Source organism: Capsicum annuum, chromosome 3 (genome assembly GCF_002878395.1).
Source record: "Capsicum annuum cultivar UCD-10X-F1 chromosome 3, UCD10Xv1.1, whole genome shotgun sequence".
Lineage (NCBI taxonomy): Eukaryota > Viridiplantae > Streptophyta > Magnoliopsida > Solanales > Solanaceae > Capsicum > Capsicum annuum.
In genome coordinates this window covers 78,726,480-78,848,647 of record NC_061113.1, presented here as the reverse complement: position 1 = coordinate 78,848,647, position 122,168 = coordinate 78,726,480, and the positions used below count along the sequence as shown (strand labels likewise).

The 122,168-nt window shown below is 36.2% G+C and overlaps 2 protein-coding genes and 1 non-coding gene across 5 annotated transcripts; 2 read left to right on the top strand and 1 right to left on the bottom strand.

Moving 5' to 3' along the window:
* Positions 1-3,247: 3,247 nt before the first annotated feature.
* On the top strand, positions 3,248-53,241 carry LOC107863755 (protein GET4). Of its 3 annotated transcripts, XM_016709879.2 has the most exons (12): positions 3,248-3,848; positions 3,923-4,002; positions 5,008-5,086; positions 5,178-5,259; positions 14,226-14,382; positions 27,563-27,653; positions 27,993-28,076; positions 28,324-28,370; positions 46,652-46,780; positions 47,211-47,295; positions 47,399-47,476; positions 52,948-53,241. In XM_016709879.2, exons 1-12 carry the CDS (start codon positions 3,801-3,803, stop codon positions 52,963-52,965), a joined length of 978 nt encoding a protein of 325 aa, XP_016565365.1. In that variant the 5' UTR covers positions 3,248-3,800; the 3' UTR covers positions 52,966-53,241. The 3 variants fall into 3 exon arrangements, 2 of the variants coding, with proteins under 2 accessions (XP_016565365.1, XP_047264047.1); XR_007052946.1 differs by lacking the exon at positions 47,211-47,295 and having other exon boundaries at positions 3,587-3,848; positions 52,948-53,117; XM_047408091.1 differs by lacking the exons at positions 47,211-47,295; positions 47,399-47,476 and having other exon boundaries at positions 3,587-3,848.
* Positions 53,242-76,754: 23,513 nt separating this feature from the next.
* LOC124897365 lies at positions 76,755-76,866 on the bottom strand. The gene has a single exon (XR_007054087.1). It is a non-coding gene; the product is annotated as a small nucleolar RNA R71 (small nucleolar RNA).
* Positions 76,867-84,511: 7,645 nt separating this feature from the next.
* LOC124896681 lies at positions 84,512-84,988 on the top strand. Its single transcript, XM_047408356.1, has one exon. It carries the CDS (start codon positions 84,512-84,514, stop codon positions 84,986-84,988), a length of 477 nt encoding a protein of 158 aa, XP_047264312.1.
* The last annotated feature ends 37,180 nt before the right edge of the window (positions 84,989-122,168 follow it).

Below are 122,168 nucleotides of genomic sequence, written 5' to 3'. Positions count from 1 at the left end.
GTGTTATAAATGTATTTACATTATAGTAAATGTCTATCAAGATCTACTTTGATATCTATTAGGATTTGAAGCATCTATCTTTTACTCAGACTAAGAGTAAATTTTCCCTATAAATAGAGGGGTTTTGTTCATTGTATTTACAATCTTATGATCTCTGGTCCCTCAAGAAGAGAAATAAGAATCACTCTCTCTATTTTCTCTATTCTTCTTCTTTATTTTTTATTAGTTTATAACAAAAAGGAAAAAAAGAACCAAAAAGAAATAGAAGTTAGAGATATAAGAGAGAGAAAAAACGAAAAAATAGAATCGAAAAAAAATAAAAATAGAAAAAAAACAAAAAGTAAAAAAAATAAAATAAGAGAAAAAGAAAAAAAAAAAAAAGAAGAAACGATGGCGAATATAAATATAATGAGCGATTAATATATTTCCATCATCATTCATGGCTTGTACTTGACGTAGCCATATTTTTCAGTACTCTCAGTTTGCTAAAACCTAAGCTATTTTCTGTAACGCCCCTTTTATGATTTTTTCGGTCGATCCAATTAGTGGGTCGAGCTAGAACCTTTTTTGTTGTTATTTTCTATTACTGTTTTTCTTTAATTATTAAATAAATATAATCGGTATATACTTTCTCCAGCTCTTTTTATATGCTCTTTTCATTTTTTGTGAGTCAAGATTAAGTTTCAAAACTAAATTAGATTAAATTAAATAATTTTTTAAAATTAAAATTTTTAAAAATTATATAAAAAGTATTGTAAATTATAATTTTTAAAATTTAATTAAAAAGTAAATTTTAAAATATTGATCAAAATTTATATTGTTCGGATAAAGAACATTTAAAAATGAATCGAGGGATAATAAATTAATGAAAAAATTTGAAATTTTGTCCATGCTTTTCATGACCTGATAAATACATTGTGGGGTCATTTGGTGTGAGGTACTAGAGTAAATAATCTCGAAATAAAATAATAGTCCCGGGATAGAAATTTTAATGCATCATTTGGTTGTTAATATTTGGGATAACTTATTCCGGGACTAATAAATAGTACCGGGATAAGTTATCCCCACATTTGGTGGGATAAATTTCCATCATAATTTATACTTGGGATAAAACTATAAAATGACAAGATTATCCCCAAATCCATTACAAACACATTTCTCCAATTTCTTTCATCTCCTCTTAGTTCTTCAATCTCTAATTATTGCTTTTGAAATTGAAAAAATATTATTGATATATACTTAATTATCTAAAACGCGATATTTATGACAAATTAAAAAGACTAAAATATCTTATTTTGGAACGACAAAAATATATGACTAAGAAAAATTAACCTCTTATTAATTAAACTCTACTCTTTTTTTTTCATCTCATTGCTTGTGAATTTTATAAACTTATACGTTATTTTCTTATATAAAGGATCAAAAAGCACAATTAACAAATTAAAAATCAAAATATGTTATATTCATATGTAATAAGGGTCAAAACTAAAATCTATTGATATTTGAGGGATCTAAAGTGCTACCGTTATTTCTCATGACCAATTTCTTTGTTTTCGATATAGCAAGACAAGGTGCTGAAAAATGCCAACCACTTACTACTACTGTATTTGATGATTTTTCAAATCACTTTTATTAAGCAAATAAAGAAAAAGAGTACTTGGTATACCTTTATTAGGAGGAAATTCAGGGATGTTGAGGACTAATTGACTGAACCTTTCCATACAAACTACCACAAAATCAACTTGGTATGCCTACATGCAAAAGCTCATGTATCTTTTACACTACTAATAAGTTGTACATAAATTAAATTATCGTTCAAACGTTGTTATATATCCGACAAAATGTAGGTACTATAATTTTGTAAGCATAGAAAAACGGAATTCAACATCAACTTTTTCCTTCCAAGTGTTATTTTTGTGAATTGATAATACAAAAAGTTTTTACTACACAATGAAAAGATTAATTAAAATAAGTAGATTTTATAATAATAATTTCTATTCAATGTTAATCTGTAAAATATTTTAGCAACTATAAAGGCATTGCCTGGTTTTAATACACATTATCGTTTCACAATCGACTCCATTGTTCAATTACATATTTTAAATTAAATAATTTTTTAATCACTTAAAAATTGATATTGTATATAACAATTAAAATGAATTTTAATATTGTATATTATATGAGTGATATGTGTTTAAATAAAGTGATATAAACAACAAATCTTCTTTTATTTTAACAAACTTAAGTTGGAAGTTTTTATTTCAAACTACATAAGATGTAGTAAGATTTTTTTGCAAACACACACGACATAATCATGAGAAGACACATGCAAAAAAATTAAAGCTAAATAAAATGAAAAGTTTTATTTTTAAAATACACACGATATAATCATGAAAATATACACACAAAAAAATATTAAGCTAAATAAGATGAAAGTGTTATTTTTAAAAATAAATATTTAAAGCTTGAAAATAATATATATGAAAAAAAAGTTAAATAAGATGAAGAGTATTTTAGTAATCAATTAATTTATACTTAAAAATTATACCATGCGTATTACTTTGAATACAACAAATTAAACACTCAATAAAAAATAATTCCAACATAACTAATCTCAATATAATTTATCGCATCATAACTTATTCCACCATAACTAATCACACGTAACTACGTCCCAACAAAGGCGCCATTTGGTAGAGTGTATTGAATAGAATAATGCATGTTTTAATTAATGTGTATTACTAGCACCTTGTTTGATACATTTTTTAACCTATGTATAATTAATGCTTGCATTAGTTATACACTCTATTATGTATTGAGGTGTGCATTAGTAATACACATAATTTTCAATGTATTAACTTGCAAAATGATATTATTGCCCCTCAAATATTTCATCCCTCTTCTCGTTTTCCAAAAACAACATTAATGCAATGAAACAAACAATTCGATGAATCCAAAACCGGGGTCAAAGATCTCGTCAACAAAGGCCTTACTACCATACCTACTTTCTTAATCCACCAATCAGAACCCGACCCAAAACTCAAAACCCGATCTGGATACAAGCACTTAATCCCCGTCGTGGACTTTTCTGCAACACGTTCAAAAATCATTGAACAAGTTCACAATGCTTCCATAACCCTTGGGTTCTTTCAGATTATCAATCATTTTGTTCAAGTACAAGCTATTAATAAAGTCGTGAATTCGATTATGACGTTCAATAAATAGGAGGATGAAGTAGAGATAAAGTATTATAGCGTGGATATGTCACTTGAAGTAAAATTCTCCCTTTTTCTTTGCACCATATCACATTCACAGATTCCAATTTGGGATGAAAATGAAAAAGCTTTCTTTGTTTTCTCTTTTTTATTTTTTCAGAAAAAATCAGAGAAAGATCACTGAGTATATAAAAGAGTGGATAGAAAAAGGTATTTTGATAAACAATTATTTTTATAAAAATTATAAAAATATATAATATCTTTAATCTATCAAACCAAACGTTCTATATTTATATAACTAATACCAACATTATTAATATTTATATTAATAATACAAATATTATTAATACACTTTTTAGGCATTAGTTTTATATAATCTACAAACATCCCTAAAGACCTTGTGAGTAATTGGAAAGCATAACAAGTGAGACGAGTGATTATCGCGTTGAATGCACGACTCCATTGAATAGTGCGGGACATGAGGAAGCCCCCATTTTTGCTCCTTTTTGTTGGGGGGGGGGGGGGGTGACAAATAAGTGTACTTGATCAACCACTTTTAGGAAAAAATAACTTGTTCTTATTACTATGTTCAGGGAGAGAGTCAGGCGAGTTATACAGCCCCCAGCTCAGGAGGTAAAACTTTAGAATTTTGATCATTTTGAAGTCTATTACTCTGATTTTAGATTTACATAAGTGGGTAATTTCAGAATATCGATAAGTTGGAGAAGGTTGTCAAAGAGGGAAATTACTATGGAGCTCAACAGATGTATAAGTCCACTAGTGCCAGGTATCCGTTATTCTATTCAATTGAATCGAGGGTGTGTTAAGTACGAACAAATATGTTTTCCATGAAAAATATTTTCAGGAAAATAAGTGAAATACTTACTCCCTCCGTTTCAAAAAATGACCTACTTGTTTTTTTAGTCCGTTTTTAAAAGAATAACCAAGATTTAAAAGTTTTATTTATTTTCTTAAATTTTGTGTCAAATCTAAGTAGATCATTCTTTTTTAAATGAAAGAAGTACTTATTTTCTAGTGTTAAGTATGTTGTTGGTGGGAGCTGATACGTGTCTCGTGGAATTAATCGAAGTGCATGTAAGCTGGCCTAGACACACGACTATGAAAAGGCACAATACATAAATATGCTCTTTAACTTTGACTCAGATCACATCTATAACCTTCAATTTTGGGTGTGCACAAGCAGACTTAAACTTGTATAAAATTGAATAAGTAGACACATATATCCTATGTGGCATCCTACGTGGCTAATTTTTGTCCTACATGGTGTCGCACGTGTATTATGCTACATAGGACATGTGAGTTTACTTGTTCAACTTTGTACAAGTTTAAGTGTCTACTTGTGCACCCTCGAAGTTGGAGGTCATAGATATGATTTGAGGACAAGTTAAAGGGCATGTTTATGTATTATGGCTTATAAAAAAAGAAAGTATTTGTATATAGTCTAGATAAATACTTGGAGAGGTGTGGTAGGGGTAAGGTTAGGGGTGAAGGTGAGGTGTGTTGGGTTAGAGAGGCCACAATCAATGGGGAATGACACTTGTTGGATCTTGTTTTCATGCTTTCACTAGGGTGATTGTGTAATGCCACTTATAGAACTTTTTTTTTTTCCTGCTTTCACTAGAGGAGTCATTTTCCTTATCTTTAGCAACTTGTTTTGATCAACTGAACATGGGGATATAGGAAAGTATTTTCGGAAAAATGTATTCCCTCTATACCGAACACATCCTGAATGCGGCTTTGTGCTCGTTATAATATCTATACTTGTTTTCAGATATGCGTCTGCCGAGAGGTACTCTGACGCCTTGAATGTTCTTCAGTCTGGTGCTTGTTTGCAATTAGACAAGGCCCAGGTTTATGTTATGTTTTTCTTTTCTTCAACTTCATTCACTAGCATTCTTCTTTTAATTATTCAACTCATTTGTTAATTTTTCCATTTTCCAGATCACCTGTGGGGCTGAGCTTTCTTTGCTCTTTGCTGAAACACTTGCGAAGTCAAAAGTTCCATATGACGAAGGCACTCTTGGTTAGTCTTTCCTAATCCGGTTAGTTTTTCTGTATAATGCATTATGCTTGTATTGTACAATGTTCTTCCGAATGTTTTCATGATGCAATGGAATGGAAAAAGAAATAGAACATAATGTAAGCAAAAAAATCCATATAGGCAATACCAACTAGTTCTGATTAAGGTTTCGTCATGTTAAACGTATGTTTGCTAAGGAGTTTTTGTTATGTCAGTATTAAAAGGTAGAAAGTTTCTATTATTGGAGAATCTGAGCTATTGAATACTGGAACAAAATGGGTCCAAATTGAGCAAAATGATAGTGAGGATTCATATAATTGTCCCGACTAGCTTGAGATTGAGTTATACTAGTAGTAGTAGTAGTTGCAACCTAAAAACATACTTCGTAAAATTTAATGTAGAATGTTCTAACAGATGAGACACCAAAATTAATCTAGAACATTCTAACAAGTAACTGCATTAGTTCTCCTAATTTTCTGCATAAACCATCTATTGCTTCATTGCTCGATGACATAAGGGCTTAATGGTCCATGGAGTAGAAATATCTTTGGAGTCGAATTGGTCATGCCAAGAACTTTTTATGATCTGCTGGCTGCTGCTAAGGTGGAAACTCACAAGGAAGAGGAAGAGTCAAAGAAGAGGTCATGAAGTTTCTCATTTATTATTTATGTGGATAATATGATATGGAAGGAATAGAAGAGCATTGAAAGGGTAGAGAACTCCCTTATACAGATTAGTAGAGTTTTGTTTTTTTGTTTTTTTTCCTCTATATCATGGAGTAAATTTAATAGACCAGTTAGTACTGATGACAAGATGCTCTTTGTACAGTATCATAATTCTACATAAAACTCAATTATTTTGTATGCACATCTTGCATGTTCATTTTCCCCTTTTACATCAAGAATTAACTTTATCTAATTGTAAAATAATTTATAACAAAAATATTATCCATGATACAGTGATGGGTCTCATGGGTCTCAGACAAACTATTTTACACCTCAAAGAGCAATTCTGATGGAGGTAGATAGATTCTAGATGTAATTCTCATTACGAATGACGCATTGGATTTCGGATTGACTAGTGGTGAAGTTTTCGAATTGTATGCTAGTTAGACATAAAGAAGCCTATGAACATGTAGTTACCTAATATATCTGTTGACAAGAATTGGTTTGGGGTGAAATGAAGACAATGGATCCTACGTCGAGTATCCACCATGAGATTCTCCTTCATGATCAAAGGCATTATTTTCTCTTTATTGATCATCATAGAGGCGTAAGAATAGAGACCCCCTTTCTCCCTGCCATTTCCTTTTGTAATGGAAGCTTTTAGAAGGCTACTAGAATAAGGGATTACATGAAGACATTTAAATGGTTCAAGGTGAGTGGTTGGTTGGATGGGAGAAAATATATCCATTTAAAACCTTCTGTTTTTGGATAATGCACTTCTTTTTTTGCCACAAGAGAGAGAACCAGTATCTCTTTTGGCTAGATTGGTGTGAATCACTCTGTGAACTAATATGAGGAAATTGGTAACTGATTCTATCTAGAGTGGTGTAAATTGTCCAGTACAACAACAACAACAGGGTATCCGACAAGTGAGATCTGGGGAGGATAGAGTGTACGCAAACCTTACCACGACTTCAGGGAGATAGAGAGGATAGAGAGTCTGTTTCCGATAGACCCTCAACAAAACTGTAGCAAACCCAGGCACAAAGAAAAAGAAAGCAGTGAAGAAAATATATCCACCAAGAAGGGAACAATGCAAAGTCTTCAAGGGACAACAACAAAATAGTGTGATAGTCGAAACACAATAAACAACAAACTATGATAAATATCACAAGCAGAAACAATAATACTGTGACTAGAACAATGACAAAACACCAACAAGCCTAAACCCACGAAAAGCAAGTCAACACTCGTACCCGACTAGCCTTCTACTCTAATACGTATCCTCCTTACCCTCCTATCGAAGGTCATATCCTCAGGAACCTGAAGTTGCACCATGTCCTTTCTAATCATCTCTTGCCGATACTTCTTTGGCCTACCCTTACCTCTCGTTGTACCCATTATATCCAACCTCTCGCACCTCCTCACTAGTGCGTCTACACCTTGCCTCTTCAGATATCCAAACCTTCTTAATCCCGCTTCCCTCATCTTGTCAACCACAAAGGTCACTCCTACCTTATCTCGAATAACTTCACTCCTAATCCTATCACACTTAGTATGCTAACTCATTCACCTCAGCATCCTCATCTATGCAACATGCATCTTCTGAATAAGGGAGTTTTGACTGGCAACACTCTATCCCATACAACAGTCGTCCTAACCACCACTCTATACAATTATCCAGTACCTGGTGCAGATTTATGATTGAAAATGGCTCCTTGACCTACAAAATCATCTGAGCTTTATCTTACATATAAGATTAAAGATGTAGAAATATGAAAATCTGTACGATAAGGATCTGAAAATAAGTTGGATGGGTGAAAATGGGAAACTTATCAAAAAGAGATACTTCTAATCCTTATCAAATCTACCTTATCCGCCACTACTACATATTACATGTTTGTTTCCGGTTCATCTCCAGTTGCTTTGAGGTAGAGAAGTTTACAAGGGATTCTTTATGGATAGTTTAGGAGAAAAAAGAATATTACAATTGGATGGAAGAATATGGTTGTCTTCCACAATTGTGGGTAATTGGGAGTCTTTTATTTAGATAGTCATGGTGTTTGGGCCAGCTTACGTGCACCTCGACTAATTCCACGGATACCTGCCACCTCCCACTATCAACAGGTAGTTAACTCTGTCCACCAAGGCTAGAACAAATATGAAGAAATCACCTAGTGTTTGTCTTTGTTGGGAATTGAAGGTGTGACCTCATAGTGCTCAACCCAACTTCATTGAATCACTAGGCCACACCCTTGGTGCGGTAATGGTGAGTCTTAGAGTTATCTATTTTCAGTCAAAACTCATTTGTGAAAAATGAAAATGATGTGGAGATTTTCAAATGCTGAAGTAGCTTTAGCCTTTTTGGAGGACAACTATTGCAAGGAAATATGGATGTGATGGTCATGTGTGCTGGTCAATCAATTGTTATTGCCTGTCTAAAAGGAATAGAGACGGCACAGATAATTTACTTCTTCATTTTGAATTTGTACTTGAGCTTCCGAGTTTGGATATTCTTTGTTTAATGTCTCTTGGGTACTTCCAACCATATGGATGAAACTTTAGTGATCTGGAGATCAATAGAATAGAGAGAAAGAATATCACGACCAGCTCCCTTTTCTCTCTCTTGGAGTATCTGCTGGATAGGAACAAAATGATGTTAGTGTCCTGTGAGAAGAATAATGGAGAAAAATATTATTGAATTGTGTGCTTACATAATTACATTGAAATCCTATTTTTAGACACTATATTACAATCTGTGCTGGTTTTCTTTGATGATATCTTAATTTTTAAGAAGTCTATGTCATCTCATATTACTGATGTTAAGGAGGTTTTTGAGCTTATGGTTCACCACCAGTTGTATGCCAAAATGTCCAAGTGTTCTTTTGGAGTTCCTACTATTGAATTCTTAGGCCATGTGATTAGTGCACAAGGAGTAGCAAGTAGCAACAGATCCTAAGAAGAAGATACAGGCTGTTCAACTATGGCCTATTCCCAGGACTCTTAAACAACGGAGGGGTTAAATTGGTTTGGCAGGATATTACAAAAGATTTATAAAAGGTTTTGGTGCTATTTACAGACCACTGCATGACCTTTTCAAGAAGGAAGGGTTTTTATGGACTGATGATGCTACCCGAGCATTTGAGGAGCTTAAAAATGCCTTGGTCTCTGCTCCCGTTTTAGCTATGCTTGATTATGCTTTAACTTTTGTGGTAGAAACAGATGTTAGTGGTAAGGGTATTGGAGCTGTGTTGATGCAAGAAGGGCATCCACTTTCTTACATTAGCAAATCTCTAGCACCTAAACATCAGGCTATGACTGTTTATGATAGAGAGCTATTGGCTTTGCTATTTGCTGTCGCTAAATGGTCTCACCATTTGTTAGGTAGAAGGTTTATTGTCAAAACTGATCAGAAAGCACTCAAATACTTACTGAATTAGTCTATTCACACCGACTTTCAAGTGGCTTGCATATCCAAACTAATGGCATTTGATTTTAATATTGAGTATAAGAAGGGTGGAAAATAAAGTTGCTAATGCTTTATCCAGGAAACGTGATGCTGAGTTGTTAGCAATCTCTGTGTTAGGTCCTCATGGTGTTCTATTGGTTAGAGTTAGACATTCTTGGATCATTGATCAACACTTATAGGATATCATTACTAGAATTCAGCTTTCACCTTATAAATCTTTTACTTTTCTTAACAATCAGTTGAGGTGGAAGGGAAGGTTAGTGGTTGGTAATGATGAGCAACTCAAGAAGGATATTGTCTCCCTATGGCATGACTCTACTCAAGGGGGGGCACTCTGTCATGGATGCCATCAGTAAAAGGCTCCAATCTTTGTTCTATTGGAAAGACTTGATGCATGACACCAGGAACTTTGTTAATAGATGTGATATTTGCCAGAGGCACAAATATGATGTGGCTGCAAGTCCAGGTCTGCTGCAACCCTTACCTGTTCCTGATGGTGTTTGGACAGATATCTATTTGGATTTTGTTGAAGGGTTGCCAAAATCCAAAGGGAAGGAGGTGATTTTAGTGGTAGTAGATAGACTGAGCAAGTATGGTCATTTTTTGCCTTTAGCACACCCATACACAGCTCAGTCAGTTGCTCAATGTTTCCTTGACAATATCTTCAAACTGCATGGTATGCCCAACACACTAACAAGTGATAGAGATCCTATCTTCCTTAGGGGTTGTTTGGTAGAGTGTGTTAGAAAATATAATACATGCATTAATTAATGTTTACTACTAGTATTAGTTATACACTCTATTGTGTATTGAAGTGTGTATTGATAATACACTTCATTTCCTATGTATTAGTAATACAAAGACTTTTAACACATGCATTAACTTATTAAATGACCTTAATACCCCTCAATTCTCCTCTCAAAATATTTCACAATTTCTGTTCCCGCCATGTTAATTTTCAATAGTGAATCTTCTCAAAACATTTCACAATTTTTTTCCACCATTTTAATTTACACCAATGAATAGTTGATTTAAATAACCGCAATATTTTTTTTCTTTACTTCGAAGGTCTTTAAGAAGATTAAATTTTTTTTCTTGAGACTATTCCTTAATTTTACATCTTGTATTTTATTTTTGTTTCGACTATGTTAATTCGTCAGCGTAATATTATGAAGGTCTTGCTATTAATCCTAAATCTCTATATAGTAGTTCAACAATACTAATTATGTTTGAGATGGTAAAAGAACTTTGTTGCAAAAAAAAATGTACAAAGTCAAAGAAGGGTATTTTTGTAAACAAACACTTTTATGGAAATGATGTAAGATATATTATTTTTTATACATCAAACCAAACAATGTATAAGAAATAATACATGCATAACTAATACAAGCATAACTAATACCAGCATTACTAATGCAAGCATTACAAATATACTATATTTTGCATTATTCTTATAAACTCTACCAAACGACCCCTTAGTGGTTTTTGGGAAGAATTATTCAGTTTACAAGGGGTTCGGTTGCAGAGATCTACTGCATACCCATCCTTAAACTGATGGTCAAACAGGTGTTGAATTGAACCATGGAGACATACTTAAGGTGTTTTGCTCTGACAATCCTAAGGATTGGTGCTCTTACTTGCCATTGGCTGAATGGTGGTATAATACCACCTATCACACTACTATTAAATGCACACCTTGTGAAGCTTTATATGATTAAAAATCTCCCATTCATCTACCCTACTTGGCTGGTGAGGCTTCCAGTGAGATGGTTGACAGATCCTTGGCTACTAGAGAAGCTATTATAAAGTTGTTGAGGTTCCATATGCACGGGGCTCCACAAAGGATGAAAGACATTGCTGATAAACAGAGGTCTAAGAGATTGTTTGAGATTGGTGACTGGGTCTACTTGAAACTTCAACCCTATAGACTTGGCTGTGAGAACCTTTCCTAAGCTAGCTGCTAAGTACTATATGATACAAGTCAAATGGCCACCCTAATTTTTGAAAACATGATTGGAGACTATCACTTAAAGGCTCAAGACTTGGTCACCCCGAGGGAACAAGAATATGCAAGGAACACCCATTTTGAGCCTACCATTGAGCATACCATTCATCAAGGCCGCGAGTGGAAGATTGCTTGGAGTATTGAAGATACGAGGATTCACGGTTTTGGAGACTTAATAGCTCACGGTTTTGGGCCATCTTCATTGAGGGCATTTTGGTCACTTCACTTTGCCCAAAATGCACTCCATGGCCACCCCTCTCATTAAGGGTAGTGTAGTCATTTGTCTTCTTTTGTAATGTTATATAAATAGAACAAGATAGGATTTTTAGGACTTAGTTGTTTATTGATGGATGACAAACTCTCTCTCTAGTGTGAGGAGTGTAACACCCCTTAGTTGTAGGGCTTGGAAAAGCCACCAATTCGTAACTAGGGCTGCCCAAGTGTGGATATCACTTGTGTTGCATCGTTGGCTTGATACGTTGGTGATTACGGAGGTAAAGTCCATCTTTCGTCAACGTAAGAGTTTGGTGTTAGCATTCATTAATCTTAGGGTCCTTGCATGTGGTTAGGGTTCTTAGATTCTTGAATATTGTATGTCAAACTATCTATCCATCTCTTTTGTTAACATTGTATTTATGTTGGTCCTTGAAGTCTAGTGAAGCCGGGTGGGGCTCTTTCATTCACTAGCATTGTTGTTCTTGTGTTCATCTCTTTTCTTGCTCAAAACTAAATCTAAAGTCTAGTGAAGCCGTGAGTGGCCTATTTCGATTCACTAGCACCTTGTTGTTCATCTTATTGCTCTTATGTTGGCTTGAATCTCTTGATACACACTTAGTCTTGTATCATTTGTTATCAAAGCAAGGCTGGTTTTTGTTCCCACAAAGCCAATCTTGGGTTTGGTTAGTGAAAAATCCACAAAAAGAAAAAAAAAATTGTTGAAATTTGAAAATTCCTGAAAAAAAAAGAGAAATCTGTCCATCTTGTTCTTGGCCGAGAAAATTGTGTTGTGTTGTTGTCTTGGCTGAGATTGGTGTTTGTGTGTCTAGATTTAGTAGTCATTTTGTTTGTGGAATGGGAACAAAGAGCAAACAGGTTATAATCTACTGAAGTGGGATGCAGTAACACTAGGCAAGAAACAGGGGGAGCTGGTAATTAAGAACCTCAGTCCCAAAATTCTTGCCTTTTACAAAAGTGGCTATGGAGGTTTTGTACTGAGGATATGCCCTTATTGAAAAAAGTCATGGAAGAGAAATATGGACTTCAAAGTCAGTGGAACACTCAAGAAGTTCTTGGAACTTTTGGGTATCGTGTTTGGAAGACTATTAGAAGATTGTGGCCTCAATTTCAAGGAAATATTCAACTCAAGGTGGGCAATGGTTTGAAGATTTATTTTTGGGTGAACATTGGATAGGAGAAGGGAACTTGAAAACCCTTTTCCCTGATCTGTTCCTTTTCCGTTAACAGAGGATGGCTACTATAGCTCAGGTATGGTGCTTACAGGGTTGGACCCTCGACTTTAGAAGAGCCCTTAATGATATGGAGGTTGACAGAACTGCAAGCCTATTTCTGGTGATAAATGATTTCCCTGGAACTACTAACACACCTGACAAACCAGTGTGGAAGCTTCATAGTAAGGGTGTTTTCACAATTATGTCTTGCTACTGGAGGAGAATTACTATTATGAACTGGCCTTGGAAGTTGATCTGGAAAGTCAAAGTCTTGGTTTGTGTGGTTAGCATGCAGAAAAGCTTGTTTGACTCATGAAGTACTACAAAAAAAAGGTAGACAGATTTGCTCAAGGTGTTTTATGTGTGGCTGGGAAGCTGAAGTACATAGTCATCTGTTTTTGCACTGTAAAATAGCTGCAAATCTGTGGAACATGTTCTTGTCTTTACTTGGTGTGAGCTGGGTAATTCCTAAGACCACTAAAGGTTGTTAGACTGCTGGAAAGAGATTGGAAGAAGAGAAACAGAGGACCGGTGGGAATTGATTCCTGCAAGCATCTGGTAGACATTATGGAGGGAAAGGAATGCAAGATGCATCGAAGACAAAAGCAACAACATTCAGAAAATCAGAATGAATTGACTTAGTCTTTTATATTTTGGGGGTAAATAGGAAATGATGGGGAATGATGAACTTTTTGTTGATTATATTGGGAAATTGTAAAGCTTCATAGACTAGTGCTTATGTTTTTCTGTTTTTTGCCCTATGGAATGTAAGTGCTTACTCTCACCATTATTTGGATGGTGAGAGTCTTGTGAATATACTGTTCTTCAAAACAATTTTTTTGTACACAATAGTCAATACATTGTACAAATTTTAATCCTCTGGGTACTTTTAAATTAACACTTTGCTTTATTAGAAAAAATCCCAAAGAATTACGTAAGTGGATAATTCATCTTTCTAAAATTTCCAAGTAAGTGATGCATAATAAACTAAAATTTTAAACTTTCAGAAGTGGAATTTATAGAACGAGACATCAAGCAGAAAACTAATTAAATATATTCTGTTGATAAAATGTGATACCTTTTACATAGTAGAAATGAAAGAAAAGTACTGTTTCCTGGAATGGCAAGCAAGAGATACAAGTTCCTGTACACCTTAAGTAGCTAATTAAATCACAACTTGACCGTGTTGCTAAATGGAAGCTAACTTAAGCTGGTGCGTCTCTGCTTTTGTTATTGTTTTTTTTGTTTTCCTTTTATTTTCTTTAAATTGAGGATTTCATATGGGCGTTCCAAACTTATTTGGGACTAGCGTGGTAGTACTTGTTGTTGCTATTTTAATAAGGGATTAAATGTTGACTTGGGTTTTAATGCATTTTCCCTAGATCATGTCAAGAAAATCTACAAGAAGTTTCCTCGGCTTTCTGTGCCACAACATTTGGAGCTTGCAGATGATGATGAATTGCAAAAACTATCTGAAGCCATTGCGGCAGCCAAAACACGAGTAGAAGGCTGTTCGTCCTTTCTGAAAGCCGCTATCAAGTTAGATACTCTTTCTCTTATTGCAGCCAATCCACATATATCTATCCACGTTTATCCGCTTCTTTGAAAACATGACTGTTTCAGTTGCTGAAGGAGTTATATAGTAGATATATTTTGCTGTGTAAAATGATATACTGCTAGACATACTGTAGAACTCCTGCAACATAACACTGTCCTTAATTAGTTCTAATGGAGCTGGTTGAATAATATTCATTTAGACCCTTGATGCAACAACTTTTTAATTGTGCTTGCAGAATATTCCCTTTGACTCACTAGTCATGGTTCTTTTCCTCCAGAATTGATACGAGAATAATCACGGATATGGACTTATGAGAGTGCGTTTGGACCCGAGACTTGGTGTGTGCAATTGGAGTGTAAAAGATGGCCAAAACACACCAAAAAACAGTCCACTTATTACACTTGATAGGCGCCTCACCCTTGAGGGGTATTATAGACATTTTAGTCTTCCATTTGTAATAGCTATATAAGGAACATGTTAGGGCTTCTCTAGTTAGTTTTTGGATAATGTTGTTAGTCATATGACACAAAGAATACCAAGTCCTCTCTCCTTTGAGGCAAACCGAAACTAGGACAAGAAACTAGTGTGGATTCACTAGTGATTGTATTTGCTTGGAAACGTCGACGCTTGAGAGGTGGAATCCGATCTAGTAGATGAATTGTTGTGTGTAGTGTTAAGGGTCCAAGAGTGGAATAAGCTCTTGGGTTCTTAAGATTATGCCTTCATGTAGTCTATCTATCTATCCTTTTGTTTAGTGTAATCTTTTGTTGTTGTTTCTTGTGTTGTTGAAACCGTTGGTTATTGTTATTATTATCTTGTTGTTCATCTCGTGTAGCTACTGTTTTCGTGTTGTTACTCCTTCACAATCTCGTTATTGTTATTGTTTTCATGTTTAGGAGTTGTTATCTTCAAGCTCTCGGGTTCGTAGTGTGTTTGTGGATTGTTTTGGCTTGTTTTTGGTACATTCCTTGTTTGTAGTGTATAAAAAATACATCATTTTCATAAGGATATCCAAATTCGTCTTGGCTTCATGATTGTAGTATGTCTTTTTGATACAAGTATGATCATGATCATGACACTTTTTGAGTATTTTTGTAGACTAGTCACTAAAAGGCCCTTTTGTCATTTTGTCTATTATTGTAATGTAATATAAATTGAACGTTGTAGGGTTTATTTCTTTAGTTGCTTAATGATATTGAGAGAACACTTCTCTTAGAGAGAGAGTCCTAAAACTGTAACTAGGGCCATATACAAGTGTGGAATCACTTGTGTGTTGCATTGCTCGATACATTGGTGCTTGGGTGGTGGATGCCTCTCTTGTGTCAATTGTAAGAGATAGGTGATTGTAGTGTGTAGTGTTAAGGGTCCAAGAGTGTCATATGTTCTTGGGTTCTTAAGATTATACCTCCATTTGTCTATCTTTCTATCTTTATTTTGTTGTAACTGTTGGTAGTGTTCTTGTTGTGTCACCTTGTAATCGTTCTATTGTTGAAATCTTATTGTGTTGTTCATCTTCTTTTTGTTGTTACATTAGTTTGGGTTGGCTGTTTTGGTGCAAATACACCATTATATCTTGTATTCTTGTTGTTGGTAGTGAATCCGAGAGTGGTCACCAAAGGGGTCCTCGGTTCTTCAAACTTGTGGACTGTTTTGGTGTATGTTTCGTATCTTCTTGGTCTCTCTTCTATCATTTGGTATAAAAGCAAGGTTTGATTTTATTCCAACAAAATCAATCTTGGGATTGTTTTCTTGAAAATAAAATTAAAAAAAGTGAAAAAGAACAAAAAAGAAAAAAGAAAAAAGTTATTGTTCACGTTTTTAGGGTTTTTCAATTTTTGAGATTTGATTTTTGTGTGTTTCTAGTGTTAGATCCTTGTTCCCTAACACTATTAGAGTCTAGAAATTGAAAATCCTAACAAAAAAAGTGTTAAAATCGAAAATCCCCTAAAAAATACTAAACCCGTTTTTGACCCTAGGTCAAATTTTGAGTTTTTGATTTTGTGTTTTTCTTGTGTTTTTTAGTGTTAGATTTGTGTTCTCTGACACTATAGGAGTATAGGGTTCGAATTTGAGCTAAATTGGAGGTGATTTGAGCCATCCACCATTGTTGAGCTCGAGTTTGAAGAAACTTGAAGGTGGGATCTCATTGTGGGAGGTTGTTTTAAACGAAAGTGTGTTTTGTTTTGTAGGATTTGTGTTGTATTGTTGTGTGTGACGTTGTGGACTGATTGAGTGTCTTGTTGGACCGTAACTTGATGGGTTATTTTTGGTACAACCACAATGGAACTCGAGGCTTCAAATGCTCAAACAATGGACAATAATGCCATCAATCTCATTTTGGCTCACCTTGAAACTATGTCCCGAGATGTGGCTAGGTTGAATGTGGGTCTTGAGAAATTAGATACATATGTGGCATCAATGAGTGGGAAATTAGAACGTGTGGAAAGCCAAAAGAGTCTACCTTCTACCCCTCAAAACAATTCCCCAACTAATACTCCCGAGACCTTGCACCAAATGCTATATCCACCAATTGCCACAAATCCAACCAATCTTTATTCTTGAAGCCGAGAACAAGATAGACCAAACCATCCTCCACTCCACCAAGTCCAACAAGACGGGCTTGGAACCCAAATACTACCACCAAACCCAAACCCTCACATCCAAATTCCACTTGACCAAAGACCTCACTATCCAAATCAAATCCAACCACTACAAACTCCACTTAACCCGAATAGACCCATCCATGTTGAGCGCTATGGTAGGGGAGGACAAATGATGGTTATAGGCTGTATGATGATGTTTACTTGAGGGAAGAAAAAATGAGGAGTAGACATGGGGAGTTAGGTCGAGAGGTGAGAGATGTCCACCCAAACCGAGATGTAGGTCTCAATTCCATCAAAGTGAGCTGATAACTCTCAAATTACACTCTTGAATGGGTGTAAGTGATCGTTTTCAATATAAAATCCAACTAGGTTGGGGTCGAATCCCACAGGGAATATGGTGTGAACTTCAATTTGTTTACGAAATACTTTACTGGTAGTTTAATGTTTCCGGAAATGGGGGTTTAAGGTTCACAGAGAGTTAATTGTCACTTTAAATATTTTAGTGTTTTAAATCAGTCTAAATGGGAAACCAGAGTTATGTTCACCATGGGTTTTGGGAGTTCACAGATACTAGGTAATGCTTGGGATTCTTGAAGTAAGTAGAAACAACAGAATATCCCTGACGATGATACTATCTGACTTATCTCTCGACCTCACCAGACAATTTATTATCTAATTCTCTCGAACTTAGATAACTTATCTATTTCCAATAGGATTTTATCTCAGGTAGATCAATCCAGTTATGGCATTGATCATTAAACAAAAGGTTGGTAGCTTCCGAGTCCCTGTTGATAATTCACGACCTCTAGTCTATTTCTCCGTTAGAAGCAAATAAAACCTAAGGCATAACATAATGTTTGCAACCAGTCGATTTCAGTTAAAACAACAGAATTTCAAGACGTCCTACTACTCTTTGAATCTGTTAAATACCTAGTAACCTATCAAACCCTAGTCCATGGATCCTATAACTCCGGCTAATGGAATTAGCCGCTCATGATTTGATGAACGAAATACAAAGTTGAATTCATGATAATAAGGATAAACTTACTAACGGATGAAAAGCAACAAGTAGTTTCTTCAATTTAATCCCGAAAATAAGAATCCACAAATAGTTGATAAGTGTTGAAGAAAATAAAACTCTTCCAAAAAAAAAAAAAAAAAGAACTTCCTGAATAAACCCTCAAAGATGCTATTTATACTAAAGACTAATTAAGGAAATAAAATAGCAAATTCAATTAATTCTCGGATTAGGTGACTCCCAAGCTGACGCCGCGTCAAGAGTCTGACGCCCTATCACGGATGGCGTTAGACTTGCTCCAGTTTCTTCAATTCTCTGCCTTAGGCTGACGATGACTCTGACGCCGCGTCAAGGATCTGACGACGTATCACCAACGTCGTCAGATGTCTTCTCCTATCGCTGATTTTCTGCGTAAGGATGACGCCATTCTTGACGCCTTATCACCTACTTGATGCCATGTCACAGACGTCGTCAGAACTGCTTCTCAGCTCCAATTCCCTGGTTAAGCTGACGCTGCTTCTGATAGGCTATCACAAGGCTGGCGACTTATCACGAATGTTGTCATTCATGTTTTCTTCTCTTTTGCTCAGATTTTCAACTCTTTTGCTCCATTGTCGTTTATTTCCATTCCTTCATCCTTTTACTGCAATATCATGAGCAAACACATCAAAACAACAAGAGTTGCTTCAGAATTCACAATTATTTCGAGCTAAAAAACATTAAATGTGTTAGCTTTTGCTCACACATCAACATCCTCAACTTAAAAAAATTGCTTGTTCTCAAACAACAAATTAACTAAGAGAATACAAACAACATTAGTTGTCGACAGCCATTTTAGCTTAAAACTCAACTACCTTTTTTGCCTTTTTCTCGGCTTTGCTCTCATTCTCATCATCCTCTTGTCTCTTTCTCTTACCTTTTTCAGCTTCTTTGTTTTTCTTCTTTTTCTTTTTCACTGGCTCCGCAGTGAGATCAAGGATTGGGGGTTCATCCTCAAATTCTTCAGCTGCCTGCCCTGCAGGCATCATAAACTGGTGTTGCTGTAACACCACCACATCAACCTTTACCTTATCTAGGGCCACTCTGACTTCAGCAAGATCTGCTCCAGTCAATTCCTGTGCCCTTGCATCAAAACGGTTCTCCAGATCCGCCACCCGTGCAGGCAATGTAGCAAAAGGCTCAAGAGCAGCCTTAATTCTCTTATCTACAGCAGCGACAAACTGGTTGGCGAAGGCATGTAGTTGCATCTCACACCATTTGGCCTGTTTGGCCACTTTTCTGATATCAATCGGCTGGGCGGTAATTCCTGCTGGTGCTGTAGGAGCTGAAGGGCCTGGCTCATTTTCAGGTACTAAACCTGCTTGTACTGAAGAGTTTGGTGGCGCAGCCTCAGAGTCTTGCAGCTCCACTTCAGGTACTGAACTAGGGCCTGCAACTGATGGGTTCACCCCAACTCTCACCCTTTTGTCAAGTGTCAGCCTTGGCTGATTTTCATCATATCGGATAAGGTTGTGGGTCTTAGTGGCATACAGCGTATCATCAATCCCTGCTATTTTTGGTACCCCTGCCTCTGTGCATAACCTGGTGATCAAACTAGGGAATGGGTAAGCGGTGTCAGACCTTGTTACCCGAATCTTGATCTCTTCAGCAATGATCTCTCTGAAGTCCAGCTTAAGGTTGGCCACAAGACATGCAACCAATACAGGTCGATCATCCCCAAGAATGTTATCTCCGTCAGTTGGCATCAAATGGGTGCGTACAACACCCCACCAGAACTCCTCTTGAGTCAAAGAAGCTTTGTAAATCCGCTCACTAGGTCTGGTCAGCCATAACGGATCTCCTTCCGCTATTAGTGTAGCTAACCAAGGACGCTGGTTATCCTTACTCTTCAGTCGATGGTAGAATGCCGGATTTGTGACTTGAGGAATGAAGTTGGGTCCATGTAGAAATCTGTTGATAGTCGTGTCAGAAATATCTACATTTACCCCACGAACTGGAACTCTGGTCAGCAAAGGCTGGTAGTTCGCATAGAACTCCCGGACTAATGTTGGACAAAAAGGCTTTCCTCCCTTAGAAGTCCATCCTAGCCCATAGTTTTTGAACTTCTGCTCAACTGTAGGATACCCTGTCAATCCTGTGATGATGACTCTCTTTTCTGGAAAAATTGGCCGTCTGGCAGATCTTCTTTTTGTTCTGATCAGACATTTGAGGAAGATGTCCTCTGCTTCAGGGATCTGCCATCTAGCATTTTCTCGAACCTCAGGATTCTTGCATTTTATCAAAGTTCCCCGAGCTGGTGGTTCCTTCTCAACTTGATTCTCAGCCGAGGGAGTTTCTGAGGATGGTTCCTCAAAATCAGATTTGTTAGACTCAGCATGTCCTGCCTCCGGTTCTTCAGATTCAGTCTTCTCAGACTCAGGCTGTTCGGACTCATTTTTCTTAGAACCCTCTTGCTCAGAAGATTCACTCTCAACTGGAGTGGTGGTCTCAGTATCATCACTATCCTCTACCTCAATGGGTTTAGGTGGAGGAGGTGCCTTTGGACTTGATTTCTTTCTCTTCCACCTGAGCAGTGGTTCTTCATCTTCATAATCAGAGTCTTCATCAATGAGCTTTCGAACCACCTTGGGCTTGGCAGCTTTCTTTGGAGTGTTAGGATTCTTGCCTTTTGGTGCCATTTCAGTGTTCCTGTGATACCAAGAAAACAATATTCAGTACTCAGTATTAAGAACACATGCATTCCATTTGAATTCAGCAACTTAAGAAAAAGAAGGTCAAGACAGTGCATTATCAACATGTTGTGATGACATGGCTGATAAGGCGTCACAGTTATGATAGCCTATCAGCTTTGTCGTCAGCTCTAAACAGAATGACTTTTCTTTTCTTAGGCTTGTGACGATATTCCTGATAAGGCGTCACGTTTGTGATAGCCTATCAGTGATGCCGTCAGTCCAGATTTTCGGCCCAACTCAGTTTTCATTCTTAATTTAGGGACCAAATTTTCCTTAGAATCACATGGAGTTTTCACTCATTAAACTAGGGTTTTAATTTTTGCAATTTAAGCACCATTTCAACCCAAATTTTTGATTTTCATAGTAATGGCACAATCAACTTAACTTATTCTTGCCACTGAAGAGAAGAGTGAAGATGAGCTTAAGAACATACCTGATGATCAACTTTGACTTGCTTATACGGGAGAGAGAAGAAAAGATGAGAGATTGATTTTGAATGTCTTTGCAATCCCACAACTATCAGGAAGGTTGTTTCCTTGTTCACTTGGGACTATTTTGAAAGGAAGTAAATATCCTAACTAAGGCAGGAAATAACAAAAGAAGGAAATAAAAGTTAAAGAAGGAAACTAACAAAAACCGGGAACTTGAAAGGTTTTGTATTTGGGCCGGGTCGGATTTTAACTAATTTGGGCCTAGATTTTCAAAAACAGGGTAATGGCTGACGACAACTTGTGATAAGCCGTCATAAATGTGATAGCTTATCACGAGGGTCGTCAGCCTTAACAGAGAAGGTCTCAACCTTTGGTCTTTCTGACGACATTGGTGATAAGCCATCACAGTTGTGATAGCCTATCACAAATGTCGTCAAGGCCATTTGGCTTGCTTTCTTCAGTTTTTACCTTGACCTTTTTGTACCCTTTTCAGTTCCTTCCTATTACTACCTAAATAAATAAAAACAAAATGCATGAAAATAAAATTTTGGGTTGCCTCCCAATAGCGCCTGATTTAATGTCGCGGCACGACTTGGTCGTCTTGACTACTCAGACTTTGTCCAGATATCGTATCGAGGTATCGATACCTCATTACCATTTTCCTGGAATACATCCACAACCGAGAAGATATTCATCTCCTCCAACTGCTTCATAGGAGGATGCATTTTGAATCTGGCCTTCCTTTTTCCATACCTGAACTTTAGCTCATTGAGCTCCATATCAACCAATACTTTTCCCGTGGCTAATAGTGGTCTACCCAAAATGATGGGTACCTCAAAATCAACATCACAATCCAATATCACAAGCTGCAGGCAGAATAAAGTCATCCACTTTTACCGGCACATCATGCAATATACCAATTGGTCGCTTCACCGATCTGTCTGCCATCACAAGACGCATCGTTGTGGGGGTAGGTTCCCCAAATCCAAGCTTCTTGTAAATATCAAGTTGCATCAGATTAATACTTGCTCCTAAGTCACATAAAGCTTTGGTAAACTTCATGGACCCAACTGTGCACAGTATAGTAAATGCTCCAGGGTCAGGCTTTTTCTGCACTAAGGATAGTGAAGTAACAACACTACAGTGGTGGATGTTGTCCACCGGCTCACAGCTTACCTTCCGTTTCTTTGTTAACAATTCCTTCATAAATTTAGCATAGTTTGGCATTTGCTCAAGTGCCTCCAGCAATGGCACATTCACTGTCAGTTGTTTCAGTATTGCCATGAATTTGTTAAATTTTTCGTCATCTACTTTCTTCTTCAATCTCTGAGGAAAGGGAGGTGGTGGTCTTGGCATTTCTTTCAATACCACTTCCCCTTCCTTTTCGTCTTCTTTCTCCGAAATATTAACAAAGCCATCTAGCTTCTCAGGCTCCACTGGATTGCTTCCTTCTGCTTCATCGACACTTACCTCATTCTCCACAGCTTTACCCATTGAAGGGCCAGATAACATCTTACCACTCCGAGTGGTAATCGCCATAAAAGAACTATTAGTCCGCGGGTTCTGAACCGTATCACTAGGTAAAGTACCAGCTTTTCTCTGGTTCAGAGTAGCCGAAAGTTGGCTCATCTGTTGCTCCAGCTTCTTGATAGAAGTAGAGTGTGAGCTAACCAATTGACTGAGGGTAGAAAACTCACTCTTCATAGTAGTTACCCCCGAGTTAGTAGCTTCAACTCCCTTTAACGGCTTTTCCATCATGTCCTCTGTGGACATCTTGCCAGAACTAGTTGTTGCAGTATCCCGACTTCCAGGAGGAACATACAAACCACTCCTGTCATTATTGTTTCTCTAGTGTCCCTGCTCCCTATCTTTATAATCAGGCTTGTCATAGAAAGTCCGACCTTGGTTCCCTTGGCTATTGCCTCGGAAACCCCCCTGATTACTCACATAGTTTGCCTCCGCATCAGCACCTGCAGAAACAGTACCCTGAGAGTCCACAACTTTAACTATTTCAGTCTTGCCGGATAACAAGTGCTTGGCCAGCAAGTCCATCTGCGTCTTCAAATGGGCAATGTCCTGATCTCGCTCCTCATCCTTTCTACGCTGCTCCGCAGTTATACCACCAGCAACAGCCGGGCTAGCCACTACAGAATCCCTAGTGTGCCAAGCCCGACTCTATTTGGACATTCTATTCAGCATGTCAGAAACATCTAGAAAAGAGAGATCAATGAACGAACCACCTGCAGCGTTGTCAACAATTGACTTTGTCACAGAGTTGAAAACTCTGTACAAAGTCTCCATCAAGTGCAAGTCAGTCATGTTGTGGTTCGGACATTGTGCAAGTTTCTTCTTAAATCTTTCCCAGGTTTTATGCAATGCTTCAGTCGGGAGCTGTCTGAAGTTACTAATTTCATCCCTCAACTGTACCCTTCTGGAGGGTGGAAAGAACTGTTCTAGGAACGCATCTTTCAACTGTCTCCAGTTGGTTATAGAATCAGGCTCTAGTTCATTCAACCATATTGTTGCCTTTCCAGACAGAGACAACGGAAACAACCTCAACCTGATCGCATTCTGGCTCACTCCTGGATTGTCAAAGGATTTGCAAATGGTGATGAAGTTCACCAAATGCATGTTCGGATCATCACTAGGCAAGCCTCCAAATACCCCCTTCAGATTCAGGAGTTGGATCATGGTACTTGTTATGCTGAATTTTGCACCTGGTGCCAACGGTGGAGGAATGATAGCACTCGTTGCACCAGCTCCGTCCATTCCTTCATCATCTTCATCAGCCTCATATTGAATAGGCTGTTGACCATATCTTCCTCGGACTGGACGGTTTCTATTGACGTTTCGCTGCACTGGTGCAACAACTTGCTCAGCTCTCCTTAGGTTTTGAGGATTCAGCAGTTCCTCATCACCCAAGTCTTCATCATCAGGGTTCTGGTGACGTGCTTGTTGACCTAAATTCTGCACATTCACCTGAGCCCTGGCCAAAGCAGCTAGTCTTTCTGCTTCCTGTTGTTCCGCCATTCTCCCTATCAGCTGATGTTCTGGGTTGATTGGTAATAGTGGTTCTTTGAAACTTTTTGTTTTTGGCATAAACAACACAGTACCTTAAATAGACAAAAACAACAAATAAACGCAAATCAAGGAAACTTAACTATCAGCAAATTTTCACACACAAATTTTTAGTCTACAGCCATATTCCCCGGCAACGGCGCCATTTTTGATAACGCTCAAATTACACTCTTGAATGGGTGTAAGCGATCGTTGTCAATGTAAAACCCAACTAGGTTGGGGTCGAATCCCACAGGGAATATGGTGTGAACTTCAATTTGTTTACGAAATACTTTACTGGTAGTTTAATGTTTCCGGAAATGGGGGTTTAAGGTTCACAGAGAGTTAATTGTCACTTTCAATATTTTAGTGTTTGAAATCAGTCTAAATGGGAAACCAGAGTTATGTTCACCATGGGTTTTGGGAATTGACAGATACTAGGTAATGCTTGGGATTCTTAAAGTAAGTAGAAACAACAGAATATCCCTGACGACGATACTATCTGACTTATCTCTCGACCTCACCAGATAATTTATTAACTAATTCTCTCGAACTTAGATAACTTATCTATTTTCAATAGGATTTTCTCTCAGGCAGATCAATCCAGTTACGGCATTGATCATTAGACCGATGGTTGGTAGCTTCCGAGTCCCTGTTGATAATTCATAACCTCTAGTCTATTTCTCCGTTAGAAGCAAATAAAACCTAAGGCATAACCTAATGTTTGCAGCCAGTAGATTTCAGTTAAAACAACAGAATTTCAAGACGTCCTACTACTCTTTGAATCCGTTAAATACCTAGTAACCTATCAAACCCTAGTCCATGGATCCTATAACTCCGGCTAATGGAATTAGCCGCTCATGATTTGATGAACGAAATACAAAGTTGAATTCATGATAATAAGGATAAACTTACTAACGGATGAAAAGCAACAAGTAATTTCTTCAATTTAATCCCGAAAATAAGAATCCACAAATAGTTGATAAGTGTTGAAGAAAATAAAACTCTTCCAAAAACAAAAAAAAAAAAAGAACTTCCTGAATAAACCCTCAAAGATGCTATTTATACTAAAGCCTAATTAAGGAAATAAAATAGCAAGTTCAATTAATTCTCGGATTAGGTGACTCCCAAGCTGACGGCTCGTCAAGAGTCTGACGCCTTATCACGGATAGCATCAGACTTGCTCCAGTTTCTTCAATTCTTTGCCTTAGGCTAACGATGACTCTGACGCCGCGTCAAGGATCTGACGGCATATCACCAACGTCGTTAGATGTCTTCTCCTATCGCTGATTTTTTGCTTAAGGCTGACGCTATTCTTGACGCCTTATCATCCACTTGACGCCACGTCACAGACGTCGTCAGAACTGCTTCTCAGCTCCAATTCCCTGGTTAAGGCTGACGCTGCTTCTGATAGGCTATCACAAGGTTGACGACTTATCACGGATGTCATCAGCCATGCTTTCTTCTCTTTTGCTCAGATTTTCAACTCTTTTGCTCCATTGTCTTTTATTTCCATTCCTTCAGCCTTTTATTGCAATATCATGAGCAAACACATCAAAACAACAAGAGTTGCTTCAGAATTCACAATTATTTTGAGTTAAAAAGCATTAAATGTGTTAGCTTTTGCTCACACATCATAAGCCTTCCCGTTTTCAAAGGTGAGAGTGATCCCGAAGCCTACCTTGCATGGGAGTCGTCCTGTGACGAGATCTTCCAACTTAATGATCTCACCGAAGAAAATAAAAGTTGCTATGCTATAGCTCACTTCGAAGGGTATGCTAATACATGGTGGGAGTATGTTAAATGGTTTGGGAATGAGATGATTGGGGGACAACCTCCTCCTTGGTTTCGGTTGAAGAACCTTATGCGGCAAAGGTACTTGCCCGAGACTTATAGGCGTGAGCTCCTTGCCAAATTGTACAATTTGAGGTATAGGAGCAAGAGTGTCATGGCTTACTACGATGAATTTCAACAATTGATGTTGAAACTTGACCACCGAGGTGAGCAAGTAAGTCATGACATTGTGCGCTTCAAGGTTGGGTTAAACAAGGACATCTCCACTCGCATGATGCTTCACAAATTCGACACCATAAATGGCATCTTCCACGCGGCTTTAGATGTTGAGAGGGAGCTCAAAGAGAACTCATTCATGGCTGCCCAACCCGAGGCCACCAAGGCTGTCCAAAACCATCCTCCAAGGTATGGAGGTAAATTGAATTCTATATCTAATCCCAAGGGGTTTCAATGCTTCAAGCGTCAAGGGTGGAGGCACAAGGCTAGTGAGTGCCCAAATCGAAGGAATATAATCCTAAGGGAGGGTAGATTGTACTATCTTGGAGAAGAGGTGGGTATTGAATCGGTTAAGAATGATGGCAAACCGCAAGATGGAGAGCAAGAAGAAGCCGAAGTGCAAAATGAAGAGCATGGAGAAGATGTGTGGCTGCAAGAAGGAGATTGTGAAATGCCTTTGTAAAAGAGGTGAACCCGTGAATTTATGGTCAAATTCCTCTCAAGATGGAGAGGATGATACAAGTATGATCATGATCATGACATTTTTTGAGTATTTTTGTAGATAGTCACTAAAGGGCCCTTTTGTCATTTTGTCTATTATTGTAATGTAGTATAAATAGAACATTTTAGGGTTTATTTCTTTAGTTGCTTAATGATATTGAAAGAACACTACTAGAGAGAGAGTCCCAAAACCGTAACTATGCCATGTACAAGTGTGGAATCACTTGTGTGTTGCATTGCTTGATACATTGGTGCTTGGGTGGTGGACGCCTCTCTTGTGTCAATTGTAAGAGATAGGTGATTGTAGTGTGTAGTGTTAAGGGTCCAAGAGTGTCATATGTTCTTGGGTTCTTAAGATTATACCTCCATTTGTCTATCTTTCTATCTTTATTTTGTTGTAACCGTTGGTAGTGTTCTTCTTGTGTAACCTTGTAATCGTTCTATTGTTGAAATCTTGTTGTGTTGTTCATCTTCTTCTTGTTGTTACATTAGTTTGGGTTGGCTATTTTGGTTTCAAATACACCATTATATCTTGTATTCTTGTTGTTGGTAGTGAATCTGAGAGTGGTCACCAAAGGGGTCCTCGGTTCTTCAAACTTGTGGACTGTTTTAGTGTATGTTTCGTGTCTTCTTGGTCTCTCTTGTATCACTTTTAGATGAAATTGTTTACTTGAGTTCTATCATTTTTGTTTTGCCCTACGATAGAGTAGGATAACGTACTTGATGCTTGTGCTTGTCCTGCAATCCTTTTTATATTGTTGGAAGTACTTATTAAGAAAGAGAAAAAACTAACAATGCTTTGTTTGTAGGTGGTCAGCAGAATTTGGTGCACATAGGTATGGATCTCCGGAGCTGCATGACATGCTGGCGGATTATATGTATTCAGAGTCTCCTGAAGTGGTACATTATAAAAGCTAATGCTCTCTAGTTCTTGGTACAAGAAAGAAAAAGTGTCGGTTCTGTTCCATAGGTTATTACTTTCTTGAATTTAATGGGAGAAATTAGGGCCTAAGATGACTTGTAAAACTAGTAGCGAATGGTAGAAATGATTCTTTGTTTTCAGCCTTGTGGCAGATCGTTTGGTAACTTAAGGAAATTTATTATTTACTTTCTTTTTCACAGTGTGAAGAAACCTGAGTTGTTCATATGTTAATGAACCAGAACTTGATGAGGATTTTCTTGATAGCTAATTTATTAGGGATGAATTGTGGTTAACGTTGTCGCATCCCTGCTTTGCAGGACATTGTTAAAGTATCTTTTCATTTTGTGAGAGGAAGGAACCCAAAGAAATTTGCTTCAGCTCTTGTAAATTTCATGGGCAAGGTAAGCTTTGGCTGCCCTTACTATTATAGTTTTTCTGATATCTAGCTATCACCGGACACATTAACAAGCTCAAAAACTGGATTTATATTTTCAAAATTGACTGCGAGGAAGATACTTCATTCCTACCATGAATTCGCTTAAGAAAAAGTTTTGCCAAGATTTTGTTGTTTTTGTCAACAATGACCTATTAACCACGTGTATGATTTATTTTCAAATTTTTGTATAATTCATAACATTTAACATGCAGTGCTATCCAGGAGAAGATGATTTGGCTATTGTGCGGGCTATTCTGATGTGAGTACAGTTGGAATATAGTTAAGTTCCTTGCATTTGAAAGTCCTAACTAAGTTTTCCAACTTCTGTTGGTGGATATTCTGAACATTAAACTTCAACAAACTATTTTCCGCTCTCCCAAGTCTCTGTATTCTCCATTAAATTTCGGGGCATTTACACAATCGATGACAGGCTGATTATTGAAGTTAATACGCTTACATACATAACTTCCTACTCAACACATTTAGACTACTCTACTCCAATACTGGATGTCTCTACTGCTTCCGTCTATCTCCCTCTTCTCTTGAATTTTAATAAACAGTTTGCATGTATTCTATATCTAGCTTGAGTTTCCAACTTTAATCGACGGATTCAGAAGTTAATGTAACGGCAAAATGACTGGAAAAGAAAATTGAATATAGACTTGAATTCTCAAAGAAACGTTACCGTTAGAAATTAGAATCCTATGAATATTTTACTTACTAATAAGAAGTAAAGCAGGCAGCAGGGAGACAACATGCCTGCATCAGCTTCTTGCTCCGTGATTTTACTATATCACCCCTATTAATTATTATAAGTTATTTATGTACTAAAAAATTAATAATATTTAACAAAAAACGTAAAATAGACGTTTATGACATGTCTGTTTCAGCTGCCTCAATTGTAATTTTACTAAATATCACCCCTAATTAATTACTATAAGTCATCTAAGTATTAAAAAGTTAATGATATTTAATAAAAAAGATAAAACAGATATAAAATGATAAATTAACTCTTGGTGTTTTAAATTAACTTGACGTCTTATATGAGACCCACTTAAATTTTTTTCACAAGTAATTTTTTATAGTAATTTTGCTATATCACTTCTAATTAGTTGTTGTAAGTCATTTAAGTCATGTCTGCTTCGCTGTTTCAGTCGTGATTTTACTATATCACCCTTAATTAATTATTATGGTCATCTAAGCTTTATGACACTTAAATTGGAATAAAAGAAAAGGTATTATAAATCACAATAATTTAATACTTAAATTATTTAAAAAATGTAATTGATTATCAATGCCACAAAAGTTTGGACAAGGAGAGTAACTTATATTATTTGAAAATTACATAAAAATTATTATAAATTACAATAATTAACAGCTTAAAATATCTAAAATAAAATTAATATGTTATATATTTAAAAAAATACGTAAAAAATATTATAAATCACAATAATTAACAACTTAAAAAATTTAAAAGATATAAAATATTTGGTTGATTTTTGAAATTATATCAATGCTACTTAAATTGAAATAGAAGAAAAATATTATAAATCACAATAATTAAAAACTTACATTATTTTAAGAATATAATTGACTATCAACTCCAGAAGAGTTTGGACAGGGAGAGTAACGTATATTATCTGAAAAATACAGAAAAATATTATAAATTACAATAGTTAACAACTTAAAATATCTAAAAACATATTAAAAGTATGATTGATTGGTGTCGCATAAATTGAGACAAAAAAGTAACATATACTGCGCCAGTGTTATCTGTAAAACTGTAATATAGGCCCATCGAATTTTGCTTTTCACTCTTTACTAATTTATACATTATAGAGTTTAATTTTGATCGCGAATTAAATGTTTGAAACAAAATTATATATTTGAATAATAAATCACAATAATTGAGAACTTAAAATATTTTAAGAATATATGCAAAAATTACTCTGAAAAATAAATTTATTTAAATTTCTAAATTCAAAAGATGTCACATTAATTGATATGGTTATTGTTATAATATTAATTTAGGATAGATGTCACAAGTAATTTTTTATAGTAATTTTGCTATATCACTTCTAATTAGTTGCTGTGAGTCATAAGACATGTCTGCTTCGCTGTTTCAGTCGTGATTTTACTATATCACCCTTAATTAATTATTATGGTCATCTAAGCTTTATGACACTTAAATTGGAATAAAAGAAAAGGTATTATAACAACAACAACAACAACAACAAACCCAGTGTATTCCCACTTAGTGGGGTCTGGGGGGGGTAAGATGTACGCAGTCCATACCTCTACCTCTGATGAAGTAGAAAGGCTGTTTCCGAAAGACCCCCGGCTCAAGTCACGAGATATCACACAACACATAGTACAGCACAGAAGCAGATGACATAACATAGATACGGCACCCATAAGGAATATAAAACAGAGTAAAGCAGGAATGCAGGAATATACAGCAAAGGAAAGCACACATATTCGTAATAAACATGGAACACGGAACACGGAACATTGAATACGGAATCATAACAGGAATACACCCCCACCAATTTATTCCCTACACTAGCGACCCGAACTGGCCCTAATCCTCTGCCGTAATTCGCATCTTCCATACCTTCCTATCTAGGGTCATGTCCTCGGTGAGCTGTAACTGTTCCATGTCCCGCCTAATCACCTCACCCCAGTACTTCTTCGGTCTAACCCTACCCCGTCTAAAACCATCCAACGCTAGCCTCTCACACCTACGGACCGGGGCATCCGTGCCCCTCCTCTTCACGTGTCCGAACCATCTCAATCGTGCTTCCCGCATCTTACACTCCACTGAAGTCACACCAACCTTCTCCCGGATAGTCTCATTCCGAACTCTATCCCCTCGGGTCAGTCCACACATCCAGCGCAACATCCGCATTTCTGCCACCTTCATTCTTTGGATGTGGGAGTTCTTAACTGGCCAACACTCCGCTCCATACAGCAAGGCCGGACGGACTACCACCCTATAGAATTTGCCTTTAAGCTTGGGCGGCACCTTCTTATCACACAGCACCCCCGATGCGAGTTTCCACTTCATCCATCCCGCCCCAATACGGTGCGAGACATCCTCGTCAATCTCACCGTTACTCTGGATCACGGACCCGAGATACTTGAACTTATCCCTCTTCCCTACCTCCTGTGCTTCTAGCCTCACTACTACCTCATTCTCCCGCCTCACGTCATTAAACTTACATTCCACATACTCTGTCTTGGTTCTGCTCACCCTGAACCCTTTAGACTCCAGAGTTTGCCTCCACAACTCTAATTTGTCATTCACCCCCCCTCGAGTCTCATCTATCAGGACTACATCGTCTGCAAAAAGCATACACCACGGCACCTCCCCTTGGATACGCCGCGTCAACACATCCATTACTAACGCAAACAAAAAGGGACTAAGAGTAGATCCCTGGTGCAATCCTGTCAGGACAGTGAAATGCTCTGAGTCTCCTCCCGCCGTCCTCACCTGGGTTTTCGCTCCCTCATACATATCCTTAATTACTCTGATATATGCCTGCGGTACTCCACTCACCTCCAGGCATCTCCAAAGTACTTCCCTGGGGACTTTGTCGTACGCCTTTTCCAGGTCGATGAACACCATGTGCAGATCCTTCTTCCTCTCCCTATACTGCTCCACCAACCTCCGTACCAGGTGGATTGCCTCCGTCGTCGAGCGGCCGGGCATAAATCCGAACTGATTTTCCGAGATAGACACTATCCGTCTCAGCCTCACCTCGACCACTCTCTCCCAGATCTTCATAGAGTGACTCAGTAACTTAATCCCCCTATAGTTATTGCAACACTGAATGTCCCCCTTATTCTTATAGAGGGGGATCATGGTACTCCACCTCCACGCCTCGGGCATCTTTGCCGTCCTGAAAATTTCATTGAACAAAGCAGTCAACCACCTTACACCAGCCTCTCCAACGAACTTCCAAAACTCCACCGGTATCTCATCCGGCCCCGTCGCCCTACCCCTTCGCATCCTGCGGACTGCCTGTCTAACCTCGTCTACCTTAAAACGTCTACAATAGCTAAAATCCCGACACTCCCCTGAGTGCTCCAGTTCCCCTAACACAATAGCTCTGTCCCCCTCGTCATTCAAGAGCCTATGAAAGTACGACTGCCATCTCTTCTTTATGTGGCCGTCCTCCACCAACACTCTACCGTCCTCCCCCTTAATGCACCTCACCTGATCGAGGTCACGACCCTTCCTCTCCCTAGCCTTTGCGAGTCGGAACAACTTTTTCTCCCCTCCTTTCCTCTGTAACCCTGCATACAAGCTCTCAAAAGCGGCCGTCTTAGCTGCCGTGACCGCTGACTTCGCCTCCTTCCTCGCTAGCTTGTACTCTTTCCTGTTTACCCGCTTCTCTTCTTCGTCCTTACTTTCCACCAACTTAGCATACGCCTCTTTCTTGGTCTCCACTTTCTTCCCCACCTCTTCATTCCACCACCAATCTCCCCGATGATGTCCGGCCCGGCCCCTAGAAACACCCAACACCTCCCTTGCATTCTCCCTGATGCACGTTGCCGCCCTGTCCCACATATTATCCACATCCCCCCTACACTCCCACACCCCCATTCCCGCCAACCTCTCCCCTATCTCCCACGCATTCACCGGCGTCAAACCGCCCCACTTAATTCTCGGTCTACACTCCTCACTCCTCCTCTTTCTATTCTTCTTTATACCCAAATCCATAACCAAGAGCCTATGTTGGGTCGAAAGATTCTCACTCGGGATGACTTTACAGTCTCTACACAACGCCCTATCCCCTTTCCTAAGCAACAAAAAGTCAATCTGGGTCCTGGCTATCGCGCTCCGAAAAGTGATCAGGTGCTCGTCCTTCTTCGGGAAGCCCGAGTTCACCACCACCAGCCCAAACGCCCTCGCAAACTCCAATAGGGTCGCCCCCTCTTCATTTCTCTCCCCAAAACCAAAACCACCATGCACATCCCCAAAGCCTCCCGGTAGCGCCCCGATGTGCCCGTTGAAATCCCCCGCTACCACAATCTTCTCCGAACTGGGCACGCCTCTCACCACGTCCTCCAAAGCCTCCCAGAACCGCATCTTCTCCTCCCCCTCCGATCCCACATGCGGCGCATAGGCACTACACACGTTCAGGGTAAACCCCCGAATGACCAACTTAATAGTCATCAACCTATCGTTGATCCTCTTCACCTCCACTACCTGACCTCTAAGCTCTTCATCTACCAAGATGCCAACTCCATTCCTACGCCTGTCGCTCCCAGAGTACCACAGCTTGTAACCGTCCACATCCCTGGCCTTAGACCCTACCCACTTGGTCTCTTGGACACACGCAAGGTTGATCCTTCTCTTCCTAAGAATCTTCACCAGCTCTATGGACTTCCCCTGAAGGGTCCCTATATTCCAAGACCCAACCCTCAGCCTACCGTTGCTATCCACGCGCCCCCCACTACCCCCCCCTCGGCCAAACCTTGGCCTCCCACCCACTCCCGTTCTCTCCCCATCTCCCGCCCCCGCCACAGCCCCACGCCCCAACCCCCTCGGACATGACCCTAACCACCCATTACCACCCACAGCCACAACTACACGAAAAAAATAGGAAAATATAAGGACATACCCGGTGTCAATATCAAAGCAGCAGCTAGGAGATACAAGGCACACACACGTTCAAAGGACTACTCCCGAAGCAAAACTGAGAAGCGACCACAGCAACAGCAATGGTCGCAACAGCTAGGAGATACAAGGCAACAGCAACAGCAACAGCAACAGCTAGGAGATACAAGGCACACACACGTTCAAGAAAAGGTATTATAAATCACAATAATTTAATACTTAAATTATTTAAAAAATGTAATTGACTGTCAATGCCACAAAAGTTTGGACAAGGAGAGTAACTTATATTATTTGAAAATTACATAAAAATTATTATAAATTACAATAATTAACAGCGTAAAATATCTAAAAAAAAATTAATATGTTATATATTTAAAAAAAATACGTAAAAAATATTATAAATCACAATAATTAACAATTTAAAAAATTTAAAAGATATAAAATATTTGGTTAATTTTTGAAATTATATCAATGCCACTTAAATTGAAATAAAAGAAAAGTATTATAAATCATAATAATTTAAAACTTAAATTATTTTAAGAATATAATTGACTATCAACTCCAGAAGAGTTTGGACAGGGAGAATAATGTATATATCTGAAAAATACAGAAAAATATTATAAATTACAATAGTTAACAACTTAAAATATCTAAAAATATATTAATAGTATGATTGATTTGTGTCGCATAAATTGAGACAAAAAAGTAACATATACTGAGCCCGTGTTATTTGAAAAACAGTAATATAGGCCCATCGAATTTTGCTTTTTACACTCTTTACTAATTTATATGTTATAGAGTTTAATTTTGATCGTGAATTTAATTTTTGAAACAAAATTATATATTTGAATAATAAATCACAATAATTGAGAAACTTAAAATATTTTAAGAATATATGCAAAAATTACTATGAAAAATAAATTTATTTAAATTTCTAAATTCAAAAGATGTCACATTAATTGATATGGTTATTGTTATAATATTAATTTACGATAGATGTTGGGCCCGTGCTTTGCATGGGCTTCTCGTGACTAGTCTATAGTGTATGTAAATATAGTAGGCAGCTTGATTTACTCCTATTATAATTAGTTTTAATTAGATATTGATTTGTATTGATTAGGTATTTGTTTGTATTGATTTTGTTTTCTTTTAGGACAAATAAACTTAGCTATTTAAACCCCAATAGCTTGAGGGAATAATCAAGCTGACAATAACAACAATAACAACATACCTAGTATATTCCCACCAAGTGGGGTCTGAGGAGGGTAAGTGTACGCAGTCCATACCACTACCTCAAATGTGAGATAGAGAGACTGTTTCCGATAGACCCCCGGCTCAAACTAAAACAATCTAAGATAAGGAATAGTAATAGTAGGAATAGTAAAAGAACAAGATACAATAGAAATTAGTATATTCAATACTACCATAAACAAAATACTCCAAGTAACACACCGAAAGATATAATATCTTAAATTCAGACTTCTACCCTAATCCGCCTCCTCCACAACTTCTTATCTAGGGTCATGTCCTCGGTAAGCTGGAGCTGCTCCATGTTATGTTGAATCACCTCCCTCCAATATTTCTACGGTCTACTTCTACCTCGCTTGAAACCATCCCTAGCCAACCTCTCACACAAGTCACATGGTACCAGAGCCTGGTTATGGCCAACAACATTGGAAGATAAATTTCCAAACTCATTTTTTTCCAGCTGTACGGACTGATCTCTATTTTCGGAGGTGTTGTGATCAAACCAACACCACCACAAGACTCGAACACTGGCGCGCTCAAAACCCAGTCAGCTTCGTCACCACTAGCCATTTCACGCATCGATTGAAGCTGTCAAATTCCGGTAGACAGATCTGATTTTTTTTCATATTCAATAGACAAAATTGTGCAGTTAATATTTTTTCCAGATTCCAGTCAACTGTCCGCTTCCAGCTTCCAGTATATTGCAGAATTTCCAAATTCTGGCAACTATTTCTATTTTCCAGATTCCGGACAGATCTGATTTTTCCGGCAACTGTTACTGTTTTCTAGATTCCGGCAGCTGTTCACTTCCAGCTTCCTGCAAATTGCAGAATTTCCAGATTCGGTAACATATACATTATGTCCCTCACTTCATGTATTTTTAGTTCTAAACATGTGGTTTCAAGTAAACCCAACCACTTCATCACCACTGAACCTTTGATAGATAGTGTGGACTATGTATCTTGGTCTTCCTTTGTTCAGCTATGGTGCAAGGAACAAGGGGTTCAGAACCAACTGGTTAAACTAGCTAAGGACGTTGATGAAAAAGATAAGGACGAATGGGAGAAGATTGATGCTCAATTGTGTAGTCTAGTATGGAAATCTATTGATTCGAAGTTTATGCCGTTGTTCTGACCATTCTAAACTTGCTCCTTGGTTTGGGAAAAGGCTCGTGGGCTATACAGAAATGATGTCTCTTGTTTTTATAATGTTATTTCTCGGTTGACTAATCTTAAAAAGCAGGACTCAGATATGTCTACATATCTTGGACACATTCAGGCGGTTGACGTCTGCTACTTCAAGTGTTGAAAAACAATTGGAGCAACGTGCGAAGATGTTTTTAGTTGTTACAATTGTTGGACTTCCATTTGATCTTGACTTGGTGCGAGATCAAATTTCAGTGAGCCCGCTGTTCCTGCTATGGATGACCTATTTGCTTGATTGTTGTCATTAGTTGCACCACCTATATCGTCTAGTCACCCCGTGACACCCGCAGAGTCTTCTATTCTAGCATCTCGAACTGAAAATCGACATGGAAGCCGCTTTGGGAAACCCCGGCCAAGGTGTAGCTATTGTAACAAATTGGGTCATACCCGTGATGTCTATTACTCTCTCTATGGTAGACAAAGAATGCTCGTGTTGCATAGATTGAACCCACCGGTAATCCAACCAGTCAACTTTTCTCTTTATTTGAAGTAGAATACAATGACTTTCTTCAGTATCAAGCTAGTAAGCAAATGTCTCCATCAGTATCTTCTGCTGCTCAAGTAATCCTATTGCATGTATCTCACAGATCACCACACCTGGACCTTGAGTCATGGACTGGGGCGCTTCTGACCACATTTTTAGTAATAAATCCTTATTGATTAATATTATTTTCTCTCGATCCCCTTCCACTGTTACGTTAGCTAATGATTCTCAAACTAGGGCACTCAGAGTTGGTCAAGCCAATCCCTTACTTCCATTGACTTTGAGTAATGTTCTTTTTATCCCTAGTTGCCCTTTTAGCCTTCCATCAATCAGTCATTTGGCTAAGTCTTTAAATTGTTTCGTAGTTGGTCAAGCCAATCCCTTACTTCCATTGACTTTGAGTAATGTTCTTTTTATCCCTAGTTGTCCTTTTAGCCTTCCATCCATCAATCAGTCATTTGGCTAAGTCTTTAAATTGTTTCGTCTTATTCTTTAGTGACTTCTTTGTTATACAAGACCTTAATACGAGGAGGATGATTGATGAAGGGCGTGAGTTTGATGGGCTTTATTACCTTAGTTGCCACTAGTCCTCTACAGTTTGTTTGGTCTTCGACTCTCTAGATTTAATCCACAGAAGATTGGGACATCCTAGTTTATCCAAACTTCATCAGATAGTACCTAGCTTGTTTAAGTTGTCTAAGTTAGACTGTGAGTCATGTCAATTAGGGAAGCACACTCGAGCTACTTTTCCACGCAATCTTAATAATCGTGTAGAGTCTCTTTTTCATTTAGTTCATTATGATATTTAGGGTCCTAGTGGAGTTAGTTCTACGCTGGGTTTTAAGTATTTTGTTACTTTCATTGATGATTACTTAAGGTGTACTTGAATTTTCTTAATTAGAGATCGTTCTGAATTCTTTTCCATATTTCAAACATTCTGTGCTGAAATACAATAATGCACGTGAATATTTATCATATCAATTTCAATAGTTAATGTCTCCCCATGGTATTCTTCATCTGACATCTTGTCCTTATACTGCATAACAAAATAAGGTAGCGGAGAGAAAAAATAGGCATGTTGTTAAGACTGTATGCACCCTTCTCATACAAGTAAATATTCCATTACATTTTTGGAGAGATGTAGTGCTCACCTCTTTTTATCTAATTAACCGTATGCCTTTCTCAGCTATTCAAAATCAGGTTCCACACTCTGTTTTGTCTCCCAAGTTAACCCTGTTTTCTCTTCCACCACGTGTCTTTAGAAGCACATGCTTTGTCCATATCCTCACTCCAGAAAACAACATTGGCTCCTCGTGCATTTAAATATGTCTTTCTCAGTTATTCAAGGGTACAAAAGGGATATCGATGTTTTTCACCTCACCTCCAGCGATACCTTACCTTATGTCTGCTGATGTTACTTTCGTTGAAGGTCAACCCTACTTTACATCCTTTTCTACTGAACAGTTAGGCATTTTCGAGGTTCTACCAGTTTTATCTTTTGGGGATCCTACCATAGTTTATCCTTCCACATCACCTTCTACAACTCTATCTTCCACCGCTGCACCTCCACCGCTATTGACTTATCATCATCGTCCACGTCTAGATGATTCATGCCCTTATATCGAAACAAACCACGGAATTAAAAACCAGACTAAGAAACGAAGAAACAAATGATAAAGATAGATATGATAGCAATAAGATAGACACAATGAAAGGAATTGATAGCAAATAAAGGGTATGTTAAACCCTTAATCCTCTATTCAATAACCAAACAAACACCTAAATCTAACGTTGACCCCAAGGGAATCGATTCCCAAGCAACCAATGTCTCTAAAAAAAAGTTTCAACGCAAGCTATTCCAACCTCACCACACTCACAATAGAGTTAAAGATCATTAGCCTTAAAGTTGCCCTCAAAATGAAAGAAAACTCCTGTTTATAGTTTAGGGTTAATGATTATAACTTATGGGCCCAAAAGTGACCCATTTGCAACTAAGAACACCAATCAGCCTTTCTGGAGCAGATGCGGTGCATTTGGGCGCACCTCAGGCACAGGTGCTACTGTTTTGACATGCTTAAGCAGGTTAGGCGCACCTTGGGCGCAGATCCCCTCCCAGGGGCTTAGCGCTGTCTCGCACTCCTTTGACCCTTCCAAGGCCCCTCAACTCTCCTTAAAGTTAATCTTCATCCATTTGATACCTTTTGATAGCCATAAGGAGTCGTCAAGCACCTCTAAATTTATGAGCATACCATCTAATGGCCCAGAGGCAATTTGGATTGTATCATTCTCTTCTTCTTGAAGTAGATTCATTCTCGAATCTACAACTCTAGAGCACAAGAGAAGAACAAACAACCAATACATCCTCGAAGCACGAGGGTTAGCACAAGGGTTAACATAAAAATATCCATGCCAAAGAGGCTCACATTTGACTTACAACCAATTATCTTTTTTTTATCAATACAATGAATTCATCATACTCTACACCAAGGTGTTGGCTATAAGGAGCTTTATGAAACAAGGAAGCTACTAAGATCGTAAGACACAAAGTGTTTCTTTATTTTACCACAAGACCTTACCCAAGAACTCCCACCTCTCTGTAAAACAAATTTAATATCAACATGGACGTCATCAGATGCAAAGAGGTAGTAAAGAAAGATATGAAGAAGATGAGTCCCATCCAAGGTGTTTCCATACTTAAAGAGTAGCAAGGTACTCAAGAAAGCTTGTAATCAAGTTACTAGAAGAAGGAACAACCAAGGATGGAGTCAAGTCGTTAGGATGCACATCACCCTTCCATTCAAGATAACCCATGTTCACACAAAATGCATTTTCAACACAAACATAGCCATCATCATAGGCAAAAAGATAGAAAAGAAAATAGTTAAGGACACCATTCTCATCTAAATTACCCTCAGACATAAGTATACAAGCAAATGAGACAAGACAATTTAAGCACATTACATCTTTTTCCCTTCAAGCAATTTCCCACAAGAAGTGCATTCACCAATGGAATCATGCTATTAGAGGAATCATGAGAAACCAATTTACTCCAAACCAAATGGTATACCCAAGAAGTTGGGTGATTTCTTTTCATGGTATTTAGCATGCTCCTAAGAGTCCTTCCTATTACTTCAACTTGTCCAACCACACAAGTGTGACAAGGATTTAGAAACAAAAGTTGTACATCAAGTACATACCAAGGACTCTTCCTAAAGAAGCAGTTAGATTGGGCATTTAGATTGCAAGACCCACACAATTCAAGCACCAAAGATAAACTCCCCAAAGGAATCTTGAAGACACTAACACTCTCATGATATGACATGATATTAATCAACTTCAAAGGTCTAGTCAATATGAGAAAAATATCATCATGCCTTCAAGAATCACTAGGAATAGGATGGGGTAGGTACATACCTTAGAAGCAACTCCTTGAACTTATTCTCTTGTCCTCCATAGGTGCTTTACAAGGACCTTCCTTCCCATGAATCAACTTGGACCAATAGACTTGGTCCCCTTGCCTTTTTGTAAGAGTTTCCTTGGTAAGTAACTCGTTCTTTCGATTCATGGGGTTAGTTGCTTCACTACTTGTCATAAAGTATCCATCGACCCATAGGAGTTTGATTAGGTTCCTCCTTTGAGTCAAGTCTCCATCAACTTCAGAGTCATTGAATAAGAACTCCTCTAGGCCTTCAAACTTATGCCTTTCAGAGGTTTTCTTTGAATCCTTCTTCGGGAGCATTGGCTCATGAACTTGCAAAAGAGAAGTATTGGTACTAGGCAAAATGCTAGTTCCATGGTTAGCATGTAACAAGGGATTGGGTTTGACAAGTTCCACAACTAAGTGTTCCTTGTCTACTTTATTCAATTCAATCCTTGGCTCAACATCCTCACACAACACTCCCTTTTTAGCCAAGTTCTTCTCCCCTTTCTTAGCTTCTTCTTCCCCTTCACCCTCAACTTAATTGGGTTGACTTTGGTTTAATAAAGCTTGGGTAGTTTAGGCAAGGTATTTTGAGCTTGTCCACTCAAGGAAAAGCTTGAAAGTTTTGTGGATTGGAAAGGGTGGAGTTAGGGAAGTTTAGACGACCTATCATGTTGTCCATCCTTCTTGTTAAGGAGTTGTCCATGCTTTCCATTCTTTGACTCAAAGATTCAACTGCGGCTAAGATTTAGCTTGAAGCATTGTTATCCATATCTTGTGGGATGTCATCTGGAGCAATTGTACCTAACAAAAGAAATACTAAACAAAAATAACAAATAAGTTAAGAGTTAAGAAATCAACCTCACAATCCCTCAAAATACACACCTTTGATCTTGTCTCTCAATTGGCATCGCTAGCGTTGAAAGATCGTTTGTACTCCACTTGGAAGATGTGGTATCAATTGTGGCTTGGGATCGGAATGGATTCTTGTTTGAAATTGAAAATAAAAACTCAAATACAAACTAACATACTTGAATCAAGAAAGAACAACGAAAACAAAAAGAAAAGCACACAAGAACAAATAAGAAAGGAAACAGACTCTAGAACTAATTAATCAACTAATAGATCGATTACTAGTCGTTAATTAGTGTTTATAAATCCAAATATGAAGTTAAGAGTCAAGAAATAAAGCTAGATTGATGGAACCTGAGCAAAAGTGAGTTTGGGAGGCTTGAGATGCATTTTGGACAAGCAGGAGCAGGTTGGGCACACCTCAGGCGCAGAAGGTACTGTTTTGACCTGCTTTAGCAGGTCAGGCGCACCTTAGGCGCAAATGCCCCGAAACCAGCTGGAAAATGGTCGAAAATGTCCTCTTTGTGGGCCCCCTTTTGCCTTTTTCTTCTGGAATATTCCTTGGGGCCTTTGGATATGCTTTTAGACCAACACTTTTTCTTACTTTTCCTTTCTCTTTCTTGGATCAAACAACAACTTTTAGATGAATTTGCCTCTTAAAGATATGAAGGTTTTCAAGAACACTATGAACACCAAATCTTTCCAATTTTCTAAACGCATTCCAAATGGCATTAAGCCTCAATTCTCATCCAATTTCTTCAAATTTTTGAATCCACTTGCTAGTTTCTTCAAGCTTCAAGAACACAAAAATGGTGAAATCTTGAAACTTCTTCAAATAGCACCACAACTTAGATCTAGGGTTCTTTTGGTGTGGGAAACACTTTTCAATACTTGTTAACCCACAAACCAACACCAAGTGAGCAAGATCTAAGTACACACTTCACTATTTCTTCAAGAACAAGTTCAATAATGGTGGCCCACTCCAACACTCTTCCAAACACACCAAATGATCAAGTTCCAACCTAAATATCACTATATGAAACAAATATAGTGTAGAAATAACAATAAGAACTCAAAAACACAAATTGTTGAGGTTTTTTCTTTAAAACATTTGTTTTTCAAGATTTCTAACCCAAGATTGAATCGTAGGAATGAATCCAAGCTCGGCTCTGATACCAAATGATATCGGAACAAACTACGAAATTGAAAACTAAACTAAGAAACGAAGAAACAAAAGATAAAGATAGATACGATTAACAATAAGATAGACACAATGAAAGGAATTGATAGCAAACAAATGGTATGTTAAACCCTTAATCCTCCATTCAATGACCAAACAAACACCTAAATCTAACGTTGACCACAAAGGAATCAATTCCTAAGCAACCAATGTTTCTAAACAAAGTTTCAACGCAAGCTATTCCAAGCTCACCACACTCACAAGAGAGTTAAAGTTCATTCATATCAAAGTTCCCTCAAAATGAAAGAAAACTTCTATTTATAGTTTAGGGTTAATATTATAACTTATGGGCCCAAAAATGACCCATTTGTAACTAAAAACACAAATCAGCCCGCTTGGAGCAGATAGGGCGCATCATGGGTAGGGGTGTGTAAAAACCGAACCGATTGATAAACCAAATCGATTAAAATGTTATTGGTTTATTGTTATTGGGTTAACAGTATTTTAATGGTTTTAGAAAAAAAAATTATTGGGTTATTGGTTCGGTTTGATTTTTCTTATTGGGTAAACCGATAACCCAATAAGAAATATATATATATTATATGACTTATTATATATTTCTCTTTAGTTTCTATAAATTAACAAACCTATTATTGCAATTATACACACTCTTAATTTCTCCTAACAAAATTTAGTCCTACCTTAAAGATTCTTGTAAATTAAAACACATCATGTAGGATTTTTTATTGCAACTAAGATTCGATTTTTTTCATGTTAGTTACTACTATTTCTATTTTATGAGTATTTTCTTATCGGTTAAATCGAAAACCGAACTGTTAAGGACTAAAAACCGATAAATCGAAAACCGATAAAAAATATTTTATTGGTTTAGCATATTTAAAAATCGAAAATCAATAAACTGAACCGATAATATATAAAACCGAACCGAACCGACCAATGCACACCCCTAATTATAGGTGCACCTCAGGCGCAGGTGCTACTGTTTTGACCTGCTCAAGCAGGTCAGGAGCAGGTCAAGGCGCACCTTGGGCGCAGATGGGGCGTAGGTCCCCTCCAAGGGGATTTTTAGCCTTGTCTCATACTCCTTTGAGCTTTCCAAGGCCCCTCGACCCTCTTTGAAGGTAATCTCATCCATTTGGCACCTTTTGATAGCACTAAGGAGTCGTCAAACATCTCTTAACTTCATGAGCATCCCATCAAAGGGTCTGGAGGCAATTTGGATTGTATCACACCCCCCCCCCAGAATCCTTGCCTGCTGAAGACTTGTCTATATAGTGTCTTTCTATTGCCACCCGAAAAGGTAATTGCTTTACTCGTAACCCTCATCCTATCTATACTTGTTTGAGCTATTATAGTTTGTCACCAACCCATTCTACCTTTGTATCATCACTATCATCTGTGTCTATTCCTAAAACTACAGAAGTCTTCTCATCCAGGCTGGCAACAAGCTATGATTGAGGAGATGTCTACCTTGCACTCTAGTGGTACTTGGGAACTTGTTCCTCTACTCCAGGTAAGTCTACAGTTGGTTGTGGGTATATATAGTAAAGGTTGGCACTGATGGACAGATTGATCGCCTAAAGGCTCTAATAGTGGCCAAGGGTTTACATAGATTTTTTATCTTGACTATATTCTTTCCTGTGGCTAAGATTGCCTCAGTTCGTCTCTTTTTATACATGATTGTTGTTCGTCGTTGGCCTCTCTACCAGTTGGATATTAAAAATGTCTTTCTTCATAGAGACCTCAAAGATGAGTTATTTACGGAGCCACCATCTGGTTTATTGCTCAAGGGGAGTTTAGTAACATGATAACATGGTTTGCAAACTAAGACGAGCATTCTATGGCCTGAAGTAGTCTCCTCGAGCATGGTTTGGGAGGTTTAGTATGGTTATTCAGGAGTTTGGCATGGTGCGAAGTGAAGCTGATCATTCTGTGTCTTGTTATCACTCTGCTCCAGGTTTATGCTTGTATTTGGTAGTGTGCGTTGATGACATAGTTATCACAGGTAATGATGATGAGGGATTACCAAATTGGAACCTCACTTTTTCCAGCACTTTAGACTAAGGATCTTGGTCGATTGAAGTACACTTCGTGGGCATTGAGGTTCTTTAATCCAAATCAGGAATTGTCATTTCACAGAAAAAGTATGCATTTGATATGCTTGAGGAGATTGCGATTCAAATTGTAGGCCTATTGATTTTCCAATGGATTCAAATGGTAAGCTCCTACCAGGTCAGGGGGAGCCTTGTAGCGAACCTGGAAGATATATAAGGCTAGTAGGAAAGTTGAATTATCTAACAATGACTCGACCTGATATTACCTTCTCGATTAGTATTGTAAGTCAGTTCTTGAATTCTCCTTGTGTCGGTCACTGTAATGCAGTTATTCGCATTCTTTGATGCATAAAATATGCTCTGGGGAAAGGACTACTTTACAAAGACCGAGGACATGGGAAAATTGTTGGATATTCAGATGCAGATTGGGTAGGGTCACCCATAGAATATTGGTCTATGGTGGTGGCAACATGTGAACGCATATGGATCAAGCAACTGCTGAAGGAGTTGAAATTTGGAGATACTAAAGAAATGGAACTCGTTTGCGATAATGAAAACTTCGCATTGAATCGAATCTGGTGGTGTTTCATGAGACGACCAAACACTTTGAGATTGATCGTCATTTTTTGTCAGATAAAAATTACTCATAGGAGACATCGTCATAAGGTTCATGCAGTCAAGTGATTAGCTCGTAGATATATTCACCAAGTCCTTAGCCAGTCCTAAAATGAATTATTTATGTAACAAACTTTAAAATATAAATTGTATGCACCAGCTCATTTATATGTATCAAGCTTGAGGGGGAGTGTTGAAATCAGTTGAATATTCTATAGCATATGTAAATAAAATAGGTAGCTTGATTTACTCCTATTATAATTAGTATTAATTAGATATTGATTTGTATTGATTAGGTATTTAATTGTATTGATTTCCTTTCCTTTTAGGACAAGTAAACTTAGCTATTTAAACCTCAATAGCTTGAGAGAATAATTAAGGTGAGTTTTCTCTTATTTCTCTTCCAATTCACAGTTACAAACAGGTCCCTTTTCTCCAATTGGCATTGGTATATCGAACATTGATAAATGTAAAATCAGATATAGTAAAAGCAGTATGTAACAGCGCAGAATAGCAGTGAAAGAGTTGAAAGAAAATTAAAAACAATAAGAGAAGGATGAAGGAAGAGACACAAAGGGATGCGGGCTCGGAATAAGCATCATGTTTGAACCAGCAGAGCTTCTACATCTTCATTGAAGTTCAAACCTGGCAGTTCCTTTTCTTCCTTTTCATCTTTATATGTGTTGTAATTCTCCTTTAAACAAGGTTCTCTACTCCTTCGAACCAGATTCTCTTACTAAAAAAAATCGAGTATCACTTCACAGTTATCGCATTTGAGTTGCGATAAAAGTTACTGAAACTTCTTAGTTGTAGCGCATGTTTGTTGTTGTAGCCATAATGATGTTTCTGCTAAACAAACAGTTCAAAAGAAAAAAGAAATTAGTAGCAATGTCTAAGGTTTAGGTTTTTATCTCTATATTTCTCTCTATTACATGAAGGCCCAGAATGTATACTCTTTTGGAGATATTCTTGGTCTATTTGGTGTCCCAAAACGTGTCAATTCTAAATAAAAAATGATGAAGATTTTGTTACACAAATGTGACAGCATGTGTCCTGGTTGGATTCTGTTCAACAGCCCAAGGACTTAGAGCACAGTGCAGTTTGGTAGTGCCTTTGTTTTGGGTAAGAAATGTCAAGGGGTCAAATCCTGTCATCCCTTCGTATTGATGAGAAGGGGCTGGGGAAAGCTTCAACCCAATTCCTACGGTAATGAATATGCGCGCAATTGAAATTCCTGGGGAGTTATACATTTGTGTATTGCTAAGACCGTCTACTATTTCTTGAAGCTCAATCTCTCCTCCGGATGAACCATCTAGCCAAGAGAAACCATGAACCATAATAGAAGAGCTTGCCTCACCAATGAGTTAATAAACTCTAAAGGGGAAAGAACATGGCAAGGAAGTGGAGCACAATGGAGTCCGTGTCTGTGTAATAACAATCATCTCGTGGCCGTATTTGTGTGCAAAAGTCCCATTCAAATAGGTAGCGTTAAATTTGGTGTTTGTGCGGCATGGGCAGCTTCGACTTTAATTTGCTCCATGCTCGTAAGGGATGTAGTGAGAAACCTTTGGGTTGCCTGCTTTCACCTGCATGCTCTTTTCGTCTTAGAGGAACTATTAGCGCCGTTAAGCCTTACATTCTCCATGAACATCATTTGGGTTGAAACGACGTTCAAATCCACCTAGGTGTTGACTCTTTGTTATAAGATTGTATTTCTACACCATATTTGTTGCCAGATGGGACAAATAAAGGTACTGGTGACAAATTTGATCTTTTCCTTGTTTGTTTATCTTCTTGAGCCTACGTTTCTATTGTTATCTCCTTGCTTTGGCAGGTACTTGTCTTTGGGAAATCTAAGAGATGCTAACAAGCTCATGGATGAGGTGAAAATGGAAGTTGAATTGAAAAATCTTAACTTCCCTAGCTCAGAATTAACACAGTTTGTGAACTATCTCCTCCTGACGTAAGTTCCAGTCGTGCTTTGACATTTGGAAAAAGTAAAATTTCTTTGTTGCATCCTTTTTTACATGATTAAGCTGTCATTCACAGTTCAAAAACTCATTTTATCTTTTAGGCATAATATATAAACATGCCTTTAACTTAGTCTCAAATCACATCTATGACCTCCAACTTTGGGTATGCACAAGTAGGCACTTAAAATTTATATAAAGTTGAACAAGTAGGCACACACGTCCGATGTGGCATAATACACGTAGGACGCCCCGTAGAATAAGAATTGGCCACTTAGGATGCCACATGGACATATGTGTCTACTTGTTCAACTTTATGCAAGTTTAAGTGCCTACTTGTGCACACCTAATTTTGAAGGTCATAGATGTGATCTGAGGTCAAGTTAAAGGGCATGTTTATGTATTGTACGTTTTATTTTACAGGTTGCAGAGGGATGCTTTACCTCTGTTTAACATACTGAGACAAGCCTACAAGTCTAGTATAGATAGAGAATCTACGTTTAATGAAGTGAGTTTCTATATTTCCATGCATCAGAATAAGACTTCTATTTCAGATCAGACTCAGAGGGATGGTTTTCCTCCTAATGTTTACTAATGTTTCTGTGGTTTAGTTGCTAGATGAAATTGCAGAGAAGTTCTATGGCGTTCGACGTAGAAATCGTCTTGAGGGGATTGGAGATTTCTTCAAGGTAATGGTATTCTCACACTAGGAAATTTGTCCGCGCTTCGCGCAGTCATAAAAAATATTAATTTTTGATAATTTGAGAAAAACTTGTTGAGGGCCAAGATTTCGAAATTTTTTGCTAGACGATTTAGCCATAGTGCTTCTTTTGCCATTTAACTATTATGAAAGAATTAATATACGTTAATTTTTAAGCAAAAGAAAAAATCATTAATGAAAAATGTCTTTTTGATTCTACCATATCTAAATAACTTATAACTTGTAAAATAACATTAACCACAAAGCACTCATGTTTAATTTATACTTACGTACTTATAATGATTAGTATATATATGTTACAATTTCATCTTTAAGCACTTGAAATAAAAACTTCAAATATAACACCTGTAGCTTCATCTAGATGAAATGACTCCCATCTTGCTAACAAAAAAGTAAGACCATAATGGACACCGACTTTTACAACAACAACAACAAACCCAGTGTATTTCCACATAGTGAGGTCTGGGGAGGGTAAGATGTACGCAGTCCATACCTCTACCTCTAAAGAGTGGACACTGACTTTTAACAATCGAAAATTAATAGAAATATCTATAAGCAAATAACATTATTGAACTCATCAAAATTGTTAAGAAATCTATTAATTATTATACACTTTATACTAAAGAGAAAAAGAATCGAAAATAAAGTACTACAGATATTATTCTACAACTATTTAAGATGCGGAAACACTTCCAATAACAACTTAGACAAAATGAAATATGAAAAGTAGGTATTACACTAATGAAAGCTTAAAGAAATTCTTGCATCAACCACTATTTCCTTCTCCTTCACCATTTCAGTTATCCTGGTTGTTCGATTTCAATTCAGCGATTGTCAAATCTCTCAAATCTACAAAACAAAACCTCAAAACTCAACTTGCATAACCTGCATATCCTCAGAACCAATCAACGTTGACAAATTGATATGCTTTTAGTAGTTATTGACTAAGGAAACAAATTTGAGTTAACATTTAGAACACGAACAAAGCCCTACTTCTAAAGATAGATGGAAAAGGTTAGGAAGTCTCAGCTATTGAGGTGTCATAATGATAGGTTAGAGCAATAACAACAAAAGTAACGGGATATCCTGCAATAGTATATTCGGTTGTTTTGATGAAAGATAGGTCTCTACTTCTTCATGCGAAAGAAAGTCCTTGTTATCATCTAGGTTTGATAATTAATTACAGATGAATTTAGTCTAACATTTAGAGTAACGGTGAGATTGACGAGGATGTCTTGCACCGTATTGGGGCGGGATGGATGAAGTGGAAACTCGCGTCGGGGGTGCTGTGTGATAAGAAGGTGCCGCCCAAGCTTAAAGGCAAATTCTACTGGGTGGTAGTCCGTCCGGCCTTGTTGTATGGAGCGGAGTGTTGGCCAGTTAAGAACTCCCACATCCAAAAAATGAAGGTGGCAGAAATGCGGATGTTGCGCTGGATGTGTGGACTGACTAGAGGGGATAGAGTTCGGAATGAAACTATCCGGGAGAAGGTTGGTGTGACTTTAGTGGAGTGCAAGATGCGGGAAGCACGATTGAGATGGTTCGGACACGTGAAGAGGAGGGGCATGGATGCCTCGGTCCGTAGGTGTGAGAGGCTAGCGTTGGATGGTTTTAGGCGGGGTAGGGGTAGGCCGAAGAAGTACTGGGGTGAGGTGGTTAGGCGGGACATGGAACAGTTACACACCGAGGACATGACCCTAGATAGGAAGGTCTAGAGGACGCGAATTACGGCAGAGGATTAGGGCCAATTCGGGTCGCTAGTGTAGGGAATTACTTGGTGGGGGTTTTATTCTTGTCATGATTCCGTGTTCCGTGTTCCATGTTGTATTACGAATCTGTGTGCTTTCCCCTGCTTTCCTCTGCTTTATATTACTTATGGGTGCCGTATTTATGTTATGTAATCTGCTTCTGTGCTGCACTATGTGTTTGTGTGGTATCTCGTGCCTTGAGCCGGGGGTCTATCGGAAACAGCCTTTCTACTTCATCAGAGGTAGAGGTATGGACTGCGTACATCTTACCCCCCAGACCCCACTAGGTGGGAATACACTGGGTTTGTTGTTGTTGTTGTTGTTTGTACAAGAATATCTACAAGAGGTTCAAATACAAGTTGGATGATGTCCGGACTATTTTCAGATTATAGTTTCATTGTAAAAGAACTTCCACAATCCATTCGTAAAGCACTTATACTATGAAAACTTAGATATTTAGAAGACCAGATAGCTGAAGCAATTACCTGTCTGATTATTGTTAAAGCAGTGGTTCCACTGTAAAATGTATCAATTTTAGGATGGTGTTCCAACTTCTGATCTACATCTGCACATGACTTTAAGAAACAATCCTTCCATATGTTAAACCTTTGAAGCTTTTTATCAGAATCTAAATCCAAATCTGGATCACTGGAAGCCTCAGCAAGACTCTCCTGCCAATTGCAAAGCAATGATGATACTATCGATTCTCGAACCTTCTTTGCCACAAAATGAGCTCAAGGACCATGCCCATCAAATATACCACAGAATGTCATGTCTTCTTGACATCCGAATTTCTGCAATGGGACAAAGAATCCATTAGTCTATTGCAAACAACACCGATACTCTTACAAATAAACATACTATTGACTTAGTATTGATCACAAATAGGCTAGTAATGTAAATATACCTCCCAAACAATGAAGCAATCTTGATTTACTCCTTTTTCACCCCTCCTGGAGAATAAAGAAGCAAAATTCCTAGAACCATCAACATTTACAGTTCCTGAAGCTTTATATCAAGTCATTTTTCTTAGCTTCAACATCTCTACTATCATATTTCCCATTTCCATAGCTATTCATTCTTTTCTTCAAGGAAAAAGACCTTGATAATCCATTAAACATGGACGAAAAATGCCTCATTTCAAGATTCTTTAATTTAGCTTACTTAAATACCCCTGCAGAAGAAAGCCAAAAAAATCTTTATAGGCACAAACAACCCCTACAATATGCAATATCATATTTAGTAAAAAACTGAATATACACATAGAGACACCATACATGAATCAAGTAATTAGATATACATAGCTGAGGTAAAAAGGGATGTGATCTGAGTTCGAAAATTAAGACTCTATTTATAAAGTTCAGAAATATCCAAAAAAGATTAATCTGAAGAAGGATTAAAGAACCTTTTAACTATACAAGAAAATCAGAGAATATGCAAACTCCAACTTGGAATTCCATCAACAGAAAAATGTCAGAAGAATGAACAGATACCCATTAATCCATCAACTCTAGACAATTCCCACCATGGAATTTTTAACATAAAACGGACAACTTCTTTACAGCTAAAAAGTTTGTCCCTTTTTTACCCTTTCCTCAAATTACCCCACACAGTTAAATAACAAGAAAAACACCAAATACTTTTGAACAGAATTTACTATTCTTGAAGGTTCAAAACTTTACTACTTCATATCTCCCTTTTTTAATGACCGTGGTATCTGAGCCAGCTAATGCACACCTCCACCTTCATAGTAGAAGTTTAAGAAATAAGAAACAATTAGCAGGACATAAAACTCCACAATAAAAGTTCAAATAATAAGACTGAAATTGTTAAAAAGAGAATGAAACTCCGAAATTCAACATGGTAAAAAGAGTTATCTTAACTAAAACAATCAGGTGGTTCTGATAAGCATACAACCATCCATGTGTAGTAAATATTGTTTTACATCTAAGTTGGATTAATGCCCGTAAAATTAAATGGCGTATTATTATAAGACAGATATTTTTTCCTTCAATTGATTTTTTTTTTGGGAGGGGGAGGGGGGAGGGGGGTTAATGTCTCCCCGTAGCAATATTTTGGCTCCCTTTGTTCCATCTACTGTCCTCAGATTTAAGGAAAAGCATATCAAGATTCAATTTTAATAATTTTCCCTGTATATTCATTCCAATTTCTTACTAAATAATTCTTATGTGAGTGCCAAAATAGATGAAAACCATCAAATCAAAGAAAAATGAAGTGACAAATTCAATTAAAGAGATACAACAATTTGAAGTAGGCACAAACAAATATATGGTTTACTAAACAAAAGTAGGCATAATAATTTAATAGAAGAACTTATTGTTGACCCAAAAAATTTAATTTGGAAGAAAAAAAGGAGAAAGAAGGCACTATCAAGTACCGATAATAGTAGTTGATCTTTTACTCTATGGGTAAGATGCTTCTCTGCACTTTGAGATCGAATCTGCAAGAAAGTAAAGAGGAATGACCAAAAGTTTGAAATTTTAATAGCGACATGTAATGGAAAGGCAAATCAATATCGTTTTCCCATTTTAAAAAAATATTGTATTTGATAGATCATATGTGTTGAAATTTCGATGCTTACCGTGCTGAATTTTGAGTAGTTTGAGCATAAGATTAGGAATACATGAATGAAAAGAGAAGAAAACAGTTATTTCATGTAAAAGAGAGATGAGATAAGAGAGAGAATGATTTGAATTACTTGCCCTGATGAATGAAAGAATAAGAAACCATTCCAGAAAAACTGATGGATTTCAACTATGAAGATGAAACCATAGGTTTTTAGTTTTCTCTTATTTAGCTGTGTCATTAATTATCATTAGTAACCAATTATTAATTAATGAGATGAGATAAATAGAAGGGAAAAAGGAAAAAAAAAAATTAAAAATTGGAGAAAAAAGATAAATTGTATTCCTGATCAGTTAAGCATGCCACATGAACAAGGTTGTGTTCCTTCTTTATATTAATATATAGATTAGACAGTTAGGAGAAATAGTAAGAGTACATCTGAAAAAAAAGTAACGGAGAAGGGTTAGCTATCTTTACTCCCTTTTACTTTTATTTGCGGAACATAATCCCCCAGCTACACACGACTTTCCTGAAACTATCTAGTACAGGGTTAGCTATCTTTACTCCCTTTTACTTTTATTTGCGGAACATAATCCCCCAGCTACACACGACTTTCCTGAAACTATCTAGTACTGTGAATCGGTTAGTTTCTCGATATAAATCAACGAGAAGTGCAATTAACTTGCTCAAAACTAGTAAATGTGATCAAAATCCATTTCACCTCCATACCATAAACACTATGACAAAGTGTTCTTCCCCTTTTCAACGTGATTGGCTTCGTCATTTTAATATGAGTTCTCTAAATGAATTAAGAATTGAGGGTTGCTTATTTTGAAGCGTAAGGTCATCATATAAATGGAATTGGAGGCTATAGTCTTGCCAAAGTGAAGCACATTTTCTATTAGTTTGGTGGAAAGCAAGCAGTGCATGTTTTAGTCCATATATTTTGAGGCATTTGTTTTGCAACAAAAACAAGTGTGACTAGTTCGATGGGGAAATAGTGTTCGTGTATATAGGAACTTTTAACCTTTTCCATTGAATTGCAGTTCTTTTAGTGTATGAGAGATAAATCTGACTTTCTGAAATAGCACTTTTAATGTTGCAGATGATGGGAGGCGAATAATGTGAAGTGATGAACTCCGTTTAAAGTTGTGCATTCTCCCGTACGTTTATAAGGGTAGACATTAACCTCAATTATGGATATTCTTGTGCTTTTATTAGCAAAACATCAATGGAGCAATTTTTTTTTTTCAAATCTAAATTTTGTTACCCATGCGTTATTGTGTTGTGATTAAAATATCATGGATTCATTATTGTACTGTGATTAAAATATCACATAATTCTTGTAGATGATTTATTTTAATCTTATATATCAGCTTTTCAAATGTTGATATTGGCAGTACTACCTTTGTGATTATAGCTTGTCTCTTGGGACTTTTGAGTTCTTAAGCTCAGCAAAATACATTCTTGACTACTGGTCTTGTCATCGAGAACAAATTGCTCGTCCGACTTATTTGTAACAACTAAGCGGCGAAACGCTTTCATTTGAATGATAACAAAAATTGATTGTCTAGTAGAATAATATAATATGATAATATTTCCACAAACATACAAATAACTTTCTTGAGATTAAACTTCATATAAATCAAGTCATTTATCTGCATTTTCATGTTCAATAAAACCTTGATAATATTGGTTAGCATCAATATCTGATTCAGGCTGATGTCTCCACAAGTAAAACTTGGGGTTCTTTCTTAAATGAACTCTTCAAGTATACTTTTTAATTAAATAAAGAGTAAATGCTCTGTTTTCATGTTGAACTATATATGGAATTGCTGAGACATACTCGAACTTTAGAAGGGTTTTATTATCCTCTGAACTAATTAAAATCATATCTTTGGTAACCTTAGTGCCTATGTGGCACATCAGTGAATCAACAAACTGAAGGTCCACGTAGGCACTAAGGTTGCCAAAAATACAGTTTTAGTTGTGTGTCTCAACAATTTCGTGTATAGTTTAGGGTGGAAATAGAACATTTTCTCTTAAATAAATTACAAGTTTTTTTTTAGGGAAATGACCCACTTTTGAAAACTTAAATTTATTTGTGATTTAAATTTATTTACAAGTTTTAAAAGTTACAAATTAGTCCACAAATCACCAACTTACAGAATTTAAACAAATTTCTTCTCACCAAATTTTTTTTAAACATTTTATAAATTAGTCCAAAATGTGATTTGCGATGGACGGATCTATTATTGATCTGATTGCTATATGGACAGATGATTATCGATCCGATCGAGATGTGGACAAATCGATTATCAATCGGCCAGCTCGATTATTGATCCGGCGGATATATGAGAAGATCGATTAGATATATATACACAAATCTTTTTCTCTTAAAAATATGGACTAAAATTAAAGGAGAGTTGAAAACTTACAAATTTGGGAGGAAACATGACATTTAGGAATAAAACACTAGCTTCAAAAAGGAGAACATTGAAGAAAAAATGAGTTTTTAGTAAGAATGGAGGAGGAAAAAGTTTGAGAGAGGGAAAAAAGTAATTTGAAATTAAAAAAATAAGTTAGGGTTTTATTTAAGTATATTTGTAAATAGCTCTCATAATTTTTAATATGTTGTTATAGTTCAATTCTTTCTTAAAGTTATTTTTTTAGTTTGTTTTAAAATGAGAAAGTAAAAGTCATTTTGTTAATTGCAAATTAGAAGAGGCCTATTAGTCAAATTTTCTCTGCAAATTATCTTAGGATATTAATAGCCAGATATATAAGGTCACTAACTGTATTAAGTATAACTATTCTCATAGTTGTTTTGAGTTTCTACTTGTTTTCGATGTTTTCACCCTTTCTTGTAGCTTTTGCATGTCATTTGACTTGTGGAGTTGGGTGACACGATTTCCTAGGTGATTATACTGGAAATGTCATCGGATGACCCCTATAGTAGGTGACTTTATATTTTTGTCTCATATAAGAAAATTTTTAATTACTAACCTTCCTTCCATTTTATGTATGAGACAAGTACATTTTTTCCCCTTTACACCTTAATTTCTTTTTTACATTTTCTATGCTTATTTGTCTTTCAATTTCTATTTTTTCTTTCTTTTTATTTAATTCATTTGTCTCAACCTTTAGTTTTCTTTTATTTTTTTCTCAAACATTAATTATGTTTTATTTCTTTTTTTTCCTTTTTAATTCAGTTAACTCGGCCTTTATTTTTCTTTTATCTTTTGTTTTATCATTTCTCATTTTTTTCAGTTTTCTCACACTTTATTTTTATTTTTTCTCATTTTATTTTTATTTTTTTATTCTTCTCTTTTTTTTTTCTTCTACTTTTTGTGTTTTTCTCAAATTCTATTATATTTTGCTAATGAACAGAAAGTTGGATAATCTGCAAAGAGGATCTTCTTTCTTTAACATCAAAATAAATTTAAAGGTGTGACTTGTTGTTTGCAAGTTCTTTGGGATAAGTTTTGTCTCTGAGGCAAGAGTTATAGAACATTTCATAAATGAAGACACAATGTGGTGGTTTCAAGTCTTACCTATGGGGTGTAACTTGTTATTTGAAAGTCCTTGAGCTAAGTCTTGCCTCTAAAACACGATTTCTAGAATATCCCATAAATTTTAACACAATGTGATTGTGTCAACTCTTGTCCATGGGGTGTAACTTGTTGTTTGAAAGTCTCTATGCTAATTCTTGCCTCTAATGTAAGAGTTATAGACCATCTCATAAATCAAGACACAATGTAGTGTGGTTAAATCTTGTCCACAGGGTGTAATTTATTGTTTAAAAGTTCTTGGGGTAAGTCTTGTATTTCTTGCCTTTAAGGCAAGAGTAGTAGAGCATCTCATAAATCAAGGCACAATGTGGTGGTTTCAACTCTTGTTCATATGACCTAATTTGTTGTTTGAAAGTCCTTGATTTATAGAATATCTCATGAACCAAGACACAATGTGGTAGTGTCAACTCTTGCCCATGAGGAGTAACTTGTTGTTTAAAAGTCATTGGGTTAGGTCTTGCCTCTAAGACAATAGTTATAGAGCATGTCAAAAATCAGAACACAATGTGGTGATGTCAGTTCTTATCTATGGGCGTAACTTATTGTTTGAAAGTCCTTGGTCTAAGTTCTGCTTCTAAGGCAAGAATTATAGAACATCTGATAAATCAGTACACAATATGACAGTGTCAACTCTTACCCATGGGGCATAACTTGCTTTTTGATGGTCCTTGTGCTAAATCTTACAGAATCTCTTAAATAAAAAAATAATATGGTAATATCAATTCTTGTCCATAGGGTGTAAGTTATTTTATGAAAGTCCTTGGTGTAAGTCTCGCAATATAGTTTATAGAACATTTCATAAATTAAATCACAATGTGGTAGTGTTAACTCTTGTCCATGAGTCATAACTTGTTATTTGAAAGTCTTGGGTTAAGTCCAAGTCCTGCCTCTAAAGCAAGATTTACAGAATATCTCATAAATCAAGACACAATGTGATAGTGTCAACTCTTTTTCATGGAGCGTAACTTGTTTTTGGATGGAATTGAAGAAGAAAAGAAAAAAACAGAAAAATAGTAAGGATTGAGGAAAAATAAAAAATGATGATTATTTTTTTTTTTAAAAAAATAAAAATCAAAGAAAAAAAGAGGAAAAAAAGAAAAAAAAAATAGAAGTTAAGAGAAGAAAAGGAAAGAAAGAATAGGAAAAAAAATGTTGAGAAAAAAAGATCAAAAGAAATAATAAATAAAGGCCGAGAAAAAATTTAAAAAGAGAATAAAAAATAGAAGTTGAGAGGAGAAAAGAAAACAATGTAAAGGTCGAGAATTTTTTTTTTAAAAAAGAGAAAAAATAAAAATTAAAAAAAAAATAGAAGTTGAAAGATAATAATCATGGGGAGTTGTTTAAATTTGTTTGAGATATAAATGGACAAATAGGTAAAAGTCCTACCCTTAAAAAAAGAAGAAAGATTAATTTTGTAGGACTTTTTTTATGAAGATAAAAAAACAAAGTCACCCACTATGGGGGTCATTTATGCAGTTTACCGTTGATCATATGAGTTTCAAATAAATTTTAAGTATGAAGTTTGAGGTTTGAACTAAGTCAACATTTAGGTTAATGAGATCATATTCGAGTTTTGACATCTCTTAGGTCTAAAAGGTGATTTATGATGGTTTGTACGAATCCTAAGGCATCTAGGAGTAATTTGAGTCAATGGTTGAATCCCATTATTTTGGAAAAGTCAAGTTTGACTATGATTAACTTTGATCAAGACGATTATTTAAATCCGTTTTAAATGTATTTGGGATGTTCCATACCTTGACAATTTTTTTAAAAAATAGAGTTGCCGCCTAGTTCTATTTAGAAATTAGTCTCTAAAAGAATTTTTTTCACTTAAAAATTAAAGAAAAGGTAAGGGTTCTGCTGATTTTCCCGAAGATGGTTTAAGCACTTAGGAAAATCTACAAATATGATTATTGATGAATTTAAAACAAATTTTCATAAAAGAATATATCATTTTGGTAATGGGCACCTAAGAGTGGCTTAAAACACATATTTAGCTCCTTGATTATTAACTTATTTCATGGATAAAGAAAATTATTACAAAACTTGCTTATATAACTCAAAAATTATTATTGGTTCAACTTCGGATGAATGCTCCTTTTAAAACTTGAAAAAAGACGAGTGAAAATTCTGAATTATTTATCCATATGACATACAAGATTAAAATTGTTAGGCCTCCTTTCCTTTTGCAACGTGATTTAAATTTTTAAAGAGAGATTTGACTTTCGATAATAATAATTGAAGTTGTAAAACATAAGGTTCACCTTGTGAAATCATTGAAACTAAAACAAACTTTATCAAAGGAGGCCTTTCGTTTTTTTAAAAAATCTTAACTAGATTTAACCTATTATTTGACAATGCAAAATTTAACAAAATATAATTTGGCAACTCTTGAATTTAAAGAAATTCATACTTAATAAATGATCGTTTTTGACTTAAATAATTTTCAAATTAGTAAATATACTTAAAAGTAATATGTAATTAACGGGTTCAAGTCTTGAAAACAGCCTCTGGCACAAATACAAAGTAAGATTGCATACAATAGATCCTTGTGGTCGGATATTTCTCTGGACCTGGTGCATTGGCTGATTTTTTATTTTATTTTCAAGATAGAATTAGCATTTAAACATTATATATAATATGTACATAGTATACATTAAGATATTTTGCCAAATGAAATGACAAAATAACTCCAAAAATTGTTTAGAATTTTTTTTTCTCTGTAAACAAGCATTTCAAATTCAGGTAGTTCCTCGTGTTTGTGAAGAAGGATTACACTTGAGCAAATTTAAAATACTATTTTATAACTTAGACTTCATAGTTTGATTTTGGGAGATTGAGTGTTCTGTTTTGGACAATTTCAAAAGGATTTTGCTATCCTCTCACCTTGAGATTCTAACCCTCTAGTTATCAATTTTGTACCATTTCATCATTTAATTAGTGATTTAATTTGTTTTTGAGATTGAGGGTTTCGGAGTTTTTGTCCTAGGCTTGAAAATTATAAAATTCGTAGGTCGGGGATCAATTAATGATCCCTTTTAGCTGATTTTTGATGCATAAGATTGTTACCTAATTAGTAAATCAATCCTGAAATAAAATTTTAGATTTGACTTTGGAGGCTCGGGGTTGACTCTTTTAATCAATTTTTAAATTAAACTTTTAAATGACAATATGGATGTCTATGGACTAGTATATAGAGGCGTATCTATAGATGTTTGAAACACAAATATGTCCCTAAAGATGATGCATTAAGAGAATCTTATAGATGTTCGATGTACCTTTATTCTTCGATCCTTGGCAGTAGTATTAGCCTATGGCTCATTATGCTAAGGAAAGATGGATTGGGTTAGTGCTAGATGGATTGCTATTTTCCCTTTAGCTAATCATTTTCTTAGATTTTACCTATTATCTATCTACTGGTGCCATAATATAGGTAGAAGTCTTATATTTTCTATTTTGATTGATTTATGACATCAGTGCAAGAAACATAGTAGATAAGTTGAATAGCTTTTATATGACCACTTGATTAGCTTAACAATTATTATTTATGATTCTAAATTATAACACCTCGGGTCTCGGGGCATGTTTATGTCATCCTTATGCATGATAGATCTTAGAAATCAATGAATTTTAGATCGATTAGAAAGCAATCAGAATGAGTTGCTTGACTTAGATGAATATTCTGGGCAAGTTTTAGGCCAAGATGCCGCTCTAAAAACACGTTGACAGGCCAACATGACATATATGCACCAAACTTTAAAAATTTAAAAATGGAACCTCCCAACGTTATAGGGTCTATGGTGCACCACCGTGCCAATACTATGAACAGTTCAATGCATTGGAGGATGTCCTACTGGGAAATTTTTCCCACTTCATTTCATTAAGGATGTTTCTATCCTGCTTTTTTATATACACCCATCATACGACTTAAGGCCTCTTCTACTCGAATATCACTTGGTAAAATCATCGCACAAGCTCCCCTTATGTCATGATTTGAGCCTAGGCCCTAAACGTAACAGACATCCAACATCATTACTAGCTTGAGAAACCATTTAGCTAACATCACGAGCATCCATCCATAAGCATGAAAGAAATATTTTTAATAGTAAGTAATAGACTGAAGAAAAATTCATTTGTTTTATAAACTGATAAAGTCTTAAACCATAATTATAGGAATTTCAAAACATAAGGTAAAATTGAGCATAGTTGAATTTGACGTTTACTACTGTCTATGAAACCTCTAAACACATGAATCAATATCATTAGGGACAAGATACTGACATACCTCAAAACTTAGAAATAGTACAATAGATATAAATAATGTCTTTGAGAGCATTGGAGGGCTCACCAACAATTGGTATGAATGGACCTAGTACTACACAAAATCATGAATGTAAACCTGAATCATGAAATAATACAACATCCAAGACGTTCAATACATGGAATGCATTGGCATGCCAAACCACATAAGGAAAATAGAAAATCACAAAAGTACAGATGTAATAGGTAAAATCTAAGAAAATGATTAGCTAAAGGGAAAATAGCAAAATCAAAAGTAATAAAAGGCAACATAAAGTGAGTTAATCTTTTTTGTTATTTGTTAAAGCAAGTAGTGAACTGACATAAATGAAATACCCCAGACTTTGGCCTTTGCAATTCCCTGAGTTTAGGCTCTCTGCCCTTCTTACAACTCACCTCACGAGTCGTATGGTGTGGTTACAAGTCTAGGGACCCTAGTCGTAACTAAACTAGTATGTTATTGGACAAGTTTTTTCCTGATTATGAGAGAATCCTCATGAGTCGTATGATCATGTAATAAGGGGTAAGGGTCCAATTGTATATTGTCCAGTGTCCAAGCCCTTAGTTATTTATGTTAGTCAAGACTAGACTATACGAGTCGTATGGTCTAGTACAAGTGGGGATAGGGAGTCGTAAGTTGGATAGTGTGAGGTGTCTAATTTTTTGTCTTGGTGATGACTAAATGGTAAGATTCATATATTGTGTTGACGACTCAATGGCTTGACTTGTAGCCACCTGCGGACTTTTTATAGCTTTTAAGCTAAGGATATTCTGGAAATTTCCCACCCTAAGCCCTTAAGACCCCACATTTTATAACACCTTTTGGACATCCATTATATACTTTTACAAGATCAAACACTCTCTAAACTCTCTCTAAAACTTCTCAAGAAAGATTGGACTAGGGTTTTTTCGAAGTTGTCATCTAAGGGCTTAAAGATCAAATTCTCTTGGTGAATGTTCGTAACTCAGACATGTAACTCTTTCCTTATTGTTAGTTTACTAAAACCATATGTTTTAAACATTGTTCATGAGTCATTAATGGTGGTTTTGAAAACCATGGTTGAGGGTTTGAATGCATAATGTTGAGTATTATTTTCTCATGATTTAAATTATGGTTATACATGATTTGATAATGGTTTTGCACATGTGGGTGCATGGGAATTATGGTTTAACAAACGGGTTATGTTTAATCCTAAATTTATTGTTTTTGTCATTGATAATGGTATGCCCTCAACTTGTTTATGAAAATATCAATGAGAATAATGTTATCACATGTTGAATTGTGTTTTGAATTAATGCATTGGCCTACAAATGTTAATGATTGGTAAATAGTTTATGAAGGCATTGGCCTACTGTCGAGGGCATATCCCAAAACTTTATTGATTTTGGTTTTGTAGAGGCTTTATTGGATTACTATAGACTTGGGTGGTTTGGTTGGTTGTTTGGTAATAGGCGGTTGTCCGATTGTCGGTGGTTGTTATAGACTTATCATGAATTATTCTTAGTTTTATTCTACGCTATCTTGTTATATGTTTAAAATTTATCTGACACTTATGGTTGTTGTTCTGGTTAGGCTAGATGAAGGGGTGATCTTCGGTCCACGTGGGACTTGGATATCCATCATGGCCAGGACCTAGTTTGGGTCATAATAAAGTTTGTATAAGAGACTAGGTTTATAGTCAATTTGGTATCCACAAAGCCATCTCAAGTAGAGTCTCTTTTATGGGTATGTAGTGCGCCACACTTATAAGAGAGAAGCTATAAGATATTTAGGAATATTTCCCTTTCTTGTAGTCTTAATTTCAGGATATAAAGTCTAAGGTCTTGGATCCTTTTGATTTCCTTTTTTTCGTCTTTCAGATTATGTATCAGAGAAGATCTGATATCCGTAGAACTTCTTCTGTCCCATCTGAGGACAATGTGGATGGAGCTCGTCCAACTTCTAGAGTCTAGACCTAATTGAGGGTCGCTGTATCTAACTATCCTCGTGGAGTCCCACCTATCGTTACTGATCTTACTCTTGAGGGTGACACTCATACTCAGTCGCCTCAAGAGAAAGTTAGTAACGCAGAGTTCTATTGCTTCATTAATCTATTGACTCAGTTGGTAAAGTCTCAGTCATAATAATAGGATTCTGTTGGTGCTACTATGGGTTCATTTGAGGCCACTAGAATTGTCCAATTTATGAGGTTGTATCCTCTATCATTTACTGGTACAACATTTGAGAAGGATCCCCAAAGTTCCATTGATAACATGAAGAAGATCTTTCAGGTTATGCATGCTCCATAGGTTGAAGATATAGAGTTTGCTGCCTGCCAACTAAAAGATGTGGTGTACCAGTGGTACAAAAAGTGGGAATAGTCGAGAGGTGAAGAAGTTGGTTATGCCTTGTTGGATGATTTCTGTAGCACATTTCTAGATCGCTTCTTTCCTCAGAAGTTAAGGGAGGCAAAAGTAGAGGAATTTGTTAACTTGAAGCAAGGAAGAATGACATATAAGGAGTATGCCTTGAAATTTCATTAGTTATCTCAGTACGCTCTAGAGCTGGTATCTAGCATGAGGGCCTGGATGAGAAAGTTCGCTTTCAAATTATCCCGTGAGTTAATTCTTGGGAGTAAGGCTGCCTTGTTAAACAAGTATATGGGCATCTTCAGATTGGTCGTGTATATGCAATAGGTCGAATATGAGAAAAGGAAGCAAGCTGAGATTGGTGAGAGAAAGATTAAGAAATTTCAATTTTTAGATTAGGGTAAAGGCTAACAATAGAGTGAAAAATGGCCTAAGAAGAAGAGCTAGGAGAGTCTTAACTCCTACTGAACAACTAGTGCTCCTTACCCAAAGCTGTCTTATGATCGATATTCTTAAGGTGGTAATGCTTCTAGGGAATAGGGTGCCTAATCTTAGGCCAGTGGGGTCCAGTCAACACCATTCTACCCTCTTTACATATTTTATGGTCAGTACCACTATGGTTAGTGCGAGAAGGGGAGGAGCTGATGTCTTATGTATTGTCAGATTGAACATATACAACGGAATTATCCCTCTAGATTTGCTTTTGGGTAAACAAGGTTCCTATTGCTTCTTTATCAGCTTCTGTACTAAATGGTGCCATTTCTAGCTCCGACACTGGTCAAAATCATCTTTATGCTCTTACTTACTTTTTAGGAGTTTGAGGCATCTCCGGATGTCGTTACTGGTATATTGAAACTCTTTTTCCATGATATGTACTGTTTACTTAATTTGGGGTCTACTCTCTCTCATGTGATCCTATTTGTGGCTGTGCATTTTAGTTTGGATCCTGAGTATTTATCAGACCCTTTTTTCATTTCTACCTTGATAGGATACTTTATGGTTGTCAGAAGAGTCTATAGGGTCTGTGTGGTATCTGCCCCTATAGAGTTAATAGAGTTAGACATGGTTGACTTTGATGTCATTTTTGGAATGGACTGGTTGAACTCATGCTATGCTTTTTTAGATTTTTGGACCCATAAGGTCATGTATAAATTCCCTAATGATCTAATTTTTGAATGTGAGGGAAGTTCCCTAGTGCCTAAGGGAAGGTTCATATCATATCTTAGAGCCTAACAGTTAATTTCCAAAGATTGTCTCTATCATTTGGTTCGGGTTAAAGAATCTAGCTTGGAGGGTCCTTCTTTATATTCTGTTCTAGTGGTAAATGAGTTTCCTAAAGTCTTCCCTACTGATCTACCTGTTGCCCCTCCCAATATGGAGATTGATTTTGGTATTGATCTTGTTCCGTACACTTATACTATTTCTATTCCACCATATAGAATGGCTTCACCTAAGTTGAAAAAACTCAAGAAGCAATTGAAAGACCTCCTAGACAAGGGTTTTATCTATCAAAGTGTGTCCCTGTGGGGTGTACCTGTCTTGTTTGTATGTAAGAAGGATGGTTCCCTTTGTATGTGCATTGATTACAGACAGTTAAACAAGGTAATGATAAAGAATAAGTATCCACTTATGAGAATTGATGATCTCTTTGATCAGCTCCAGGGAGGTGGATATCCCTAAGATAGATTTTCGTACCCGGTATGGGTATTTTGATTTCTTGGTGATGTCGTTTGTCTTAACCAATGCTCCTGCAATATTTATGGACTCGGTGAATAGGGTCTTCCGCCAGTTTTTAGATTTATTCATGATTGTCTTCATCGATGATATATTTATATACTCTAAGAGTAAGGTGGATCATGCCGATCACCTCTGCCTTATTTTACAGACCTTGAAAGATCAATAGTTGTATGCAAAGTTCTCTAAATGTGAGTTCTGGTTGAATGCAGTAATTTATATGGGTTATGTTGTGTCTAGTAAGGGGATCATGATGGATCCTCAGAAGGTTGCTGTGGTTAAGAAGTAGCCTAGACCCAAGACTCCAATCGATATTTGGAGCTTCTTAGGTTTAGCCGATTATTATTGGAGGTTCGTGGAAAGTTTTTATTCCATTGCTACTCCATTAACAAAGGGACTCAAAAGAAGGTGGAGTTCTTGTGGTCTAATGCTTGCGAGGGTAGTTTTGAGAAGCTAAAAGATAAATTGACTTCATCTTTGGTCTTGACTCTACCTGAGGGTACTGAAGGTTTTATCATTTATTGTGATGCATCCTGGGTTAGTTTGGGTTGTGTGTTAATGTAGCATGGCAAGGTGGTTGCTTATGCCTCTAGACGTTCATGAGAAGAATTATGTAACTCATAATTTAGAGCTTTTAGCTATGATGTTCAAATTGAAAATCTAGAGTCACTATCTGTGTGGGGTGCATATTGATATCTTTTCTGACCATAAGAGTCTGTAGTACATGTTTACTCAGAAAGAGCTTAATCTTAAGAAAAAAAAGTGGCTTGAGTCACTGAAGAACTATGATATGAGTCTCCACTACCATCAAGGTAAAGGTAACGTGGTTGCTGATGCTCTTAGCAGGTTGTCAATAGGTAGTTTATCTCATGTGGATAAGGATAAATGGGAATTGGTGAAGGATATTCACCATTTGGCTAGCCTTGGAGTTCGTCTCTTGGACTCTGAGGATGGTGGTATGTTTGTGCAACATGTATTGCAATCATCTGTTGGTTTTGAAATAAAAGAGAAATATGTATTAGACCCCCTCTTAATGAAAATCAAGGATGATGTGGGTAAGCAGAAGGTGATGGCATTCGAGATCGACTATGATAGTATCTTGAGGTACCATGAGAGGTTGTGTATTCCCGACATGGATGGATTGCAGGGAAGAATCTTGGATAAGGCCCATGAATTATAGTATATGGTTAATCCCAGTTCAACAAAGATGTATCATGATCTCAAGGATATGTATTAGTTGAATAATATAAAGTGGGTTGTCAAAAACTTTATGGTAAGTGTATAGTATGCCAGCAAGTGAAGGTAGAGCACATAAGGCCTGATGGTGTACTCCAAGAAATTTAATTGCTGGTGTGGAAGTGGAAGATAATTAATAAATATTTCATTACTGGCCTTCCACGGTCACAGAATTAGTGTGACTCCATTTGGGTCATCATGGATAGGATGACTAAGTTTGCTCACTTCTTGCTAGCGAGGACTATGCAAAGTTGTTCCTTTAGGAGGTCGTAAATTTGCATGGTGTTCAGTTCTCATTGTAATTCTGGCACTCTTTTCAGCGTGGCTTGGGAACTAAAGCAAGCCTTAGAGGTGGATAGGCAAGCAAAAAGAACCATTCAAACTTTGTAAGATATGTTGTGAGCTTGCGTATTTGATTTTGGTAGTAGTTGGTACAACCACTTTTCTCTCATTGAATTTGCCTATAATAATAGTCACAATTCTAGCATTGGTATGACCCTGTTTGAGGCATTGTATGGTAAGAGGTGTCGATCTCCATTGCGTGGTTTGAGGTTGGTGAAGTGGAGATATTTGGGCCATATTTGGTTTACCAAGCTATCGAGAAGGTGAAGGTGATTCGAGATAGGCTAAAGACCACCCAAAGCCGCCAAAAGTTCTATGCGGAAGTAAAATAAAGGGACTTAGGGTTTAAGGTTAGAGATTAGGTGTTCTTGAAGGTGTCTCCCATGGAGGAAGTAATACGGTTTGGAAAGAAGGGGAAGCTCAGTCCCCAGTATGTTGGCCCGTATATGTTTTTTAGAAGGGTTGGTAGTGTTGCATATGAATTGGATTTGCCCTCTAGTATGAGTTCCATTCATTCGGTATTCCATGTGTACATGCTATAAAAATGCATGGGTTATCCTTTATTGGTTGTTCCCTTGGAGAACATTGGTAGTTTAGATTCTTTATCCTATGAGGAGGTCCTGGTAAGGATATTAGATTGGTACGTTTGTCAGTTGCGGATGAAAGATGTGGCTTCGATAAAGGTCCTGTGACAGAACCAAAAGTTCAAGGAAGCTACTTGGGAAGCCGAGAAGGATATGAAGTCCAAGTATCAGTTCCTATTTCCCGTTACATAAATTTGTGCTTGAGGTATATGTGTATTCTTAATATCTTTGTTTTCTGACTTGGTTAAAAGAAAAATTGGTTTCCTTGGCATCTTTTTTTTTCCTAACTTAGTTAAAGGTAAGAGTAGCAATTTTTGGGGTTTTAATCATGCTAGTTAATGCCTTATCCCATTATTCGAGGATGAATGATCTTAAGGGGGGAGACTGAAACACCATGGACTTTGGCCTTTAAGAATTCCCTAAGCTCTAGTCTTTCTTCCCTTCTTACCACTCACCCCACGAGTTATATGGTGTGGTTATGGGTCAAGGGACCCAAATCATAACTGAAATAGTGTGTTATTGGCCAAGTTCTGTCTTGGTTATAAGAGACTCCTTATGAGTTGTATGATCATATAACGAGTGGTAAGGGTCCAGTCGTATGTTGTCCAGCGTCTAAGCCCTTGGTGATCTGTGTTGGTCATGACTAGACTATATGAGTTGTATGGTTTAGTGGGGAGTGGGTCTAGGGAGTCGTATATTGGACAGTGTGTGGTGTCCTATTTTCTATCTTGTAGGCGACTCAATGGTAAGTGTTGTATGTTGTGTTGATGACTTAATGGCTTGACTCATAGCCACCTAGGACTTTTTACAGGTTTTAAGCTGAGGGTATTTTGGACATTTCCCATCCCAAGCCCTTAAGACCCCACATTTTATAACACCTTTTGGTTATTCATTACACACTTTTACAAGACTAATACTCTCTAAATTCTCTCTAAAACTTCTCAAGAAAGATTGGGATAAGGTTTCTTCAAAGTGGTCATCTAAGGGCTTAAAGATTAAATTCTCTCCATGAATCTTCGTAACTCAGGCATGTGACTCTTCCCTCATTGTTAGTTTACTAAAAACATATGTTTTAAGCATTGATCATGAGTCATTAATAGTGGTTTTGAAAACCATGTTTGAGGGTTTGAATGCATAATGTTGAGCATTGTTTTCTCATGGTGTAAATTTTATTATACATGTTTTGAAAATGGTTTTTCACATGTGGGTGCATGAGAATTGTGGTTTAACAAATAGATAATGTTTAACCTTAAACTTATGGTTTTTGTCTTTGATAATGATATGCTCTCAATTTGTTTGTGAAACTGTCAATGATAATGATCTTGTCACATGTTGAATATTGTTTTGAATTAAGTCATTGGCCTACAAATATTAATGATTGTAAATGGTTTATGAAGGCCTTGTTGGTCATAAGTGATTTGAATTACTAAATAGGTTCGAGTCCTTAAATATTAAATTGAATTGATGTCTTTGTTTAGACAATGGGTTAGAGTCTCAAGTTGAATAATAATGGTTATGGCATGTTTTATGCTTGCAAGTGGGGTTGGTATGATGATACCAATGGGATGCCTTTGCTAAGTAATTGGATTAATAGTTGTATATGTAAAATGAATGTTTTAATTGGGCTTTAAAACGGGATGTATAGACGAGCCATAAAATTAGAGTTCGAAGGACTAACACTGGAAACCATGCTAGCTAGGTGTCTAGATGACTGGGAGGTTTGAATCCCCTGAATGAATATATGAATGGGAGGTTCGAGTCCCCTGAATAAATATATGAATGGAAGGTTCGAGTCCCCATATTATATATATTGGTGCTTAAGTCACCTTGATTATGCCGAGAGGTTCAAGTCCCTCATAAAGACATATATAGATATGGTTATTCTTTGGTTCGTGTGGCTACACATACTTGGACCCTTACAGCTAGGGAAGAGCTGGTCCCATATAGCTAGTAGATGCCTTGTTATATGACAGTTATGCTGCACAACCCAGGTTAAGGTTTTCGAAATTCATGCTAAACCTTGTTCCCTACCTCAACACAATATATATATGTATATATGTGATTGCATATGGTTATTTGATTTGGTTTTGAATAATGACATTAGTTTATTTCTTTATCTCTGAGTTACATTCTAGTGCTCCAACTACTAGCCGTCTTCGAATGCTGTATTCCCACGCAATGCAGTCACCAAAACTTCTTATACTTTTCCTGCACAGTGATCAGGTGCTCGAGTTATTTGGTGAGTTGACATTAAAGTAATGAGCTTCCATACTTCAGAAGGCTTCATTTCATAGTCCTTATTTTCTATGTCTTGACATTGTTTTGGCGACTGTCAGGGGCTTGTCCCGATACTTTATTGATTACTTGGGTTGTTTGATTGGTTATTTGGTGATGGACGGTTGTCCGATTGACGGTGGTTGGTATAGACTTATCATGAAATATTATTAGTTTTATTCTACGCTATCTTGTTGTATGTTCAGAATTCATTTGACAATTGTGGTTGTTGTGATGGTTAGGCCAGATGAAGAAGGTGATCTCCGATTGATACAAGTATGATCATGATCATGACACTTTTTGAATTATTTTGTAGACTAGTCACTAAAGGGCCCTTTTGTCATTTTATCTATTATTGTAATGTAGTATAAATAGAACATTATAGGGTTTATTTCTTTAGTTGCTTAATGATATTGACAGAACACTCCTATTAGATAAAAGAGTCCCAAAACCAAAACTAGGGCCATATACAAGTGTGGAATCACTTATGTGTTGCATTGCTTGATACATTGGTGCTTGGGAGGTGGACGCCTCTCTTGTGTCAATTGTAAGAGATAGGTGATTGTAGTGTGTAGTGTTAAGGGTCCAAGAGTGTCATATGTTCTTGGGTTCTTAAGATTATAACCCCATTTGTCTATCTTTCTATCTTTATTTTATTATAACTGTTGGTAGTATTTTTATTGTGTAACCTTGTAATTGTTCTATTGTTGAAATCTTATTATGTTGTTCATCTTCTTTGTTTTGTTACATTAGTTTGGGTTGGCTGTTGTGGTGTCAAATACACCATTTTATCTTGTATTCTTGTTGTTGGTTGTGAATCCGAGAATGGTCACCAAAGGGGTCCTCGGTTCTTCAAACTTGTGGGCTGTTTTGGTGTATGTTTCATTTGGTATCTCTTGTATCATTTGGTATCAAAGCAAGGTTTGATTTTGTTCCAACAAAATCAATCTTGGGATTGTTATCTTGAAAAAAAAGTGAAAAAGAAGAAAAAAGAAAAAAGTTACTATTTACATTTTTAGGGTTTTTCAATATTTGAGACTTGATTTATTTGTGTTTCTAGTGTTAGATCCTTGTTCCCTAACACTATTAGAGTCTAGAAATTGAAAATCCCAACAAAAAAGAAGTGTCAAAATCGAAAATCCCCCCAAAAATACTAAACCCGTTTTTGACCCTAGGTCAAATTTTGAGTTTTTGATTTTGTGTTTTTCTTGTATTTTTAGTGTAAGATTTGAGTTCTATGACACTATAGGAGTATAGGATTCTAATCTGAGCTAAATTGGAGGTGATTTGAACTATCCACCATTGTTGAACTTGAGTTTGAAGAAACTTGAAGGTGGGATCTCATTGTGGGAGGTTGTTTTAAACTAACGTGTGTTTTGTTTTGTAGGATTTGTGTTGTATAGTTGTGTGTGATGTTTTGGACTGATTAGGTGTCTTTTTGGACCGTAACTTGACGGGTTATTTTCGGTACAACCACAATGGAACCCGAGGCTTCAAATGCTCAAACAATGGACAATAATGCCATCAATTTCATTTTGGCTCTCCTTGAAACTATGTCCCGAGATGTGGCTAGGTTTAATATGGGTCTTGAGAAATTAGATATAGATGTGGCATCAATGATTGGGAGATTAGAACGTGTGGAAAGCCAAAGGAGTCGACCTTCCACCCCTCAAAACAATTCCCCAACTAATACTCCCGAGACCTTGCACCAAATGCTTTATCCAACGATTGCCACAAATCCAACCAATCTTTATTCCTGAACCTGAGAACAAGATAGCCCAATCCATCCTCCACTCCATCAAGTACATCAAGATGGGCTTGGAACCCAAATACCACCACCAAACCTGAACCCCTTCATCCAAACTCCACTTGACCAAGGACCTTACTATCCAAATCTAATCCCGCCACTACAAACCCCACTTAACCCAAATAGACCCATCCATGTTGAGGGCTATGGTAGGGGAGGAAAACATAATGGTTATGGGCCGTATGATAATGTTTACTTGAGGAAAGAAAGAATGAGGGGTAGACATGGAGAGTTATACCAAGAGGTGAGAGATGTACACCCAAATAGAGATGTAGGTCTCAATTTCATCAAAGTGAGCCTTCCCATTTTCAAAGGTGGGAGTGATCCCGAAGCTACCTTGCATGGGAGTCATCTTTTGACAAAATCTTCCAACTTAATGATCTCACCGAAGAAAATAAAAGTTTCTATGCTATAGCTCACTTTGAAGGGTATGCTAATACATGGTGGGAGTATGTTAAACGGTTTGGGAATGAGATAATTGGGGGACAACTTCCTCCTTGGTTTTGGTTGAAGAACCTTATGTGGTAAAGGTACTTTCCCGAGACTTATAGGCATGAGCTCCTTACAAAATTTTATAATTTAAAGCAAGGGAGCAAGAGTGTCATGGCTTACTACGATGAATTTCAACAATTGATGTTGAAACTTGACCACTAAGGCGAGCAAGTAAGTCATGACATTGTGCGCTTCAAGGTTGGGTTAAACAAGGACATCTCCACTCGCATGATGCTTCACAAATTCGACACCATAGATGGCATCTTCCATATGGCTTTAGAGGTTGAGAGGGAGATCAAAGAGAATTAATTCATGGCTTCCCAACCCGAGGCCACCAAGGTTGTCCAAAAACATCCTCCAAGGTATGAAGGTAAATTGAATTCTACTTCCAATCCCAAGGGGTTTCAATGCTTCAAGTGTCAAGGGTGGGGGCACAATGCTAGTGAGTGCCCAAACCGGAGGAATATAATCCTAAAAGAGGGTACATTTTACTATCTTGGAGAAGAGGTGTGCATTGAATTGGTTAAATATGATGGCAAACTGCAATATGGAGAGCAAGAAAAAGCCAAAGTGCAAAATTAAGAGTATGGAGAAGATGTGTAACCGGAAGAAGGAGATTGTGAAGTGCCTTTGTAAAAGAGGTGAGCCCATGAATTTGTGGTCAAATTCCTCTCAAGATGGAGAGGATGATACAAGTATGATCATGATCATGACACTTTTTGAATTATTTTGTAGACTAGTCACAAAAGGCCCTTTTGTCATTTTATCTATTATTGTAATGTAGTATAAATAGAACATTATAGGGTTTATTTCTTTAGTTGCTTAATGATATTGAGAGAACACTCCCTATTAGATAAAAGAGTCCCAAAACCAAAACTATGGCCATATACAAGTGTGGAATCACTTATGTGTTGCACGACTTGATACATTGGTACTTGGGTGGTGGATGCCTCTATTGTGTCAATTGGAAGAGATAGTTGATTGAAATGTGTAGTGCTAAGGGTCCAAGAGTGTCATATGTTCTTGGGTTCTTAAGCTTATACCTCCATTTGTCTATCTTTCTATCTTTATTTTATTGTAACCGTTGGTAGTGTTCTTGTTGTGTAACCTTGTAATCGTTCTATTGTTGAAATCTTATTGTGTTGTTTATCTTCTTCTTGTTGTTGCATTAGTTTGGGTTGGCTGTTTTGGTGTCAAATACACCATTATATCTTGTATTCTTGTTGTTGGTAGTGAATCTGAGAGTGGTTACCAAAGGGGTCCTCGGTTCTTCAAACTTGTGGACTATTTTGGAGTATGTTTCGTGTCTTCTTGGTCTCTCTTGTATCACCGATCCACGTAGGACTTGGGATACCCATCAAAGCCAGGCATTGGTTCGAGTCGTGATAGTATACTATCATGTAAGCATATGGACTCTGATCTCAATCCAATCATCTAACTTATCCTATATGTTAAAAACCTTGGGGGTTGCACCACACAGTGAGGGACCAATTCCCTCGAAGTCAATCATAGGCAAAACATAGTAAACTAACCAGGAAGTAAGAGATAGTACAGGAAGAGTAAGAACACAATATTTTAATGTAGAAAACCCTTTTCTCAAGGAAGAAAAAACCACAGCTAGCCCCTACAAAGCACCTCAAAATCCACTATAATCAAACTCTTGATTACAAGTTTCAAAGAACCTAACTCTAGGTTCCTTTCGCTTGTAATAACTCTACTACAATCTTATCTTGACAACTCTGCCTATGATACACCTTGATACCGATTAACTCTAACCAATATCCACCTTAGGTAACTCTACCTAAGCTCTTCATAAATAAAGAGAAAAGTTCATTACTCTTATAACATGAGTAATTTGTTTACAATTCAGAGTCACTCAAGACACTCTCTATTTAAGCACACATACATATCTAGGATCTTGATCAGTCTTGAATATGGAGTTTTTCCCGCCTTTCTTTCACTCTTTGGATTTGTAAAAGCCATTTGATGAAGAAATATCTTTTTTCTTTTATCGATGATTGATGATTTGGGTTGAAATATCATTGGACCAGGTGTCCTAATCAGTACGAGTATCACCTGCCAATTTGTTACTCAAGAGGACAAAACTGTACAGTCACGCATGCCAACTCTTTTGTAGCCATAAAAATCCAGGGACCTAGTCCCTTGTAGTCATCTGCTCATCATCAAAACCACATATAGCAATTTTTGTCCATTTTTGATGATGACAAACCAACTATAAATCCTTGAGACAATATATATTCATCACATTTAATCGGTGTGATTATCACTCTGAAGATGAATATTCCCCGTATCATCATGCTTCCACCATCATGCAACATAGGGACCTGGTCCCATGTCGCAATATCTTCTGAACTCATGTCCTTCCCTCATTCAGTCTCCATTACTTCAATATCTTTTTTCTCCTATATTGCACTAGTTTTCACGAGCCTTCTTCTTTTCATGGTGGTAGTCTTACTCTTTTTCATTGCATCTACTAGTAATTTCATCTCAGAACCTCTATTGGAGTAAGATCTAAACACTTTTACCTCAGAGTCCACTACTTTCTCATTACCTGTACTTTACCTTAGTTTCTTTACAAACCATCTTAGATCCATTTCAACCTCATTTTTCTCATCCTTATCACTTACTTTCTCATGTGCAAGAAAAAGCAAACTTCCAGCCACCTTGTTCTCATTATAGGAAAGGTCAACTCTTTTTATGGGTAGTTCTTAACCAAATAAATTAGAAAAGATAAGGTTTGAATATGAGGTAGTAGGAGAGCCTTATTCTTTCAAATTTTTAAAAGCATAAACCTTTTTTTATTTCTTCTGATAACTCAAGGATCTGAGAATTTTTAGGTACTTTTGAGCTTTCTGAAGTGTGAGAAATCTCAATTTGAGAGATTTTCTGTTCGATTGGTGACCCATAGCCTCGATTAGAATAATCGACCATGATTGGTTGAACACAACTTTCTAGGGTTAAGGAAAGTTCCATGGGAACTGACTTATTTAGGGGTTTCAAACCTTGTAAAGATGACTCGATTGGTGAAGTTGACTCAGTTTCTGTTTGGATACTAAACATGGTTCTTTTTATAATTTTTATTGAAGGATCAAAGAATTAGGACTATTTATCCTGATTTTTCTGAGTGTTGTCTACCTCATAACCTTTAGCTAGGTTTGAGAAGGTAGAATTATCAACCATTTGATTCTGAGGTTGAGAGAGATAGAATGGGACCAGTTGGGATCGAGGGAAAAGTTAATCTTGGATGATAAGTTAAAATTATTTAAGGAAGATGAGTGAAGATCTAATATGGTGGTTTAAAGATGTGTCAATTTATAAGAATATGTCATTTTTGAAATGATATGTCTGAACTTATGAAGTGTGACCTTTAATTTTGTAAAATAAAACTGACTTCTTTTGCAGAGGAGAAAAATACAAGGCCTATTTAGACAACATTTTATGATTATTATTAGAGCATCCTGTATAGGTACTAAACTGAGAGATGGGACCAGGTCACTCTCCTTTGGGTGAATTTTCAAATTTATTCTTGCCACATTTGTCTACTTTGAAAGCTGTTCCCTTAGGTATGTACCTGCAAAGGTATAATATTGAGTTAGACCAACATGCACCTATTTTACCAAAGATACCTACCTCCTTAACATAGCCAATTCTTTTTAGGAATGACACTGATTCACATGTAATTCATTTTGCTAAATCTTTTTCTTCTGAGATGGATTGAGAGAAAGAACACAATCAGACCTTTCATTATTGAGCTTTGAACCCCTTCAATTAATGATCTATTCCCAGTAGGAGGATAATGGTGTGATCAAATTCTTCTTAGCGCATCCAGGAAGTGATAGCTTCCTCTTCTCCCTTTTCAGATATTTTAATCCCTTAAGATATATATTCTCCTACTGAATGTATTCAGTTTTATTCTATTTAGCGTTTATCCAGTACTAGCATCTTTATTTCAAATATCTATCTCTTCTACAGTGAGTGCCTATGAGTTTATGCCCTTTGATTCTATCATCATAAGCAACCTTTTCTTTTGACTCAATAGATTGGAATTATCCTTAATATCCCATACCTCTATCATCATTAACAACTTTACTAGTAAAATTAGTAAGGATCTAGAAGAAGCAGTCCATCTAAGAGACTTGTTGAGCTCTTCTCCCAAATAGACCAGGTCCCTTTCTAACTCTCCATTCCTGTGAAGTGTTGACATAAGGTGTTTTTGTGAAACCTATAATTTCTCCTCAAGATCAATCTAAATACTTGAGGCTTCCTTTTTACCTTTACCTTCTACATCATTTACCTTCTTCAGTTAACTCATACAATTCAGATTTTCAGACTTTAATTTAGTGGCTATTTCTTCAGTTTAAAATATCTGAAGAGTTAAGGCAATCAATTCATGTTCTTGATCTTCTAATTTCTCCTTTAAAGCATTTTTCTCAGTAGAAAGTTCACATACTGAGTCAACTAAGACACTAACAAGCCTTTTTTGTAATCTTTCTAGTAATGTAATTATCTAGATTCTCCTTAATAACAGAAAAGTTACCTCCTTTTCTTTTGTATCTTATGTGTTTGCTATGAATGAAAACAAAGAATCATAGATAACTAGATTATATTCTACTTCTAGCATAGAAACATCTTCGGTCTTCTCATCTTCTCCTGAATCACTGGAAGAGTCTCCCCATGCTGCCAGAGCTTTATTTACAACATAATCAACTATTGCCTTCCTTCTTGAATTTTTAGGGACATGGTCCCTGTTCTTTACCTTGTCATCTCTAGTCTTGAGATACTCCTAATAATCAAATTTGTGCATTGTACAATCTTTGATAAAGTGCTTAGGAGTGTAACATTTGTGAGACACCTCAACATTGTTTCTTTTTTTACTGCTTCTTTCTTTTCTTTAGAATTAACCACTCTTCTTCATAGCTATAACAATCCTATTTGCCAAATAGGAAACATTAGTATCATCTTCACTTGAATCATGATTTGAAGCCTTCAGTACCAGAGATTTTCTATTTTAACTTTCTTCTTCTCTAGCTCTTGCTGTTTCTTGAGCTCATGAGTCTTTACGTTTCCAACCAATTCATTCATAGTGAGGGTCTTTAGGTTCTTTGCTTTTGTTATGGCATCTGCTTTGCTTTCCCAGGACTTAGGAAGAACCCCAAGAATCTTTCTCACTTGCTTGTATACTGGAATCACTTCTCCCAAGCAATGAAGCTCACTAGTGCTAGATTGAGGTTTTGGGTGATTACGAATTTCACACTTGTTAGGTGCTTGAAAGAGCCAATGGGTGAAATCGTTGTGGTTTTATCAAAAGATTAACCAAAATGACATTTGACCTAGCTTATCCTTTAGTTAACAACTAAATTTTATGCTAAACCATCATTAACCCACATACTTTTACCTTTAGGTAGACATAATCCCAAGATTTCCCCAAACATTGTTGCTTGAAACAAAAGTGTCATCTCTTGATCATTTGCTAAATATTTCACAACAAGTTTCCAAACAAATCCCCCATTTTATTTTACATGTCATTTTGTTAGTATTTCGGGTAACCTTGTAGTAATTTGAACACCCATAGGGTTTGAAGTCTATAATTCGCTCCTTGATATTCGACCGTAATCCAAATTGGGTTACATTACAACTATCGCCTCACCCCTCAATTATGGGAGTGATTTGAGCTTTATCAAAATGGCGCCTTTGCCGGGGAGTGAAACGTAGATTTCACTTATATGGTGTCATTCTTACTTAGGAATACCCAAAGTGGTGTAATTTACTTTATTTGTTGTTTTTGAATCTTTTATAGGTGATAAAAATGGAGTAATGAGAGATAACAAAAGAAACATGGGCCCCCTCAATACCCCTCTTGATGCTAAAGGCAAATTAAATGAAGTGGGACAAACAAGTGCAATTCGCATCCCACAACCAATGGGAATGAAGTATTTTATGTGACTAGCGTTATGCTTCACATGTTGAAAATAAAAGTGTTGTATGGGGGTCAAGAATATGAGGACCAAAATATCCATTTGAAGAACTTTGTGTGCCATTTAACATAGCTTATATTACATAAGAATCCATCTGGCTTCGATTTTTACCGTTCTCACTAATAGGTGAGGTGGTTTTATGGCTTCATTCACTTATACCAGGCTTAATTACTCATGGGAAGATCTTACCATGGTGTTTCCTGATAGATACTTCCCACCATAAAAAAATCTTCAAAAGCGGGATGAGATTTTGAACTTTCCACAAATGAATGGAGAACCGTTGTTTGAAGATTGGGCGAGGTTTAATGGAAAGCTAGCCCAATGCCCAAATCATGAGGTCGCGAAAAATATTCTTATTGAGATTTTCTATGGGGATCTTGGTCCATTAAACAAAATTGTGGTGGATAATGCAGCGGGTGGCTCTATAGTGAGATTGCATCATCTTGTGGCCATTCGATTGATATGAGAAGTATCAAAACAAAATAGGGGTTGGCATACCTGAGATACCAAAGCTTCTAAAACTTCTTCTACGACCTTCATGGTGGGTAATGAACAAATAAAATGAGAAGAACAAAATGAGGAGAACATGACCAAAATGATGACCCAACTTGAGCCCTTGACGAACTATGTTATGGGTGCACCCGAGAAAGCCGTAAACGCCATAGCATCAAAATTTTATGAAGATGATGAAGAGGCAAAGAAGTTGGATGAACAAATTCGGTACTTGGCAAACTACTCCGGGGGTTCCTTCCCTACCTATAAAAGGCAAGGTTGGAACAAAGGTTGATGGATCATGAGCGGGATTGAGATTGGAGAGATCGTGAATGTGATTATAATCGTTATATCCCTCCTCATTAAGCTAAATCTAAGAAATATAGTGCCATTGACCCCAAAAAGTTCAATACTGAGGATATGTTAGCAAGGATATTGAATAGAGTAGAAGGCAAGGACAAGATAGTTGATGTGGGTGTCACGGGCTCGAGACCATTTACTAAAAGCCAAGCTCGGGAACTACAAAGACTTCAAGAAGTGTTTATGAAAATGGACGCGGTTGAGATTGTTGCAAACTCGCCCAAGGGAGTACACATATTGACATGTGGAGGCTGACCTTATGTGCTCAAAGACACCCTAAGGCTTCCCCAAACACTCCAAACCTTCTACCCCTCATTAAGGGCAAAGGGGTCCTTTTGCCATCCTTTTTGTAATAGACTATTTAAGGTGTTTCTTTAAACTTGTTACTTAGTTAGTCATTTCTTGAAAACACTTGTAAAATTTGAACATAATATTTCCTCTTAAGAAGAGAGTATACCACCAAACATTTGAGCTTCACAAGTGAAAGGTTCCACTTGTGTTGTGAAACGGCTAGAAACGAGAGTGTTTGAGTGAACCGAGTTCCTCTTGTGTTCCCATAAGAACTTGGTGATTTTTAAATTGTTTTGTAGAGGTTTTAGAGTTTTATAAACTCTTTAGTTGCTTCCTAATGGGTTCTCTTTGTGTCAAGTTAGCTATCTTTTACTCTTTTTAAGTTTATGTTTGCTTCTCGTATCGTGTTGTTGTCTTTTTGTTGTAGGTAAAGTCTTGTGATTGTGGGTTATTTGTGGACTGTTTTGGTGTTGTATATATGCTATGGTATAATTTTGTATCATAGAGTAGGTTGGTCATGTTCTTACACCACCAATCTTGGGTTTTCTAGTTGAAAAAAGGGGGGGTGTTATCTGGTGACTTATGTTTTACCGAGAAGTGTCTAGATTTAGGTGTTATTTTTGCTTGTCTTTGTAGTTTTGTGTGTTAGCTTGTTTTTTCCCTAACACACTTGAGTCTAACATCCAAGATTTGATCTTTGTTTAGTGTTGTTGAAGGGTTAGATGGCTTGAATGTTGTTGTTGTTCATAAGTGTTCTTATTGTTGTTCATAATGTTCTTGAGGTGAATGTTCAACAAAAGGTGTATTTAATTTGAAAAAGGAAGAGAGAGGTGAAAGTCTTGTGTTTGTCTTTGAATTAGTTTCAATACAACACCAAAGAGGCAAATAGACAAAGGACCTCCCAAAAAGCTTACTTACCAAAAGGGTGTCAAACTTTTTGCAAAAGGAACCAAAAGGGGAAAGAGACAAACTAAGGCCAAAAAGGTGTTTTGCCATTTTGGTGCAAGTTGGTGAAAAGTTAATTGACACCTTGATCTTTGGAAAAAAGAGTTCCAAGTCTTGCCTTTTCACTCCAAAAATTGAAAAAGCCTCACCTAACAAACAAGATTGAGTCATTCAAGTTGGACAACATCAAACTTAAACAAAAAAACAACACTAAATGACCAAAAATAAAAATTGTGGGCCACATCAACAACAAAACTCAAGTCATAGGACCTTCCAAGTTTCTTTCCTTGTCTCTACTAGTTATTTTTTCTATTGACTCCTACACTAGTTGGCAACTAAGTAACAACCTACTAAGTTGTGAACTAGCTTTCGAGGATGTCTTCGTGTCAACATTTTTTGTGGTGCTTTGCTCATTTACAATTCGTAGTTATTCTTGGTTCAAGTGCATACAAAACTTCCTTGAGTCTTCAAAACCGAAATCCATTCTAACTCAAGAGTAGACTCATTTCTAAGCACTCAAGATTGATAGTCGTCTTACAACACTTGAAGATCCAAGTGAGGGAGCCGAGTATGAAAATCTTTTAAACTATTGTTTATTCGTTTTGTAGTTCTATTTGCAAATGGAACCACTACAAATGGAACCCAAAATTTCCAATGCACAAACTGTGGATCATAATGTTATGAATGCCGTTGTAGCTAGTCTTGAGTCCTTATCTCGGGACGTGGCTAGAGTGAATACTATGGTTGAGAAGTTGGGTGTGGAAGTGGCCTCTATTAGTGGTCTGGTGGAAAGGGTAGAAAGTCAACGGAGTTCTCAACCCTCAACTCCTCAAAACACATCCCTAACCATTACCTCCAAAGCCATGCACCAAAGAATGTACCCACCAAATTCCATACCTCAAGCCAACTATTAGTCACAAGGCTGAGGCCTTGATGGACCTAGCTATTCCCCACATCACCAAGTCCCATATGAAGGACATGGAGCCCAAATTCCACCCTTAAATATGAATCCTCCAACCCACAAACCTCTACCACTAAATGCTAATCCACCATACCAAATTCCAAATATCCAAAACCCGCCCATGCAAGAAGAGAGATTTGTGAGAGAGAACCGAAGGGAAGGGTATGAAATGTATGATGATCCTTATTTGATGGAAGATGGGATGATAGGTAGAAGGTTAGAACCGAGGGCTTGAGGGAAGGGGTGGACAAGGTGTTCGAGAAAGGTATGTTGGCCTCAATACCATCAAAATAGGACTTCCAATCTTTAAGGGAGAAAGTGATCCTGAAGAATTTCTCGCATGGGAATCCGCATGCGAGAGAGTCTTTTAAGTAAATGATCTCATGGAGGATAAAAAATATTTGCTACACTATTGCTCATTTTGAGGGATATGCTACCACGTGGTGAAAGTATGTCAAACATTTTGGCAATGTATTGATTGAGGGGCAACCCCCTCCTTAGTTTCAGTTAAGCTATCTTATGAGGCAAAGGTACCTTCCTAAAAGCTATCAACATGAACTTCTTTAAAAATTGTACAACTTGAAGAAAAGAAATAAAAGTGTGGCAGCCTACTATGACGAGTTTCAATAACTCATCTTGAAACTTAATCATAGAGGAGAACAAGTGAGCGGTGACATCATCCGATTCAAGGTCAGCCTAAATAAGGAAATCTATATGCACATGACACTTCATAAGTTTGAAAATATTAAAGGGATCTTTCAAGCATATTTATAGATTGAATGAGAGAACAAGGAAAGGTCGGCATACAAAACCAAGGCATACCAAGGGTCTTTGGGTTGGACTAAGGGGAAAGAAATGGTTCCATCATCTTCGGGGTGGAACAAATTCAAGAAACAACCAACCAAGACCCCATCACCCATGAGAAAGAGTGCTCAACCACTTCCTTTATGGTTTGAGGGAAATCTGAATATCTCTTCCAACTTCAAGGGATTCTAATATTTCAAATGCCACAGATAGGGACACAAGGCTAGTGAGTGTCCTAATCAGAGAAATGTGATATTGAGAGAAAGGAAATTGTATTTCTTAGGGGAAGAATTGGGGCTTGAAATGGTTGAAAATGAAGAAGTCTCTCAAGATGGAGAGGGAGAGGAGGTCGAGAGGCCTAGTGATGTTGATAAAGTGAAGGTTTGGCCTCAAGAAGGTGAACATGAAGTACCTAACTATGTGGTATAGAGAGTTATGATTAGAAAAACGTTGGATAATCCTAGCCAATGGGAAAACCTCTTTCACTCCAAGTTCCTTATTAAGGGGAGTGTGTGCTCCTTGATTATTGATACCAGAAGTTGTGCTAATGTAGCTAGTTCCTCAATAGTGGATCAATTGAAATTTTCGAATACTCCACATGCCAATCCGTATAGAATTCAATGGTTGAATAATTATGGAGAGTTGAAGGTGACTCGTCAAGTGATGATTCGGTTCAAAGTTGGAAATTATGAAGATGAGGTACTTTGCGACATCATTCCTACGCAATCTTGTAATATTTTATTGGGTTGGCCATGGCAATATTGTAGGTCGACAAAGCTTGATATCCGAATAAGCTACTATTTCTTTGATTTCAGGGGTTGGAAGTATAACCTCCAACCACTATGACCATCACAAGTGTGTGAGGCATATCGATAAATGAAGTGTTTGCAAGAAAAGGGAAAAAAGGAGAAAGAACCCATGGGTTGGGGGAGGAACCCGAGAATGGGAAGGGTGGGGGTGAGGGTGAGGGTGAAAAGGAAGTTTCGGTATTGAGGGGTAGGGATTCGATGCTAATGTTGGCTCGCAAGAGAGGCATCTTTAAAGAGTATGATGATACTACTCCCATGCTACTTTTGGATCATGTTTTGAATGTTAACCCATATACTTCCCCTATCCCGTCTTCTATTTTTAATGTTTTAAAGAAATTTGATGATGTATTTCCGAGTGAGTTGCCGCAAGGACTTCCTCTACTTTGAGAAATTGAGCACCAAATTGACTTTGTTTGGGGGTTGTAATTACCAAACAAGCCGGCTTATAGGAGCAACCCCACAGATACAAAGGAGCTCCAACGGAAAGTTTAGGACCTCCTCAACAAAGGATACATCATGGAAAGCATGAGTCCATGCACGGTCTCAGTGTTTCTTATGCTGAAAAAGGATGGATGTGGCAAATATGGATAGACTACCGAGCCATAAATAAAATTATGGTAAAGTATCATTATCCTATTCCAAGGCTAAATGATATTCTTGATGAACTAAATGGCTCTTGTATGTTTTCTAAGGTTAAATCTTAGGAGTGGATATCACCAAATCCATATGCAACCGAGTGATGAATGGAAGACCGCATTCAAGACCAAGTTTGGTCTATATAAGTGGATGGTCATGCCATTCGGTCTTAATAATGCTCCTAGTAGCTTTATGCGGATAGTGAATCATGTGATTAAGCCGTTTATTGGCAAGTTTGTGGTTGTGTACTTTGATGATGTTTTAGTTTATAATAAGTCCCTTAATGAACATGTCTTGCATCTAAGGAGTGTGTTTGATGTTCTTAGGAAAGAAAAGTTGCATTCTAATATTGAAAAATGCTCCTTTGGTGTTGATAAAGTTATGTTTTTGGTATTCGTTGTAAGCTCGAGGGGAGTGGAGGTAGATGAATCCAAGATAACCGCCATTAGAGATTGGCCAACCCCTAAAACTGCGGGTCAAATTCGGAGCTTCCATAGGATTTAGTACCGTTTCCACCCCCTTGACCAAATTCATCCGAAAAGACCAACCTTTCTAGCGGGGTGAACAACAATATAAGGCCTTTAAGACCTTGAAAGATACACTTATTTCAGCAACATTATTGTAATTGCCTAAGTTTGATAAGATGTTCGAAGTTGAATACGATGCTAGTAAAGTTGTCATAGGGTCAGTTTTGATGCAAGATTTAAAGCCCATTGCTTATTTTAGTGAAAAGTTCAAAGGAGCAAAAATCTAAACTACTCTATATATGATTTGGAGTTGTATGCCTTCGTTAGAGCATTAGGCAATTGGCAACATTATCTTTGGCCCAAGGAATTTGTAATCCGAATGGATTATAAATCCTTGAAGCACCTTCGAACACAAGATAAACTTAACAAATGGCATGCTAAATAGATTGAATTTCTTAAAAACTTTCCCTATGTGATTCAATACAAAAAGGGGAAGGATAATGTGGTAGCCAATGCATTGTCTAGAAAATATGTTCTTGTGTCCACTTTGTAATCCAAGCTAATGGAGCTTGAGAGCCTTAAGTATTTGTATCTCGAGGACCCTTACTTCGCTCCTATCTTTTGGGAAAGTGAAGCCGCAGGTACGAAAAAAAGGCCCTCGAATTCTAGTCCTTATGTCGTGTTCAATGGGTTCTTTTGCTTGAGCCAGGAGATTGGGTGTGGGTACACCTACAGAAAGACTGGTTTCCTAACCAAAGAAAGGGCAAGTTACTGCCAAGAGATGACAGTCCATTCTAAGTTCTTGAAATAATCAACGATAATGCTTACAAGATCGACTTGCCACCGAAATAATAAGTGCATAACACGTTCAATGTGTGTGATATCTCATGGATTGATACCATTGAAGATGAAGAGACCATGAGTTTAAATCAAAATCCTATCAAGATGGAGAGGATGATTAGGGTGTCACGGACTCGAGACCATTTACTAGAAGCTAAGCTTGGGAACTACAAAGACTTTATGGCGTGTTTATAAAAATGGACGCGGTTGAGCTTGTTGCGAACTCGCCCAAGGGTACATATTGACATGTGGGGGCTGACCTTAGGTGCTCAAAGACACCCCAAGGCTGCCCCAAACACTTTACACCCTCCACCCTCATTAAGGGCAAAGGGGTTATTTTGCCATTTTTTTTGTAATAGACTATTTAAGGTGTTTCTTTAGACTTGTTCCTTAGTTACTCATTTCTTAAAAACACTTATAACATTTGAACATCATATTTACTCTCAAGAAGAGAGTAGAAGACCAAATATTTGATCTTCATAAGTGAAAGGTTCCACTTGTGTTGTAAAATGGTTAGAAATAAGAGTGCTTGAGTGAACCGCGTTCCTCTTGTATTCCCGTAAGAACTTGGTGCTTGTTAACTTGTTTTGTAGAGGTTTTAGAGTTTTATAAACTCTTTATTTGCTACATAATAGGTTCTCTTTGTGTCAAATTAGCTATCTTTTACTCTTTTTAAGTTTATGTTTGCTTCTCAAATCATGTTGTTGTCTTGTTGTTGTGGGTAAAGGCTTGTGATTGTGGATTGTTTGTGGGCTGTTTTGGTGTTGCAGATACCTTTTGGTAACAATAGTCCATGATTTAAAGGGTTATTTCTCCTAACTCTCTCAAACGGTGGTGTCTCACTCCGCCTCTATCAAGCAATTGGAGACCCAAGTGGGGAAAATATCCATACAATTAAATGCTAGACCTAGAGGTGGACTTTTGAGTGACATAATTGCTAACCCAAAGAACAACGCTCAAGTCCTATCAATTGTCACAAGGAGTGAAAAATCACTTGAGGAACCTTTTAGAGGAGACGTGAGTGAAAAAATACCCAAGACCAAATCAAAGGAGGTGACGCCTCAAAGAAGAGAGGCGAATGATGAGAAAGAGATCGATAAAAGTGATGAGGAGGTGGTTGAAGTTGAAAGGCCACAAGTTGAAGCAATAAAAACCACCCAAGTTCCTCCCCCATTTCCTTAATGTTTGCTTAAAAAAGAGAAAAATGCCAAATTGAGGAAGTTCATGTCCAAACTTAGCAACTTTTATCGATAAATATCCTATTGCTTGAAGCTATCCAAGAGATCTCGGGATACGCTAATTTGATAAAAAAGTTGATTTACAAGAAGAAACTTGTTGAAGGTGATACGATTGAGGTTACTCATGGGTGTAGTGCTATCATGGATACCAAGGTCATAGAAAAGAAAGATGACCCCGGAGCATTCACTATTCCTTGCATAATTGGGATGCATGAATTTGCAAAAGCTCTATGGGACCTTGGAGAAAGCATCAACTTAATGCCTTTTGTCATATACAAGAAACTTGGTTTGGATACCCCAATGCCAACCTATATGCGACTCTTGATGGAGGACCGGTCTATAAAAAGGTTGGTGGGTATATTGTTTGACGTCCTTGTAAAAGTGGAAAAGTTCATTCTCCCATCGAATTTCATGGTATTGGATTGTGAAATAGACCAAGAGGTGCCTATCATTCTTGGTCATCCTTTCTTAGCTACCTGGAGAGCCATTGTCGAACTAGAGTTAGGTAAGATGAAATTTAGAGTGCAAAAGGATGAGGTCTCTTTCAAAATTTGCAAGTCAAAGAAGCAAACCGCGGAGTTGCAAGTAGTATCCATTATGGATGTTAAAAATGACTAGATGAATGAAGAGGAGTTGAAAGACCCACCTTGAGAATGAAGGAAGAAAGATGTCGTGCCATGATGATAACTAAAGAGCTAGGTGGGAGGCAACCAAAAAATACCACGAGAGTGGATCATATCCTTTTTGTTATATTTTTGTAGGGTAGATGTTATCTTTTACTTATTAATAACCTATGCATTTGTGGAACTAGGTAGTGCATTAGATAAGCTGAACAGGGGAGAATGTGTCAAAATTGAGTATAATAGTAAACAGAGAAAAATAGGAGAGCAAAATTGCTCTTTGTTATCGTGATCGTGGTCCCCAAGTACGATTGCGGTCTAGCAGGTGTCCACGATCATAGTCCCTTGACTGTGGTCGTAGCCACTTCTGCGATTTAAACCCTAGTTTCCTTTATTTTCCTCACACTCCCCTTCAAGATTGTACTATCTAATTTGAGCTAATTTTTAGCCAAGTTTGTGAGCTCTCAAACAGTATCCTTGCATCACTTTGCATCATAAATTCGGTAGGTGACATGAATCCATGAGTTTAGTTTTTAAAAATAGGCCATAGAATGCATGATTAAGAAATAGCCTAAAATTTTGATTGTTATGCTTTCCATGTTGTCATACTTGGTATTGGTTTTATGTTGGATGTTTTATTAAGATGTGCACACAAGTGGGGAAATCATGAGTACCCAATTATGTATGAAATTGGTAGACAAATGAGATTTTCACACCAATTGTTTGATAAAATGCTCAAATGAACTTTCAATATTAATGCTTGCTTTCTAAAGGGCACATTCACACACTTGTTAACATTGTTCCAATGATCTTAATATGCATCCATATTGTATAACATACTAGTAGCTTAAATTTGGAAGAAATTTAAACTTGCAGAGCTGACATGGAACCAGCCTTAGGTAGCGCGATCGCGGTCATATACCACAATCATGGTAACACGAACGCAATCCCGACTCAAGATCAAGGTAACTAAGGACAGTTTCCTGCCTTGCCAAAAATCCTGCATTTCCAATTTTTAGTTAAGCAACACCAAGCACCTAGTCTAATAAACTCTATTGATAAATATAGCACAGTTTGCATGATTAAAATATCATCAAAAGATATAATATGTGCTTAGAGCTTTCAGGACAACATCATGGATAAGTATGATCATATTTGATTCATGTCACCCAAGTGCCATACTCATTACTATAGGGATCTTTTGAGGAAAAATTGCTTCAGTAGAGAGAAATTTGCTTGGAAAATATACAGGAGAAACTACCGACACTTCATGACAAACTTAAAGCCATAGGGTCACGATTCTTCACCCCAGATCCATGCATTGGAAATGAGCAATGGGTCCATGAATTTTATGTAAACATTGGTGAAGTTTTTTTCTCGGACCCACTCAATGTGACTATCAAGATTTGAGGAAAGCTGGTGAAAATTGGTGATATACAAATCAATGATGTTTATGGTATCAAGCATACTGATATGAGTGAATTCAAAGCAAAGGGTTGTAAATCGGGGAGTTGGTTAGCACAACAATTATTCCCCAAAAAGAAAGTCTTATGGACCAAGACTAAAAGCAATATTTCTATGAATGACTTTACTTTTGAGGCCCAAATATCGTTGAACATCATCGATAGATGAGTTTCTCCTTGCCCCCACATGATAGCAGTTCTCAAATTTCATGCTAGGATAGTTTCATGTATTCTAGATGATATCCCTCTAGATGTTGGTCAACTCGTGGTTAATGAGATAGATCATTTCAAGGACCAAAGAGAAATGCATCTATTCTTCCCCTCCTTGATTATAGAGCTTTGCAAAAAAGTAGGGGTGGACGAGTATGCTAATAATACATGGGTGCATCGTAATGCCCCTATTTACCCTCTGAGGATTAGAGGTGAGGTCGCACCCAATAAAAGCAAGAAAAGAAAGATCGACTTGGAAAAACCTGCATGCAGTGAGCCTGAGTCTCATAGGACAACCACCACGAGACCTCTTGAGAAGATTAGAGTAAATATTATAACTATCAAAGAGCTCGTTTCTAGTTTTCCCCAAGGACCGAGAGAGCCTTCCACTGCTCATCATTCTTATGTGTCATGTAATTATTATGAGAAGTACAAGGAGGATCAAAAAAGCAATAATCTACCATTGATAAGCTTGAAAAAGACAACTCATCTTTGGTGGAGTCATATCGAGACCTCTGGATTGCTCATGAAAAAATGGTTACAAGGGATAAAAAGAGGGACAAATTCTTTTTTAGGTTATTGAAAGGTGTGAAGGGCTTATGGAAGGTTCTAAGGCCTCGAGATAAACTCCCTTCTTCTTGGGTGGATAGTGATGATGAGGCCCCAGCTAAGTGATCTGATCTTGAGGAAGAGGGTGGTGTTGCAGAGATCAATAGTTATAGAAACCCTTGATGCAGTTTTAGGGAGCACCCTTATCTCTTTTACCCTTAATTATTCATGCAGTGGGGAAACTGCTATCTTTTTAGTTGGGGTGTCCCCTTATTCTTATCCATTTAATTTGGGCCTGTATTATTGATATTTCTGCATACTTTTATGCTCTTTTGGATAGTTCTTATCTTTATTTTTATTTGTGTTGTAATAATTGGGCACCCCGATAGTGCCCATATTTTCATGGATTAGCTATTTTGTTCTAGGTTTGTTACTTTATTTTAGTTCTACTGTGATTGGGTTTCTAACCATGGGTACAAGGGAAGTCTGAGTACCCGTGGCACCGAGGCGATAGAATTCAAGGAAAGTCTAAGTACCTATAGCATTGATAATTTAGGATTGCATTATTATTCATTGGAGAAGTCTGAGTAACCATATGGTGGGTCGCTCGTACTATGATTTACAATGTGAGATGATAGATTAGATGGTTTCCATGATAATCAAATTATGTATAGTGCGAATACAAAAGCAATCAACCCCCTCCATCCAAAATTTTTGCAAAATTCAAAGGCATGGACGTGGGCTTTGGAAAATTAGTGAATACTCCTTCTTTGTCTCGAGCAGGTAGAATAATTTAACCCCTTGAAAACATTCATATGCCATGTGTGTGAGGTTAATTGTCTTTGTCTCACGTGTACTTGTGCCCTCTAGAACTTGCCCCATTAGTCTTTCAGAGCTAAATTTTGATTATGTTTGGTTGGTAAAATGATCATAGGCCATCTTGTGATTTGGGAAGCCCACTCTAGTCTAAAAATCCTACCCATGCATAATTATTGTTAGTACCTACTTTGAGCCTTTGGATCTTTCTTTGGAAAACTCTTTACAACCCATGACTATCCTTTTTATCTGTCTTGTAAACCAAACCCTCCTTGAACTTGAAAATGTAACTTGAGGATAAAACCCTAAGTTGGGGGTGGCAAAGATTGATTGAAGAAATTCAGGTATTCATAATAGGGCGAAGGCTAACAGAAGAGTGAAAGAGATGGGAGACAGTGATCTAGGAAGAAGACTTGGGAAAATTCAGGATCTTATTCGATGGCTAGTGTTCCATATTCTAAATCTTCTAGTGATCATCAATTTTAGACTGAAAATGGGTATTGGGAACAGGATGCCTAGTTTGAACGTGTGGAGCTCAGTCAGCTCTATCTAATCGCCCTGTTATTTCTTTGGGCAAGTGAACCGTGAAGTGTGTGATGAAGGAAGGAATAAGTGCTTCAAGTATAGTCAACTTGGTCTTCTGTAGAATGATTATCCTTTAGTTAGGGTCTCTAATAGGGCTAGCAAGGTTCTGATTTCTACGTCAGGAGCTCCATCACTAATGGGTGCTACTTCTGGCTTTGGCACTAATTAGGAATCGTCTGGATGCTCTTGCCACCTGCTAAGAATTCAAGAAATCACCTGATATCGTCACTGGTATGTTGCACCTCTTTTCCTATGATGTGTATTGTCTACTTGATTTGGGGTTTACTCTTTCTTATGTAACCTTATATATGGCTATCATGTTTATTTCGGTCCTGAGAGCATTTTGAACCCTTTTTCTATATCTACCCTGATGGGTGATTCTGTTATGGCTAAATGAGTTTATAGGGGTTGTATGATATCTATCTTTAGTAGGAAGACCTTTGTAGACTTAATAGAATTAGATATGGTCAATTTTAACATTATCCTGGGGATAGATTATCTCCATTCATGTTATGCCTCTTTAGATTGTTGGACTTGAAGGGTGAGTTTCTAATTTCTAAATGAGCTGGTTATAGAATAGGAAGTAATTTACCTAGTGCCTAAGGGAAGTTTAATTTTGTATCTTAGAGATTGGATGTTGATTTACAAAGGGTGTCTTTACTATCTAGTGCATGTTAAAGATTCTAGTTACGAGGGTCCTTCATTGTAATCTGTCCTCGTGCTCTATGAATTTCCTGTAGTGTTTATTAATGATTTTCCTGGTACTCCTCTTGAAAAGGAAATAAAATTTGGTATTGATCTTCTCCCGGATACCTGCCTTATCTCTTTCCTCCTTACAGAATAGCCTCAGTTGAGTTGAAGAAACTTAAGGAGCAGTTGAAAGATCTTCTTGATACAGGTTTTATTTGCTCTACTATGCCTCCATGGGGTGCTCCTGTGCTATTTATTTAAGTCCCCAATATTAAATGACAAGGTGCTTAAGTCACCTTAATACATATGCTGGGAGGTTCAAGTCCCCATACTGTATATGATATATGATTATTCTCTAATTCATGTGGCTACACGTACTGAGGCCCTTTTAACTAGGGTAGAGCTAGACTCATATAGCCCATGGGTGCCTTTTTATGACGATTTATCTACACAGTCTAGGTTAAGAGTTTTAAAGTATTTTCTAAGCTTTGTTCCGTATCCCAACATTTGACATATGTATATATGTATAATTGTGTGCACGGGATTTTAATTGGTTTGAATTATTGATCATGGTATTATTTTACCCCTTATCCCTGAGTTACATGTTAGCACTCACATTCTAACCATCCTAGAACCTACATTGTTTCATAATGTAGGATATAAAGACCCTTCTTTTAACTCTGTGCAACATTAGGTGGATCGACTTAATTCCTACGTTATTTGTGTTGAAGTGGTGAGCTTTTATTCTCTAAAAGACTTGATCATTTCATTGGTTTTCCTTTCATAAATTTTAATTAAAGACTTTAGATTAACAATGTCATTGTCAGGGTTGGGGCAAGGACTTTGTGGATTACTGTGGATTAGGTATTGGTTGTTGACATTCTTAGAGTTTGAGTTACTACTTGCTCGATCTTGTTATATGTTTAGAATTCATCTGCTTACTAGTGTATTCTATTCTGTTTGACTAGGCAAAGGGGGTGGTCTTCGATCCTCGGTGGACTTAGGAAACCCGTCACGGCCAAGCCCTGGTTTGGGTTATGATATTAGGTGAGCTATTGGAGTTGGAGTTACCCTTTTTCCTTCTATTTATCTATGTCTACTCTTTCATTTTTAAGAAAAATTGTATTTGACGATTCATTACTATAGTTTAGTTGTAGTAGCTCTTGTACCGACATTATTGAGTCTTGGGATGGTTTTTGTTCTTTTATCTATCTATTAGACTATTATGACTGCTTTATTGTTGTTTTAACTCTTTAAATATTTATTTTTGGCTTTTAGGCAATTTTTCACCAAGTTATGATGATGTGAATGGAGGCTTTGGGTTCATTATAAGGAATGAGAAGGAGTGGCACTTTTGGTTTTGCTCAAGCACTTGGATTGGTGGTAGTTAATTCAAACTTTTCCAAAAAGGAGGTTCATTTGGTTACCTTTCATAGTTCTATGGCTAAGACTTAAATTTACTTCTTGCTCCACAGGAATGGAGATAGGGGTACTTGTAAGGACTTTAAGGTCTTATTGAGTGAGACACTTTTGACCTAGCATAGGCTTTTGGTAATGGACCTAGAGATTATAAAGGAGCAGAGGATCAATCGAGGAATAGATAGGGTGATCTGACTTTGGTCAATGCACTAGATATAGGGGATAAGTGAATGGCGAGCAAGGCTTAGAGAGTAGTGGGGATGCTGATAGTATGTGGGATAAGACTACCAATTGCATTAGAGTGACAGCAAGAGAGGTGTTGGGTGTCTTGATAGTCCACTCAAACAAGCACCAAGGGGACTGGTGGTAGAACAAAGAGGTAAAGAGAAAGATGGAGGCTAAGAAGAGAGCATGCACAAAGTTGGTTGAGAGTAAGGATGAAGAAGATAAAAGGAAGAACAAGGAGAAGTATAAGATTGATAGGCGAGAGGCAAGCTTACCAGTTGCCATGGCTAAAGATACTGTTTTTAAGAGATTATACATGGTGTTAAATAATAAAGGTTGGGATAAAAAATTCTATTAGGAAGATGAGGGCTCGAGACCTTGAATGGGTAAAGTGTGTTAAGGATGTGGGCAAAGTTTTGGTGGAGGAGGATCATATTAGAAAGAGATGACATTCTTACTTCCATAAGCTTCTAAAAGATGGAAGGGATACTAGCATTGTGTTGGGGGATTTGGAGCATTCTGAGCGGTTTCGCGATTATGGTTATTGTTATTATAGGTGCACTAAAGTTGAGGACATTAACGGGGATATTCTTAGAATGTGTAGAGGTAGAGCAACAAGGCAAAATAAGATTCTAGTGGATTTGTGGAAGTGCACAAGAGTGGCAGGTATGGAGTGGTTGACTCAGTTGTTTGATATATTTTCAAGACAGTGAGGATGCTTGTAGCTTAGAGGTAGAGTATGATGATTCCGTTATATAAGAATAAGGGTGGCATTCAGGATTCCAATAATTATAAGGGTATCAAGTTGTTGAGTCACATTATGAAGATTTAGGAGAGGGTGGTCGAGTTGAGGTTGCAGAGGATTATTACTATTTTTTAAAATCTATTTCGGTGTATGTTAGGGTGATCGACCACTGAAGCTATCCATCTCTCTAGGAGACTAGTGGAGCAGTATAGGGAAAGAAAGAAGGATTTGTACATGGTGTTTATTGACTTAGAGAAGGCCCATGACAAAGTTCTCAGGAAGGTTCTTTGGAGGTGTTAGGAGGCTAGAGGTGTACCTATGGTGTATGTTAGGGTGATTAAGGATATGTACGATGGATCCAAGACTCGAATTAGGATTTGGGGAGGGGACTTGGAGCACTTTCCTATTTTGATGGGTTCACTAAGGATCGACACTTAGTTTGTTTCTTTTTACCTTGATGGTAGATGTTTTGATTTGACAAATTCAAGGTGAGGTTCCTTACTATATGCTTTTTGTGGATGATGTGGTCTTGACTTATGAGACACGTAGTAGCGTTACTGCTAAATTGGAGGTTTGGAGTTAAACCCTTGAGTCTAAAGGGTTTAGGTTGAGTAGGTCTAAGACAAAATATTTGGAGGGTAAGTTCAACTAGGTGTCTCATGAGTCCAACGTGGTTGTTGAGCTGTATACTCATTCTACCAATAAGAGAGAGAGTTTCAAGTATCTGGGGTCTATGATTCAAGAGAATGGAGAAATTGACAAGGATTTCACTTATTGGATTAGGGTAGGGTGGATGAAATGGAGGCTCGCCTCCAGAATCTTGTGTGCCAAAAAGATACCTCCAAAAATTAAAATCAAGTTCTACAAAGTGGTGATTAGACCAGCTTTATTGTATGGGGCAGAGTGTTGGCTTGTTTAGAAGGCCACATCTAGAATATGAAGGTGGCGGAGATGAGAATGCTTTGGTGGATGTGTGGGTGTACTAGGAAAGCTAGGATTAGAAATGAGGTTATTCCAAATAAGGTGGGAATGGCTTTGGTGGAAGCCAAGATGAGAGGAGTGAGATTGGGATAGTTCTATCATGTGATGAGGAGGGGCACAGATGCCCCAGTGCAAAGGTGTGAGAGGCTCAATAGGGATGGTTTCAAGTGAGGTTGAGGTAGATCAAATATTTATTGGAGGGAGATAATTAGATATGACATGGAGAAACTCCAGCTTACCAATGACATGACCTTGGATAGGAAGTTGTGGAGGAGGCAGATTAGGGTAGAAGGTTAGTATAAGTGTAGGATGTGAATCTTTTGTTGTATTACTTGGTGTATCTTGTTTATAGTATCATTGGATATGTTTATTTGTTTTGTATATTGTTCCTTTTACTATTCCTTGTGTAGATTGTTTAATTTTGAGCTGGGGTCTATTGAAAACAACCTCTCTATCTCACATCTGAGGTAGTGGTATGGATTGCACACACTTACCCGACCCAGACCCCACTTGGTGGGAATATCCTGGGTATGTTGTTGTTGTTGTTGTTACACTAAGTTATCCCATTGATTATGGCTTTGAGATATCGTTTGGCTTACCTACTAGCAGGATAAAGAAGGTGCCAACATAACACATGAATTGGGTCGTGACAAAAAGAGATGTTGGATGATTAAAAAATTTCATAAATTTGATGGAAAATATGGTTTAAAATCGTAGGGGTAATATAAAAAGATCCAAAAATAATACCTCTCCTAGCACGTAAATGGTCACGTAGCCTATGCAATGGCTAATAAAATAGGTATAACTTTTTAAACAAATTTCAGATTGAAAAATGATTGGTGGAGGAATGCATGTTTGAAGTTAACCTTGTAGGAACCTACACAATAACTTAATTATTAAAGTACCTTTCAACTCACCTTCATGAAATAGATTTCGTACAACCTTAATTCATATTCAATACCCTCCCATATTTAAGACATAACCTTTGTACTTATATACAATCATAGTTTCTAGATTCAGGTCTAACTACATAGTTAGAGAGGTCCAACTTTTTAGCCCAAAAGCTTAGGGTGTTACATCTTTTCTCTCAGATCTCCAAGGGAGTTAAGAACTACTTATTCTCTCTGTTCTTCTTTGAAATCCTTCTGTCACTTAAGGTATGTAAGGGCAATCTTCAGTATGGAAACCTATTCTTCTGCCCAAGTATGTTTTCAATAGTCAATTTTGTTCATGAATATAATTAGGACCTTGAATAAAATTCTTGAAGTTTAGTTCGTTTATCTCTTGATAGAAATCTTTGAATCCTCTATGACAGCCCTAGAAATATTAGAAGTGGAACTGATATCTTAATTTTGTCATTTTATTTCATGTCTATGGAACCTATTTTGAACCCTATTAACTTCTCTTCAATAGAAGTCAATTTTATGTTTTACAAAGGTTATCGCATGTTTTCTATAGGAATTAGTCTATGAGTTTTGCATGTCTACACTATGAAAGTTTACAAATTGCTTCAACGCATGTTGGTAGATTTTGATAGAAGAAAATGTTTTATGTTGAAACCGTAGACTAGCATGTTTTATACTCCCTCTATTTAAAAAAGAATGATGACCTATTTTGCCTTGGGCATAGTTTAAGAAAATAAAGAGGATTTTGAATCTTGTGCTCTCAAATTAAAGACATGTCAAATGTATGAAAATGTTATTTGATCTTGTGGTCTTAAATATGTCATGTGAAAAGTTGGAATTAAAAAGTTGCTAACATGAATAACAACTTTAAAATAAGTAGACAAATAAAGCACACAAGAAGAATTCATTCATTCTCAAAATAGAAGTCAGTACCAGTACAATCATCCCAAAATAACACATAAAATAAACTATCTTCAAGAGCCAACATAACAACCAAAATTAAACTGTCATAAGATTAATGAGAGGACAGGGATAATAGGTCTTAGGGTTAAGATTGCCCCTCTTTGCATACCTCATTATGACCTTCATGGGTAACACATGAAGAAAGAATATATCAAAAATCCCAAACTTTAAAGATGAATCTTGTCGTCTGCATAACTCTTTTTCCTACTCTAGGATGCTCGAAGACTATCCTAAATTACGTGAACTCTATCCAGACTTGCAATGCAAGTCGGTACCATGGGGTCTAACCTTTAAAGTCTCAAACCAACCAATAGGGATTCGATAACCCCTACCATAAAATTCCTCGAAAGAAGCCATCTCGATACTCAAATGGTAGCTGTTATTATAAGTGAACGCAAGGCCAAATGCTGCTCACATTGACCTTTGAAATCTATAATATGTTCACAGAAGATATCTTCTAGAATCTGAATAGATTTCTCAGACTGACTATCAATCTGGGGATGGAAAGCTATGCTAAACTCAACTCGAGTACCTAACTCCTTTTGAAAAGTCTGCCAAAAGCTAAAAGTAAACACTAAGCCTTTGTCTAAAATAAGAAACATAGGTACCCGATAAAAGGCAAACTATCTCACAAATATAGATACGGTCCAACCTCTCAGTATTGAAGAAAATTGGAATAGGGATAGAAGGGCTTGATTTGGTTAACAATCTAGGATGATCCAAATACTTTCAGAACCATAAGAATTACAAAGCAACCTAGTTAGAAAGTCCATAGTGATCTACTTTCACTTCCACCCATAAGTGGGTAATATCTGAAACAAACCACCCGATCTCTGATGCTTAATGAGCTACAAAATCTGCCATATCCTTCTTCATACCCACTCCTATCAATAAAGCTGCTTTTAATCATGATACATCTTGGTCACACCTGGATAGATAGAATATCTAGAGCAATGAGCCTTCTTCAAAATCAATCTCACCAAATTTTTGACTCTCAAAACATAAACTTGGCCACCAATCATCAATCACAACTATAATACAGAGAGGATTTCTTAGTCTTAAACACCTTATCTTGAATCACCCTCAAAATATCATCATCAAACTGGTGAGCTCTAATCTACTCAATCAAAGAAGATCTAGCATGAACAAAGGCTAAGACATTCCCGGTGTTGAAATATCAAGCCTATTCATCTGGTTAGCTAAAGAATCAACCTCGAAGGCTAAAGCCTACTCCTTGTCAAGATATAAGATAAAATCCCTATACTATTTAACTTCTGACTCAAGGCATTTGTAACCATATTAGCCTTGCCCGGATGGAACGTAAAAGTGATTTCATAATTGTTAAGAAACTCAAGCTAATATCGCTACCTCATATTAAGATCTTGTCATCTGAAGATGTACCGAAGGTATGATGGTACGAAAAATCACACAAGGTACTCCATAAAGAAATGACATGATAGCTTCAACAAAAATATAACAACTACAAACTCCAAAACATGGGTAGGGTAATTTCTCTCATGAGGCTTCAACTGACGAGATGCATAAGCAATCACCTTACCTTTCTATATCAATAGTACACCCAAACTAATACCTAAAGTATCTCAAAACATGATAAAACCCATACCCTCCCAGGAAGAGTCAAGATTGAGTCAAAGTCAATAACTCTTTGAGCTTTTGAAAGCTCTTCTCACACGCTCTGACCACGAAACCCTATATTTTTTTGAGTCAACTTGGTCAATGGAGCCATAATAAATTGAAACCCTCTTCAAAATATTGTTAATAACCTGCCAAACAAATGCAACTCCAAGTCTTTATAGGAGAAGTAGGTATAGCCCAATTAGGAATTACCGTAATCTTAGTCGATCAATCCTAATAATATCTTTAGTCACCACATGACCCATGAAAGAGATAGAATACAACCAAAACTTACAAATAGAAAACTCAGCATACAACTTCTCATCACACAACCTCTAAAGCACAATCCTTTGGGCTTCACATAGTCGACCTTAATCTTGGAATAAACTAAGATGTTATTTAAATATACAATTACAAAGGAGGTAAGATACAATTGATATACCCAATTCATCAACTCCATAAACGTTATAGGGGCATTGGTCAATCCGAAAGACATGACCAAAACTCATAATGGCCATATCGAGTTAGAAAAGTTATCTTCAAAACACAAGCTCTAATCTGTAACTGATGATACCCAGACCTCAAATTAATCTTAGAAAACACTAAAGCACCCTAAAGCTGGTTAAATAGATCATTAATGCGAGGAATATTTAACCTTCACTTTGGTCAAATACCTATAATCAATACACATGTGCATATAACTATCTTTCTTCTTCTCAAAGAAGATAGACGTACATCAAGGAGATACACTAGGTCTAATAAACCCCCTACTCAATAAATCTTATAATTGTTCCTTTAACTCCCTAAACTCAGCCAGAGCCATCCAATAGGGAGGAATAGAAATGGGCTTGGTTTCTAACGGCACATCAATAGAAAAATTGATATCATAATATAAAGGCATACAAGGCAAATTCATAGAAAACACATCCATGAACTCATAAACAACTAAAATAGAATCCATAGGTAGTGGTGAGGTAGAATTAATATCATGGATATAAGCTAAATAAGATAGACATTCTCTCTTTATCATGCAGCAAACACACAAAAAAGATATAACACCCTTTAAAATTAAATTAAGCATACCCTTTTAAGCTAACCTCGGCACACCCAGTGTAGATAAGGTCACTAATTCACACAATAGTCAAAATAGCATGATAAGGAGCTAATATATCCATTCTTAGGATAATATCAAAAGCAACCATATCTAACACAATCAAGTCTACCCTAGTTTCACGGCTTGAAAGGTAACCATATAAGATTGGTACACCCAATTCACCACTAAAAAGTATCCCACAATGGTAAAAATATGAATAGGCATACCGAGAGGTTAACGCACAACATCAAAACTAGAAGTAAAATATATAGACACATAAGAGAAAGTTGACCTAGGGTCAAATAATACAAAAGTAGATTTGTAGAAAACTAGGACAATACTTGTAATAACAGTATTATAGGCCTTTGCCTCAAGTGTAGACAATATAGCATAGCACTGACTATGTCCGCGACCACTACCACAACTATCTCTAGCTTTATCTAGAGCACCTCTATCTTTATCCCTACCACTCTGTGAATAACCCCTCAGTATTGATATAGGAGTAGGTATAAAAAATGCCAAGGACAATTCTTGGATATATGTCTAAGCTTATCACATACAAAACTATATGGACTAAATCAATCTGAGACAGTATGGCTAAACCAGAGCAATCATCCTGACCAAATATCTAACTTCCAAAAGTTACTGAACCTTAAAACCTACCACCTGATATATGTTAAGTATCTTGGTATAGTGTACATTAATAACCAAAAGAATCTCTACTAGAAAAGTATCTACCTCAAGAGGCATGTCTACTAAACTTACCATGACAATGCACCTTCTTGGTTCCTTCTTGAGTAACTTGGATAATCAACTCGGTCATTTTGGCATGCTCAGTAATACTCTAAATAGAAACCCCTGATATTACCATCTGAGTTGTAGACAACTAATAAGTAGCATCTAATCCCTTTATAAACTTCTAAATCTACTCAGACTTAATGGAGATGTTAGCAACTGAATACCTTGGTAAAGTGTAAAAATGAGCATTCTCAATAATAGTCATGAAGCCCTTCTACAAATTATCAAACTTATCATACATTTGAATCCTCAGACTATATGGTAAAAACCTCTCCAAAAATCCTCAGAAAATTGAGCCCAAGTAGTAGTAGGTGAATCCAAAGGTATATAACTTGCGCATCATCATTAATATCATCACAAAACTTACAAAGACCCAAGAGAATAAATGTTTTAAACCTCTTTAAATCATCAGAAGCCATAACTATACCAAAGCAACCGGAGAAATTATAAGTCTGGCAGGATGAGAATCCATACATGGGGGTGCCGTAATGAAGATTGTACCCCTGAACTAGGAATACCATGATTAGATACTAGAATAGAAGGTGAAACACCACTTGAAGTCTAAGGAATATCATAAGCAGATGTCGGTACAAATAGTAGAACCACACTCGAGGTAAAAAATAATACCATAAGCAGACATCAACATTGATGGTGGTACCATACTCTGAACTGAAGGAACACCAGGTGCACTTAAGTGAACACCATCCAAATGAGTCAATAACTAAATTAACAAACCTATAGAACTCGGGTAGCAACTGAACCCTATATGTCCTGAGCTTTTCCTATATCTTTTGCACGCTCAACCTTAGGCATAGGGGATGTCCTTCTAGCACTACCTCTGACAGGGGTAGCTCCTTGTGCCCATCCTCTACCTTTGGTCCATCTACCACTCCTACCTTATCCTCTAGTCTGGGATCTATCTACGGGTGCTATCTCAACATCCCTAACCTTTTATGATCTAGTCTTTACCATTTATGCATAAAAGAGTGGAACAAAACTTAGAATATAAGGTATAATAAAACACATGATAAGGGATCAAAATATACAAGTTTTTCCTAACGACATATTATAGCCTCTCAAAGATAGATACAAACATCTACATACCAATCTGTGAGACTCTACTAGACATCCTACTCTTATAGTTATAAGACCGGTGAACTTGGCTCTGATACTATTTGTCATAACCCAAAAAAAAATATGATGGCACTTATTATGGTCAAGTCTTGATAAGTAAAGAAGTCCCCCAAACTAACAAAAGAAAAAAAATCAATAATAACATAAGCGTATATAAGACTTTTAGACTTCTCTCTCTCTATATATAAAATAATAAACAGAAGTATGAAGAAATAACATTAACCACCTAAAACCTGGTGTTATAATGAAAGAGAACTTTAAGTAAAAACTTGAAATTGAAAAGTACAAAATCTGTCTTGATCTAAATAATGACATAAGTAAGATAAAGTGAGATTTGAAAATCCGCCCTAAACAATCAAAATTTCATCAACCAACTACATGATCTCAACTTCCACGTGTTGTACTCGTGCTAGGATCTGCACCAGAAGGGCATAATAGGGGTGAGTATGGTTCGCTTAAACTCAATAGGTATCATAGGTTGAATGAGAAAAGTAGAAAATAAGATAAGTAAAATATATTATGGGCATATCACCTGCAAGCAAAAAAGTCCTAAACAGTAGCTCACAACGTCTCCATTGATAGTTCTAATATACTTATATATATATATATATATATATATATATATATATATAGAGAGAGAGAGAGAGAGAGAGAGAGAGAGAGAGAGAGAAACTGAAGCAACACAAATATGTATGGAAACTCACTGAAAGTAATCATAAGTCAAGAAAAGTAAAGAAAGTCAAAAAAAATGAGTATACAAATGTAATGCAATTCAGTATGGATGGGATAAATGACGAAAGCCATTACATGACTTTTGGTATACACCAATCGAGCTAAAAGTTACCAAGTATGTCCCATGAAGGGTTCATAAATCATATACTATATCTCATATCTGAATATCAGTCTCAATCTCAACTCTCTTCTCTGACTCATATTCACGGAGTGGGTTTTCATAAAGGTGTCTCATTCTCTTTTAAAAATAGTGTTTCCCTATGGTACCAGTATTTCATAAATGTATATGTATAGAATAAGGATGTAATGCTCACAGTCAACTTAAATGATGATATACAATCCAACCAACAAAGAAATATATATACAAGTAAGTCCAAAAATCAATTTAATATGTCTATATTCATGATTATCAACTCCAATTAGGCACCATTAGAATAAATATGCATGCAAGACATCATTAATATAATATACATCCCTAACTCAAGTATTTTATCAAGATAAAACAAAACCAATACTTAATTATAGCCTAAATTAGTAAAATAAGCCCATTAAGAGCATTATATCTAGAATAAAGGAATTTAGATGCACAGATAAGGCCAATAATGTTATGAAGCCCCCACATGAGCAATAGACATTATCAGATATCACACATAAACAATGAAAGAAATATAAGCTCCTCACACATGCACACAACAATAAAACTAAGCTCAAAATATTAACCCTATAGTTATTTTCTCCAACTCATAGCATGCTTTAATATTTATTAACTACCTAGCTCAATTAAAAAAATGTTAAGTTATAACCTATCTCTAAATAATGCAATTGTTATCTAAAGTGATTCAAAATAAAGTCTTCTCCTTACGAACGACCTCAAAACCAACTACAACCTTCAAATATAGGATCTATACCTTAAAATAAGGCCAAGCACATTGCCAACCCTAAACTTGCATGAACTTTTATTTTGGCACCTCAACCAACCGTTGTTTATTTTAAGCACATAAAAGAGTATCCAAGTGTCTTATTGTAACACCCTTAAATTTTTTATCAACTTATTTTTAACCTTCTAATGTTTGAAATATTGATTTTTGAATTGAATTGTATTTAGGGATGTTAAAAAGGTATTTGGAGAATGTTTTATAATTTTTAAAAGGGGATCAACGCTATTTTAGGACCCTGGGGTAGTGAGGGCATTGTTATTGATAATGTTATTATCAATGTTATGATCATTGTTATGGCTAGTTTATGGCAAACTGGTTATTGATTCAGTATCGATACTCAAGATATGATTTTGGCTCTTCTATTCTTTGATTTCATTATGATGCATAATTAATTCATGATTAGACATATGGATTAGAAATCTGGAGTATTCTAGCTCTAGTTCCTATTATGATTATGAGATATTAAAGTGCTAGTCTAACGATGTAGGCTATACAGGAAGTTAACCTTGTTTCTATATATATTTATATCTAGCTAATATAGCTATGGTATTACCATATATCTCTTCCTTCATTCATTCAGATTGTATATTCATTCTTTGGCCTTGTATATTGTTATATATCCTTATTTTGCCCTTTATTTGTTTATTGGCCAGGAATATACAGTATAGTGTTAAGATTCCTGAATATGGCTGGAATAGGATACCTCATCCTTTATACTTTCTTAGCCTTATCATGTTAGTCTCTTGGACATTAATAGGATAGTTTATCCTTATTATCTCATTGGCTTGCTTATGTGGTTGGTGGATATTTGGGTGTAGTTTTCCATTCTATTTATATATTATATATATTTGCATTATCTTTGAAGCTCAGTTGGCAGTTTCCTACTGTGCACTACATGTTTGGTATTCATACTACACTTCTGCAGCCTGCAAATCATAGTATGGGCTATTTCCGTTGGTGTGTGTATCATGTGGAGCAGCCATAGTTCACAGACTTAATGTGAGCTCTTGATATTTAGAGTATTACTTACCTCCCTCTTATGTACTAGACTAGTCTCTATGTTGTATTTGGAGATAAGTTGTATCAGTGTAATTCCCTTGATATTTTATTCTTGTACTCTTATTTTATTATAAGCTCTTATACTAATACTACTAGGTTTTGAGACTATATTATGTATTTGATCTTTTATCACATGTATTCCGTAGTATTTTCTTTATCTTTTTGAGTAGTCTATTACTAGTTGTTCCAGACTACGGGTTTGCTTGCCTGCTGGTGGGTTATAATAGACATCATCATGACCTGAGAAATTGCGTTATGACAAGGAGGGTACTGGATTCTTATCTCAATATGTAAAAAAAGTATGGGGCGTACTTTGCTAAAAAGTATGGGGGGTACTTTGCTAAGATTGTACTACTTAATTTAAAAAAATAAAGCAAAAGAAGGCATAATACTTTTGGTTGTATGCGTATGCTGATTAAAGTATTGCATATATATTGTGTTTATTAATAATTATTTGGTTGATTTTATGAACAATGTTATAGCAAAAGAAAAGAATTTTGAGAATATAATTTCAAAAATGAGGATTTAAGTAAGTTACAATGTTAGAGAAATATTTTGATGAAGATTTTACAATTATCTTATTGACATAAATGATCCTGAAATATATTATGTTGTTATTTCTTCTCTTGGTTCATTATTTTGAGAAGATGGAACTAATGATTAAGTGTTATAGTGAATTAATATTTGTTGTACTATAGAGGTACAATGATGATAAGTGAATCACAAAATCTATATGTGATTATATTATTAAGACCCGATTTCTAAGGTCATGATGAAACCTATTATAACTCACCAATAGATAAGCCAATCCATAGCCCAGAACTACAAGTATCGAGATCATAAGAGAAAATATAAATAAAACTAAAAAGGAGAAATAGATCCAGGAGAAAGGAAATATCCCTCAAGTCCTGATGTTAGTCGATATAAGAGTCATTAGCATAACAAGAGTACAAGGTAAATATAATATCTTTAATATGTACAAAACGGTCTTTGAAATACAATATAAAGATCAATCCAGCTAAAGATAGAGGGAGAAGGAACAACTCCTGACACCAGGAGCTAACCCAAGTCTTCGATCTATCACAGGTCTGCACAAGGCATACGTCAATGGTGATAACTCATACTATGATCTGTAAGGTGCAGAAGTGTAGCATTAGTACCAAACATGCGGTACTTAGTAGGCGTACAAGATAAATGCAAGTACACATAGCACGTAAGACAAGGATATACATTATAAGCAATTAACTAAAAAATGAAATACTATAAGAATCGTAGAGAAGTAGAGATAAACCATCATAAACAAGAAGGGAGCTAGCTTTAGCACAATTAGAACATCTTACACAAATAAGAATGATTATCAAATAATCTAATAATAAGGCTCATAATATCAGAGTGTAAAGAAACTCCAAAGCATACCTATGATCATGGGTAAAAGTACATAACCATCCTGTCATAAATTAAACAATAATAATCAAACAAGAACCTAATCGAACCCCCATAAACCCAAAAGATACACAACAACAAATAAAAATACCTCAGTGACCTCCCATAAAACATGTAAGTACAAATTACAAACAATCATACTGGTGGTAGATGATGCATATGAATGAATGAATGCGAAGGAAAATTAGATGATGCATGTATATACACCTCCTCTAACTTAGCAGCTCACAAAGACAAGACTTACAGTGATCACCCTCCTCCAAAATAGTGGCTCCTAGATAAGGGGCTTATAGGTGATCAGAATATCTGTATATTCTCCATCTAGTACCAAAAATAAGCCCGAATAATAATTGCATGAAATCAAATCGAGACTTAGTAAATAGTAATTAGTAAAATTCAATGCCCAAGATTGAACCAGGACTAAATAAGTGCACAAAATAAAATTAAGACTAAATAAGTAATTAACAAAATTCAATAAGTAATCAGTAAAATTCAGTGCCCAAAATAGAACAAAGAGTAAAGTAGTAGAATCAGTGCATCTATGTCTTAACATTCGTCAGTCAATAGTAAGGGTGTTACAACTTTCGTTTAAAAATTAGTTTATGATAAAAGGGTGAGAATAAATACTTTTTTGAAAATAGTAGTGAAAATCGATGTTTCTCAATGAAATCATACAATAATGCATGATCTTGCCCATGTGAAGGAATGCATATCATTGCCAACGTCCAAACAAGAATGCAAGTTATAATTATGTATAAATAGGTAATGCTAGCCCTCAAAGATAAGTATACTAACCTGGAACCTTAACCGAGTCATAACTAAGGCCTCGGGTCCAATAATGTACTGAGCAATATGAATAAATATGTATATACATAGCAATTTAGGAAATAAAAGTAAGCAAGAGAAAGTATGTTACTGAAGAATTAACCAACAGATGACATTTTTATCTAAAGGTACTACCCAAATCTATACTAGGGATTACTAATAACAACCTAAGGCTATAACAGTTAAACAAGAATCCTTATCATAGTTTGAGTTGTAGGCATAAAAAGGTAAATAAATAAGATAAGGGTCAATACCAAGTAGACCATACAATAATAAAGAAGTCTAAGGTTCATGTGCTATAAAGGGGTACTATTCTATATTAGTTATTTTGTGGGACTGCTAGGCTAGCTAAATCAAAGTAAGCGACCACCCAAATTAAGCTAAAATTTCTAATTCTAGTTCAAAGGATATTACATATACTAAGACATGCCACAATGAGATAAATAGCTACCTAAACTAAGGATTTCGAAACATGATTCTCGTAGAAGGATCCTAATGAATGTTAAGAATTTTGGAATGAAAAAATAACCTTAAACCTATCATATAGACCTCTATCCTACATGCAATCTATACAATACACCATCCCATACAGAAAAGTAGACCATAGCCTACCTGAATGTCATGGATGCCAAAGAATAGCCTTGAATCTTCCATGAGTTGCACTTTTCCTCTACTCGATATCAGAAAACAGTCATATCAAAAACCTCCAAGAATAAAGATAAATCCTCCTATCCGAACTTCACACTAGAATTTGAGCTTAAATAACTTGACATTGATTTTATTTTTGGGATAAAATAAATCATCAATTTTATATTTTCCTATAACACTCCTTTGCTTCATACAAATGCATACGAGCATGTTGTAACTTCCATGTAGAGTTGCTATCTTAAAGATTTCAAATGAAAAAAGTTGCTCATAGATCACAAAAGTTTATATAAGGAAGTGAACATTTTGCCACCCTTAAAATAGACAATTATCAATTCATTTTAATGAAAGTAAGTTGAAAGATAATAGACTGAAGTGATTTTCTAGCACACCCTACTATTTTGTAGAACATATACATAGATTACTATATATAAGAAGCGTGAATGTTGAGCTGCTTGCGGTCATCCTAGTTGCTTCAGGTGCTTCAAGAATGATTTTTATATCACCCCTAGCTAATTATTATAAATTATTTAAGTATTATAATATTAATAACATTTAATAAGAAGATAGTTTTCAAAATGACTACTAAGCTCCTCAAAATTTCACTTATTATTATTTGAGGATTTTTTTGGCTGCTTCAATTGTTATTTTAATGTATCACCTCTAATTAATTATTATAAATCATTTCGATGTTAGAAAGTTAATAATAATCAGTAAAAAATAAAGCAGACATTTTTGACATGTTCGCTTTCACTGGTTCGATCGTTAGTTTACTATATCGCTCTTAATTAATTATTATAAGTCATCTAAGTATTAAAAATAATATTAAAAAATTATTATAAAGTCATGTAAGTATTAAAAAATTAATATATTTAATGTTAAATTAACTTGATGTCTTATATGAGATCAACTTAATTTTTTTTCACAAGTATTTTTTATGATAATTTTATTGTATCACTTCTAATCAGTTATTATAATTCATTCAAGACATGTCTACTTCGATGCTTCAATCGTGATTTTATGATATCACTCCTAATTAATTATTATGGGCATCTAACCATTGTGTCACTTAAGTGGGAATTGAAGGAAAAGTATTATAAATCACAGTAATTAAAAAATTAAATTATTTTTAAAATATAATTGACTATCAAAGCCACAAAATTTTGAATAAGGAAAATAACATATATTATTTGAAATTTACATAAAATATTCTATAAATTATAATATTTAACAACTTAAAATATCTTTAAAAAATTAATCTATTATATATTTCAAAAAATACGTAAAAAAATAATATAGATCATAATAATTAACAACTTGAAAATTTTAAAAGACGTAAAATATTTTATTGACTCTAAAAATTATACCAGTGTCACTTAAATTAGAACAGTTAAAAGTATAATTGAATATCAACGCCACAAAAGTTAGGAAAGGTGAATAACATGTAATATTTGAAAATCACGTAAAAGGATTATAAATTACAATAGTTGACATCTTAAAGCCTCTAAAAAACTAATTTGTTGTATATTTTGAAAAATACTTGAAAGAGTACCAAAATCACAATAATTAACAACTTAAAAAATTGTAAAGATATAAAATATTTTGTTGACTTCAGAAATTATATCATTACCACTTAAATTGGAATAGCAAAAAAGTATTATAAAGATCAATAATTAAAAAATTAAATTATTTTTAAAATATAATTGGCTATAGTTTATCTTAATTTTATTTATTTCACATAAATTAAGATTAAAAAATAACATATATTGGCATAGGCCCTCGACATCTAGTATATACATAAATGTCATCAAACATTTTATAGTGGATGAAAGAGAATGTCTACTAACTAATGTAAAAAATGTAACATGTTGTCCCTTTATTTATCCTCCACGTGGGGTGAGTGGTGGCATTACCCCAACCCTCTTTTTCTATAAAATTCTTGGATGAAGTCATTCCACGTGTGTACGGGTATTGTGTGAGTTCATGATAAAATAAATATAGTTTTTTAAAATATATCACAATTGAGAGAGAATTATTTCAAATGAAGTCTACCTCTAATAATAATAAATTTATCAATTTAATTAGACTTAATATCTCTGTTAAAATATTAATAAATTATATAATTATTTAAAATAAGTACATACACAATTTTATCATAACTAATGAATTTTCATTAAATATCTAAAATAAATTATAGAGGCGAAAAACTATATATTGTACCAAATTTAATTTTGGACAAATATTTCAGAGAATGTTTTGCATTAATAAAATTCTCCGACGAACTGCTCAGGCACCGATCCACCTGTCCTGTCAGGTCCTAAATGATGGGCAACAACTATCAAGAAGCTCGAAATGCAATAAATGCATAAAAAGTTAAAAAAATAACTTAAAGGGTCATTACAACATCCACTACTAATAGGAGTTTTATCCTCAAAATTCAAGGAATAGAAAAGATCAAACTCTCGAAGTGATGAGGGTACTAGGTCTTCATACACTATTAGGCTCCCCAAATACCCACCCTAATTGAATGTAAGATTTATCCGATATGTACCATCTTTGCTGGATATGAACAACACATATTTAACGTCTGACAAGGCTATATTCAAGCTAACTAGTGAGCCAAATCACCAACCTTCAGCTCTAAGTCCAACATACTCCGATCATCATAAATCTGTTGCCTGCTCTAACTACCCAGAATCTCTTTAACATCAACCAAATTGGGTCTGGATAACCATATACTGCAACATGGATCATGACCCAACCTCGAAAGAATAAAACCAACCTACCGAATATCTGTCCAGCTTAACATACGTACAAAAACACGAAAAGATCCACTTGGGTACTTGAAACCAATCACAGAAGTCTGACATAAAATCTCTAGAATCTACACGATCCTATCTAAATACCCTACCAATCTATGGGTGAAAAGCGGCGCTAAGCTCAACTCAATTACTCATCTCCTATTAAATAGACTTCTAGAAACCCAACAAGTCAAATTTAGAAGAAACCAACACCTTTTACACCCGAACCGTCCCTCAAATATAAATTTGAGACAACCACTCTAGTTTCAAGGAAAACTGAACCAGCAGGCAGTAAGTAAGCAAGACCAATTCACTAATCAACAATGCATAAAATGGACTCAAACCCTAAAATACATATCGTAAGCGAGACACAAAATCCATAGTTATCCACTAAGCATATGAGATAAACCACTAGGACTCGAGTGTCCAAAATATACCCACTGAGAAACTAACATCTTAATAAAAGATGGAATACACACCTCAAGCTCTTACCTGGATGAGTCGAAACTAACGCAAGAGCCAATAAGTCCTTGAGACCAAAAATATTTCACCTCACACTTATCAGACCACTGGAGATGGATGTCTCTGAATTAATTTGGTCAAACATACTATCAAGGATGAAATGCCTCAACAAAGCCATTTGGTACAACCTACTAATCTGACACACTTCCATTCTTAACAGGAGACATTGTCCTATCCTCAACTAGAAACTTTCTTGATCCTCACTAAGAGTACTAAGAACCCACCCTCAAATACCACATTCCCCGAGAATGTCATAACCCTATACCAATCTCATACTAAAAAACTTAGCACATATTCAATGATCCCATAAAGTCCAAATTTAAGGCATCGTTGTTGATCCTTGACAGAAATGAGTTCGATCAAATCCTAATACTACAGTACAATAAACCCATACTTGGTATGGGATGCTATAAAAACCAAAAACATAATCATAAACTCATGATGGTTGCAAAAAGTCCTATCAATAGTCTTTGGTAAGTTTGTTGCATTTATCCTTGCTAATGGTAGTCCAACCTTAAATAACTCAGAAAATAAGAATATACCCTAAAGCTGGTCAAATCGATATCTAATACATGACATAGATAGTCACTCCCGACAGTCGATTGGTGAAACACACATGCCCAAAACTATCTTATTTCCTATATAAATTAAAAAGCACCCTATGGAGACACACTAGATTGAATAACCCAACACTTAGAAGATCCTAAAACTATCCTTTTGACCTTCCCCAACTTAACTGAATCCATCTATTATGATATAACAGAAATGAACTATCAGACATAACGTCAATACTAAAACCAAGATCACAATTGGGGCAAAAATACCTGGAAAATCAGTAGAATAAATATCTATATCTTACCAATCTCTGGAATTGACTAAAGCGAAGGAACATTAATGTTATCATTACGAACATGATCAAGAAAGTCTAAATATTCCCTTTGCTACCAATTCTCTTTTGCAAAATAAATGATATGAATCCTCTCGACAATCGACCATCGACCTTTCACCACTCAAAAAGGGAGCTAGCTTTAGCACAATCATAATATCAACATAATATAAAAATAATCACTAGGTATACTAATAATAAGTCAACAAAGGGGAAAAAAACTCCAAAGTGTACCTACAATCACGGGTAAAAGACCATAACCATCTTACCACAAACTAAACAATAATAATTAAACAAAAATGTAATAACTTAATCTTTGGTGATTTTTTTGAATTATTTATTTCTATGTTATTTGATCATTTTACCACTCTCCGTGGTTGTTTTGTGGTATTTTTGGAGTTGGGGATGATTGGCATGGTTCCAATACATTTCATTGTGATTTGAGCAAATTTGTGACTTTTGGTGGTTAAAAAAGCTTCATAGTTGACCTCGGTCAATATTTATTGATGTGTGCATCAGATGGCAAAGCGGACTACCCCAGTAGATCCAAAATATCAATTTTAAGTTGGTAACATGGTTGGTGTAGTTTTACAACCTTTATATCTCATTTTAACCATTTGTTCGAAAAGTTGTGATATTGAATTTTGGGGTCAACTTAGTGAAAATAATATTTTTTAAAATCTAATATCGCCATTGAGTTTAGAGCATCGAATTTAGTCTAGTAGAATAGTTTGTTTACATTCTTGAAATTTTGGATGAATCTCGTGGGGTCCGTGAAGACTTAGAATTCTCCAACTCTCCAGCTGGTGCTGTCGCTTAGGTGATAACTCTCAACTTACATGTCAATTTAAGTGCAAGACGGTCTTCGTCAATATATTTACCAAACTTTGGAGTCGGGGTTGAATCCACGAGGAAAAATATGAGTGGCGATCAAATTAATTCGAAATGATAGATACAAGTTAAATTCAAACAAATAGTACAAAAAGATAAAATGGTGATATATTCCTACACTAATGTTTCTCTTTGTTTTTTTTGTAGTATAAATTCAGGGTTATGAATAATTAGAGTTTTAACAATTAAATCCGAATCTTGGGATTATGAACTACTAAGGAAGTAACATGTGGGGGTTAGTCATCAACATCGATTTAGTAAATCGAATATGGGTAGGCTTGGTTATTGAATTTGATTCTAGTCTTTCAACAGAACGTTAAACTTTCACCCATTGATTCTTTCGAATACCTAATAGGTGTGTTCAACAATTGGTAACCACTATCTCAATGTAAGAATCCCTATTTCTAGGATGATACCCATGGCATAGTTAACCCCATATTCACCCTTATGTGTATGATAGTGAAAACTTAGCAAACTACACACATAATTGTCTATCATTGCTTTTGTCTCCACATCCCTCTTTCGAGGATGACATGGATTCCTAAAGTTCACCCAAAACTCTTCTTTTAAAGATGGCCTTGAACTTTCTAGAGCTTGGAGCTTTCACCCATCAAACCCTTATAGGTATTTCAGGATTTCATCCATCAAATCCCAACCAAAATAGCATAGCAATGACAAAACCCATAAATGTGAACTACCAAATAGATGCTAACAATAACAACCCACACACACTTAAACCCTTATTCACACATAACCCTAATAGGAAGATTTAGCTACACATAAGATAAATAATCATTGATATACCCATAATCTCCATTGAAATGATTTGTTGAAGATTTAAGTGAATGTTACTTCAAACTTGGCACTCCCATAATATCAACAATGGAAGAGAGCAAATCTTCCACTTAAGAATTCTCTAATATATTCTCCACCCAAAATTTGTACAATATTTTCTTCTCCAAAAATAGAGGCTATAAACTACACTAAACTAAAACCTAAAAAATTAAGGAAGATGGAATTATTCCATTCTGATAAGTTTTGAGTCAATTTTGTCAAAATGGGATCAACATGTACAATTATAGATTTTCTCTTAGGCTGAAATCCTCTACTAGGCCACGATCACGCCGGTATGGCTTTAACCGCAGATACATGACCGCGGTTTGCCTCCGCGACCATGATTGATTGACCATCCTTGATTTCTACGACTGCGATTAGCAGATCATCACTGTGGTACCTCAGGTCCTTTTGTTTCAGGTCTTCAGCTGCACTTTTTTGCCCCTTTTTTATCATTTTAAGCTCCAATCGACATACTTCCAACCTTTTAACTCTATGACTGCAAGAAGTGGATATTAGTGCATCTAATCGTAATTATGTCTCATTTATTTATCCATAACAAAGTAATGTGCATGAAAAGTGAGTGTGATTAAGTGGTAAACTCACCATTCATCAACACCCCCAACTTAAAGCGTTTGTTTATCCTCAAGAAACACTACCTCTTATCATGAGATACAATCACTTCAGCTAAACCTTTATGCCTTAAAGATCGTAATGACCTCGACTTTAATCGCAACCATAAATAACTCATTGCACATATGCTAAGCTAACTTCGCTGCACTCGTCTTAATAAAATACAAAAACCAAGGCTTCATAGGACATCAAAGAGCGACAAGCAAAAAAAACTAATACCCTAGAAGTGAATCCCTTTTGACAACACTTATCGAAAGGTGACAAGACCACCCACCTTAGCTTGTTTCACATGCTGTCCTCACAAGAAAGAGAATTCCTCACATTAAGCTACAAAATATGCAATAAGGAATTTTAAGTGCACAAACTCTCTCTATCACAAAAGAAATCTCAATGCAACAAGTGTTATACCATAGGCTTGCCCCTATTTTCAATCGCCACTACAAAAAAAGTACATGGTTGGAGATCTTAAAGGACTTTCTAAGTTTGTAATGTAGGTTTGGGTTGGGGTAGGATATTGTTTGGGAACAAGATGCTACTCCCTTCTTTGAACGTAAACATCACACTTTTCAATCTTCTTTTTTTATTATTGGCCACTATTATTTGTTTTCTTTCTTTTCTCATGGCTACAATTCGCCCTTTGTTCAACACCTTTCTTTTATATTTTTTTTCTTGAACCTTTTATTCAATTCTATCCTTTATTGGATCCTTTCTTTTTTCTAAACATTTGTTTACATCACTTAGGCACATTGTCATTCTACTAACACTTTGTGGCCTCAAACTTTTTTCTGTCAACTTTACCACCCCCAACTTAGGCTTTTAGCCTCAAATTACATTTTTAAGTTCAAGGAGGGTATGGCTTAAGAGAGGGATAAAAAGAATATTTTATGTCTTGTAATGTGTTTGCCAAAGAAAGGTCCAAAGGCTCAAAGTGGGTAATCGATGGGTTACATTTACGTTTGGGTATGTATTTTAGGATAAAGTGGATTCCAAAATCACAAGGATGGACTAAGATTACTTCTCTAACCACATACAATCAAAACTAGACTTGAGAGACCAAACAGGAAAGTTCTAGATAACACAAATATGCAGGATATAAATGTAAAAAGCTCGCCACTCATGGCATCCAAAAACTTGCCAAAGAGGTTCAATTGTCCTTTTGTGAGACAAAATTAGAGTATTTATCATTATTTACAAATCAATAATATACGGAGCCACAAAAAGAGAAAAAGAGTTGTTACAAAGTCTCTCACGTCCATGCTCTTAATTTTTTAAAATTTTGGACGGAGAGGGTTTTTTGTTTTATATTAGCACCACACTCAATTTGCCAAACTATGGCTACAACCAAAGCCTTAGTCTCATATTTAGGCTCAACATGGGTAAGCTAACCACATAGCTATTCAGACTTCGCCAATGGTGTATAAAGTGACCCCAATTTTAACAAAATAAAATGCCACAGGTACTCAGACTTATCTTTCATTCTTTACATTTATGCTATGGGTAATCAGAATTCCCCTGCATCTATGACTCAAACCCAAACTTGACACTTTACCCTTAAGAATGCTGTCACTCAATCCGCCATATGACAAATCTAGTCGTGCATCACCAAGATCAAAATAAAATTAACTCAAAAGAATTATAAACATAAAAGAAAAGCATGATAATTCAGAAAACATGGGCACCATCATAATGCCTCAACAATGTAGCATCCCCCAAAATAGAATAAAAATAATATCTGAAATATCAACCATAAATCACAGTAAATATCCAGAGGCACCCCCAACTATAAGGATACAATGTCCTCACTTTACAAGTGTAATCAACTGAAAGTAAATGGGTCTCCCTAAATATGCATCATGAGTCGCTCTCTCCTGTCAGCTCTGCACCATCACCATCGGCATCATCAATTAACCAATCGAAAGGGGCCTTGTCTTCACTATCCAACCTCGGTGAAGGTGGTCACTCATTGGGATTAAGCACCTTAAATATGCCCTTTACCCCCTTTTATAGATTCTTGAAGAATTTATCTTCCTTCTTCTCTATTTTTACTATCTTCTCATGTAATTCCTTGAGGTCCATGTGTGATCCTTCCAAGGCTAAGTAGGCTCTCTCTAAACTAGCAACTGTTGCTCCTTTGCTTCTTCTGATACTCATAATATTTGTCATAATCTGACTGAGTCACATATGAGTGGCAAGTGGTGGATGGCTCTCCTAGTCCCTGAGCTAATCTGGACACTAGCTCTCTGACCTCTCTCAGTTTACCTGAGAGGTCATCAAGTGGGTCAGCTGACAAAGGTATGCAAGAATCTGGTCCTCTTGGATTAATTTTCCCGTGTCCACTTTCCTCTTTCTATGACTTGGGGCACCCTCGCCTCTGAATTTGAGAGGGTATATAAGAAAGCCTTGCCGCACCCAAGTATCTGCAGCATACTCTACCATTCCAGCCATTTTACACGACTCATTTATAAGAGAAGGAAAGAAAAGATAAGTACCTCCATGGGTTTAGAAGTACTACCACTCTAAACTCACAATCTCTCCTACATTCAAAGCGATGCCTGACAAAATACATGCTACCATCCGAGCCTAAGAATCTATGACAATGGTTATATGAGTACAAGTAGAAACCCTAATACAAATGATGTTCATCCATAGCCTTGCTTCAGCCTTGAAATCATTCAATGAAATATCTTTTTTAGTTATGTCCCAGGGGACTGCTTTTCTCAGACATAGGATGTTAGCCATCTAAGACCATTCTCATATCCCTTAGTATGAAATTGCCCCATGTTAGTATTTGGGAGCCTATACACTGCATTGACCTGCTCAGCTCCAAAGTTCACCTGCTTACCCTGAAATGTCATAATTGGATTTGAGAGTGAAACTACGTTGAGGTTTCTGTAGAACTCACACACCCACTATTCATTTGCATAGCAGGGTTCTGGGAAAAAACATATCTACCGAGTAACAGTGAGTCTGGTATAGAATTTTTGTAACTTTTCCTGTACTTTGTTTAAGTTTATACCCCTTTTAGGGAGTAGCTTTGTCCTATGGTAACCATTGTAGTGGGAGTGTTGGCATTGGGTGGCCATGAATCGGGTAGTGTTAAAATCTCCCATTGTCGAGTCATAGAACCTGTAAGCAATTCAGCTGATGCCAACATTAGTGTTGTCGCACAAAATATGCTAGAACAAACGTATAGGTTCATGCAGTAGTGTTATAGTAGGTTTTGGAGGAAGCTAAAGGTTGGCAAAAATTTTGCTGTCTGCGAGAACCATCCCTCAGGTATGGAGATCGTGGGTCTATGTCCGCGATAGCGGTGATGCAACCAAGGTCATTGGTACCGCAATCGTGGTACCTGAGACCGAGTTGACAGTTTTTGCATAGTGCTTTGAAATGCAAATTTAACCTCTAATCCCATAGTTTAACTTGGCATAACAACATTCTAAATATTTCATTAAATCCCAGAATATGCGATCATGTCCCCTAAATTTGAAAGAATTAAAATTTGATTCTTTGGGGCCTTAAGTGGAACACATTGTGCATACGATTCCATTAATCATTTAAAACAGAATTTTGGGTACTCAAGACTTCCCCATTATCGTGTACACCACCTACAATATCTAAACACAACCATTATGACAATTAAGCATATATCCAGCATTGAAAACACCACTTTAGGAGTTTTTCTATACTATACGTTCTAAACCATCAATTTCACATTAAAACCAAAGAAAGTTCAACAACTTACCGATTGAAAAGATGTGAAATAGTGAATTTGTCCTTGGATATGCTATAGAATACCCAAAAATTAGAGATAATTTTTAGAGAAAATGAGAGAGAATCATGGGGGGAAATGTGAAAGCGGATTGTCTTTTTAAACTGATTAGACCTCAATCGTGGTCATAGTTCCGCGATTGCGGTCATTTGGCCTCTGCAATTGTAGGGAAATGGACCGCGGTCGCTGTAACTGAGACCTACAACAGGGTCTCCTACATGTCATGCTTAGTCCGTTTTCCAAATTCACACATCCATTCTTTCTAAATTCAACCAAAACACCTTTAATCACCAATACTTACAGACTATGCATACATACAAACAAAAACAAAAATCAAAAGCTACCTAAGCATACGTAAAAAAAAAGGATACGAGCTATTTTTTTTGGCGTGATAGGTTGCTTCCCATTGATTGCTTAGTTTAATATCACAGGACGACGGCTATACTCCTTCCCTTTATTTCTCTACTTAGAAAATTTCAATCTCTATCCCAACTTTTGCTCAAAATGCAATGAGCGGCAGATGGACAAAAAATTCAAATCTTTCAAGATAAAACTTAGAAGAGGTGGTAAAATAGCAATCCAACTTTGATCTCGCCATTTTGAAGACTTAAACCTTTTACCCAAATTCACATCGATCTTCTGGATTAGTTTCATAGGTAAAAGTATATACATCAATAGGCCATTCCTTATACATCAGAAATTGAGCTTCTTGGCCTTTGATGGATGGGGTTCCATGTGCTCTTTCGGAATGCCCAATTCCAAAATATAAGAGTTGGACCCCACCTCCCCACAATCCTCTATTTTGTCAACGGGATGGATCCTCATCACATCGTCTATGGATAATGTTGAAAAGTGGGCTGAACAAGGTCCAACACCTAACTTTGGGTTAGCTTCCTCTAAAGCATTGTCACCCCAAAATGAACTAGAGTTTTTATAAGAGTTTTGTGTTGATTCTTATTTTTACTCTAGTATTATTTCTTTTATTTTGGCCTCTCCCTCCTCATATGATTCGGATTGTTGGGAAGCAGCCGAGGATTTTTTGCGACTAAGTTCATCATCATAGCTTGGTTTCTCTTCTTGATATTCTTTCTCTTGGGTAATGGGCATGGAATGATGGTTTCAACATTTTCTTGTTCGCCCATTACCTCCCTCTTGAAATTTTTCCATTCTTGATGTATGTGCTCTAGTCCCTCATTCGTTGCTTCCAACCGATCCAAATGGCTTGTAACTTTGGGTCACAACTATTAGACTTGGTATCTTGCTCTTTCTTTTCTCTTCATCATACCTATCACTCTCATAAGAAGAACTAGCAACTTAGTTAGAATAATGGGGGGAGGGGGCACATGGATAATCACTCCAATGTCCATTTTGACCACTACATAAAGAGCACCTATACGCCCTATAGGAATGAGATGGTGAACCCATCTCTCTATGGGAAGCATAGTCACAATTACTTATGAAATATGGTACGTCGTGATATGGATATGGATCGTCAAGATCGAACTTCCAACTACCAACATCATATTTGTCAAAAGATGCCATAAAGCAAAATAAGAATAAAATAAACTCTACCTAGAAAATAAAACCACAAACAAATATATACAAGCTTGAATCCAAGCAAGTAACTAAAATTCAAAACTAACTTAATACGCCAAATTGTTCTTCGAAAACAACGCTATTTTTTATAACGCTCAACTTACACGTCAATTTATGTGTAAGACGTTTGTCGTTAATATAGTTACCCAACTTTGGAGATGGGCTAAAATCCATGAGGAACAATGTGAGTGACGATCAAATTAATTCAAAATGATAGATACAAGTTAAATTCAAACAAATGGTTCAAAAATATAAAATGGGAAATAGGTTCCTACACTAATATTTTTTTTGGGTTTTTGTATTATAAATTTGGGGCTATGAATAATTAGAGTTTTAACAATTTAACGCAGATCTTGGGATTATGCACTACTAAGGGAGTGACATATGGGAGTTAGTCATCAACATCGATTTAGTAAATCAAATATGGATAGGATTGGTTATAGATTTTGATGCTAGTATTTCAACAAAACACCAAACTTTCACCCATTTATTCTTTCGAATACATAATATGTGTGTTCAATAATTGGTAACCACAACCTCAATCTAGGCATCCCTGAATGTCATGGATGCCAAATAATTGCCTTAAACCTTCCACGAGTTGCTCTTTTCCTCTACTAGACCTCAGAAAATAGCCACATCAAGAACTTGGAAGAATCAAGATAAATCCTTTTGTACGAACTTCACACTAGAATATGAGCTTGAATAACTTGACATAGATTTTATTTTTGGGATAAAATAAATCATCGATTTATATTTTCTTATAACACTCCTTTGCTTCATACAAATGCATACGAGCGTGTTGTAGCTTCCATGTAGAGTTGCTATCTTAAAGATTTCAAATGAAAAAAGTTGCTCATAGATCACAAAAGTTTATATAAGGAAGTCAGCGTTTTGCCACCCTTAAAATAGATAATTATCTATTCATTTGAATTGAAAGTAAGTTGAAAAATAATAGACCGAAGTGATTTGCTAGTACACCCTACTGTTTTGTAGAACATATACATAGATTACTTTATATAAGAAGTGTGAATGTTCAGCAGCTTGGGGTTGTCCTGGCCGCGTCAGTTCCCTGCTTCAGGTGCTTCAAGCATAATTTTTATATCACCCATAATTAATTATTATAAATTATTTAATTATTATAATATTAATAACATTTAATAAGAAGATAGTTTTCAAAATGACTACTAAGCTCCTCAAAATTTCACTTATTATTATTTGAGGATTTTTTTGGGCAGCTTCAAATGTTATTTTAATGTATCAGCTCTAATTAATTATTATAAGTCATTTAGATGTTATAAAATTAATAATATTTAGTAAAAAATAAAGGAGACATTTTTTACATGTTCGCTTCCGTTGGTTCGGTCGTTATTTTACTATATCACTCCTAATTAATTATTATAAGTCATCTGAGTATTAAAATTAATATTAAAAAATTATTATAAAGTCATGTAAGTATTAAAAAATTAATAATATTTAATGTTAAATTAACTTGATGTCTTATATGAGATCAACTTAATTTTTTTCACAAGTATTTTTTCTAATAATTTTATTATATCACTTCTAATTAGTTAGTATAATTCATTCAAGACATATCTACTTAGATGCTTCAATCGTGATTTTACAATATCACTCCTAATTAATTATTATGGGCATCTAAGCATTGTGTCACTTAAATTGGAATAGAAGAAAAAGTATTATAAATCACAGTAATTAAAAAATTAAATTATTTTTAAAATATAATTGACAATCAATGCCATAAAATTTTGAACAATGTAAATAACATATATTTTTTGAAATTTACAATATTTAACAGCTTAAAATATCTTTAAAAAAATAATCAATTATATATTTAAAAAAATATGTAAAAAATAATATAGATCATAATAATTAACAACTTAAAAAATTTAAAAGTTATAAAATATTTGATTGACTCTAAAAATTATACTAATGTCACTTAAATTAGAACAGTTAAAAGTATAATTTAATATCAACGCCACAAAAGTTAGGAAAGTTGAGTAACATGTATTATTTGAAAATCATATAAAAAGATTATAAATTACAGTAGTTGACATTTTAAAGCATCTAGAAAAATAATTTGTTATATATTTTAAAAAAAATACTTGAAAGAGTACTAAAATCACAATAATTAACAACTTAAAAAATTGTAAAGATATAAAATATTTTGTTGACTCCAGAAATTATATCATTACCACTTAAATTGAAATAGTAAAAAAGTATTATAAATGTCAATAATTAAAAAATTAAATTATTTTTTAAAATATAATTGGCTATTGTTTATCTTAATTTTATTAATTTCACCTAAATTAAGATTAAAAAATGACATATATTGGCATGGGCCCTCGACTTCTAGTATATACATAAATGTCATCAAACATTTTATAGTGGATGAAAGAGAATGTCTACTAACTAATGTAAAAAATGTAACATGTTGTCCCTTTATTTATCCTCCACGTGGGGTGAGTGGTGGCATCACCCCAACCCTCTTTTTCTATAAAATTCTTGGATGAAGTCATTCCACGTGTCTACGGATATTATGTGAGTTCATGATAAAATAAATACAATTTTTTAAAATATATCACAATTGATAGAGAATTATTTCAAATGAAGTCTACCTCTCATAATAATAAATTTATCAATCTAATTAGACTTAATATCTATGTTAAAATATTAATAAATTTAAAAATTATTTAAAATAAGTACATACATAATTATATCATAACTAATGAATTTTCATTTAATAACTAAAAAAAATTATAGAGGCATTAAAATATATATTGTACCAAATTTTAATTTTAGACAAATATTTCTGAGAATGATCTGTATTAATAAAATTCTCAAACAACTGCTCGAGCACCGATCCACCTGTCCAGGCAGGTCCTAAATGATAGGCAACAACTATCAGGAAGCTCGAAATGCAATAAATGCATAAAAAGTTAAAAAAGTAACTTGAAGGTTCATTACAACATTCACTACTAATAGGACTTTTATCCTCAAAAGTCAAGGAATAGAAAAAACCCAAACTCTCGAAGTGATGAGGGTACTAGGTCTGCATACCCTATGAGGCTCCCCAAATACCCACCCTAATTGGATGTAAGAGTCATCTGATATATACCATCTCTATTGGAAATGAGAAACACAGAGTGAACGTCCGACAAGGCTATATTCAAGCTAATTGGTAAGCCAAATCTCCAACCTTCAGCTCTAAGTCCAACATACTCCGATCATCATAAATCTGTTGCCTGCTCTAACTACCCAGAATCTCTCTAACATCACCCAAATTGGGTCTACAAAACCATATACTGCTACATGAATCATGACCCCACCTCAAAAGGATAAAAGCAACCTACCGAATATCTACCCAGCTTAACATACATACAAAAACATGAAAAGATCCACTCGGGTACTTGAAACCAATCACAAAAGTATGACACAAAACCTCTAGAATTTATGCGATTCTATCTAAATGCCCTATCAATCTATGGGTGAAAAACGGCGCAAAGCTCAACTCAATTACTCATCTCCTATTAAATAGACTTCTAGAAACCCAACAAGTCAAATTTAGTAGAAACCAAAAATTTCTACACCCGAACCATCCCTCAAATATAAATTTGAGACAACCTCTCTGGTTTGAAGGAAAACTGAACCAGCAGGTAGTAAGTAAGCAAGACCAATCCATTAATCAACAATGCATCAAATGGTTTCAAACCCCAAAATGCATGTCGTAAGTGAGACACAAAATCTGTAGTTATCCACTAAGCATATGAGCTAAACCGCCAGGACTCGAGTGTCCAAAATATAACTATTGAGATACTAACATATGAATAAAAGATGGAAACACACCTCAAGCGCTTACCTGGATGAGTCAAAACTAGAACTAGAGCCAATAAGTCCTTGAACCCAAAAATGTTTCACCTCACACTTATCATACCACTGGAGATGGATGTCTCTGAATTAATTTGGTCAACCACACCATCAAGGAAGGAATACCTCAACTAAGACATTCGGTATAACCTACTAATCTGACCCACTTCCATTCTTAATAGGAGACATAGTCCTATCCTCGACTACGAACTTTCTTGATCATCACTAAGAGTACCACAAATCCATCCCCAAACACCACGTTCCCCGAGAATGTCATAACCCTATACCAATCCAATATTAAAAAACTTAGCACATATTCAATGATATCATAAAGTCTAAATCTAAGGCATCGATGATGATCATTGACAGAAATGAGTCCAGTCAAATCCTAATACCATAGTACAACAAACCCATACTTAGTGCGGGACGCTACCAACGACAAAAAAATAATCATAAACTCATAATGGTTGCAAAAAGTCCTATCAATAGTCTTGGGTAAGTTGGTGCATTTATCTTTGCTAATGGTGGTCCGACCTTAAACAGCTCAGAAAATAAGGATGTACCTTAATGCTGGTCAAATTTATATCTAATACATGACATAGATAGTCACTCCCGACAGTCGATAGGTGAAACACACAAATATGAAACTATCTTATTTCCTATATAAATTAAAAAAGCACCCTATGGAGACACACTATACTGAATAAACCCATATTCAGAAGATCCTGAAGCTACTCTTTTAACCTTTCCTAACTTAACTGAAGCCATTTATTATGATATAACAGAAATGAACTAAGTATCAGACATAAAATCAATACTAAAACTAAGATCACGATTGGGGAAAAAATACTTGGAAAATCAGCAGAACAAATATCAATATCTTATCAATCTCTGGAACTAACTAAAGTGAAGGAACATTAATATTATCATTACGAACATTATCAAGAAAGTCTAAATATTCCCTTTGCTCCCAACCCTTTTTTGCTAAATAAATTATATGAATCCTCTCGACAATCGACCATCGACCTTTCACTACTCAAGAAGGGAGCTAGCTTTAGCACAATCATAATATCAACATAATATAAAAATAATCACTAGGTACTCTAATAATAAGTCTCATAACAACAAAGGGGAAAACACTCCAAAGTGTACCTACGATCATGGGTAAAAGTCCATAACCATCCTAACACAAACTAAACAATAATAATTAAACAAAAATGTAATAACCTAATTTTTGATGATTTTTGTGAATTATTTATTTCTATGTGATTTGACCATTTTACCACTCTCCGTGGTTGTTTTGTGATATTTTTGGAGTTGGGAATGATTGGCATGGTTCCAATACATTTCATTGTGATTTGTGCAAATTTGTGACTTTTGGTGGTGAAAAAAGTTTCATAGTTGACCTCGGTCAATATTTATTGATTTGTGCATCAGATAGCAAAGCGGACTACCCCAGTAGATCCAAAATATCAATTTTAAGTTGGTAACATGGTTGCTGTCGTTTTACG

Coding starts and splice junctions, on each gene's coding strand:
- LOC107863755 (XM_016709879.2), top strand. CDS start 3,801: ATGTTCAGGGAGAGAGTCAGGCGAGTTATACAGCCCCCAGCTCAGGAG. Junction 5,087..5,177: donor TGCAATTAGACAAGGCCCAG/GTTTATGTTATG, acceptor TCCATTTTCCAG/ATCACCTGTGGGGCTGAGCT. Junction 5,260..14,225: donor ATATGACGAAGGCACTCTTG/GTTAGTCTTTCC, acceptor CATTTTCCCTAG/ATCATGTCAAGAAAATCTAC.
- LOC124896681 (XM_047408356.1), top strand. CDS start 84,512: ATGGATACCAAGGTCATAGAAAAGAAAGATGACCCCGGAGCATTCACT.